The sequence below is a fragment of the Mobula hypostoma genome, chromosome 18, assembly GCF_963921235.1.
Source record: "Mobula hypostoma chromosome 18, sMobHyp1.1, whole genome shotgun sequence".
Lineage (NCBI taxonomy): Eukaryota > Metazoa > Chordata > Chondrichthyes > Myliobatiformes > Myliobatidae > Mobula > Mobula hypostoma.
The window spans coordinates 37,943,468-38,087,646 of NC_086114.1; the positions used below are offsets into that span (position 1 = coordinate 37,943,468).

Genomic DNA, 144,179 nt, shown 5'->3' on the forward strand with positions numbered 1-144,179 from the left:
CGACACCACCCTCTGTGGCACACCACGTCAACCAATCTTCTATCTGAAGCAGCATCTTTACTGTGATACCATGGGCTCTTATCTTGTTAAATAGTCTCATGTGTGGCACCTTGTCGAAGACCTTCCAAAAATCCAAATAAGTAACATCCACTGACTCTTCTTTGTGCATCCTACTTGTTGTTTCTTCAAAGAATTCCAACAGATGTATCAGGTGAGAATTCTCCTTTAAAAAACATGCTGGCTTTAGCCTATGTTAGCATGTGCCTCAAGAGCCCTGTAACCTCATCCTTAGTACCAGACTTCAATATCAGGCTAACTGGTCTATAATTTCCTTTTTTCTGCCTCCCCCCCCCCCGCCTTCTAAAAAAGTGGAGTGATATTTGAAAAGTTCCAGTCCTCCGGAACCATTTCAGAATTTAGTGATTCTTAGAAATTCATTTCTAGTCCCTCCACAATTTCTTCAGCCTCTTTTTCCTGGGGGTAGTCCATCTGGTCCAGGTAATTAATCTACCTTCAGGCTTTTCAGTTCCCAAGCACCTTCTCCTTATTAACAGCAATGATACTCACTTCTGCCCGCAGACACTCTTGCATTTCTGGCATTCTGCTGGTCTCTTCCACAGTTAAGACTGTCACAAAATATTTATTAAGTTCCTCTGTCATTACTTGATCCTCCATTACTTCCTCTCCAGAGTAATTTTTCAGCATTCTGATATCCATTCTTGTCTCTCTTTCACTCCTTACTCTGTATATCTGAGAACACTTTTCATATCTTCTTTTATATCATTAGCAAGTTTTCCTTCATATTTCATCTTTTTTTCACTTTATGGCTTGTTTTGGTTGCTGTCTGTTCATTTTTAAAAGCTTCTGGGTTCCTACTAGTTTTTGCTCTATTATATGCCGTCTCATTTGCTTTTCTGCTGTCTTTGACTTCCCTGTCGGCCATGGCTGTCTCATTCTCCCTTTCGAATACTTCTTCATCTTTGCAATATATATTTTCCCGCACATTTCAAATTTCCCCCGTAAACACCACCCATTGCTGTTCTGCTGTTATCTTGGTTAGTGTCCCTTTCCAATAAACTTTGGCCAGGTACTCTCTCATGCCTCTGTAATTCCCTTCACTCCACTGTAATACTGATACATTCTATTTTATCTTCTTCTACTCAAACCGCACAGTGAGTTCTAACATATTATGATCACTATCTCATAGTTTCTTTACCTTAAGCTTCCTAATCAAATCTGGGTTATTACATTTCACCCAGTCCAGAACTGCTATACCCCCAATGGGCTCACCCACAAGCTGCTTCAAAAAGCCATCTCATAGGCATTCTACAAATTCCCCCTCTTGAGATCCAGCACCAACCATGTTTTCCCAATCTACTTGCATATTTAAATCTCCCGTGATTATCGCAACATTGCTCTTTTTACATGCCTTTTCTATCTCCGATTGTAATTTAGCCTGTATCCTGGCTATGTTCGGAGGCCTGTATATAACATCCATCAGGGTTATTTTACCATTGCAGTTTCTTAACTCTACCCACAAGAATTCTACATCTTCTGATTCTTGGACGTTTCTTTCCAAGGATTTGATTTTATTTTTTTAACCAACTGAGCCACCCCACCCTCTTTGCCTACCTGCCTGTGCTTTCGATACAATGCGTATACTTGTATGTTAAGCTCCTAACTATGTTCTTCTTTCAGCCATGACTCAGAGATACTCACAACATCGTACTTGCCAATCTCTGATTGCACCTCAAGATCATCTACCTTATCCCATATGCTGCCTGCATTCAAGTACAGCATTTTCAACCTTGTATTTGTCACCGTTTTTGATTTTGGATTCCTGTTACACTTTAACTCGTCCCTATGATTGCAATCTTGCCTTATCATCTGCCTGTTCTTCCTTACAGCCTTACTCCACACTGCATCTAGTTGTACATCAACTGCTCCATCCTCAGCCCTGTCACTTCAGTTCCCATCCCTGTGCCAAATTAATTTAAACCCTCCCCAACAGCTCTAGCAAACCTGCCTGCTAGGATATTGGTCCTCCTCATGCTCAGTGTAACCCATCCGTTTTGTACAAGTTATACCTTTCCCAGAAGAAACACCAATGATCCAGAAATCTGAAACCTTGTCCCCTGCATCAATTCCTCAGCTACACAAATCATCCGAATCTTACCCTTGCTGGCACATGGTACAGGCAGCAATCCAGAGATTGCTATCCTGGAGGTGCTGCTTTTCCATTTCTGCCTAACTCCCTATATTCTCTCTTCAGGACCTGCTCCCTTTTGCTACCTGCTGTATGTCATTGGTACCAATATGTGCCATAACTGTGGCTGCTCACCCTTCCCTTATAGATTGCCATGGACCCGATCCAAGACATCCATGACCCTGGCATCTGGGAGGCAACTTACCTTATGGGTGTCTCCACATCCTCAGAATCTGCTCCTTGCTCCTCTAACTGTGGAATGCCTTATCACTGCTGCACTCCCCTTCTACCCGCTTCCCTTTTGAGCCTCAATGCCAGGCTCAGTGCCAGAGGCCTGATCTCTGGAAGCTACACCACCTCCAACAGTATCCAAAGTGGTATACTTTTTACTCAGGGGAACAGCCACAGAGGTAATCAACTGGGTACCTGCCTCCTTCAACATAACTGTGACTACCTCCCTGTAGCTCCTATCTATCACCTACTCATTTTCCTGTTGAGCCAAAGCTGGTCCACTCTAACACTGGCCCACTCACACAATAGCATTGAGGTTCTGCTTATACCTGCTTTCTTCTTATTGACCCCGCACTGATTTCGACCGCTTGAAAGCAGCGGAAAGCTCTCAAGCTCTTTTTAAACTTCACACTGCGTCACCAGTGAATGAACTCTCGTGCCGATTTTAGCCCACTGTAAGAAAGCTGAAAGCTCCCAAAGTCTTTTTAAACTTCATGCTACGTCACCAATGAATGACTTCTTGCACTGATTCCAGCCAGCCAATAAAGATGATACTGATCAGGGCTAGGGGTCTCACTTCTGGTTGGTCACTGGGTAATAGTTAAATGTTTGAGGATTGACCAAGAAATTATTTATCTATGATGCATCAATTTGGAATTGGATGATACAGCTCATCGGTAATTACACACAGAGTATCATTGCAATGTTGATGTCTTTGTGTATTAATGTATCTGGGGGACTTCATTCCTTATTCAGGAATAGACTGTTGAATAAAGAAATTTCAGTTTTGACTGATTATTGTGGTGATATGGGGGGTGTTTGCACTCTTGCAGCAGGGAGCCTGGAATAAAATCGTTGTGGGAAGAAGGTGAAAGCACCCTCATGCTGTAAACTCCTCCACTTTATGCCCAGGAATTTGCTTCTATCATCCAAAGTAGCCAGGCTCAAAGTGCCTATGGTGTCCCTATTCATTTGAAGGGGAATATCCAGACAGGAGATCCAGAAGAAAGCAGTACATTGTTAATTATTCTATTTTGTTTAATTACTTCTTAATATTTTAATGCTTTTTTTAAATTAAAATAACAAACTTTGAAAAATCTATGCAGTGATTTTAGTGGTTTTGAAATATCTCTATCATGATCTTGTAAGAGAAAGCCTTACAGAGACCCTATGCAAATTCTTACATCTAGCCCGCCTTCTGTCAAAAGCCACCAAGGCTTCCTGGGCTAGAGCAACAGTAGAATGTGTTTGTGTTCTCTTTACTGCTGAACCTTTGTAACACATTACCCCATCCCTCCCAGGTACAAAAGGGTAGGCATCCTCCCCCCCACTTTCAAAGCTGGTGAGCCCTGCAGATAGCAAATATAGTTCCGATTAATTTGGCTTCAACAGTCAAGATGGAATAAGATCGATGAAGAAAACATTAAAGAATGTAGAAATAGAACATATAAATTGATTTGCCTGAATTACTTTAATGAAGAGTTGGAGAAGCAAGCAACCCTTGCTAGAGGCAAACAAAATAGGCTTTGTAGCAGTAAATGCATAAAGAATATATTAAGTGGTTTAACAGGACTGTAACCGAGAAACCAGGAAAGACAAAACATAAAATACATTTAGAGCAAAAGTAGGACAAAGATAAAGAAGTAGTTGGACTTCAGTTTTGAATCAAAAGGAAGGTTCTAAGTGCAAGATGTAACTTAATAATGGAGAAAAGCAATTCCTTTGAAGAGACAACAGTAACACGAGGGGGTTTGGCTCAGAGAACAGGTAAATGGGTAGAAGGACAACATGATTGAGTCAGACTAGAAATCTGAGAGCACATGTACAGAAGTTAAGAAGACTGAAGAGAGAATATCGGAGCATTGAAGCCAAGTGAAAAGGGATGAAACAAGATCCAAAAAGTCACCATTACATTTAAGTTTCTTCCACAATTATCCCTCAGGGACATCTCATTATCTACTTGCTGGTTAATAGACTTGATGTTTTAGAACGAACAGGATATGTTCTGAGAGAGTTGCATTGACTGGTTTCTGTCACAACAAAAACACAATAAATTCAAAAAGTTTGTCCATTAAGCTTTGATATCATATAATTAAGCTTTTGCTGTCCGACACAGGATGTGATAGAATGTTTTTGATATTGGGGTCATTTCTTTAACCTGGATTTTCATTTTTCCTTCAATGATGCAAAATCCTAGATCCAGTTCCCAGCACACTACCCCAGCTGAGTGGGATGGAATCTGCCCTTAACTGGAACTCATGGAAAAATGTTTCACTTACTCATTACATGGGAGAGTTGTTGAATAGACTTGATGTTCATGTTTTATAATTCTGGGAGAGATGGAAAATATTGTGGCTTGGTCTGGAAAATGAAGGCATATGTCAGGTATAGGCAGCTGGAATCAAGTGAATTCCTTGAGGATTATAAGGAATGTAGCAGTACATTTAGGAAGAAAATAAGATTTATAAGATATCTTTGGAAGATACAGTATGACAAGGAGAATTCTAAGAATTTCTATGCATGTGTTAAGGATAACTAGGGAGACAATAGGTCCCCATAAGGATCAGTGTGGTCATCTGTGTGTGGAGCCACTGGAGATGGGAGGATGAGGTCTTAAATGAATACTTCTCATCTGTGATTATTGTAGAAAAAAATCATGGATCATGGAAGCTGAGGGGAAACCTTGGTGGGGGGGAGTGAAATGAAGATTACAGTCAGGTTGGCGATTGTGGGAGAAATGCTGGGGATGAGTGAAGGGAAGTTATAGAGAACATAGAGCAGAGAATATAGAACACAACAACACAGTACAGATCCTTCGGCCTACAGTATTGTGCTGAAGTTTTAAACTACTCTAAGATCTATCAAACCCTTCGCTCCTACCTAGCCTTCCCTCTTGCTGCCCCCTTCCCACTTCTTCAGCTTAAACTCCACCTGCCATTTCTCAGCCCACCTTGCATTCTGTTAATGTCACATTGTAAACTACAACGACCTCATACACTATCTGCAGCTCTACCGACCTGTTTTGTCATCTGCAAACTTACTTCCCACACTTCCACTTCCTCATTCAAGTCATTTATGAAACAACAAAAAGTGCAATGGTCCCTGAACAGATCCTTGTGGAAAACCACTGGTCACCAACCTCCAGGCAGAATACACTCCACCTACAATCACCCTTTGCCTTCTATAAGCAAACCAATTCTGAATCCACACAGCCAAGTTTCCCTGGATCCCATGCCTCCTGACTTTCTAAATGAGCCTATCATGAGAGTCTTAACAAAGGCCTTTCTAAAATCCATATAAGTCACAGTCACTGCTCTACCTTCATCAATATGCTTTGTCATATCCTCAAAAAATCCAATCAAACTCATAGGGCATGACCTGCTCTTCATGAAGCCATGTTGACTATCCCTAATCAGATTACTGTATGCTTGTCAAAATGCTAGCAAGCCCTGCTCTAAGAATTTTCTCCAATAATTAATTTGCCCACCACAGAAATAAGACTCAGTGGTCTATTCCTAGGGCAAGCTTTTCTTCTTCGTGACAAGTTATACAGATCTCTTGTCAATCCTGGGTCCTTCACCCTATCATCCTGATAGAATGAAGGGATAGGTAAATAGGGGGAAAACAGAGCACAATGATTAACTTATAATCAATCACCTTGTAAATGCCTTAGTTTACTGCTTTGGATAAGTTTGGACAAGTCAGAAAGAAGCTTCACTCTGCAACGGGTGACGTACTAGTCACTGTTGTCTAAAGATGGGCAAAGGCTCAGATAAGGAACTATATGATCTTGTAGAAGCATCTCAAGGTATAGCTAAATATGAGAAGTATAGTGCAGGGGCTAGAATGTTCAGAAGAAAAGGGGAAGGGTCTGAAAGAGGAACTGATGGGCTAGCTTTGGCTTAAAATAGTTATAACTACCTGACCAATGATTATCTTACATCTAATTGTATCTTAGCATGTGATTGAAATGATTCTAATATTGTCTAAACTTGTAATCGTAAGATTTCCTGCTACCTGATCAATGTTATAAATTGTGGAGAATTGTATAATTCGGGGGCAGTTTCTGGACTGGCTCTTTTGGGAGATCAGTCTGTAGCTTCCCCCATAGCATGCTATGAGTAGAGAATAAAGGTTTGAAAAGAGTTACGTGTGCCAGTGTATTTGTGGTACAATTGTTATTGCATCGGGTCCTATTGAGTACAGCAATCCTTTCCCTGCCAAATGGAACAAGCCTATCCAGAACACCGTGCAAGTACTCCATAAGTAACATCCACATTTTTGTTGTGCATTTCCATGAGCACAGCTCTGTTCCCAATTTATGCTCCCAGGTTCCTGCCTAATAGCATCATAATTCCCCCTCACCGATTAAAAACTTTCCAATACTGTCTGCTCCTATCCCTAGCAAAGGTCAGGGAGTTGTGGCCATTATCTCTGAAATGCTCACCCACTAAGAGTTTTGACACCTTATCGGTTCATTGCCCAGCTTCAGATTCAGTATGACTTTTCCTCTAGTCAGTCTGACTACTTATTGCGATAGGAGCCCTTCCTGGACACACCTAACAAATTATGCCCCATCTAAACCTTTTGCACTAAGGAGGTCCCAACTTCCTTAGGGAAGTTGAAGTCACCCATGACAGTAACCTTGTTATTTATAATACTTGAGGTGACTGCACCAGTTCCACTTGGGATGGAAAGTTTTCCATTATCTAGTTTTGTTTTGAGGATCTGGATGTTGCTGGTAAAGCAAGGCAGTTTGTTGCTGAGGTAGTGGATTGATTTGCCTCTGGAATCATTGAAGTCCTTCAGGTGAAGATACTTCTTCAGTGTTAAATGTGGAGCTCCAGGATTTAGACCCAACGACAAAGAAGAAAGATCTATATATATAATTGATACGGGGTGAAGATTAACGTGGAAATGTGGAGTTGATGTTACAGTCAGATCTGTCATAGTCACCTTGAATGGTGGAGCTAGCTAGAGAAGCCAAGTGCCTGTTTCATGGGTTCTCATAACCATGCTTATAGCAATGAACGCTGAATGTTATTGCTTACCTTCAGTTTGCTATTACTGCCATCTATTCCCCAGGACTATGAGTTTCTATCCTGCCCAGTGGCTGCATCTTATCAATATAAGATAACAGATAAAGGGTTAACTCTACCAATGAGCTCCTAGAGTATGGTGTCCAATAATCTAAAATAAGACATATCAAGACAGTCCACACCAAAGAGGATGTGTTCCATGAATTTCACCGAGGAACTCAGGTATGCCCTAGTCATGATTGCCTCCATGAGCATTAACTTCAGCTACAAACAAGATGCTACAGGAATTCAGTGCTCAGGCAATATTCAAATGGATGGTCAACATTTCAGAATGAAACCCTTCGTCTGAACTGTAGGATTTCCACCCCAAAAAATTGACAATCTATTTCCCTCCCAAGATACCATCTGACCTGTTGAGTTTCTCCGGCACCTCTTCTTTTGCTCCAGGTTCCAGCATCTGTAGTCTCCTGTGACTCCACACAACTGAAGTAATTGTTGGCATGATGTGCAACAAGATTAGAGCTCTCTTTTAATGCAGCACTGCCATAATTAGGCTTGAGTATCTCTGGTCTCGGTTTTAGGAAATGCAGATTTGTGCTGGAAGGGCAGAGAATTTTTTGGGAGTAGTGATCATAAGATCATTGACCATAAGGCATAGGAGCAGAATTAGGCCATTTGGCCCATTGAGTCTATTCTAGCATTCTATCATGACTGGTATATTATTTCTCTCAACCCCAATTTCCTGCCTTCTCTCTGTAACCTTTGATGCCCTGGCTAACCAAGAAACCCTCAACCTCTGCTTTAAATATACTCAATGACTTGGCCTCCACCGCCATCTGTGGCAATGAATTCCACAGGTTCACCACCCTCTGGCTAAAGAAATTCCTTCTCATCTCTGTTCTAAATGGCCTCCCTTTATTCTGAGGATGTGCCCTCTGGTTCTAGGCTCCCCATCCCCTTCATTCTTCTAAGCTACACCAGGTACAACTCCAGAGCCGTGAAATGCTCCTCATACATGAGCTGTTTCATTCCTGGGATCATTCCTCTTGTGAACCTCCTCCGGACTTCCTCCAATGCCAGCACACCTTCTCTCAGATAAGGTGCACTGAACTGCTCACAATACTGCAGGTGATCTCTGACCAATGCTCAATAAGACCTCAGCATTACAACTTTGCTTTTGTATTCTAGTCCTCTCAAAATGAATGATAACTTTACATTTGCCTTCCTTTCAACTGACTCAACCAACATGTTAACCTGTAGGGAATCCTGGATAGGGATTCACAAGTCCTTTTGTGCCTCTGATTTCAGAATTTTCTCCCCATTTAGAAAATAGTTTATGCTTTTATTCCTTCTACCAATGTGCATGAACATACAATGTCTTGAACTGTATTCCATCTGCCACTTCATTGCTATTCTCCAAATTTAAGTCCTTGTGCAGATTCCATGCTTCCTCAACACTACCTGCCCCCTCAACTACCCCTCCATCATCTGCAAAAGTCATCAAGGACTGCCCCATGGATTTCATCAGGCAAGGGCACACCTACCTATATTTATAGAATATTTCTGAGGCAATAGCAAGGATTGATGAGGATGGTGCTTTTGACATGATCTGTGACAATTTTCACCAAACCTTAAACTGTAAAATAGGATCCAGGGAAGAGGGGCAATTTGGATCCAAAACTGGTTGAGTGGCAGGAAGCAAAGGTGAGTGGATGATAGGTTAGACATTGCAGCAGATCCCCCTGGTTTCTATGGTACGGATCAGTGATTTAAACTTCAATGCAAGGAGTAGCATTGCAGATGGTGCAAACATTAACAGTATAGTTGATAGGAATTAAGAAGTAATAAAGGTGTATGGGGCATGAAGATGTCAGAGAACTGTCGGAAAGTGAGGAAATTGGAATCAGTCCACAAAACTGTTGAGTTTAGGAAGATGGGAGGGCATGCATGACAAGGAAAGCACAATGACTGGTAAGTAAATAAAGAATACATAGCAACATACAGTAGGTGTATGTACAGCAGGGATTCCAAGTCTTTTATGTGCCATGGACCAATACCATTAAGCAAGGGGTCCGTGGACCCCAGGCTGTGATCCACAGGGTTAGTAGGTTGGATAGTTGAGGTAGTTAAAGGATTCATAATATCATCTTTATTGGAAGAAACATTAGCTGTAGGAAAAGGGTTTTCGTATTAGCACCATACAAATGGAAAAAAAGAGAGTACCATGCACATGAACTGTGGCAGTGATTATAACTTCAGGTGGTCATTGATAAGGATAAGACTGTACCTTGGGCAAAAGTGCTAAACTGGTGAAAGGCAAATTGCAACATTATTCGGCTGAAGCTGAGGAGAGTGAGGGGAGTGTGAGTGGTTGTTGTTGGGTAAGTCCTCAACTGATATGTGGGAGTTGTTCAAAAGCTATTTATTCAGAATTCAAGATCAACATATTCCTGTGAGGAAAAAAATGAAGAATGGCAAGGTTTGGATCCTTGGGTGAGGTATGTTGCTAAGTTTGCAAAAAGAAAAATAGCCATACACAATGTTTGGGAAGCTGAAATAGGATAGATCCATTGAGGAATATAAAGGAAAAGGGACAGAACAGGACAGAAACAGGAAACTGAGGGCGGTGGGCTAAAAGGGGGCATGAAATGTCTTTGGCAAGTAGGATTAAAGATAATTCAATGACAATTTATACTTGCACTAAAAACAAGAAGATAACAAAGGAGCAGACAGACCACCCAAGGAGAACTGAGGGAATTTAGGCCTGGACCAGAGGAAATGAGCAAGATACTAAATGAGTACTTTGCATTGGTATTCATAAAGCAGAGGGATATGGAGGAGAGCAAGAACAAGGAGGGATATGCTAATAATCTAGGGCAGGGGTAGGCAACCTTTTTGCCCCTGTGGGCTGGATCGCTTATTAATGAGTGGACAGTGGGCCCGCTAAATGCCATAAAAACTTAGAATATGGGAATTATCCATTTAAATACATCTAGTTATGGTTTGCCTCAAATTAATGAATAACGCATGCTAGAAAGTCATTTGTGCTAAACCAAGGATGCCAATTAATAATCAAATAACTCAGTTTAGTTGTAATTTATTTCCATCAAGGCATCTTATGAATCTATTAAAAGGACACAAAGAATAAAACGTATGAACATGATGCATTGAATGGTGGTAAATTAAGTGTAATAGAAAAAAATTTTAATGCAGTCTATAAATCAATGTGAAAGTTGATGCTATTTGTTGCTTGAAAACTTCTCAATATTGGGTGTCAAACTTGTTGTGCCAAGAGCAAGACATTATCCAGATGGGCATTGGTCAATCTTGTTTTCAAATAGTTCTTGGTGTGTTGCATTTTTGAAAATAATTGCTCACACAGTTAACTGCTGGCAAACAATGATGCCATCTTTTTTGCATGGTCCACTAAGTTAGGATACCTCCCACTTGGATAATGTATTTTCTATAGAAGTCAAGCACTGATACATCTTCAGAATGAAATTTCGATCTCAATATGTCATCATACTGCATCTCAATCAATTCCACTTGAAAAATATCTGATGTAGTGTCCGCTGTCACATCAAATGGAGTAGCAAGCAACGTGAACTTATTTGCATGCAAACGAAAATCAGCAAAACGATCAAGCTCTCATCAAGCGCAATGGAAAAAAAATTGCAATTCGTTACAGGCATCCCTTAAACAACTTTTAAAATCTGCTGCATTTCTTCAACTCGCCGTGTGATCGTTCTTGCTGACAGGCTGATAGATGCAAATAAAGATTTCTTTTCAGGACAAACAATATCCGCCACTGCCAGTAAACATTCTTTGACAAACTCTCCATCTGTAAAAGGCTTCATCTTCTCTGCAATGCGTTTTGAGACTTCGTAGCCGGCACGGGTATTTCCTTCATTTTCACTGCCTCTCTTGGCAAAAAAAATGACGTTTGTTTTCCGAAACTAGCCTTCATTCGCTCAACTTCATCTTTTTTTGCTTGTCCAGTAAACTTGTTCAAATTTCCAGTATGGCGGGTCTCGTAATGTCACCTGATATTTGCCACCTTCTTCACAGTAACAATTTTTTAGGCAAATGAGACAAACTGGTTTCCCAGCTTGCTCGATAAAAAAAAGTAATCTAGTGTCCAAGTGTCTTGGAAATTTCGGCACTCTGCGTCTATCTTCCTGCGTTTTGCATTCATTGCCATTGGAATTTTTTTCTCCGATTTTATTTCGAAGCGGGAGTTATTCAACAAGTATCGTAGCACATGTAAATATCTGGATATTTAGCGTGGATTTCTTGTTAAAACACAGTGACGCTGTTTCTGTTTACAAATTTGAACGATCCCATTTGAAAACCTGCGCGTGCACGGAGAGTATCTAATTCATATTAATAAGTTAGTCTGCCTTCCCGTCTTTCGTACATACCAGTGCTAGGTTTGGAACAAAACGGAAGCTGGGGTCAGTGTAACAAGATGCCATGCATGTCCATCAGTGAAGTCGCGTAAAACACTCAGAATACGGAAAAATGGCTCGCTGGCCGGATAAGCATCGTATCCCAATATTTGCTCGCGGGCAGTACGGATAATATGCCCTAGACCCCTGATCTAGGGCATATTATCATCAATGAAGAGAAAGAGTTGGAGCTCTTGAAGAACATTAAGATGGAAAATTCCCAAAGGCCTGATGGGATCTATCCCAGGTTATTGAGTGAGCCAAGAGAAGAGAATGCTGGAGCTTTGACAGAGATCTTTGTATCCCCTTTAGGCAAGGTCCAAGAAAACTGGAGAGTAGCCAATGCATGTTGCAGTTGTACAAAAATTGGTTAGGCTACATTAGGATTATTGTGTGCATCTCTGGTCACTGCACTACAGGAAGGACATAGGGACTTTAAAGAGGAAAAGTTCATCGGGGGTTTCGTGGATTAGAGTATATTAACATTAGAGGTTGAGGGGTAACCTGATGGAATTATATAAAATCCCCTCAGAAGCATAGAGAAGATAGTTAGTCAGCATCTTTTTTCCATAGTGCAAATACTGAATATTAGAAAACATAGTCATAAGGTGAGAGAGGGAACGTTTAAAGGAGATTGATATACCAAGTTTTGTTTTAAGACAGAGAGTGGTAGGAATGCACTTGCAGAAGTTGTGGAAGCAGATATAACAACAACATTTAAGAGTCATTTAGACAGGCACATGAACTTACAGGGTACAGCAGATAGAGACGTGTGCAGGCAGATAGGACTAGCTTGAAATGGCATCACGGTTGGCACATACATTGTGGACCAAAGGCCAGAGGGCCTGTTCCTGTTCTGTACTGTTATATATTCTTCTTGGTCTCAAAAAATAATTTCTTGCAAAGTGTAACAGGACTCTGTTAGTCTCTGCTTGAAAGAAGCATCCATCTTCTCTGAGGATCGTCACCTTGTTGTGGTGAAGAGCTACTGAGCTCCTGAGAGTGATGCTGACTGGAGCTTAGCTCCTGGTTGGTCACCCATGGCAGAGAGGTCCAGACAAAGAACGATCCAACCAAGACCTCAAAGGTGGAACTGGCCAAAGATGATGGCACACTACAATGGCAGTGAAGTGGAAGTAAGGAAGAAGTTGTGAGTTGTAGGTGGGGTTGGGTACAGGATGCGAGGAAAGAGGTGAAGAGGTGGGGTTAAGGGACAGTATATGTTTTTGTGGTAGGAGCAAGGAAGATGTTAGGAGGGGTGTCAGAGACTGAGTGTGGGAGAGAGGGTTAGGGAAGAGGCTTTCTGGAGGAGTTATGCATCAAGGTGTTGGGGGGGCGGGGGAAGAAGTCCAAATGTGAGGAAGAGGAGTCTGGTGGTGAGGTCATGGCCTGTGCATGGGAGGGAGGGGAAAGTTCAAGTCTACCATTATCCTTGAAGATGCAGACAATGAATTAAATGGGCTAATAATCAATGACTACTGTTACAGACAATGAGGTGCCTGTACTGCAATCAGACTGGGGAATGACCGAACAACTTGTCTTCATTGCAGGGTCCACTGCGTCCAAATATCTGAGAGTAACTGAGAAATTATACCAAATCCGTGAGTGCAAAGCTACCATGATACTTCCAATTGCACTCAACTAAATGTAGTACCAAGGAGTCCAGGTAAAATTGAAATAAATAAATATCAAAGAAAAAGCTCTTATAGTTTTAGTCATAACTCCTATAAACAAAGGTGGCTAAGGTTGTTGAAGGCCAATCACATGAGCCCCAGGACATTACTACTAGCCAATCACATGAGCCCCAGGACATTACTACTAGCCAATCACATGAGCCCCAGGACATTACTACTAGCCAATCACATGAGCCCCAGGACATTACTACTAGCCAATCACATGAGCCCCAGGATGTTACTACTAGCCAATCACATGAGCCCCAGGATGTTACTACTAGCCAATCACATGAGCCCCAGGGCATTACTACTAGCCAATCACATGAGCCCCAGGATGTTACTACTAGCCAATCACATGAGCCCCAGGACATTACTACTAGAGTTCCTTAGCACCAAATGAGCCCCAGGACATTACTACTACAGTTCCTTAGTACCATATCCTAGAGACTATGATAAGGAACTCGAACAGTAATGTCTGCGACTAGGACCTACCAAACCTCTCCTGTTGTTTCAGTAATGGTCTTTCTTCCATCCTAAGGTCAGAATATTACAATGTGTAATTCTGTTTGCTATATCATTGACATTCCATGGCATCGCCTTTTCCTTACTCGTATCCTACAATCAATATCCTTGAGAATCATGGTTGACCTGAAACTTAGTTGGACCATAATAAATACTGTGAGTCCAAGAGTAGATCATGGTATCCTGTGACCAGTGACTCACCTGAAACTTGACATCTCTTCCACATATAGAAGGGACAATGAATAGAGTTATAGAGTAATACAGCATTGAAGCAGCCTTTCAGGAGCACAATGGAACATTCTCTACTTGCCTGGATGAATGCAATGTCAACAACTCAGGAAGCTCAGCAGCATCTGGGACAAATCAACTTAAATATCCACTCCCTTACTATGTACTTAATATCAATGAAATGCACTCCAGATACACCAACAGTACCTGCCAACCACAACTATTACCACTGAGAAGGGGCAAGGGCAACAAGTGCATGGCAATATCATACACAACAGGATCCCCTCCAAGTTGCACACCAGTGTGACTAGTGTAAGGGGTTTCTTCTTTTATGTTACTGCATAGGCTAATTAAAATGGCTTCTTTGTTATGTTAACTGCTGAGAAAGTTGTCCTGCTAGCAGTTGTTTGGATTATGTTACTGATAAGAGGATGAACGAACCAATTGGGATAGATGTTATTCTTTCTGTGTGTCTGCAAGTTATTGTGATGCGCAGGTTTTTGGGCAGAAGGCGCGAGAGAGAGAGGGAGGATGGACAAGGTGCTGTGAGTCGGCGAATGGGGTTGGACCCCGATCACGAGTCCGAGGTCCAGGGTGTTCGGCAAGAAGAGGAGACGGAGACGGACTCGTGTGAAGCGTCTGGTTGACCACCGTTGTTGGTCCCGGGCGGCAGGTCAAGGTGGTTCGACAGGATCGCAGAGTGAAGAAGGAGGGTCCCGAGCTCCAACTGTTTGTGCATGAAAAGATTGAACTTTGATAAGTGTAGCGCCTTTTATTTTCTTTTCATATTTTATCTCTATTAATTATATAGTTCCAGTAACATCTATAAACTGTAATTCATTTAATCTTATCTGGTATATGGTCTGTTATTTGGGCAGGGTGGGGTACATCACACAGCATCCTCACAAACTAATTACCCAGTTTGGCAGGGCCGAGGGCTGTTTCCCTAGATGACAGCAAGCTGAGCGATCCTGAGGCAGGCCGGGGGGGGGGGTGGGGGCGACACCAGGAAATATATAATCAGTCCTTCACACTCTCTGGGCCTAAATTCTGCAAACACTCTTCCAAACAGCTCTACACCTTCACTAGAAGGACTGCTGGGGTTCAAGAAGGAGGCTCACCAAAACATTCTCAATTAGGGATGGGCAATAAGTGCTGGTCTTGGCTCTGACATCCAGATCTCAATAATGAGAACATTAAATGCACCAGAGATTGCCCATACTAGTGGAACAGGAATCACTGGACACTGCAAAAAAAAAAAATGAGGCAAATAAAACAAGTCCAGGGGAAATGTCCTTTGTACCTGAGGACACCCCAATGTTTTCCTGTCAGAGGCACCCAGGATGTATACTTAATGTGATAATGCATCTATGCATAGCAAATGGCCACAACCAGCTGTGTGATAAAGTAATCTATTAAACTGTGTTGGTTGTGGGGATAGGTATGACAGCCATCCCTAAGGATAAATTCCCAGAGATGAAGATGCAAGAGACTGCAGATACTGGGATATGCATCAACACACACAATGTTGGAGGAACTCAGTAGGTCAGGCAGCATCTGTGGAGGGAAATGGACAGTTGGTGTGTCAGGCCAAGACCCTTTACCAGGACTGGGAATGTTGGAGGAACTCAGTAGGTCAGCGTCTGTGGAGGGAATTGGGAAGTTGACATTTCAGGTTCTCTGTTCTTCGGGAGGGTAGAATGCAATCAGCTGGGAGAACATGGGTGTGTTTTCAACACTTCTGAAGGATGGGGCCTTTGTTGTACCACAGCCCACTGTCAGGGCGAATTTGATCTCAGAGAGGAAACAGCCAAATGCTGAATCAGCTCAGCTACCCCGGTGTGGCTGGAAACCACTTATGCACTAGGTATTGTATTTATACGGTAGCTGTATTTCTTACTATCACATTGATTGTACCTATCTCTATTAACGTTGTATTTGGTTGTTATTTTTAATACTCTGTACACAGAATTATTCCCACGTATACCGTTACATCATGCGACCTTAATAAACTAAACTACAATAAAATATTAATCTGATCAAGACCACTTGGCCCGTCGTGTCTGTGCCCGTAAAGCTATGCTTTCTCAAGGCACGTTCCCGGGTTTTGAAGAAGTGCTGATGAGAGTTTCTGTCTCTGCGCCTCCAGTGTGTTAGCGGCTGCAGACGGCAGGGCAGGGAAGCGAGCTCCCACCCACTTAGCTGGAGAAGATCGGGACCTTTTGGTCTGAGGTGCCCGGGATGGTTTTCACTGCTTTGCAGCCGTTTCTGGATGATGTGGCTGGCCGGAGGCGGGGCTCCCCTCCAACTCCAGGATGCTTCCAACTGTCTCGTCCCAGATTGCCCGAGAGGGGTTGGACCAAGCGACCGCCCGCCGTATTTAATGCAGCGCCACTGGAAGTGAGGCCAGAACGAGTTTCATTCATTACTTGTTGAGGGGCAGCGAGTGAGTCGGCACGTTCCGTCCCACTGTGGACCTCCTCGTCCGGGACTGCTCCCAGTCGCCACGATGCCTGCGGAAAAGAAGGCTGTCCAAAGCCTTCATCAGCGACGAGGGTTAGCCTGGTGATGTGAAGCCAGTTCCGTCCGCCTTCACACTTCCAAGGTACGCTTTTAAATTCTGTGTATTTACCATACACAGAGATCGGTTCTGGGGAGCACCGTGTTTGCACTGCAAAGACGGTGGCTCCGGATCGATACCCGCCTTGTCCCACACTCTCCACCCGGCTCCAGAAAATACACGGCGCGGCAACCGTCTTTTTTTCGCTGCAAAGCCAAAGTTGTTCGCAACTCTGCTTCGTTCTTTATGGTTCCATTCTTTATTGTAAAGACATTTTTTTCCACAATGTAGTATGCAGATTTCTCAGTGTTTTTTTAAAAAACTCGTTGGCACTTCAATGAGAAACTAGCTGGCAGAGCTGGCGTTTCCAGAGCGTGGGGGTTGGGGGGGGGGAAGAAGTTGGTGGTGGTGGGTGGAAGTTTGTAAAAAAAAGTTAGAAGCTTTCAAAGGGATGCTTTTATTGCAAGGGGGATGGGCTGGGTCGGTCCAATTAATCACATTGGAACACTTCATATTATTTTCTGCATCTTTAAGAAACCATTCAGACCCAGTGCATGGTACCTCGCTCTTTGTGGGACATTGGTTAAAGGTGGAGGAGATGTTCTGAAATGCCGCTTTTTTAAAGATCACTTGCTTTTTGCACTGGATGGATTTCCGTGTAGAGGCCAGATTCGTTTGATCTAAGTTGATTTACACCAGCAACGGTTTCCAAATGTAAAGCGCATGGGCTGCGTTGGACTCTGTTTTATGGACTGTTTAACAGACCAGAAACCGTCTGGTTGTCCAGTTTTTTTTTAACGCTTGGTTCCGCACTGAGTCAGTTTTCCCTGAAACCCCATTCCAGGTCTGAATCTGTTCAGAGAAGGTTCTCAGTTCATTTGGCCGTCTGTATGTCTCAGTAAGCGGACTGAGCTGTATATCGTCTCGGGTACCCAGTAGAGTTTTAAAGATAGTTCATCAAATGTTAGAAATCGTGGCTCATTTTCTGATTTACTTCTTTTACGGTCAGACCGGATTGTGAGAATTGTTGTCAAATCCTGTTTATGTCACATGAAATTCCTGGACTTTTACCAGTATTTGTATTTAATGATCATATCAATCTCCGGTGAATGAGTCAGAGACTCCCGGCAATACACCGAAATAAGACGAAACTTAAGTAAAACCAATTTAAGATTAACGTCTTGCAATTTACCGCGCGCTCGCTCTGTTGCATATTCGAATCTTGTGGGGAAAAAAAGTTTACCACGAGGAGGGAACTTTTGGCTGGATTCCTGACTCTGTCTCGGGAGGAATGGGATCTGAATCGCGGCTTGTGGCGATCAGAGGTGAGTTAACGAATTTTGGCCGAGCCATGCCCAGTGGGAGTGCTCGGAGTCCGGTACTGCACAGGTTCCGGAAATCCATTCAAACCTCCACTGGGCTCAGGGCCATTCCAACTTGGGGCTCGTTTACTGTTGATCAGCTTGTGGGGCTTTACATGGTAAATGATACTTGAATGTATGTTGCTGACAGGGGTGTAGTGGAGAAATGTTACGCTATTGGTTGATCTTTCGTGTGAGATGTTCAGTATCATACCGATTCAGGTAAGTTTATTTACCTGGGTTGCAATGAAATTTCCTTTCGCTCACAGAGTAAACGGTAATGATACAGCGAAGAGCACAGAATAACGCATTGTTGTGACTGTTAAGCAGTTTGAAGTGTATAACAAGAAGTGTTAAAGTGACAATAATGGAAAACTGAGTGAGGTAAAGATTATGGCAACACCACCTGGAACGGTGTGTGAAAATTGTGACTTGTTTAGAAATCTGATAGCATGGGAAGAAACCAAGTGTTTTTAATCGCAAAATATTTTACTTGTAAATAAAGCAGATTAAACCTTTGCCTTCATCCCATTTGCACCACCTCCTGCATATTTATTTATTGGAATTGCAGCGCGGACAGGCCCTTTGCGCCGCACCGCCCAGTAACCCGCCCCCCCACTCCCCGATTTAATCCTGCGCTAATTAGGAGACAATTTTACTGATGGAGGAAACCGGCATGGTCACGGGGAGAACATACAAACTCCTTAGCGGCGGGAATTGAACCCGGGTCAGCTGTACTGTGAAGCGTTGTGCTAACCAGTACGCTGCCATGCCGCCATGAACCAGAGGCCCCAAGCTTTGGCCTCTCCTCACAGAAACATTCCTCTATACATTGCACAGGGGGGAAAAACGACGGCAGATACTGGTCTGATGTATTAAAAAAACAAATACTGCTCAGCAGGCCAAGCAGCATCTGTGGAGAGAGAAACCAAGTTAATTTTGGGGAGGTGGCCTTTTATATGAACTGGGGCTAAAGCCAGAAACATGTATGATTTTAGATTGTAAGACCAGGAGAATGGGCAGGAAGACAAAACAATGATTGGGCGCAGAACAAGAGATTGAATGACTGGTATGGTGGTACTTCCAGTTTAGGGAAGGTGGTGAAGGTTTGTTAATTAATCTGTCTGGAGGAGGTCTGAGTTGAGGGGGATGAAAGACAACAGAACAGAAAGAAAAGCATACTGCTGGATCTGTGTGATCCTGAACACAGGACTGGTATTAGATCAGAGGAAACACAGATTTTTCTGACATTGTTGAAATCAACTGTGATTTCAATGCCAACAGTTGTACCATGTCTCAATGAAAGGGAGATGCTTAGAGGGCAGTGTGTGGTGGTGCCAATAGAAAGGACGTGCACAAAGATTCTGTTACCTAGCCAGCACTGAAAAGGACACTGTAGGCTCCCTTTATTGACTGGAATTGTCACTCTTCTATTAGCTCATACTTTTATACCTTGTACCTTCCTGCCATCTGTGGCAACGAATTTCACAGACTCACTGTCTTCTGGCTAAAGAATTTTTCTTCATCTCTGTTCTAAATGGATGCCCCTTTGTTATGAGGCTGTGCCCTCTGGTTCTTGGGGAGGGTATTTCGAAAATGGATATAGTTCCTCTCCCCACTATAGGAAACATCCTCTCTGCATCCACTCTACCTAGGTCTTTCTAGTCCTAGCACAATGAGTCTGACAGATTTGGTGTTTTAAACCCCCTTCAATGTGCAATGACAAGAAGGCCGTAAACTGCCCTTTCCCTTTGGAACCTTGGTGTCAACAATATTAGCAGATCCCTTGACACATACTTCTAGACCAGGAAGGTGGCATCCAGCAGCAGTCAGTCATAGATACTGTGCACTGGAAGCCCAGTGAATTTTGAGCAGTCTAGAGGGTATTGTCACCATTGGGATAGCCTTGCAATTGGAATTGTTTTTGATTTATTACGATCACATGTACCAAGGTACAGTGAAAGGCTTGTCTTGCATTCATTGCACAGTGCATGGAGGTAGTACAAGGCCAAACAATTACAGAATGCAGAAGGAAGTGTAACAACTACAGAGAATATACAGTGCAGGTGAACAGTAAATGGCAGGATTATAATGAACTAGATAGTGAGGTTAAGAGTCCATCTTATTGCACTAGGGAACTAATCAGTAGTCTATAACAGCGGTATAGAAATAGTCCTTGAACTGGTTGGTACGTGCTTTCATGCTTTTGTATCTTCTGTCTGTTGGGAGTTGGACAAGGAAAATGATTAGGGTAGGTGGGGATATTTGATTATGCTGGCTACTTCACTGGGACTGCAGAAATATAGACAGAAATACAGACCTTCCAACAGCAGTTGGTGTTTCACCACAGGATGAACAGATGACCGTCATGCCCGCCTAGACCAGCAGAGTTGTCAGTTCAGGTTGTGGATTATGTGCAACTTTCCATTCAGTTTCGTTTGTAGATGGGCACCACAGTTTTCAGCGGAAATGGCAAGTTGTTTCAAGAATCCCAAATACCACAGCAGTTTATGAGTGTAAGCTGTGGCTTTTGTTTTAGTCCTTTTGCTCACTTCCTGAGAGCGTCTTCATTAGAGAAGTGTCACCATAACTCTGCACCTTTTTTATCCTTGTAAAGTATCATGGGAAAGGAAGAACTTGTAGTTTGTACAATTCTTTCAATCTCAGTGTTTCATTTCATAGCCACATCTCACAGCCTGTTTGCATACAGCAAGGTTAATAAGCAGGGATGTCATATTGATCAGATTATGTGTTTTTTTGTTCGGTAATGCTGACAGCAGAGGAATATTTCCAGGACACAGAGGAGCTGCCAAACACTTTCAGAATATTCTGTATCCCCCTGAGAGATTAGTTTGGGCATTGTTTGATGCCTTCTAGAGTGCTGCACAGGTGACAGGATTTACATTCAAGCCCATAATCTTCTAACTCAGAGACAAAAGGCTGAGTCGGAGCTGAGGACACTGTTGGTTTGGTCAGTATGCGAGACCAATCTGCATTGTTTGGCTTCACAAATCAGCACTAAGATGACAAGCCCAAAATCTCATGATCAGAGGGACAAGAGGAAACAGCCTGCAAAATCATTCCTGAGATTTGTTTGATGTTAATGGCTCAGTGACTGTCTTTCCATTATTGTCTTGCAGTTTTAGTTTACTTCTAATGTTTACATATTGACTTGAAAATGGTGAAGTATTAATATATACTGTTGGACAAAACTGACTCTATCAGATTCTACAATCTAAAATTGCATGACGAAACTCATATTTGGTGAACTGCAGCCTCTTGACTGGGGTGCATTGCCTTCAGAAATGTAGGACTTGCTTGAGTGATTGCTATTGGAAGGATGTTAACCGATTCCCAGTCCCTGTTTTCATTAATTTATTGGATTGTATGTGTTCCCAAAAAGCAACCCATCAATAAGGATAAACGATTATATTCTTGGTCACCTTCTGTACCTTTCGTGTCTTCTAAGGCTGCTACACTATCATTAATTTGTCCCTTTATTTCATTAATCCATCCTTTATTCCATGATTCTTGATTGACGATCAGTTACTCTCAGTATTTTGAATAAGTCAGTTATTGGGAGTGAATTCCTGATACTGTCATCCATTGGGCAACATTGGATGAGCCAATTGCCAATCTTCCACAACTGGTTCATTTTGATAGTAACACACACAACTCAGCAAGCCAGGCAGCATCTATAGAAATGAATAACCAGTCACTTTTCTTCAGAACTGGAAAGGACCGGGGAAGATACTAGAATAAAAAGATTGGGGGAGGGGAAGGAGAACGAGCTAGAAGGTGATAGATGAAGCCAGGTGGGTAGGAAAGGTAAAAAGTTGGAGAAGAAGGAATCGGAGAGAAGAGGAAAGTGGACCATTGGAGAAAGGGAAGGAGGAGGAGACTTAGGGGGAGGTGATAGGCAGGCGAGAAGAGGTAAGAGGCCAGAGAAGGGAACAGAAGAAGAGGAAGGGGATTTTTTTTTAACTGAATGGAGAAATTGATAGACATGCCATCAGTTTGGAGGCTACCCAGGCAGAATATAAGATGTTGCTGCTCTACCCTGAGGGTGGCCTTATCATGGCACATTTCGGAATGGGAATAGGAAGCAGAGTTAAAATGTTTGGCCATGGCGAAGTTCCCCTTTCGGCAAATGGAGCTGAGTTGCTTGACGAAGTGGTCTCCCAGTTTACCACAGGGCTCACCAGCGCAGAGGAGGCTGCATTAGGATCACCGGACACAATAGACGACTCTCGCAGTTTTACAGGTGAAATGTTGTCTCACCTGGAAGGACTGTTTGTAGCTCTGAATGGAGGTGAGGGAGGAGGTGAATGGGTGAGTGTAACACTTTGCCAGGAGAGTGATTAGTGTGGTGAGATGAATAAACAAGGGAATCACAGAGGGAGCGATTTCTGTGGATAGCAGAGAGAGAGGGAAAGGTAAAGATATGCTTGGTGGTAGGATCCCTTTGGAGAAGGTGGATGTTGCAGAGGCTTATGGATGGGTAGGTGAGGACAAGAGGAATTCTATTACAGTTGAGGCGGCTGGAAGCTGGAGTGAGCATGGATGTTCGGGAAATGGAGAGATGTGGGTGAGGGCAGCATCAGTGGTGGAGGAAGGGAAATGCATTCATTGAAGGAGGACATCTCTGATGTCCTGGAAAGGAAAGCCATATCCTGGGAAGAGTTGTGCTGGAGATGAAGGAACTGAGAAAAGAGAATAGCATTTTTAAAGGAGACAGGGTGGAAGAGGTGTAGGCAAGATAACCATGGGGATTGGCAGGTTTAGAAAAGATGTCAGTCGACAATTTGTCTCCAGAGATAGAGACAGAGAGATCAAGAAAGTGGAGGGAGGTGTCAGGAATGGATTAAGTGAATTTAAGGGCAGGGTGGAAGTTAGGACAAAGTTGATGAAATTATTGAGCTCAGCATGGGTATGTGAAGCAGCACAAATGCAGTCGCCAATGTATTGGAGGAAGAATTGCGAAACATTACCGGGGAAGGCCTGGAACATGGACTGTTCTACGTAGCCAGTGTAGTTGCAGGCATAGTTGGGACCTATGTGTGTGCCCAAGGCTACCTGTTGAATCAGGAGAAAGTGGGAGGAGCCGAAGGAAAAATTGGTGAGGGTGAGGACTGGTTCTACCATACGGGGGAGGGTGGCGGTGGAGGGGAACTGGTTGGTTCTTTTGTTGAGAAGGAATTTTTTTTTATTTTGATACATAACATTTTGATAGTAATAAGTTATAATTTATTATGAGCTCAAAGTCAATTATGTAGAAGTTTTATTCACGTTTATTTCACTGAAGTTGTTGACATTTGTTGCCTGTCCTTAGTTGCCATTGAACTTCGGAGGCAGACGCGTTGGTGGGCTTTGAGTCGCTTGCAGGTCAGACTGGGTAAGGCTGATAAATTTCCTTCACCAAAGGATTTCAGTGAACCACATAGGTTTTAACAAAATCAAATGTGGTTATTATTACCAAAAATCAGCTATTTTACAAAATCCAGATTTATTTAGCTGCATGTATGTAAATTTCCCGCCACTGAGGTGGGATTTGAATTCCTGCTTCTGGATCAATTGTCCAGAGCACTAGCTGCTGGTCCCAAGACTCAGCCTTTATGCTACCATAACCCATGAGTGTGGTCCACTTAAATGAAAGACTGCCATTGGTGTTGGTGCAAAAATGATTTAAGAAGGCATCCAAGATGGAACATGGTACATCCAGGAAATGCATATTCATACAGTCTCTGTGAAGATCAATGTGAATTAGACAGGCCGAATGGTCTGAACCATGCCCAAATGAATCTGCTTCATTGCAGTTAGCTCACTGATTGATAATATAATGAGTGGGAATATGCTTATTGGTAAATTGTATGATGCAGGTTGTGTTACCAGGGTAGGCAACAAGACTTTGCGAATGAGTGATTTATGCTTATTAAATCCTGTCTCAATTGCCAAGGAGGTTTGATAAACTGTATTGTATTAACAGGGTAGTAGGCAGAGTAGGCTCCAGTCAGAGCGGCAGACTCAATAACATAGGGAGTCAAATCAGCTGGGTTGGACTGAATATTTATCCTAATTCTTCTGGTGGGAAACAACTAGATCAATTAGTGTGCTGGATGTCTGTGCCTATTCATTTTTGCTGTTGGTTCCTCAGCCTCATTCGTGACATGTGGGACAGATCCTTCACCACTGTTGCTTCAGAGCAGATGCGTGGCTCGTATTGACATCCTTGGCACCAAATTCACCGCTGCGTAGATTTGGTCCTTCTTCATTTGTGTCAGCGGGATTCGGTGTTTAGTGAAAGTGATCAGTGCAGGGAAAGAGACAGAGAAAATTGTTTCTCTTACTGGACATTCAGGAGGCAGAGAAAAAAACTAACCAAATACTACAGGCAGTGTGCTGACAGGTCTGACTTGGTTTCAGTAGGGAGTGGATCTGGGTTAACCACAATTGCTTGGCAGTTGCATTCAGTACAGCTCATCTTGAAGATGATCTCCCAGGGTTGATGGTGTTTGCTGTACTGGGCAATATTACATTTTCAATGCTAAGGTCCCTGCAGGGTGAGCACAGAGCTTCTCTTGCCTGTAGCAAACAGCCTTTTCATCTTTGCACAGTGGCTCAGTACAGATCTATCCTCATAGCCTCATATTCCCATTGGATTTTCAGGAGAGAGGAGAGTGGTGTGCTTAATGGACCCTTTATCCAACAGGTCCAGTTGCAGACCACGACTTTATTTAAAGTAATGCTGTTATCCTGCAGAGTGCAGTCTACACATAGTTGCTGGAATGCTGGCTAAGTTTTTAAATCAACAATGGGTGTGTCAATAACTTGCAGTCTTGCAGAGACTTTAATGGTGCAAGGTGTCCTGTTTCACCTCGGAGGATATTATCAAACAAACTTTGAATCTGTGCTACAGAAGGTGCAGTTATGAAAAATGACCAAAAATTTGATCAAGTTAATAGAAGGGTTTAGGAAGGGAATTCCAGAGCTTGGCAACCAGAAGGTGGAATGATTAGGTTCTTGAATGTGCAGGAGTCAAGAAACCACGGAGAATAAATGCCTTATAGCCTGAGCCAGAAGAGTGACAGAATAATGTGGAGTGTTTGAGTGCATGTGTGGGGTGGAGGTGTAGGGGATATAGGGAGATGCCTATAGACCGGAAAGCAAGAATGAGAATGCTAAAGTGTCATTGATTAGTTGTCCTAGTGTGGTACAGCCCCTGTACAGCCCAGTGGAAAGAGGCCCCTTTATCCCAACATCTCCATGCTGACCAATATATCTTCCTCAGCTAATCTTATTTGACTATGTTTGGCTTACACCTCTTTAAACTTTTCCTTCACGTGTAGCTCTCCATATGTCTTAAACCTGACAATAGTACCCACCTTTACCACTCCCTCTGGTAGTTTGTTATAACCCCCTCTGAAAAACCTGCCCCTCATGTCCCTTTGAAATCTTTCCCCTTAATTCCATGCCCTCTAGTTTCAGACTCCCCTACCCTGGGAAAATAACTGCAACAATCTATCGTACCTACCTACCTCCATGATTTTATAAAATCATTACTTAAGCCCTCCAGTTCTGGAAACATCATTATGAATAATTTCTGCACTCTGTCTAGTTTAATCACACCTTTCCTACAGAGTGGCATCCAGAACTATACCAACGTCTTGTACAGCTGTAACATGACATCCCAGTTTTTATATTAAATGCCAGGAGCAAATGTTCAGGGGTGGAGGTACTGTAGCTCGGTGAGTGTAGAGAGGCGGGTGATGGAAAATTTGAAGAGCATTAGGATCAACGGGTACAAGACATCTCAACATAGTGTTTCTGAAAAATGTACATGCTCGTATGAGCAGTGGTGGGCACAGAGGTTTCAGGAGTGGAGTAGTTGAGGGGAGCAGCGACCAATGATACACAGAGATGGATGTGAATGGGATTTGTGATGTGGATCATAAATCAAGGCTTGGCTCAGTGTTGACTGGGGTGAGTGGGTGTGAATGCTCTCAGATGGTGATAGGGAGGCTTACAGGAGCAAGATGGTTGAGTGGTGTCACAACAACAACCGCACACTCAACATTAGTAGGACCAAGGAATGAACCAGACTTCAGGAAGGAGAAGTCAGGAGAAGGTAATTTTATTTCTCTGCACTGTACTGCTACCACTAAACAACAAACTTCATCTTATATAAGACGATGATAATAAACCTGATTCTGATATCTGTTGAAGTTCTGGGACCTAGAGTGAGGTCAAAGGCAAGGTTGGAGAAGGTGGGCAATATCCAAACAGGGATGGAGAATTTCTCAAAATGTAGTGATAAAATTCCATGTAGTCTGTGTTTATTGTGCTTTTAAAACAAAAATAGGAAGTGTTGGGGAGGGGGCTGCCAGAGGCCCTGTGGCTTAGATCCCAGTTTGGTTACAGTGTCCCAAACAAGGCTGAATGAGTCAATGGATAGGAATGGTGGAGACCACAGACTGTCCTCTCATATCCTTGTGGTGTGGTCACAAGAAAGTTCTTCTCATGCAGCTCGATGTCAGGAAGCAGTAAAAATATCAGAGCCCAGAGAGAAGGAAGCATAGCAGCCCCTTGGGTAGTATTGTTGCCTCATAACTGCAGTGATTCAGGTTCAGTCCCGACACCTGGTGCTGCCTGTGTGGAATTTGCACTTTCTCCCTGTGATAGTGTGGGTTTCCTTTCGCTGCTCCAGTTTCTTCCCACATCCCAACGAGGTGCTAGTTGTTTAACTGGCCACTGTAAGCTACGTCTAGTGTAGATCAGAGAATTTGGATTCGGAAAGTTGATGGGCACGTATGGACAGACAAATTACAGAGAAATGTGGGAAATTTATGGTACTGGTCAGAGAGCCAGTAGGAGCTGTATGGGCCAAATGGCCTACTTTTGTGTCGTATGGAAGCACGAGTGTAATATGAAAGGGGTTGGGGTGCTAGTGACAAGATAGACTGAGCATTCACATGGATCATGGGATGATATCACAGAATGGGACTTTCCAACAGGGTGAAAGCATTTCATTGTTGACTCCAGGGGTAATGGGACGGGTGTGAGGATAGGGATGTCTTGCCATAAGAAATTAAACCAAGGGCCCATCTTTGATAGATGTGAAGTATCCCACTGAACACTTCAAAGAACAGATGAGTTGTTCACCAATTAAATTGTGGCTGCTTTTCCTTTATTAAAATAGTGACAGCAATGAGAGCCTTTAGAGACTACTGTTCACTAGGATAATGATTAAACACTTACATAACAAGCAAATAAATTTAGAGAGAAAAAACTTTCTGCTTTAACTTTCCCTGCCATGTTCAGCTAGTTTTAGATAATTCAATATTGCGTCTGGTTGCCAGTAGATCTTTAAACCAATCCTGCACTCTGATTTCTCCCTTTTATTCCATGTTAAAGCTCCTTTTCTCCCCGCTTCATGCTCCAACTTGTATTTATTTATTTACTGACATAAATTTCGGAGTAGATCCTTCTGGCTCTTCAGCCCAAGCCGCCCAGCAGCCCCTGATTTAATCCTAGCCAATTTACAATGATGAGACAATTTACAATGGTCCATTAGCCTACTAAACCAGTACTTGTTTGGATTGTGGGAGGAAACCGGAGCACCCAGAGGAAGCCATGGTCATGGGGAGAACACACAAACTCCTTATCGTGGGAATTGAACCCGGGTCGCCTGTACTGTAAAGCGTCGAGCTAACCACTATGCTGCCGTGCCACCCCTTATTTTTGAGGGGAGAGGGGTTGTGGATATTTTACTCTTGGGGCTAGTTTTCATTTTGGTGGTGTTTGGGCCATTTTACGGCTGGATTTTTAATGACTGAAAACCAGGGTTGTAGGATGGTTTGCTTGTTGAGTAGGAACCAAGAGGGATGCAGTTCCATTGGATATGTCAACCACTTCCAGCTGTGGTATTTCTGTACAGTCCGAATATTGAACAAACAAACAAATCCTTTCTGCAACATCATCATGTTCAATGTAGAAGGATTAAAGACCGCAATGTTAAATTTGAGATTCAAGATTAATTTATTGTCAAAGAATGCATAAATTATACAACCTTGAGATTTGCTTGTTCACACAGCAAGAAACCCGAAAGACCCCAATGAAAGAAACAAAAGAATAAAAAATTTAAAAAAAGACCAACCCTCGATGCACAAGAGAAAAAAAAAATACAAATCATGCAAACAATTGAGCACTCCGAATCAAAAGTACATTTTTCAGTGGGAATATACAGAGAGGATTATTGCTGGTGGAGTGCAGTGGATGGTGAAGAATGCTACAAAGGAGAGTTATCTTGGTTAAGTTCAGGAGTGGTTAAATTGTTGGACAATTAGGCTGTCCATTTCCATAGCACCAGTATTCTTGTTTCTGTTGCATTTCTCTTTTACTTGTGTGATTCTTTGGCAAGGCAGTGCTGTACAGTGGGAACATTAGCACAATGGTCATCTTATGTAGCCTGAGAAGTCAGTACTTTCATGCAGTATTGAACCTGGTGAAAGATTTTTGATTTATTTGCATCCAGAGAAATTCCTGTTTCTAACATTTTCCCGAGTAACATCTGTCTGAATTTTACAGCAAGCCATTTTCTCATTTTGTGTTTTAGTTTGGAGGGCAAGGAAGTTTGGGTTTGAAACAAAACATTCATGAGATTCAATTAACCTTTGCCTGTGAGACATACATTTTCTCTCTTGCAGCTGTGCTTTATTAATAAAGCTCAGTTCTAATCATTCATCGCAGTCACTGTGGCAAAGACTTTTACTATAGATTCTAAGTTTTTCATTTGCAAGTTTACATAATTTTTGTACTGTTTAAAAAAAATGGCAGAACGTTTCCTAAATGCTATAACTTCCTGTAATGGATCAAAAGATAGCAATCTGCACTTTAATTTGTTTGTTGTTCTTTGCTTAAGATTAGATACATAGTGAAAATTTGAAGCTTAGAGTTTTTTTTACAATCTTTTGTGTAACTCTGGCTGCCTTGCAGTATAGAGGAAAAACTAGCTTGAGAGTTTCTTTTTGTTATGAATTCTCATCTTGCAAATTATTAAATTGTGAAAAGTGATAAATTAATGCCCTTTTCTCCATGATCATAACTTTATAGGAAATGTTTAACTAATATTAAACTAGCTGTTTCTGGCTAGAGAGATGTAAATCAAACCAGCCTCCAATTGTCACCGAATCTGGAACATGTGCATGGGGTGGGTGATACAGTAAGTTGTTAGGTTGACAGAAAAGCATAATTCTGAGGCTCATTTTGGAATGGAGAAGAGGAGGTTCACTTTATGTCTGCAGGCATCGTTTAGTGAGTTCACAGTAAGGCAATTCTCCAGGGATAACTGATTACAATCAGAAAAATTCAGCTCAATGGAGATGCAAATTGATCTGAAATGAGTTTTGAACTTAAAGCATATTATGCAGAAATAAGTAGTAATGCACCCCTTACATCAGTACAATATACTTCATGTTCAGCACACTTAAGGAACTAAAAAAATTGTCAATATCATGAAAGATGAAGTTTCTGAAAAAGTTAGAGGACTAACACCATGCAGATTCCCTGGGCCTGGAAGTTTGCATCCTAACATGAATGACTGCAGAATTACTGGGAGAATTACGATGGTCTTTTTAAATCTCATTGGTACTAGAGCTGCCCCAGGAGAACACAGGGTAGCAAATATAACATGCAATTCAAAGAAACAAGTAAAATGAAGGGCTGGTTGCCAATTGGTCTGTTGTCAGACTATTGTTAGAGATATATAAACTGGGCACTTAGAAAACTGTAACATGATTTAATATGCTTGTATATAGGGAATTGTGTTTTATTAAATGTAATCAAAAGGGTGACAATTGGATGGAGCATTTCAGGATTTGTAAGGTTTCAAAAGGCCTTGGTGAGACCACACTTGGAGTATTGTGTGCAGTTTTGGTCCCCTAATCTGAGGAAAGACATTATTGCCATAGAGGGAGTACAAAGAAGGTTCACCAGATTGATTCCTGGGATGGCAGGACTTTCATATGATGAAAGACTGGATGAACTAGGCTTATATTCGTTGAAATTTAGAAGATTGAGGGGGGATCTTATTGAAACATAAAATCCTAAAGGGATTGGACAGGCTAGATGCAGGAAGATTGTTCCCGATGTTGGGGAAGTCCAGAACAAGGGGCCACAGTTTGAGGATAGAGGGGAAGCCTTTTAGGACCGAGATTAGGAAAAACTTCTTCACACAGAGAGTGGTGAATCTGTGGAATTCTCTGCCACAGGAAACAGTTGAGGCCAGTTCATTGGCTATATTTAAGAGGGAGTTAGATATGGCCCTTGTGGCTAAAGGGATCAGGGGGTATGGAGGGAAGGCTGGTACAGGGTTCTGAGTTGGATGATCAGCCATGATCATACTGAATGGTGGTGCAGGCTCGAAGGGCTGAATGGCCTACTCCTGCACCTATTTTCTATGTTTCTATGTAAAAAGGTTATTGTCTAAAATATGAGCTCACTGATTTAGGATAGTGCCTCAGCATGGACAGCAGACAGGATAAAGAAGAACAAGCAGAGTGTAGTAACAATAGGGTCATTTTTGGATTAACAGACTGTTCTGCAGGGGTACAAAAGAGCCTCTATTCTGATCTCTGCTGGAGGACATTGCCAGGTGGGCAGAGCAGAAACATCTTTGGAGAGATGTAACATCCACACTGACCCGTGGAAATCTCCAGCCTACAACCGCTCAGAGTGACAGGGGAGCATTTGGGATAGTATCGAGAGCTTTGAGGCCATGTGCCAGGGGCACAAAAACTCTCTAAACATCAGAAGAAGCATGCCCCCTCAAAACTAAGGCAGGCAGCTCCTTTTGCAGAGTCTGCGGTTCCCGCATTAGCCTCATCATCCGCCTCGGATTCCTACACAGGCAAGTGGAAGCAAGTTATCATTAATCTGAAAGAACTGCTCGAGAAGAAGACAAAATGGATCAGCCCTTGGCCCTGAACTATTCACCAGCTGTGTTAATGATTGTGGGTTGCCAATGATGTAAAGTACAGTGGGAAAGTAAGCAGTGAGGAGGATTCAGTGTTACAGAGGTTAAGGGCATGGTAGTCAGATTTAGACCACAAAATAAGACAGTGTGAGTTTGTACACAGTGGTAAAGTGAATACTCTTGAAACTTGGTGTACAGAGAAATCTGGCTTTATCGGTTTCTGAAGCTAGGCGGAAGGTACAACAAACAATCAGAAAGATTATGTACAGCATGAGACCTATTATGAGTATAAGGATGTATGTCTCAGATTGGACAGGGTTTTTGTGAAATGGCGCATTTGCAGTTTTTATTTCTTTATCCACAGTCCTGAGGAGTCACTGGATTGCTTGAAAGGAGAGGGAGTTAAAGGAAGCAAGCAGGGGCAGTTAGCACATTTTGCATGCCACAGTCCCAAGGCAATATTGGGTTGTGCATAATTAGGCACTTGGCTCGGACCAATAAAGAAAAGTTAGGTTTAAGTGGAGGGTCTGTTGTGGGAGCGGCCATTGTGTGAGCGGACCAGTGCTGGAATGGGGACTTGAGGGTTTGGTGAGGAGAGGCTAGGCCGTTGTCATATTTTTTTTGTTATTTATTCTTATGTTATTTCTAATTGCACAGTTAGAGCTGTGGGGACATCAGAGAGAACACTGGAATACTCCATTTACGGGATGTGGGAAGGTAGGGAGACCTCCAGTGTCCCTGATAACTACACCTGCAAGAAGTGCATCCAACAGCAGCTTCTAACAAACCATGCTCAGGAGTTGGGGCTGGAACTGGATGAATTCCAGATCACTTGGGAGGCTGAGGCGTTGGTAGGACAGGATATACAGGGAGGCAGTTCCACCGAAGGTGCAAAACACAAGTACCTGGGTGACTGTCAGGAGGGGGAAAGGGGCTGGGCAACCAGTAAAGAGCACACCTGTGGCTGCTCCCCTCAACATTTATACTGCTTTGGACATTGTTGGTGGGCATGATCCAGCAGAGGACAACAACAGATGTCAGGGCTCTGTCACTGAGTCTGTCTCTGTGGCTCAGAAGGGAAGCGGGGAGAAGAGGTGAGCTGTAGTGCTCGGGGATTCATTGGTTAGGGGACCAGAAAGGAGACTCTGTTGATGATAATGAGATTCCTAGATGGTTTGTTGCCTCCCAGGTGCCAGAGTCAGAGACATCTCAGATCAGGTTCACGGTATTCTTAAGTAGGAGGTTGAACTGTCAGTGGTCATGGTCCACGTCCGCGCCACTGACATGGGTAGGAGGGGTGGAGAGGTTCTGCAACGTGAGTTCAGGGAGTTAGATGCTAAGTTAAAGAGCAGGATCTCCAGGGCTGTGATCTCATGATTGCTACCTGTGCTACATGCTAGCGACGCCAGAAATAGGACGGACATTTAGTTTAACATGTGGCTGAAGAGTTGGTGCAGGAGGGAAAGCTTTGGATCATTGGGTTCGTGTCCAGGGGAGGTGAGATTTGAACAGAAGCGATGGTTTGCACCTGAGGGGACTACTAGACTACTATCCTAATGGGAAGGTCTGTTAGTGCTGCGGGGGGAGGAGTGGGATGTGATTTAAACTACAGTTGCAGGGGGATGGAAACACCTGTGCCAGAACAAATAGTGGAGTGGTTATGGGGAAGATGTTGCTAAGCCTACATACCGAGTTAGGAATATAAGGGCTGAGCATGGTGGGGCTAATGTTCTAAGTTGCGTATATTTCAATGCATGGAATATTGTAGGAAAGGCGGATGAACTTAAGGCATGGAATTGTGACATTGTAGTCATTAGTGAAACTTGGTTGCAGGAGGGGCAAGACTGGCAGCTCAGTGTTCTGGGATTCCACTGTTTTAGATGTGGTAGAGCAGGAGGATTTAAAGGGGGAGGGGAGACATTACTACTCAGGGAAAATGTCAATGCTCAGGCAATGCTCAGTCAGGAGAGACTGGAGAGCTTATCTAGTGGGGAACAAGAAAAGTATGATCATGTCAATGGGATTATATTATAGACCGTCCAACAGTCTGTGGGATTTGGAGGAGTAAATTTGTAGCAAAATCGCTGATTGTTGTTTGAGACATAGGGTTGTGATAGTAGGTGATTTTAACTTTCCACATACTGACTGGGACTCCCGTACTGTAAAAGGGATGGATGGGAAAGAATGTGTCATGTGTTCAGGAAAGTTTCCTTATTAATCAGTTAATAGAAGTTCTGACTGGAGAGTGTATAACACTAGATCTCCTGTTTGGAAACGAGTCAGAGCAGGTGGTAGAAGAGTGTGTCAGGGAACACTTTGGATCCAGTGATCATAATACCATTAGTTTGATGATAAATATGGAAAAGAATAAGTCTGGTCTTTGGGTTGAGATTCTGAGTTGGAGATAGGCTCATTTTGATGGTGTCAGAAAGGATCTGGCAAGTGTGGATTGGGATAGAGTGTTTTCTAGCAAAGGTACACTTGCTAAGTGGGGGTCATTCAAAAGTGAGATTTTAAGAGTACCAAGTTTATATGTGCCTGTTAGAATAAAAGGCAAGGATAACAGATTTAGGGAGCCTTGCTTTTCAAGAGATATTGAGGCATTGGTTCAGGAAAAGGAGGTGCATAGCAGGTATAGGCATTCAGGAACAAATGAAGTGCTTGAGGAGTATAAGAAATGTAAGAGAACATTTAAGAAGGAAATCAGGAAGGCTAAGGCACAAGGTGAAGGAGAATTTGCAGATATATTTTAAGTAAAAGGATAGCAACAAACAAAATTGGTCCACTGTAAGATCAGAGAAGTAATCAATATGTGGAGCTAAAAGATATGGGAGTGGTCTTAAATGGAATTTTACTTGGGAGATGGACAGGAGAGTCCATGGAAGTGAGGCAGGCAATGCAACAACCAGGTCATGGACCCTGACATATTACAGAGGAGGATGTGCTTGATGTCTTGAGGGATTGAGGGCAGATAAATCCCAAAGCCCGACAAAGTGTTCCCTGGGATACTGTGGGAAACTAGTGCAGAAATTGCAGGAGCCCTAGCAGAGATATTTGAAACATCATTAGCCACGGGTGAAGTGCTAGAGGATTGGAGGATAGCTAATATTGTTCCGCCAATTAAGAAATTATAGGCCAGTGAGCCTGACATTAGTAACGGGAAAGTTATTGGAAGGTATTCTAAGGGACCGAATATTTTAGTATTTTGATAGACGTGGACTAATTAAAGATATTTTTATTCATGCCTGGACTGAGTCACTGCAGGCATGTTTTAGTCAGTCCCTGGTTATCCTTGTTTGTGATGAGCTATTGCCTTTGGCTGTTGTGGTTAGTTTGAAAATGTGCTTCCAGGGTTAGTTGGATGAAATTGTTGCTAGGTCTAGCATTTGGACCTAGCAACAATAAAACAGTGAAATGCAGGGCAGTTCATATTGTAAAGGATCTTGCAACTAGGGGATTTCCATGCCCCTGTTGTCCTTGTGCTTTTAAATGGTAGAAGGTGTGGTGTTTGGTGTCGAGAAGGGGAATGGTTAGAATGGAGTTGTGTTCTTTGGAGGTGCTTTCCAAGAAGCTTGGCTATTTCTCCAGTGCATTTCTGTAGGTCGTCCACACAGCAGCCATAGTGGTGGCAAAAGGGAATGGTTAGAGTGGAGGTTAGTTGCTGATTACTGAGGCAGCGTGGATCGTGTTGAGTTTATATGGTGTCGATGGAACTCCATTTGCTGAGATATGTATGCCATCACTACACTAGCTTGTGTATTGGTGGAATGTCTGTAGCGAGCTAAAAGTGAGACTCACAGCAGAGCACCCTGGAGGAACTTAAGGTGGGGGCTTATATGTGAGGCAGGGTTTGAGGGTCGGCACAACATTGTGGGCCGAAGGGCCTGTACTGGGCTGTACTATTCTATGACTATGACTATGAACTACTTTTGTAGCCCCAGTGTTGTGACCATCAAGATAGATTTCTGATCAGCAATATCGCCCAGGATGCTGGAGCTGGGTGACTCTGAGTTGACATTTGTTGGAGAGGGTCATTATTAGAATGTCTTGTGTTGTGAATACAGAACGGTACTGAAAGGCAACCAAAGCAAATTATTTAGGACAGTCAGTGGACGGAAATTATCTTGGAATATCATAAGGCAAAGAAGAGGATAGAAGTGGACATTTGACTTTGATCTCCCCCCGCCTTTCTATTTCTTATCCTCCTGCTGTCCCGAACTCTACTGGCGTTGAACACTGTCTCAACACTATCTGTCCCATCCCTAACCCTCTTCTTCAATGTCTAGCACTGGATGAGCAAAATATTCTGCATAAGCAATATTGAGAAGGCTGAAGCCATTGTATTCAGTCCCACTAACCTCATTAATCAACAGATACACTAATTATTAAAATGTATAGATGAATCAATGGAAGACTCTAGCTGCTGTCAACAAACTGCTGTACTTTCCATTAGAGTGGAGTCAAGACCATGATATTGCACAATCCCAGACCTATTTTCACCTGTGTGCACCATCCAAACAATAACAGTGCTGATTTGGGGAAAATATAAAATTATTACTTGTAATTTAATGATAATTGGAAAAAACAGCCTTTTTGCCACTCTGTCCATCCTGAATATTGAAAGGAGGTTTTTGCTTGAATAATGCCTCCTTCTTCATTTTCCCACTGAAATTCCCTTCAATCCAGTCTTGCTTCCACTCACGCCCAAGCTGCCTTTGGTGCTCATTGGGTCCAGATGCCCGAGGTTTCTTTGTTTCTTTTCATTCTCCAAACCAGTAAAGAAATGTTTGCATTTCTGTAGCGGCTGTTGCATCCTCGGGATTTCACAGCCTAATTTACAAGCTGTGGACTAATTTGTATAATCTTGTTGATGTTGTGTAGGAAACAATTACCTATATTCATTCTGAGGAAATGTCCATTTAGTCATATTCATAGCCATACTTTATTGATCCTGGGGGAAATTGGTTTTTGTTACAGTTGCACCATAAATAATTAAATAGTAATAAAACCATAAATATGTAATATGTAAATTATGCCAGGAATTAAGTCCAAGACCAGCCTATTGGCTCAGGGTGTCTGACCCTCCAAGGGAGGAGTTATAAAGTTTGATGGCCACAGGCAGGAATGACTTCCTATGACGCTCAGTGTTCCATCTCGGTGGAATGAGTCTCTGGCTGAATGTACTCCTGTTCCCAACCAGTCCATTATGTAGTGGATGGGAGACATTGTCCAGGATGGCATGCAACTTGGACAGCATCCTCTTTTCAGACACCACCGTCAGAGAGTCCAGTTCCATCCCCACAACATCACTGGCCTTACGAAAGAGTTTGTGGATTCTGTTGGTGTCTGCTACCCTCAGCCTGCTGCCCCAGCACACAACAGCAAACATGATAGCACTGGCCACCACAGACTCGTAGAACATCCTCAGCATCGTCCGGCAGATGTTAAAGGACCTCAGTCTCCTCAGGGAATAGAGACGGCTTTGACCCTTCTTGTAGACAGCCTCAGTGTTCTTTGACCAGTCCAGTTTATTGTCAATTCGTATCCCCAGGTATTTGTAATCCTCCACCATGTCCACACTGACCCCCTGGATGGAAACAGGGGTCACTGGTACCTTAGCCCTCCTCAGGTCTACCACCAGCTCCTTAGTGTTTTTCACATTAAGCTGCAGATAATTCTGCTCACACCACTCAGAACTTCCCTTCATCAACCAGATGTCTTGCTGAGAATACAGGAGGCCTTTTCTGGTTAGTTCTGGTCGGTGACGAGTGGTATTACACAGGGGTCAGTGTCGGGACTGCTTCTTTTCATGCTGTGTCAATGATGTGGATGACGGAATTGATGGCTTGTGGATGATACAGGATAGGTCGAGGGGCAGGTATTGTTGAGGAAGCAGGGAGTCTACAGAAGGACAATTAGCAGAATGGGCAAGAGTGGCAGATGGAATAGTGTTAGGAAGTGTATGGTCATATACTTGTGGTAGTAAAAACATAGTCTATTTTCTAAACAGGGAGCAAATTCGGAAATTAGAGGTGCAAAGGGACTTGGGAGTCATCATGCTGGACTCCCTAACCGTCAACTTTCAGGTTGCATTAGAGGTAAGGAAGACAAATGCAATGTTAGCTTTAATTTTAAGAAGGCTAGAATATAAAAGCAAGGATGTGATGCTGAGGTTTTGTAAGGGGTGGGTCAGATTGCACTTCCAGAATTGTGTGCAGATTTAGGTGCCTTATCTAAGAAAGGATGTGCTGGCATTGGAGAGGGTCCAGAGGCGATTAATAAGAATGATCCTAGAAATGAAACAGTTGACATATGAGGAGCACTTGATGGCTCTGGGCCTGTACTCATTGGAGTGTAGAAGAATGGGTTATCTTTCAAATGTTGAAAGGCTTAGATAGAGTGGATGTGGAGAGGATGTTTCCTATAGTGGGACAGTCAAGGACCAGAGGGCACAGCCTCAGAATACAAGGATGTCCTTTAACAACAGAAATGAGGAGGAATTTCTTTAACCAGAGGGTGGTGAATCTGTGGAATTCATTACAACAGATGGTTGTGGAGGGCAACTTATTGAGCACATTTAAAGCAGAGGTTGATGGATTCTTGATTAGTAAGGGCATCAAAGGTTATGGGGAGAAGGCTGAAGAATGGGGTTGAGGGGGATAATGAATCAGCCATGATAGCAGAGCAAACTTGATGAGCTAAATGGTATAATTCTGTTCCTATGTTTTATAGCATAGACTTCACTCATGGACACCAACAAAATTGCACACAACAAGGCTGACCAGGTGAATGTAGGTCAGAGCACCTATTGCTGTCCTTGGATGAAAGGGGTATGTTAGCCAGGCCACCGCTAGGACTCCATGTTGCTTGTCTACCAGTGCCAAATTCAGCAATTAGAAATGTTCTCATCCATTTTTACGGCTTTCTAACCAATATCACCAGTCCGATCCCATCCACTTCACTGAGTTAAAACCCATTTCCCAGAATAGCTGCCCTGAGTCTTGCTGGGCCTGTTCAAATGTTGGGTGCTAAATTGACCTATGACTGGTTTGTGGTTAGTGGATACCCAACAAGTTACTGACTTACTTGTGGAAACTAACCCCACCCCCCACGTACTTATAGATTTTAAGAATATTTAAAATGCTTTCCATCTGATGGAATAACTGAAGTGTAGACAATTTTTGAGAGAATATGCTAGCCAATCCATACACAGGAAGCTACCAAAGACATTACTGAATTAATGATAAGATAGTTGCATATTTGTGTTGGTTCACAGATTAAAATCTGGCCTGAAAAGCCTGGGAGAATTATTTTATTCTTCTTAAATTGATTTGTAAAAGCGCACAATTCAAAGTGGAGTTGTTAAGATCAAAGTTGATTGTCATGTAATCTGCACAAGTGCATGCATGCACAGATACAATGAAAAACTTGCTTGCAATAGCAGTACAGGCACACAGCATTAGAGATGCAGCATATCCAAGAAAAACATGATATCTTCAAGAAAGAACGCAAATGGAACCAAAAACACCCAAAGTCAATTTAATGCAGTGATGTTATTGCTAAGCTGTAGTGATCATGAGTTCAAGAACCAAATGGCTGAAGTGAAGTAGCTTGTTCTTGAACTTACTGGTGTGGGATTTCAGGCTTGTGTACCTCCTGCCCAATGGTAGCAGTGGGAAGATGGAATGGCCAAGATGGTAGGGATCTTTGATGAATGTTGCTATCTTGAGGCAATGCCCCCTGTAGATACTGTTTGTAACGGGGAGGATTGTGCCAGTGATGTATCAGCCAGTGTTCTAATTGTGCATTCAAGTTGCTGTACAGGACCAGAACCTAACCAGTCTCATCTGGATTGCAACCAGTATGTTGGATATATAGAAAAGTAATGATTTCAGTTTTGAGGCTCACAGCCTGAAATCTAGATCCAGGGACATAAGTTTGAATTCACTACGGCAGCTGCAGATTTAAATTAAAAATAATGAAATAAATCTGGGATTACAAAAATTTGACTTTTGAAACCACCAGGTGATTATTAAGGCCTCTCGTCTTCACCTGTGTTGTTTAATGGAGACAATCTGCCAGCCTTGCCCAACCCAGACCACGTGTGATATAAGTTAATAATTTGCTCTGTCTCGAGGCAGTTCCAGATGGGCAATTGAAGCCAGGCATTCTCTACCTCTACATTTTCCTAAAAATTCATTATTTTCTTGGGATATGCGGTGAGGTCTGTATTTATTGCCCATCTAAAATTGTCCTTAAATTGGTGTTTTGTTACCACCTTCTGGTTACCTACGTACAGGAAAGGTATCAATAAGCTTGAAAGAGTACAGCGAACGTTTACACGGATGTTGCCAGGACTTGAGAACCTGAGTGAAAGGGATAGGTTGAATAGATTAGAGCTTTATTCCCTGGAGTGCAGGAGAATGAGGGGATATCTTTTCGAGGGATACAAAATTATAGGGATGTACAGTAGATAAGGTGAATGTATGTTGGCTGTTTAAGGGGACTCTGAAGGGGAGCTTCTTCACTCAGAGGGTGGTGTGAGTGTGGACAGAGCTGCCAGTGGAAGTGATGGATGGGCCTTCAATTGTAACATTTAAGAGAAGTTTGGATAGACACATGAATGAAAGAGGTATGGAAGACTGTGGGCTAGGTGAGGGTAGATTATACTGGGCAGAAAGCCAGGCCAGCATAGACTCTGTGAACTGGAAGGCCTGTTTCTGTACGGTAATGCTTTATGATTCTGTGAATCCAACCATTTACAGTCCTGAGAGGGAGTTCAGAGATTTCCCATATTTTCTTATGACTTCGAAGCAGTTAATTTGGCACATTCAGTCCATAATGGCACTCAGAACATTCTTATTCATCCCTTTAGCCTGCTGTTTCTCTCTCTCGCATAGCCATCAACTTCCCTTTGATTCTCGTGCCATGCACGTGCAGGGGGTGTGATCTATAGTGGCCTGTTTACCCAGCAGCCAGCATGTCGCTGGGATGTTGGATGAAACCAGAGCTCCCGGGGGTCAGGGCAAATGTGCAAACTCCAGTCCAACGTCAGTGGAGATCAGGATCGGGATTACTGGAGCCCTGAGACAGCGGTTCCACCAGATGCACCACTGTGCTGCCATTGGAACCAGCAAGGATGGTGTGCAATTTGCAGGAGGCCTGTAGTGGTGTTGTTCCTCTGCGCCTGCTGTGGGGTCCAGGACCCTGCCCTGAATAACTCCGGTTGTGAAGTTCGGGATGATCGGCCTCGAGCAACCACAACCATCTTCCTTTGTATAAGGGGTAACCAGTCACTGAAGTGTTTTCCCAGGTCTCCTTGATTTCACACACAGTCAAAAGCTGCTTCATTGTCAAAGCATGTCTCCCTGGAAATCAGTTCTTTGGCTTATGTTTGGACCAGGGCTGCGATGAACCTGGGGCAAGATAGTCCTGGTGAAATCTAACCTCTGTCCCAAATAGCTGGCATTGGTGAGCAAATGTACCATTCAAGAGACATTTCATCACTTTGCTGATGAGTTGTCTGTCTGGGTAGTAATTAGTGGATTGAATATGTCTTGCAGGAAATTTTCGATTCACTAGTTACCACCCACACCTAAATGGAATCTATCTGGGCAGTTTTACATATTGTCACATACATTCCAGTATTATAACTGTGTTGGAATAGCTTGGTCAGTCTAGCTCTGAAGTGCAGGTCTCTAGATCTAAACATACCAGGATGCTATCTGGTTCTTGATATATGCTGTAATCTCAGCTCTTCTTCATATCATTTCTTGACTTTTACTTGGATACCTATGCACAATATCAGTAGTGTTTCCTACACTATAGCCATTGATGAGGAAACTTTGGATGTCCTCAGGTTACAAAGGAAATTGTATCAATTCATTTTTCCCTAATGGTCTATTGATTTTGCATTAATAGCTGAGATTTTAAAATTTGTGATTGCCACTGCTGGAAAATTTACGAAAAGGATGCAGAATACCCTGATGGCTGCGGCTATTCTTTATAATAACTTGTTTCTGTCACTGTTTATGTAGTTGGGGTCATACTGGTCTGGCTAAACCAAACATACATAACAGATATAGCAACATAGGCTGCTTGTACTCCCTTCAGCCAGCATCATGCTACACATGATCAAGGGATGTGTGTCGCCAATTAAAATGTTTCAGCGTCTCTAGTGAATGAATAAGGCTTTATTAGTGCCTGGCTCTGCAGTGTGGAAGTCCAAGACTGACTTATTGTATGCTCTTGGAAAGATATGTTTGCCGGCTCTCGGTGGTGCTCCTCGGTGACTCAGTGGGTAACATTCTTATTTCTGAGTCAGAATGTAATGGGTTTGACTCTTATACCAGAGATTTTGAGCAGAATAACCAGAGCAGACCCCAATGTAAGACTGGAACGTTGTCAGGGGCAGTGTCTTTTGGATAAAATATTAAATAAGATTTAATGTTTCCCCACTTTCCTATGCCCTGGGTACAGTAAACATTGTTACTAAGTGACAACTGTCTCGGAAGCTCATGAGACATTGTGAGGTTGTGAAAGGCACTACAGAAATTCGTTCAAGACAAGCTAAGCTAAATAAATGGTGGTGGTGGGGTGTGGGATAGAAGTACTGCAGCTGCTGGAAATCCGAAATAAAAACAGCAGAAAATGCTGAGAAGTCCCAGCAGGTCAGGCAGCATCTGTGGAGAGAGAGGAACAGTTACGTTTCAGGTCTGGGACTCCTTCTCAGAACTGGGAAAGGGAGAATCCCTGTTCTGACAAAAGGTTCCAGAGTTGCAACATTATCTGACTCATTTTACACACACTTGAGATAGTGTAGTTCCCAGTCTTACAATGATAGAAGAATTGTAAAATCTTCCATCAGGTTTCTGAATGGTACATAAGTGTGTGAACATTACTTCACTAATCTTTGCACTATTTATTTATTTAGTACGTTTTAGTGATTTTTATGCTTTTGCACTGTAGTGCTGTGCAAAACAACAAATTTCATAATGTAAGTCAGTGATAATAACTGATTCTAGAGCCTCCTCTTTGCTGTGTTTGAGCAATGCTATGGACCTGTTGCAAGTTTGCCTGCCCCAGATTTCCGGTTGCCACAGCTGGCCACAGTACACTTACTGTCCATTTCCATTACGTTGTTGAATCGCTGGGCTGCAGTGCAGATAGAAACTGATCTGAGCCAAAATCAATAGCCGCAGGCCAAGTGATGAGTGGATTGTAAAATTACAGGCATGGAATCTCACTTGTTGTTACAACAATGAAGCTTTCTGCTGAAGTTTCCTTTTCATCCCAGTCTGGATAGCGGTGTTCTGTCACTATCATCTTGTACAACTACATCATAACAGGTGAACTTCTATACTCAATGCCCTGACTGGCGTGCCCTCTCTAGATCCAGTTAAAGTAGTAAGTAAATAAGTTCGTCCATCGTTGACGTCGATGAGGACCTCGACACCATAATGATGGTGTCGAGACTAGCGCGTGATTTGGATTTAAGTGAGGGAGAGTTGCGCAGCGTCAGCCTCACTCTCTCTTCCCAATTGCCGTCTGGATCCAGCGGCAAGACAGAGTTGAGACAGCTGGAGATGGGACTAGGCGCAGTGGATGACCAGGACGTCTTCTGTGTTTTGTCCCGCTCTACACTTTCCACGACGCTTGCAGAGACCGCCTTCTTGACCGTTGGACCTTCCATTAGTCTCGTCCACTCAATCCGCCGGAGTCTGTCTTCACATGCTGGAATAGACAACTCCCTATCTCACCGAGGGTTTGAGACTCGTCGGCTACCCTCACCTGGTTTAGCCGGCTTGTCGAAGCAGTTGCCTGGGGTGTGGCTGCTGTCGCATGCAAACAGCTACGGGGAGCCACAGGTGAGAGCTGAGCGCCAGGTGGGGACCAAAGGTGGACTAACCGCCTTGAAAAGGACGCGATATGCTCCCCCACCAGAGGTGCTACCCCTCCCTGACACCCCATACAAGGGTAAGTCTGCCCTGTGAGTTTGCCGGGCGTGACTCATGGAGCAGGCACACATGGCATTGGTGCTGGACCACTCTGCTCTGGGTTTCAGCACTGTGTCATGGCCCTGCAGCCACTAGATACTGAAAGGCCTGGACAGAGTGGTGCAGAGAGAATGTTCTCATTAGTAGGGGATTCTAGGATCTGCGGGCGCAGCCTCAGAATAATGGTATGACCTTTTGATACAGATGAGGAGATAGTTCTTCAACTAGAATGTGGTGAATCTGTGTATTTTGTTGCCATGGAGGGCTATGGGTGCCAAGTCATTTGGTGTATTTAAGGCAGTGATTGGTAAAGGGGTTAAAGGCTATTGGGAGATTGTGGGAAAACAGGGTTAGAGGAAAAATGAACTTTAGTTGAATGGCAGAGCCTACTGGATGGGCTGATTGGCCAAATCTTTGCTCCTACATCCTACAGTCTTATTGTGGTCGGTCACCACACAATGACATGCAGCTACACACCAGCATGCATTTGCTGACATGGATCTATGAGCTCACTGCCCTTACTGTCATTTTGCTGAGATTCCTCTTGTCTTTTTTTTGTGGGCAAAACCAATCTCCCCTTCACAAAAGCTTGAGAAAACTGATGCAACGTCTGGGAAGCAAGCAGTGTCTGGTCCAAATCCACTGTCCAGTTGGAAGGAAAGTTTATGGGAACCAGTCCAAGGGAAAAATTAACTCATTACTGTTCCTAAAGAAATAGCAAGTGGAACTGAGCATGTAAAGGTCCAAGTGCTGATTCCAAAACCCCAGTTTACCCATTGCTTATAGTAAAGATCATCCTTTTCCCCTGCTGGTTTGTCTGTGCTTTGAGTTGTAGATCTCTCAGATTTTGCTTTAGAGATGAGCCAACATGATCATCTGCCTTCTTGCAGAGATCTCACATAACACTGGATAGCAAATGTTCTTGAATGTGTTGCTTCTTCAGAATTGTTCTTTAGTTATGATAGACTGCTTCTAGTTGAACACAAATATAATTTCAGACTACTTGTATCACATAGGAATTTTGAGAAACAAGAAATTAACTTTTATTGAATATAATACGTTAAACTACATATGGTGCAGATACATTACAATAGTTCAACTGAGCTAAAAATGTTTCGTTGATGATTTTCATTTGTACTCAGTGTCTGAGGCTTCTCACTTAAGTGTCCAACAATAATCAGCCAGTATTGATGGATTCCTGTTGTCCTGATATTTTTTCTCCACGATCGCAATGTCCTGGTGAAACCTTTCACCATGCTCGACACTGACAGCACCAACATTTGCAAAGAATTCTAAATGAGAATGCAGAAAATGAATCTTTACTGTCATGTTGCACTTCGTGGTTTCATATTCTGAAAGCATGCTGTCAACCAGCTGCACGTAGTTTGGTGCTCTGTAGTTGCCAAGAAAATTTTCAACAGCATCCTCGAATGCTTTCCATACAATTATCTCTGGTCCCACGAGAAGTTCTTCGAACTGCCTGTCATTGATGACCTGTTTGATATGTGGACTAACTAAAACGCCTTCCTTAATCTTGGCATTGGTTATTCTGGGAAACATCTGTCTCAAATATCAAGATCCTTCATGAAAATTTTTGTGCCTGGTTATAGCAGGTTCCATCCTTGCAGTCATTCTAATACAGCCTTTGAAAAACCCAGGTCTCTGACCAGGTCATTTAACTCATATTGAGTTATCAGATGAGGCTTACTCAACATAAACAGATCAAAATCTGTATTAGTATCAGCGTCATGTTTCATTTCTAGCTTGTGCATCATGGCATCTACATCTGCCTCTCTGGACTCCATGTCTCTGGTGGCTTCGGTAATGAAAGACTATCGGCATGCAGCACAGGTCTCCTGACTGAAGGGAGATCGGGGTATTCAGTGGATTTCTTGTTTTAGCGTAGAAACCAGACACACTGGTGATACAGCAGTAGCAGTCTGTCACATGCTCCTTCTGCTCTCGTCATATCATCAGGACAGAGAATGGCATTGACTTCCCGGTATCTCTGAGCCAAGCTCTAAAATTGACAGCGTACATTGCGCAATGAAGGTGAGGAAACCAGGCTTTATCTTGGTTGCCAATTACACCCTAAGTAGAGCTCGTTGGCTTTCTTAACAAGATGAGTCATGCTCCGTCTTTGAGATTTAAGCATATGCTTGCCACAAATATGACAGGAAGTGTCATGGCTGTTGCAACATTGTTGGGACGTTTTATGTCACAGATACTCCTGAAAATACAATTACTTTATTTTGATGAGTTCACACGATATGCTATGCGCGTAAAGCATGCATTTCAATGTGATTGTAAACCGATAAACATATAAACATAATGTATAGAACGCTCTGTGTATGTGTGATGCCTTTATAGCCTTTCTAAAACTTGTCCTGCCATGCAGCACCACCCCTGCCCAGGCATGCCTGGGCAAGATACAAAACCTTGACAGCTTATTTTCTGGGCAACATTTTAATTGACAGAATTATGAATTGAAATAACAAATACAGGAGATTTCAAAAAATGGTGCATGATAGGAAAATATCATGGTGATTTTCATGATCAGCAGCTCAAAATTCAAAAGATATACCCAAAAGTACTCAGGATGCAAAATCTTTGTTGTCCAGTGTAATCTCTGGACTCTCCAATTAGAACATGTGAACTGAAAGAGTTTGGAATCATTCTCCTTTTGATTACAAAATCACCCGTTTGTTCTGCTGGCTGGTACTGTGGGACAGTTTCTGGGGCAGTGGATCATACAGAACTTTCAAGGGAGTAGGAAATGCCAGACAGTTCTTTTTCTTCCTAAAAGACTGAAAACTTGCTCAACATCCAGCGTTTGTGCTATTTCTAAAAAGAGAGCTGCCCTTCCAATCTATGTATTTATTTCCCAAAGCTTATCTATCTGTTTATTTCCCTGAGGGGTGAGTAACAACTTCAGTGACTTTCTTCTGTTGTAGAACAAAGAAATCAGGCCCACCATCCATGTTGACCTTTTGTCCATCCACTCTAGTCATATTTGTCCATATTAGGTCCATATTCTTTTTATGCCCTGCCCTTTTAACTCTCTATCTAAATACCTTTTCTCTGCGGTGATTTGTATCTGATTTCACCACCTCCTCCGGCAGCACATTCCAGCTATCACCCACACTGTGTATAAAAATAAAATATTTCTCCCATATACTTCTTAAACTGTTTCCTTTCATTTTACATCTATGCCCTGCTGTTTTTCATACCCTAACCATGAGAAAATGATTTCGACTATCCCTCTTAATCTTGTTTACCTTTTTAAGGTCATTCCTCAACCTCCTTCACTCAATGGAAAGCAAATCTAGCCTATCCAGTCTGTCTCTATAACGGAAGTACTCCGGTCCAGATAACTTTTTGGTGATTCTACTCTGCATTGTATTTAAGTCCAACCACACCACATCCAAATGTTTCTCCTTATCCATTTCGCTAATTATAAGCTCAAGTTCTACCAGCTTCAGCAAACGATATTTCCTTTTCATTGGTCCATTGGTCATTGGATACTAAATTTGAAGTGTCCTGCATTCCCTAATAATCCTTTCATTGATACTGGTATCGCAAGATAGTGCCAGAGTGTAGTGCTCTTTGCAAACCCTCTCATTACTTCTATTATAACCATTCTATTCTCTTAAATCTAAATTCTATCCTCCTATGAATTGCTACCAGCACTGTACTTTCTCTGCAGCTGCTACACTTAATTCCACATCAAAGTTGCTGGTGAACGCAGCAGGCCAGGCAGCATCTCTAGGAAGAGATACAGTCGACGTTTCAGGCCGAGACCCTTCGTCAGGACTAACTGAAGGAAGAGTTAGTAAGAGATTTGAAAGTGGGAGGGGGAGGGGGAGGGGGAGATCCAAAATGACAGGAGAAGACAGGAGGGGGAGGGATGGAGCCAAGAGCTGGGCAGGTGATTGGCAAAGTGGGTATAGAGGATCATGGGACAGGAGGCCCAGGGAGAAAGACAAGGGGGGGGGAACCCAGAGGATGGGCAAGGGGTATCCCGAGTACCTGAGGAGTAACAGAGGTTCCCAAGTTTGATCCAGTGACAGACCGCTCCTGAGTGCGCTCTCCATCCGTGCCGTGTTGATGTCGAGCTCGCAACTCAACCTTGTTAAAAAAACACTGCCACCTCCAGTTGAAATTCCCACGCGGAATATTGTGGAAGATCAAATACCCAAACCCAACCATCACCCTCTGCTTCCTACCATCAGGACAGTTGTGATTGCAATCAGCCAGCTCTCCCTGGATATCAGTTGATCTAACTTTCCATAGCATCCTATCACGTGGAACCTTATTAAAGGCCTTACCGAAGTCTATAGAGACCACTTCTACCACCCAGCCCTCATCAACAACCTTGGTTATTTCTTGAAAAAAAAAATTGATCATATTTCTGAGAATGATCTCCCATGCACAAAGCAACCCCTAATCAATTCCTGCTTTTCCAAATGTTTGTATACCTTGTTCCTCAGTAACTGACTAACCACAGATGTTAGGCTGACTGATGTACAGCTCCATGTTTTCTTTGCAGCCCTTCTTAAGTAAAGTTACAATTTTAACTACCCTCCAGTTTTCTAGCCTTCAGCCAGGCTTACTGCAACTTTTCACTTTCTGGGAATCGCCAAACCATTTTGTCCGATTCAAATTAACTGTACAGAAATTTTGGGAATGGAGCACAAGATCTCAGTTTTGAACCAAGGCCCTCTTGAATGAATCAATGAATGGCATCTCCCCGAGGTGCATTGAGTTTGTAAGTCACAGGAGGTTGATGATGTGGGTCACTAGAGTATTTGAGCTGAAATGAACCAGTCTTTTTTTTAATTTATTGAGATACAGCGTGGCCTTTCGAGCTGTGCTGCCCAGCAACCTGCAAGTTAACTGCAGCCTAATCGCAGGACAATTTACAATGACTAATTAATCTACTACTTTGGACAGTGGAAGGAAACAGGAGCACCCGGAGAAAGCCATTCATTGTATGGTGAGGATGCAGACTCCTCTCAGATGACGTCGGAATTGACCTCCGAACTCCGCCCCCGCCATGCTAACTGCTACACTACCGATAAAAGGAAAAGGACCAAGTGAATAGCATTACTCACAACATGCTGGAGGAACTCAGCAGGTTGGGCAGCATCTGTGGAAACTATCAGTCAACGTTTTGGGCCAGAACCCTTCGTCAGGACTGAAGAGGGAAGGGGCAGAGGCCCTATGAAGAAGGTGGAGGGAGGGTGGGAAGGAGAAGGCTGGTAGGTTCCAGGTGAAAAACCAGTGAGGGGAAAGATAAAGGGGTGGGGGAGGGGAAGCAGGGAGGGGATAGGCAGGAAAGGTGAAGAAGGAATAGGGGAAAGCACAATGGGTAGTAGAAGGAGGCAGAACCATGAGGGAGGTAGTAGGCAGCTGGGGGAGGGGGCGGAGTGAAATAGGGATAGGGGAAGCGAGGGGGAGGGAATTACCGGAAGTTGGAGAATTCTATGTTCATACCAAGGGGCTGAAGACTACCTAGATGGTAAATAGCATTCACTGGACTGTTGGGTGGGGTGGGGGGGTGTCAGCAGGAAGGTGTTTCATAGAGACTGTGCTATTCTGTTCTACTGACATGCAGTCCAACTAAAATACATCAGCCCTGGAGATGTTCTTGTTTGCCTCCACTTCACTGTTTAGAGATTGGGGGGGGTGGGGGGGACAATAATCTAACCAGCTTGTCTCATCTCAGATTCTGATTCATTTATTTATCACATGTACATCAAAACATGTAGTGAAATGCATCATTGGTGTTAACAACCACCATACCCAGGGATGTACTGGGGGCAGACGGCAAATATCCCACAGCATCCCGTAGCATACCCACAGTGTTCAGCAGAACAACACAAGCAGCAATAACACTGACAGAATAAAATGACAGCAGTAAGCAAGCCCCCTTCCCCACCCATCTCCACCCTCACACACAGAGACGAACCTTCAATCCCAGGACAGGCTGTCTCCGGGTCCCAGACTCGCAGGCATCGGGCCTCCAGTCTCCAGTCTTTTGGCTCTCCCTTCACCCATCCCATCGTTCCCAACTGCCAGTTATTTTTATGTCCATCATCCATCCATGGGTTAATCCCACTCAATTTGAGGCAATGAATTCCACACTGAAAGTTTATTGGCGGCTGAGGAGGAACGCTGGAGCCCAAACTTGATGGCTGGGATCGCTGAGGTAATAGTAGTGTAGCTGCCTGGAAGGATCTATTCCAGGCTGCATCTCAGTAAATGAATAAATGAATAAAAATCTAAAGGTACCTCTGGCCCTCTGCCCTCTCGTTTTCACTTGGACTGCTGCCACCTGAGATTTCCACACTGCCATCACAATGATCCACACTTCTTATAAAAAGTGCTGTCAACACCTCGACGTTGGGTGTAGCCAGCACTTCTGCTGAGCTGGAGTTTGCCAGACGTGCTGATGGATGAATTGTTGGGATGTGATATGTACAGGCAATAAGGAGCCTGATTGGATTTTGAATTATTTTTCAGTGTAATTATTGTAAAGATCATTGTCGCTGTGACCTTTGCACATGTTTTTAAATGAATAGAGAAACTTACAAGCAGCACTAGACTGTATTTCTATAGCACTGATGCACCTATCAAAATACTGTACATCAGAACCTATGCTGAGCTTGGCAATTTCATCAAATTTGCCTCCAACTTCCACCCTCCCTTAAATTCACCTGGTACATTTCTGACACCTCTGTCCTTTTCTTGAACGTTCTGTCTCCATCTATGGAGACAAACTGTCTTCTGATAACTTTTATAAGCCTACTGACTCTTAGAGCTATCATAATTATACCTCTTCCTACCCCGTCACTTGTAAAAGTGCTATCCCCCTTTCTCAGTTCCTCTGTCTCTGCCACATCTGTTCCCGGTATGTCTTTCCTTTCCAGAACATCTGAAGTGCCCTTCTTTTTCAAATAAAGGTGTTTCCCTTCCTCCACTATTGATGCTGCCCTCACCCACAACTCCTCCATTTATCAGACATCACCCTCACTCCCATCTTCCCGTTGATATAACAGGGATAGGGTTCCTCTTGTCCTCACTTGCCACCTCATGAGCCTGTGCATCCAGCACATCATTCCCCACAACACCGGCCATCTTTAATGGGATCCTACCACCAAACACATCTTTAACTCCCCACTCTCCCTTTCTGCAGGGATCTCGTACTCCTAAATTCCATTAGGCATTCATCCCTCATCGCTGATCCTGACATCTGACCCTGCAAGGGGCACATGAGCAACACTTGCCAATTCACTTCCTCTTTCCTCTTTTATCACTATTCAATGAAACACATACTGGATCTGTCAGTGGAAAGATAAATGGTTAATATTTCAGGTCAAAAACTCTCTGTCCATAGATGCTGCCTGACCTGCTGAGTGCTTCCAGCATATTTAGTTTTATTTCAGATTTTCAGCATCTGCAGAAATTTGATTTCATTTTCTGTGCTGGAACCCAAAATAATTCTCTGGGCAAAGAGCTTACCGGAGGAAGCGTGTACATGTGAAAAAAGGGAGTGCTGTCGACACAAGTGTTTGGGTGCTAGATTTGCAAAAGATTGAAAAGGTTTTCAGTCATACTGCAGTCACAGGTGAAGACGGAGTGAACGATTGTTCTGCAGAGAACAGTAAAGTGGCCTTGGGATAGAGTGCCAGATGACGAGGGACCTTCTGCAGCTTCGGAGATCTCCAGTAGAGGAGGACCTAGGTGGACTAGAGTGGGTTATGTAAAGGTGTGTTCATGTAGGATTTGATGAGGCGTGTAGACCATGCTTTGTGGAGCAGATGAACCTCAATATAGGTAAGGTGTCCCTCTCCAGCTTAAATCTCAAAACTAGCACAAAATGCCTGAGCTGAAACACTTTCATGTTTACCAAAGACCAACATTTGTTCAATGACGTGTGCAGTTCAACTCTGAAATATCTATATATAGATCCTGCAGTCGTGGCATGATTGAATCCCTTCCTGGAACAGAAATAAATTGAAACTGGATATTTAATCCTCAGTCTAGGATCCAATTCTGCATTTGTGTAGTGAAGATCATCTCCTGCACTGTTAAATATCTTAATTTAGTCCCAATTTCTGGAATAATAAGTTCTTGACTCCATTCCATCTTGTGCTTGGCACTGATAGTTGGCTTTGGCAGCCGGGTTTTCAGCTTGTGTCATAGAGTGTAGCTGTGTTGGAAGCTTGCTACCATTTCTAACTCCTTGGTGCACTCGTTTCTTGCAACATTGCCTTGCTGTATGTCAGCCAAAAGTGTCTTGTAGTGGAAAGTACGGCTGCTTCAGGCTTCATGATGATCATTATTCTTCATTCTGGGAATGAAAGGGTTACCTTGTGAGGCGTGTTTGATGTCTCTGGGCTTGTACTTGCTGGAGTTTAGAAGAAAGAGGGGGGTCTCATTGAAACCTGTGGAGAGGATGTTTCCTATAGTAGGTGAGTCTGAGACCAGAGGGCACAGCCTCAGAACAGAGGGATGTTCATTTAGAATGGAGATGAGGAGGAATTTCTTTAGCCCAATGGTGGTAAACCTGTGGATTTGATTGCCACAAAGGGCTGTCGAGGCCAAGTCAATGGGTATATTTAAAGTGGAGATTGATGGGTTTTTGATTAGTAAGGGCGTTAAAGGTTATGGAGAGGAGGCAGGAGGACAGGGTTGAGAGGGATAATAGTTCAACCATGCAGGAATTGCAAGCAGACTGAGAGGGGTGAATGGAGTAATTCTGCTCCTACGTCTTATGGTCTTATGTGGGAGGAAACAGAAGTAAGTGGGTGAAAAAAATTAAGTGTTGTCACAGAAAGAACATACAAACTCCTTAGAAAGCACCCTAAGTCAGGGTTGAACTTGGGGGCTGGAGCTTTTCCACAGCAGCTGTACCCTCTGTGCCTCTGTCCCACTCCTAATGGTGGATATGAAGTCACACTTACGACAGCCTGGGAAAGGAGAGCAGATTTCTTTTTATTAAGGATGTTGGGTGAACTAAATGAGTTTTTGCTATAAGACCATAAGACCTAGGTTCAGAGCTAGGACATTTGGCTCAATGATTCCACTTCGGCATTCCATCGTGGCTGATTTATTATCCCTCTCAGCTATTCTCCTGCCTTCTCCCTATAACCACTGATGCTCTGATATTCGATAGGTTTCAATAAGGTCCCCCCTTGTTCTTCTAAACTCTAGTATGTATAGGTACAGAGCCATCAAATGCTCCTCATATATTTACCCTTTCATTTCTGGGATAATTCTCGTGAACATCCTCTGGACTTTCTCCAATGCCTGCATATCCTTTCTTAAATAATGGGCCCAAAACTACTCACAATACTCCAAGTATGGTCTGACCAATGTTTTATAAAGCCTTGGCATTACATCCTTGCTTTTGTATTCTAGTCCTCTCGAAATGAAGTCTAACATTGCATTTGCCTTCTATACACACTGACTTAGTGTTCAAGGTAATCTTTAGGGAATCCTTCACAAGGTCTCCCAAGTCCCCCTGCACCTCTTAATTTTTGAATTCTCACCCCATTTACAAAATAGTCTATGCATTTATACCTTCTGCCAAAGTGTATTTCCCTACATTATATTCTGTCTGCCATTTCTTTGCCCATTCCCTCAGTCTGTCTACATCTTTCTGCAAACTCCCTGCTTCCTCAACATTATCTGTCCTTCCACCGATCTTCATATTGTCCGCAAAGTTTGCCAAAAAGCCATTAATTCCTTTATTCAAATCATTGGCATACAAGGTGAAAGGAAGCAGTCCAACACCAACCCCTGTGGCACACCACATGTCATGGTCAGTCAACCAGAAAAGGTTCCCTCTATTCCCACACTCTGCTTCCTGCCATTTAGCCAATCTCCTGTCCATACTAGTGTCTTTCTTGTTATTCCATAGGCTCTTAATTTGTTAAGCAGCCTCATGTGCAGCCATTTGAAAATCCAAGTAAACAACATCCCCTGACCTCCTTTGTCTTTCCTGCCTGTTATTTCCTCAAAGAATTCCAACAGATTTGTCAGGCAGCATTTCCCCTTTAGAAAACCATGCTGGCCTATTTCATCATGTGCTTCCAAGTACCCAACCTCATCCTGAATAATAGGTTCCAACATGTTTCCAACCACTAAAGTCAGGCTAACTGGCCTATAATTTCCTTTCTTCTGCCTTCTTAACGAGCAGAGTGACACTTGCAATTTTCCATTTCTCAGAAATATTCCAGAATCCAGTGATTCTTGAAAGATCATTATCAATGCCTCCATGCTCTATTCACCTACTTCTTTCAGAATCCTGTATGTAGTCCATCTGGTTCAGGTGACTTATCTACCCTTAGTGTTTTAGGCTTCCCAAGAAACTTGCACTTAGAAACAGCAATGACACTCGCGCCTTCTACCCCCTGACACTCGCGCCTTCTACCCCCTGACACTCGCGCCTTCTACCCCCTGACACTCGCGCCTTCTACCCCCTGACACTCGCGCCTTCTGCCCCCTGACACCCTCGCATTTTTGGCATTCTGTTAGGGTCTTCCATGGTGAAGAATGATGCAAAATACTTCTTAAGTTCCTTTGCCATTTCTTTGTCCCCATTACTACCTCTCCAGTGTAATTTTCCAGCAGTCCAATACCTACTCTTGCCTCTCTTTTACTCTTTATATTTCTGATAAAACTTTTGGTATCCTCTTTGTTATTATTGGCTAGCTTACATTCATATTTAATCTTTTCACTCCTTATGGCTTTTTTAGTTGCCTTCTGTTGGTTCTTAAAGGTTTATCTATCATCTACCTTCCCACTATTTTTTGTAATATTATATGCCCTCTCTTTTGGTTTCACGCTGTCTTTGACTTCCCTTGTCAGCCATGGTTGCCTCACCCACCCTTTAGAACACTTCTTCACCTTTAGAATGTCTCTTTCCTGTGGCTTCTGAATTTCCCTGCAGAAACACCAGCTTTTGCTGTTCTCCCATCATCCCTGCCAATGTCCCCTTCAATCAACTTTGGCCAGCTCCTCTCTCATGCCTCTGTAATTCCGTTCACTCCACTGTAATACTGATACATTTGATTTTATCTTCTCCTTGTCAAACTGCAGGGTGAATTATATCATGTAATGATCACTGCCTGCTAAGGGTTTTTTTTTATCTTAAGCTTCCTAATTAACTCTGGTTCATTACATAACACTCAACCCAGAATCACCGTTCCCCTATGAACCACTAACTGGTCTTAAAAAGTCATCTCATATCCATTCTACAAGTTCCTCCTTGGGATCCAGCTCAAGCTGGATTTTTCCCTATCGACCTGCATATTGAAATCCTTCATGATGATCGTAACACTGCCCTTCTTATGTGCCTTTTCTATCTCCCATTGTAATTTACTGCCCACATCCTGACTACTGTATGGGGCCTTTCCAGTACAGGTCATACCTTCCCCAAAAGAGATCCCAATGATCCAGAAATCTGAAACCCTGCCTTCTGCACCGATTCCTCAGCCACATATTCAGATGCCAAATCATTGTATTCTTACTCTCCATGGCACATGGCACAGCCAACAATCTGGAGATTACTGCCTCAGAAGTCCTGCTTTTCAGCTTTCTGCCTAACTCCCAATCTCCTCCCTTTTTGTACCTTGGTCGTTGGCACCATTATGTACCAAAACTTCCCACAGTTCACCCTCCCCCTTTAGAATGCCATGGACCTGATTTGAGACATCCCCGGCCCTGGCATCTGGGAGGCATACCATCTGGGCGTCTCTTTCATGTCTACAAAATCGCTTTCTGTTCCTCTCATTTATGGAATCCCCTATCATTACCGCACACCTCTTCTCTCCCCTTCTGAGCTACAGAGACAGATTCAGTGCCAGAGATGTGATCGCTGCAGCTTCCCCCTGATAGTTCAAATGCTCCCCACCCCTCAACAGTAGCCAAGTGGTACACTTATTATTGAGGGGAATGTCCACAAGGGTACTCTGCACTGGCTGTCTTCTCTATTTCCTTCTCCTGACAGTCACCTGGGGACCAGCCAACTGCAACACGTGAGTGACAATCTCCCTCGAGCTCTGATCTATCACCTCCTGAGTTTCCCATATTAACTGGAGGTCATCGACCTACAGCTCCAGTTCCTTAACACAGTATCTTAAGGAGCTGCAGCTCCATGCACTGCATGCAAAAATGGTTATCAGGGAGACTGGAGGTCTCCCAAAGTTCCCACATCTCACACAAGGAACATCCTCCTACCTCTGGTTCTGTTCTCAGCGCACTACCTGAGGGCAAAGAGAAAAAAAAACTTATTAGAAGACTTTCATGCTTACCTACTTAGAGCCTGTGTCTGCACTTGCCCAAGCCTGTAGAGTTAAGTCAGACCATTATAACAATGCCCCACTTCCTACCATGGCCATACTCCTTTCTTTTTTTTGGGCTCTGCCAAGGGGAAAAAAACCTGAAAAATACCCAATCTCTTTTTAAACCATGCACTGCATTAACAACAAACAACCTCTTGCACTGATTTCCCCCCCGCCAAGAAAAATACTGAAAAGGAAATGTAGCTGAGCACTTTTTAAGCCTCCATCTGCGTCACCATTGAATGTCTTCTCATGCTGATTGCTGCCCTCTGAGAAATCCCCTTGTTCCAGATGTGCTGTTCCTGAGTCTAGGCTAGTTGTTAATGCTGGGTGCTGTTACCAGAAACAATGACTGTTTTGCTTTCCACCAATAATTTCTGACATTCATTTCCTGCTTTTGTTTCTGATTCCCAGCATTTGCAGTTGTTTTGACTTTCATTACAACTGAACTCCCTGCTTCAATCATGGGCTGATCCAATTCTTCCAGTCATCCCCAATCCCCTGCTTTGACCCCATACCCTTTGATGCCCTGGCTAATCAAGTACCTATCTCAACCTTAAATGCACCCAATGACTTGACCTCCACAGCTGCTCGTGGCAATTCCATAAATTTACCACCCTCTAACTGAAGTAAATCCTCTGCATTTAAGTTCTAAAAAAAGTCCTTCAATCCTGAAGTCGTGCCGTCTTGTCCTAGAATCCACTACCATGGGAAATAACTTTGCCATATCTAATCTGTTCAGGCTTTTTAACATACAGAGTGTTTCTATGAGATCCTCCCTCATTCTCCTGAACTCCAGGGAATACAGCCCAAGAGCTGCTAGACGTTCCTCATATGGTAACCCTTTCATTCCTGGAATAATTCTCGTGAATCTTCTCTGAACCCTCTCCAATGTCAGTATCCTTTCTAAAATAAGGAGCTCAAAACTGCACACAATATTCCATGTATGGTCTCACGAGTGCCTTATAGAGCCTCAACATCACATCCCTGCTCTTATATTCTATACCTCTAAAATGAATGCCAATATTGCATTCACATTCTTTACAACTGACCCAACCTGAAAGTTAACCTTTAGGGTATCTTGCACAAGGACTCCCAAGTCCCTTTGCATCTCTGCATTTTGAATTCTTTCCTCATCTAAATAATAGTCTGCTGTTTATTTTTTCCACCAAAATGCATGACCATACACTTTCCAACATTGTATTTCATCTGCCACTTCTTTGCCCATTCCCCTAAACTATTCCCCTCACTATAGGAAGGATGTGGAAGCATTGGAAAGGGTACAGAGGAAATTTACCAGGATGCTGCCTGGTTTAGAGAGTATGCATTATGATCAGAGATTAAGGGAGCTAGGGCTTTACTCTTTGGAGAGAAGGAGGATGAGAGGAGACATGATAGAAGTGTACAAGATAATAAGAGGAATAGATGGAATGGATAGCCAGCGCCTCTTCCCCAGGGCACCACTGCTCAATACAAGAGGACATGGCTTTAAGGTAAAGGGTGGGAAGTTCAAGGGGGATATTAGAGGAAGGGTTTTTTACTCAGAGAGTGGTTGGTGCGTGGAATGCACTGCCTGAGTCAGTGGTGGAGGCAGATACACTCGTAAAGTTTAAGAGACTTTTAAGAGACTGTTTAAGAGACAGGTATATGGAGGAATTTAAGGTGGGGGGTTATATGGGAGGCAGGATTTGAGGGTCGGCACAACATTGTGGGCCGAAGGGCCTGTAATGTGCTGTACTATTGTATGTTCTATCTAAGTCTCTCTGCAGCCTCTCTATTTCCTCAACACTATCGGCTACTCCACCTATCTTTGTATTATCGGCAAATTTAGCCACAAATCCATTAATACCGTAGTCCAAATCATTCACATACATTGTAAAAAACAGCGGTCCTAACACCAACCCCTTTGAAACTCCACTGGTAACCGGCAGCCAGCCAGAATAGAATCCCTTTATTCCCACTCTGTTTTCTGCCATCCAGCCAGTGCTCCACCCATGCTTGTAACTTCCCTGTAATTCCATGGGCTCTTATCTTGCTAAGCAGCCTCACGTGTGGCACCTTGTCAAAGGCCTTCTGAAAATCCAAGTACACCATGTCTACTGCATCTCCTTTGGTCTAATCTGCTTGTAATTTCCTCAAAGAATTGCAGTAGGTTTGTCAGGCAGGATTTTCCTTTCAGGAAACCATGCTGGCTTTGGCCTATCTTGTCATGTGTCTCCAGGTACTCTGTAACCTCGTCCCTAACAACCGATTCCAACAACTTCTCACCACTGATGTCAGGCTAACAGGTCGAAAGTTTCCTTTCTGCTGCCTCCCACCCTTCTTAAATAGCGGAGTAACATTTGCAATTTTCTAGTCATCCAGTACAATGCCAGAGTCTATTGAATCTTGAAAGATCATCGCTAATGCCTCCGCAATCTCTCCAGCTACTTCCTTCAAAACCCGAGGGTGCATTCCATCAGGTCCATGAGATTAGTCCACCCTCAGACCATTAAACTCCTGTGCTCCTTCTCAGTTGTAATTTTCACTGCACAAACTTCACTTCCCTGGTACCAACGACATAGGTAGGAAAAGGGAGGAGGTCCTGAAAACAGACTAGAGGGAGTTAGGAAAGAAGCAGAGAAGCAGGGCCTCAAAGGTAGTAATCTCGGGATTACTGCCTGTGCCACATGATAGTGAGTATAGGAATAGAGTGAGGTGGAGGATAGATGCGTGGCTGAGAGATTGGAGCGGGGGCAGGGTTTCAGATTTCTGGATCATTGGGATCTCTTTTGGGGCAGACGTGACTGGTACAAAAAGAATGTGTTGCACTTGAATCCGAAGTGAGGTTTGCTAAGGCTATTGGGGAGAATTTATACTAGAATTGCTGGTGGGTGGGAACCAAACTGAAGAGATGGTTGAAGGGGCAGTTAGCTCACAATAAAGAGAGAGCTTGTAGGTAGTGTGAGAGGGAGGATAGGCAGGTGATAGAGTCATAGTCATAGTCATACTTTATTGATCCCAGGGGGAAATTGGTTAATTTCCAATGACAAAAGAGAAGGTATGAGCTCAGACTGATGGTTTGAGATGTGTCTATTTAAATGCAAGAAGCATCATGAACAAAGCGGATGAGCTTAGAGTGTGGATCAGTACTTGATGTTGTGGCCATTACAGAGACTTGGATGACTCAGGGGCAGGAATGGCTACTTAGAGTGCCAGGCTTTAGATGTTTCAGAAAGGACAGGGAGGAGGCAAAAGAGGTAGGGGAGTGGCACTGCTGATCAGAGATGTGTCACGGCTGTCGAAAAGGAAGAAGTCATGGGGGGATTGTTTACTGAGTCTCTGTGGGTGGAAGTTAGAAACAGGAAGGGGTCAATAACTCTACTGGGTGTTTTTTATAGACCACCCAATAGTAACAGGGAGATCGTGGAGCAGATAGGGAGACAGATTCTGGGATGATGCAGAAATATTGATTGGCATTTCCCTAGAGTGAAGGGTTTAGATGGGGTGAATTTTGTTAGGTGTGTTCAGGAAGGTTTCCTGACACAGTAGGCAGATAAACCTACAAGAGGAGAGGCTGTACTTGATCTGGTATTGGGAAATGAACCTGGTCAGTTGTCAGGTCTTTTCAGTGGGAGAGCATTTTGGAGATAGTGATCATAATTCTATCTCTTTACCATAGCTTTGGAGAGGGATAGGAACAGACAAGTTAGGAAAGTGTTTAATTGGAGTAAGGGGAAATATGAGGCTATCAGGCAGGAACTTGGAAGCATAAATTGGGAACAGATGTTCTCAGTGAAATGTATGGCAGTAATGTGGCAAATGTTCAGGGGACATTTGCTTGACATTCTGCATAGGTACATTCCAATGAGCCAAGGAAAGGATGATTGGGTACAGGAAACGTGGTGTACAAAGGCAGTTGAATATCTAGTCAAGAGGAAAAGAAAAGCTTATGAAAGGTTCAAAGAACTAGGTAATGATAGAGACCTAGAAAATTATAAGGCTAGCAGGAAGGAGCTTAAAAATGAAATTAGGAGAGCCAGAAGGGGCCATGAGAAGGCCTTTGCAAGCAGGATTAAGGAAAACCCCAAGGAGTTCTCTTCACATACTTGCTCTTCACAAGTATGTGAAGAGCAAGAGGATAAGACATGAGAGAATAGGACTAATCAAGTGTGACAGTGGAAAAGTGTGTATGGAACTGGAGGAAATAGCAGAGGAACTTAATGAATATTTTGCTTCAGTATCCACTATGGAAAAGGATCTTGGCAATTGTAGGTATGACTTGCAGTGGACTGAAAAGCTTGAGCATATAGACATTAAGAAAGAGGATGTGCTGGAGCTTTTGGAAAGCATCAAGTTGGATAAGTCACTGGGACCGGATGAGATGTGTCCCAGGCTACTGCGGGAGGTGAGGGAGCAGATTGCTGAGCCTCTGGCAATGATCATCATCAGTGGGGACGGGAGAGGTTCCGGAGGATTGGAGGGTTGTAGATGCTGTTCCCTTATTCAAGAAAGGGGGTAGAGATAGCCCAGGAAATTATAGACCGACGAGTCTTATTTCACTGGTTGGTAATGTGATGCCAAACCAAGCTATCGGACGATTGATGCTAATGAGAGAGATAAAAGAGACAACAGAGAAACATTCAAAATGCTAATAAGAGAGGAGAGAGGGATTAACGGAAAAGAAACACAATTCAGAATATTGACAGACCGGTTGCCTGAACCTGAACTGTTTGAGTTTGATGGATACCCCAGCAGGGGGATAAAAAGAGCAGGTTCGCTAAGGCACGGGACACCACGAGACCACAAGACAATGAGACCCTGGAAACAGCAGTGTGCCCCCACAAGTGAGAGTTTGGAGGTCCGGTTCGCGGGAACCGACCATAGGCTCACAGGGTGTAAAGGTACGATTGGTGGGAACCTGGTGTGTGTGTCTGCCCTTGCCTGGGTGCCAGGTTCACCGTGGAAGAACGATCGTATCCGGAACGGAAGGGTCACAGTTGGTGACCACAGCGGGATAGAAGACATCAAAGGTCTGCCTGAACCAAATTGCATCCCCCCCCCCACAACGGTACAACAGTGATTACTGCGAACTGCACTAAACTGAACTGAACTCTGCGTCGCTTGAGACTGATCATTTTACCCCTAGACTGCGATAGAGCTTGGTTGATTCCTATTACCCTAGTTCTGTGTATATGTGTGTATTATCATTGCTAACCTGTCACATATCCTTACGACTAGAGTACTGTATTACTTAGTTCTTTAATAAAACTTTATTAGTTCCTAGTAATCCAGACTCCAAAGAGTGGTCCATTTCTGCTGGTTTGGCAACCCAGTTACGGGGTACGTAACAGTAAGTTGATGGAGAAGATCCTGAGAGACAGGATTTATGAACATTTGGAGAGGCATAATATGAGTAGGAATAGTCAGCATGGCTTTGTCAAAGGCTCGTCATGCCTTATGAGCCTGATTGAATTTTTTGAGGATGTGACTGAACACATTGATGAAGGAAGAGCAGTAGATTTAGCGTATATGGATTTCAGCAAGGCATTTGATAAGGTACCCCATGCAAGGCTTATTGAGAAAGTAAGGAGGCATGGGATCCAGGGGGACATTGCTTTGTTGATCCAGAATTGGCTTGCACACAGAAGGCAAAGAGTGGTTGTAGATGGGTCATATTCTGCACGGAGATTGGTGACCAGTGGTGTGCCTCAGGAATCTGTTCTGGGACCCTTTCTTTTTGTGATTTTTATAGATGACCTGGATGAGAAAGTGGAGGGATGGGTTAGTAAATTTGCTGATAACACAAAGGTTGGGGGTGTTGTGGATAGTGTGTGGAGGGCTGACAGAGGTTACAGCGGGACATCGATAGGATGCAAAACTGGACTGAGAAGTGGCAGATGGAGTTCAACCCAGGTGAGTGTGAGGTGGTTCATTTTGGTAGGTCAAACATGATGGCAGAATATAGTATTAATGGTAAGACTCTTGGCAGTGTGGAGAATCAGAGGGATCTTAGGCTCCGAGTCCAAAGGACACTCAAAGCTGCTGTTCAGGTTGACTTTGCGGTTAAGAAGGCATACGGTGCATTGGCCTTCATCAACCGTGGGACTTAGTTTAAGAGCCAAGAGGTAATGTTACATCTATATAGGACCCTGGTCAGACCCCACTTGGAGTACTGTGCTCAGTTCTGGTCACCTCACTACAGGAAGGATGTGGAAACTATAGAAAGGGTGCAGAGGATGTTGCCTGGATTGGGGAGCATGCCTTCTGAGAATAAGTTGAGTGAACTCAGCCTTTTTTCCTTGGAGCGATGGACGATGAGAAGGTGACCTGACAGAGGTGTACAAGATAATGAGAGGCATTGATCGTGTGGATAGTCAGAGGCTTTTTCCCAGGGCTGAAATAGCTAACGCAAGTGGGCACAGTTTTAACGTGCTTGGAAGTACAAACGTTTGTAGGTACAGAGGAGATGTCAGGGGTAAGTTTTTTTTCACAGAGAGTGGTGAGTGCATGGAATGGGCTGCCGGCGATGCTGGTGGAGGCGGATACGATAGGGTCTTTTAAGAGGCTCCTGGATAGATACATGGAGCTCAGAAAAGTAGAGTGCTATTGGTAACCCTGGGTAATTTCTAAAGTAAGTACATGTTCGGCACAACATTGTGGGCCGAAGAGCTTGTATTGTGCTGTAGGGTTTTTATGTTTCTATGTTTTTAAGAACACCATCAATTTTGTGGTTTAATTTAATAGATGAAATTCCTCAACGCACTATAGAGGTTTATACATCTTCTGTACCCAATCCAAAGTGTCCACATCATTTCTGTAACTGTGTGACCAGAACTGCACACACAATACTCCAACTGCAGCCTAGCCAAAGTTTCATGCATCAGACAGTCCGCTGGAGAAACTTGACGGATCAAGCAGCATCTCTGGGAGGAAAGGAATTGTTGATGTTTCATAGCTGTGACATTATTGTCTGACTCCTATACTCAGTGCCTTGACTGATGGAGGTAAGTATGCCATACTACTTCATTCCCACTTCATCAACCTGTGGTGGCACTTTCAGGGAGCTATGGATGGACTCTAAGATCCATCTGTACATTGGTGCTGCAAGGATCCACCCATTAGTTGCAAACTATCTCCTTGCATTTAACTTCCCAAACTCTATACCTCAAACTTGCCTGTATTCAACTCCATCTGCTGTTTCTCTGTTCATTCTTCTTCGTAAGCATCTGTCATTTCTTTGTCCATGCTTTTAACTGACCTACTGTATATCCTGCTGAATATTTTGACGATCTTCTTTACTATCTGCAACTCCACCAATTTTTGTGAAGCCTGCAGACTTGTTAACCGACCTGTCTACATTTCCATCCAGGTCAGTTATGTACGTAGTTTACAAACAACAAAGGTCCCAGCACTGATCCCTACAGAGCACCACTGGTCATAGACCTCCAGCCAGAATAATAAGCTTCCACCACTGTTTTATCTATAGGCAAACCAATTCTAAATCCAAATTACGAAGTCACTGTTGATCCCGTACATCTTAATCTTCTGGATCAGCCTACCATTTAGAGTTCAGTAAACCTTTTAAGGTGGATTCTATCTGGGACTGTGACATTGCCTCATTTATTAATGATGTAAAACTGTTTGCAACTTGTCATGGCATTTTATGGGTCTCCTATTAAAATCAGATGCTGTCACAGCTGTGCACCATGCAAATACATTGCTGCTCTCCGTATGTATAGTGTGTTCCCTTTGAGACCCAGTTTGTGAATTTGTGCAGCTGTGAATAGTTGTGGTCTCCACCTGTGTCCTTGGCAAGGAAACAAGTTAAACAATGGAATGAAAACGTGGATGCTTGATAGCCTACACCCAGTTTTTTTTAAAAGGCGCATCCATTCTGCTACAGCTTCTAAAGGACAGGTACAAAGACACAAAATCATAAAGGAATGCACAATTCCATATCCGAACAATGTTCCAAAACATCATCATTGCCTCACTGTGATCACTTGTCTCCGATGCCCACTTTCTCCTCCCCAGCAGTTGATGCTTTTCACCATATTTTTTTTCAATTGCAAACAATTCTGAATCTGAACTATCAAGTCACTGTTGATCCTGTGTATCTTAATCTTCTGGATCAGCCTACCAAGTGGAGTCCAAGTAACTTTTTAATAACAGCCAGTGGAGCTGAGGGACAGCAGCACTGCCTGCTGGTACTCTGTGCTGCCCCATAACAGGAAAAACTCCAGGGGCAGTCATATGGATTTTGACCAGGGCTAACTTTGGGAAGAGAACTCATGGCCAAGGGTTCATTCTTTGCAGAAACAAAAATAAAGAGCTGGAAAAACTCAGCAGGTGACAGGCAGCAACTGTGGAAAGAGAAACAGTCAATTTTTGGGTCAGTGACATGCTAAACTTTTCCATCATTTTCTGTTTTTGTTTCAGATTTTTGGCACCTGCACTTATTTTGCATTTTCTTTCCCTGTCCTCTGTGATCAGTGGTCCAAGAAGACTATTTACTCCTTGGTGACACAGGACTTTGTTTGTCTCACTGTCTTTCCATTAGCTAGTTCACCACCTTAAACGCTCAGTCACACATGGCACCCTCAACAATTCTGAGCCGTATCCAGTCTGACAGATCCACTGCATAATTTGCAAAGTGTGACCTTACGCACACACAGGATCTCCTTTAGTTGGAAATGCAAGAGCTATAAGTTATTGAGATCACATCACCTCCCAATTCCCCTTCAGATCTCCAAACACCATCACATCATAAAAATATATCTCTGTTCTTACTTCATTACATGATTACATCGATTCTTCTGTGCTTTGTCTCAGTCCTTCCGAGCGAGGAACAATTGCATCTGTTCAAAACTCTGCATGTTAAGAAGAACCTGTCAACTTTAAACCTGAATTTATTTTTCAGTATTCCGATGCTGCACTCCATTATAAAGTTCTCCCCTTCAGAATGAAAAAGTCCAAGTTGCTCCACTTTTCTTTATAACCCAGTCTCTTGGCCCAGGAGCCCAGTCATGAGCTGCCTTTGTTCTGCTTTCAGCAGCTTCTCATTTTGTATGCAGTCTGGACATTGAGACAGTATTCCTGGAGCGGCTAGGCCAGAGCACTGGACACCCCAACTACACTTCCTCTCATTTATATTCTACTGCTGCTGCCTCTGACTTAGCTCTTTGGATAAAGCTCAGCGTAGTTTGACAAGTTAGCCCAGGAGTTGTTTTGAGTAGTGCTTTTCTCCTGGGCATGCAATCCAAAGTCAACTTTGTCATGAATAAATCTCATTACTGTTCATTTCTTAGTAAAATTGCACCAAGTACAAAATCAGACTGGGCACCTCTGGTCACATTCCATGTTGGTGCTTCTGACAGTTCCCCTGCCTGAGATGGTTACCTAATGGGGGGAATGTATATGGGTGGGGGGCAGTTGGGAATGATATGAGAATCTGGGAGGGGATAGGTTGAAGAAGAAACAATCTAATAGGAAAGGACTGTAGACCATAGAATAAAGGGAAGGAGAGGAGGTGGGGACCCAAAGGGAAGTGATGGGAAGTCATGAGAGCAGGAGAAGGGAAGAGAATTGGTAGGCAGGGACCACCAAATTGGGGAATGGAAAAAGAAAGAACAAGGGGAAGTAGGGGGACAGGGGGAAGTGGGGTCCGGAAGCTGGAGAAATCAATGCTTATGCCATCACGTTCAGTTGAAGTGTCCAATCATCTCAATAACTTTCTTCCCTCCTCTTCACCTATTGCTTAAAGTGTAGTGCAGGAGTGGTGAAAGAAAAGCTGTAGTGATGTTATTTAAGATTCCTCTGTTATCCTCTGCTCCTGGATTGTGTTTCAGTTATGTTAATGAAAAATTCTCTGCAAGAGACTCTGGAGCAGTGGTCCCCAACCTCCGGCCCGCAGACCAATATCGGCAATTGCCTCTGATCTGGGCTGGCATTTACGTGCCGGGCGGCACCTAATCAATTAGCTTGTTTATTTCGGCTTTTTTCTTAAAGATGTGCTGGGTGCGTTTTGACCACCGCTGCACCCCTGCATGCTCCGCGGCCCGGAGGTTGGGGACCACTGCTCTAGAGAAGTAACTGGGCATTCCTGGTCTTGCTGGCAGTTGAACACTGACTCACATCACAATAGTACTTACAGCTGGTAAAACATTAAACCTACCTAGGGAGTGTGGACGAAATTAAGCTCCTTCAAGACCAGAGGCCATGGCTGAGTGGAGCAAAATGATATTCTGACCTCTATGGTTACCAGCAGTACAAGACAAGCCCCTAATTCTCCTCACTCTCTCCCTTTCTCCATTCTGCCACAAAGAGAGTGCTGGCAAACATGTTCCCACAAATGTCTAAGTGATGAACATTATTGCCAGGTTTCGAAGGCCTGAGTTACGGAGAGAAGATGGGCTTTCTTCCTTGCATAGAAGACTGAGGGGGTGCCCTTTCAGGAGAGTATCATTAATGGGGGGGCATAGATAGGGTGAATGCACACAGACTTTTTCTCAGGAAAAAGGAATCATAAACTAGTGGGGATAGATTTAATGTGAAAGGGGAAAGATATAAAGGGGACCTGAGGGGCAAGTTCTCCACACAGAGTATGGTGCGTATATGGAATAAGCTGCCAGACAAAGTGGTTGAGGCGGGTATAATAATATTTAAAGGAGATTTGGACAGGTACATGGATAAGAAAAGTGCAGTTGGATATGGGACAAATGCTGGCCAGTGAGACTAGCTGAGATGGGCATCTTGGTCAGCATGAATGTGTTGGGCAGAAGGACCTGTTTCCATTCTGTAGGACTCTACAATAATTAACTGTGAGACAGTAGTAATGAATCAATCTCGCCTTCTCTCTTCATCTTCCACACAGAATACTAAAAGGAAGGAAGGAAGACTCGTACAGTCTCTGAGAAACTTGTCTCATGATCTGCCAAGCAGATCTTGAGCCAGCGTATTTCATTGTTATTTTGACATGAAATTTCCATCTTCACAGCTTCTGGTTTAATTTACAGTAGCTTTTGTGTTCGTGCTGTGCATAACATGTCAAGGGAGGTCTCCCTCCAAACAGCTACTTATGAATCAAGGATCAAAGATCAACTTTATTCATCAGATACATTTACATGCATGAGGGATTTGCTGTGGTGTGTTGGTCAGAGTGCGATGTGCAATGAAAAACAACTTTCAACAGTTATAAAGAATTATAGATAGAGTAAGGTTAGAGATTAAAGGATGGGTATAGAATAAAATGTGCACAACTACATAAATACCAGCATGTATTTACAAAGTAAACAGCAAAAGTGTTTTCAAGTGTCTACAGTGCAGGGCAGGGATGTGTGTAATAGATAGATGGGGTTGGGGGAGCTACCTAGAATTGTTCATTAGATTAACTGCCTCGGGGACGGTGGGGGGGGGAGAAACTTTTAAGGTGAAGTGAAGTTTTTTTTAATAGCCCTGTTAAAGGTAGGCAGTTCAAGTGGTTCAGCTTGGACTAGATGGGCTGAAGGGCCGTTTTCATGAGCTGTACTTTTCTATGACTCTACGACTCTATAGCACTTTCCAGAAGGGAACATTTGGAAAAGGCAGTTTGCAGGATGGGTCGCGTCCGCAATGATTTTCCTGGCCGTTTCTTTGTCTGCGACACAGGTCCTGCTGACCTGACAGTTTGCTCTAGTTTTCGTGCACAGTTTGAGTACCCCTTATCCAAAATGCTTGGGGCCAGAAGTGTTTTGTATTTTGGATTTTTTTCAGATTTTGGAATATATAATGAGATTGCTTGGGATTGCCATCATTTCTGACACTGAATTTTTGTGCTAGCGGTAAGCAGTCTTTTGTCCTGCACTTGTTCATCACACCTTTGTAGTCACAGTAAAAATTATTACATGCCATTAATATAATGAAAATAGAATGTATGCAGGGTAACAAAAGCAGTATAGCAGCATCAGGAGAATACCTGAATCAGCTGTTGAATGACAACAAACAACAGCCGGCCTTCAGTCTCTACCTACGCTGCCGTATTTTGATGAAAAGGTTTCAGTACACTGTATTTGTATGCTACTTTTTTTAGGTTTACGTAAGGTATAAAAACAATCAGCATCATAGACTTGCTCTGGTGCTAGATTTTCATCAGTGATGCTTTAAAAATTTAGTGCTGTTATGTAAGGCATAAAAGCAATCAGCATTGTAGACATTTTTGGTGATAGATTTTCATGATCAGCAGGCTCTTTAAAAATTTAATGCTGTGCCTTTTCTTAAATTTCTGCAACCAGCCTGCTGAAGATTCACAATTACTTTCAATTTTCACTTTCTTGTGATACACGGTTGCACGACCAGCATACCGTTAAAGCGGCGTATGTTCACTCTGACGCTGATGATGCACAGTCGAGATCTTTATTTCTCACTTTATGCAGTGTTTTTCTATTTTTCATTAACTTTTGTTCATTACATGTGTGAGGTCACTTCTCAGAACTGCCTGTGGTGCACAGAGACCTGAGCTTCACCCAGGAAACTTCCCGGCACCTTGTGGAATTTTCGACTGTGATGTCATGTTAGTGCTCAAAAATAAAATTTGGATCTTGTAATTTCGGATAAAGGGTGCTCAACCTGTACTGTGAGAGGATGCTGCACTAAACCAGACAGAATATAGAAATAATTCCTGAAGTGTGCAGTTCCGGTGGAAGTGTGGCCGATTGGGAACATACATGGGAAAATCCATGTTCATGCAAATCGGAATGTCAGACATCTCCTTTCGGGGTGTCAGGTTCATATCAGCAGCGCATAATGAAAAACTAACCGTCAACAAGCCTGACTTTGAAGCATAGATTAGTGGAACCAGTCGTATAATAGGAGACCAAATGACCCATAGTGTCTGTGCCAGATCTAACCCATCCTCCCCATTTCCCTGGGAATTTGCTCCCTTATATAATTCCTTTTCTCTAATACTCATTGTAACTCACCCTGTATCATTCAAATTAAACACCGCTGATTGAGAGCCAGCTTGTCGATGATTTGCCAAGGCATGCAGCGAATGAACAGTACCCACTCGGAACCTTCAACACTAATCTCCGCAACACACATCAAAGTTGCTGGTGAACGCAGCAGGCCAAGCAGCATCTCTAGGAAGAGGTGCAGTCGACGTTTCAGGCCGAGACCCTTCGTCAGGACTAACTGAAGGAAGAGTGAGTAAGGGATTTGAAAGTTGGAGGGGGAGGGGGAGATCCAAAATGATAGGAGAAGACAGGAGGGGGAGGGATAGAGCCGAGAGCTGGACAGGTGATAGGCAAAAGGGGATACGAGAGGATCATGGGACAGGAGGTCCGGGAAGAAAGACGGGGGGGGGTGACCCAGAGGATAGGCAAGAGGTATATTCAGAGGGACAGAGGGAGAAAAAGGAGAGTGAGAGAAAGAATGTGTGCATAAAAATGAGTAACAGATGGGGTACGAGGGGGAGGTGGGGCCTTAGCGGAAGTTAGAGAAGTCGATGTTCATGCCATCAGGTTGGAGGCTACCCAGACGGAATATAAGGTGTTGTTCCTCCAACCTGAGTGTGGCTTCATCTTTACAGTGGAGGAGGCCGTGGATAGACATGTCAGAATGGGAATGGGATGTGGAATTAAAATGTGTGGCCACTGGGAGATCCTGCTTTCTCTGGCGGACAGAGCGTAGATGTTCAGCCTTTCTCCATGAAGCCTGTTAAATTCTGACACATAGTTAACAGTATCAGCTGTGGCCCAGAGGGATGAAATCTGATTCCCTTAATTAGAAGGTTGTTTAAAACGTGATCCAGAGAGCTGATGTGAATCCTATCTGGATGCACCACAGCTTGCTCTACTCAAATCTGCAAAAAAATTGCAGAGCCCTGCCCATTACACAAACCCGACACGCCTCTTCTCTACGGACTTCATCACTCCATTGACGCCCACTGCCTCAGGAAAGAAAACAATGTAATCAAGAAATCTTCTCAACCAGTTCATTCACCCTCCGCACTGCACACCCCACCATCATCGGACTACGAAAGCATGTATCATCGAGTTCTAGGACAGCTTTTATTCCACTGATGTCAGACTCTGCAACAGATCTTTCATACACTCAAGATGAATTCTTGGTTTCTACCTGGTCACCTTCACACTTGGTTTGTCTACCTTACTGCACTTTCTGTGTCACTGTAACACTATATTCTACATTTGTTTTACTGCCTCACATGCAGCATAATCTGCTGGTCTGCACACAAGGCAATTTTTCACTGTATCGCAGTACCCATGACAATAATAAACTGATCCGATCAGTAAAGCTGTCTGTGATTAAAGGCCAATGGCAGTATCTTAAAGAGCAGAGTGAGTCTCAGAGTGGCACAGAGATCTTTGTCGCTCGGTCCAAATGGCTGATGTTGCTGATTGCAGAGGCCTAATGTGTGCAAATGCTTCCTGGCTTTTCACAGCAAATCACTTTAAAATTTTTGTGAGGCACTCTGAAAATGCTATGTAAATGCAACTTTTTTTTCTTTCTGATAGAGACTTCTAATAATTCCAGATTCTAATGATACCCAAGTGTATTGGCTGCACTGCGTGATTCCCATGTCACAGTGGGGTTTCATGGTGATGTAGGGTTGATTGGTGGATTAAAACTGAACGTACTGTGCTAATTTTTGTGCTTGTTCAGTGAGACTCGGATGTAAGTGCAACCCCTTCATTAGCCACCTTCTCATTTAACAAGACCAGTCATGCAACTTAATACATTATAAGCTTGAAATGTATGTAATTACCATGCAACTCAATTCAGTGAATCTGCCTATGCAGCTGAAAGGCTTCCTGCTTACTGGTAATTTGAAGCCCTCCTGCATGTTTAATTATTCATTAGTTCTAATTGCATCTCAACTTGCAAGGCTGACGTGTCTAAAGGCCAGATGTATTATATGCGGTACACTGTAGCAGCTTTTCACATGCCAGCAAGGTGCCTTTAGCATTTATTCAGATATAGACGATCTGAATACCTGCTGACACGTGTCCTGTCGTGAATTGGAGACAGACGAGACACGGGGCTATTGTGAGCGTACCGTGTGAGGATCACTGGGTTTGTGTTGGGAATAGTATTGTACAGGGTCCTTATGAATATTTCCTGTTAGTGAATCCCCTATCACCTGTGCAGCCTGGCTTGTCTTGCTGCTGTGCGGGGAGATGAGGTTGTAGATGTTGAGCGGGACATCCAATGCCGGACATTATTTTTTTCCCTTACTATCTCTTGTTCTCCAGGCTCCTCCATCCATTGGGTTCCAGGGCTCCTTGCTGCTCTTCATCTGTTCAACGCACACAACATGCTGGAGGAACTCAGCAAATCAGGCAGCAAGTATGGAGGGAATAAACTATGTCACCGTTTCCCGAAATGTAAACTGTAAATGCTCAGTTGTGTTGATTATTAGTTTATGATGGTCACATGTACTGAGGTATCATGGAAAATGTGCCATCCACACTGATCATTCACTGTATCAGTGCATTAAGTTAGAAGAAAGGACAAGCACTTATAGAGTGAATGCAGAATAAATGTTACAGTTGCAGGACAGTATAATGAAGGAAGACAATAATATCCAAGGCCATGACAAGGTCGATTGTGTAAGTTTTATTGACTAAGAGGTCTGTTCAAGAACCTTACTACAGCAGGATAAAGGTTGCGCTTGGGCCTCGTGCCCTTATACTAGCTGCCTTACTGAGGTAGGAAGGAGTGTGGACAGTGTCCGTGGATGGCAAGCTGGCTTCCATGCTGCGCTGAGCTGTCTCCACAGCCCTGTGCAGTTCCGTGCAGTCACGGGCACAGGAGTTGCCTTTACCAAACGTGATGCGTCCAGATGGGTCGTCTCCTGCGATATGCCGTTAAAGGTGGGAGTCGCATCTGAGCTCAGCTGCTGTTGTTAGAGTGTGCACGGGTATAGGGAGCCAGGGAAGTTAATGGTTGAGCTTGTTACCCAGGCTCCATTGCCAGCTACTAAACATCTCCAGCTGTGCAGTCCTCCCAGGAGGAGGACTTGCCTTCTTGTAAGCGAGGTTATCACCAGGGGGATTTTCAGATGACCTGTGCTTTGAGAGACTGAAACTCTGACCTGCTGGTGTAAAGTACTGGGTTAGTAATGGGAATCTAGGTGGACACACGACTGCAGTCAGTAGCTACCTACGCTCATGGGAAGGTACCAATACTGCCACGTCCCAGTGCCTGAGATGATTGTGCATCTCAATCTTTTCCTTAAGAGGATTACACTTAGACACCAGAATCGTTTTATATCAGCAAATTTTTATAAGCACTCATTACACTATTGTACCCTTTAATATTGTTTATTTGTGTAATAAAGAGATTGACTCAAAGAAATCCTGTTGTACTGATTGGGAATCAGTTAGATTCTCAAGTAAGAAGTGCTTAAAGTATTACTTTGCTATTAACTGATTATCTCATCTTTGCAAATTGGGCCATGACCCCAAAAGTAGAAGTTATTGCTTTCAGTATGAGAACAAAGATAATTCAGACCAAAATTACAATAAATGAGTGGTTAGTTCCATCAGGAATATGCAGTTTAGAGGTAATTAATATGCTCAAAGATGGGTATAAAATCCATGCATCATCACATCTTGGGCGGAGTTAGTCCTCTTGGGCAGAACTGGTGGGTCTGTGTGTTCTGGGTAGTGCATCTCAGAGATGTGTTGGTGGCTGTGAGTTAGGGGCAGGTTTGCCTTGTGGGTGATGTTATCTGGCCTGTAGCATGCAAGAATACAGAATCCTGACAGAAATTCTATTAAGGTCATAAGACAATCAAGTCTTCTCCACAATTCCACCATGGCTGATTTATTATCCCTCTCAATCCAGTTCTCCTGCTTTCTTCCTGTAACCTTTGACATCCTTACCAATCAACCTCTGCTTTAAACATACCCAGTGACTTAGCCTCCAAAGCCATCCATGACAATGAATACCACAGGTTCACCATCCTCTGTCTAAAGAGGTTCCTCCTTATCTTTGCTGTTGCAGCCCCCTGGTAAGCCTTAGGCTCATTCAGCTTGCTACCGTCTAGGGGGAGCAGCCTTCTGCCCCGCCAGACTGGGTAATCAGTTTGTGTGGATGCTGTGTGATGTACCCCACCACGCCAAATAACAGACAGTACACCATATGCAATTAAATGATTACACTTTATAAATCTTACTGGAACTATGTAATTAATAGAGATACAATATAAAAGGAAAAGTAAAAGGTGCCACACTTATCAGAGTTCAACCACTTCATGCACAACCGTTGGAGCTCAATTAACAAAGTCTTCTTTCCACCATTCAATCTCCTCCGACCTCCTCGACCCGCCACCTGGGACCAACCACGGTGGTTGACCAGACGCTCCACATGAATCTGTCCTCGTCTCCTCTCCTCACCGAAGACCCTGGGCTTTGGACTCTCACTCGGGGTCCGTTCCGTCGCCCAACTTACAGCATCATGCCTCCTCTCTCTGTCCCCATCGCGCCGTCTCCCCCAAAGCCCACAAAAACAACAGCTTACAGACAACAAGAAAGAATAACATCTATCCCAATTGGTTAGCAAATGAATACAATTCTCGTTATCAGTAATTATAACCCAAACAAGCTGCTAGGGAGAAGCACTTTCTCAGCAGTTAACATAACAAAGAAGCTATTTTATTCTAACATAACAAAGAAGCCATTTTTATTAGCCTTAGCAGTAACATAAAAGAAGAAACCCCTTATGCTGTAAAGGGACACCCCTCAATTCTGAGGCTGTGCCCTCTGGTCCGAGAGTCCCCACTATAGGAAATATCCTCTCCACATCCACTCTGTCTAGGTCTTTCATAGGTTTCAATGAGATTCCCCCTCATTCCTCTAAGCTACAGTGAGTACAGGCCCAGAGCCATCAATGCTCCTCATACGTTAACCCTTTCATTTCCAGAATCATTCTTGTGAACTTCCTCTGGACCCTCTCCAATGCCAGCACATCTTTTCTTAGATTAAGGGGCCCCAAACTGCTTATAAAGCCTCAGCATTACATCCTTGCTTTTATATTTTAGTCTTCTCAAAATGAGTGCTAACATTGCATTTACCTGCCTTACCAACTTGCAAGTTAACTTTTAGGGAACCTTCACGGGGACTCCAAAATCCCTTGCACCTCTGATTTTTGAATTGTTTCACCATTTAGACAATAGCCTATGTTTTTATTCCTTCTACCAAAGTGCATGACCACACACTTCCCTACACTACAGAGTATTCCACCTGCTGCTTCTTTCGCCATTCTCCTAATCTGCCTTGAGCCCTTTTGCTGATTCCCAGCTTCCTCAACACTGCCTGCTCCTCTAATGACCTTTGTGTTTCTGCAGACCTGGCCACAAAGCTGTCAGTTCTGTCATCCAAATCACTGAGAAGTGAGAACTACACTCACTTCTGTTCCCTGCCACTCTCGAATTTCCGGCATACTCTGTTGTCTTCCACAGTGAAGACTGTTGCAAAATATTTCTTAAGTTTGTCTGCCATTTCTTTGTCCCTATTACTACCTCTCCAGAGTCATTTTCCAGTGGTCTGATATCTACTCCTCCCTCTTTTTTTTTTGGTATCCTCTTTTATATTATTGGCTAGTTTATCTTCATATTTTATCTTTTCTGTCCTTATGGCTTTTTAAGTTGCCGTCTGTTAGCTTTTAAAAGCTTCTCATTGCTTAAATTCCCACTAATTTTTGCCCCCTCTTTTGCATTGATTTCCCTTGTGACTATTACTTCATTTTCCCTTTAGAATACTTCTTTGAGATATATCTTCCAAGTCTTCTGTGTCTTCTGAGTTGCTCCCAGAAACTCCGGCCATTTGCTGTTCTGCCATCATCCCTGCTAGTGTCCCCCTCCAATCAACTTTGGCCAGTTTCTCTCTCATGCCTCTGTAATTCCTTTTGCTCCAATACATCTGATTTTATCTTCTTCATGTCAAACTGCAAGGTGAATTCTATATTATGATCACTGAGTGTTCCTTTACCTTACACTCCCTAAGTACAACACCCAATCCAGAATTGCCTGTCCCCTAGTGGGCTTGACCTCAAGCTGATCTAAAAAGCCATATCGCAGGCATTCTACAAATTCCCTCTTTTGGGATCTAGCATCAACTTGATTTTCTCAATCTCCTTTCATATTGAAATCCCCCATGACAACATTGACTGTTTTACATGTCTTTTCAATTCCCCACTTGTACCCCACATCCTAGCTACTGTTCAGATATCTGTATATAACTGCTAGCAGGGTCTTCTTAATCTTGCACTTTCTAAACTCTACCCACAAGGATTCTCCATCTTCCGATCCCATTTCACCTTTTTCTAAGGATTTGATTTCATTTTTTACCAACAGAGACTCTTATGTACAGATCATACCTTTCCTAGAAGAGATCGCAATGATCCAGAAATCTGAAATCCTGCACTAATTCCTCAGCCACACATTCTTTTGCCAAATCATACTTTTTTACCCTCACTGGTTCATGGTACAGTTAGTAATCCAGAGATTACTACCCTTAAGGTCCTGCTGTTCAGCTTTCTACCTAACTCTCTATATTCCCTCTTCAGGACCCCATCAATTTTCCTACCTGAGTCGTTGGTACCAATATGTACCACTACTTCAGGCTGTTTGCTCTCCCTCTTTAGAATTCTGAGGACTCATTCTGAGACATCCATGACCCTGGCACCTGGAAGGCAATGTACTATTCGGGTGTCTCTTCACAATGGAATCTTCAATCACTACTACATTTCTCTTCTTCCCACTTCCCTTCTGAGCCACAGAGCCAGACCCAGTGCCAGAGAGCCAGTCACTGTGGCTCCCCCAAACAGTATCCAAAGTGGCATACTTATTATTGAAGGGAAGAGCCACAGGAGTACTCTACACTGGCTGCCTATTCCTTTTCCCTCTCCTGACAGTCATCCGGGTATCTGCCTCCTGCAGCTTCGGGGTGTCTACCTCCCTATAGATCCTAACTACCACCTTGTTCTCTAATAGAAGTCAAAGGTCATTCAGCTGCAGCTCCAGTTCCTTAACATGTCTCTAAAAAGCCTCAACTGGATGCACCTTGTGCAGATGCATTTATCATGGAGTTCCCATATCTCGCACAAAGAACATTTGACTAACAATGGGCTCATTCATTCTGTATTAGCTGTGTACTAATAGACAAAGAAGGAAAAACTTACTAGAAACTTACTTAGAGTCTTCACCCTCCCTTCTCACCTAAGTCTCTTGAGCCAAAGCCTAACCACTTGCTAGCACTGGCCTTCTCACACAATGGCCTCTCCACTTACACCTCACTTCTTTTTTATTGGCCTTTGCAACTGCTCGAGATGACTGAAAACTGTTGAAAACCTATGTCTGAGCTCCTCTCATTCTTGGCTTGTGGCTTATTATTGCATTTAATTGTGGCACCAGCAGTCAGTTCAGCTGCCAAACCCCTGAATTTTGGAGTTCCCTTCCTAAATCATCCTGATTTTGCTCTTTCCTCCTTTAAATCCCAGCACCAACCCCATTCTGACCATGTGAAAGAGAGCAGGTTACAGGGAATTAGGTGGAGGAATGGGAAGTTTAACTTCTCTCTGATCCAGTCCAGAATGGTGGGCTGAAGGGCACTCATGCTAGAAGGAGAAAATATAAGAAATCTGTCCCTTAGTACCTCCTAACTTTCTTTGCCATCCCTTTGTGTACAACTCGCTTCTGAAGCATATTTGCTGGGACTTGCTTTGTTGAATGTGCATTGATAGGCGTATGATGTTGTTGTTGCTGTTGCTGAGAAACACCGTGAAGGAGTACAGCACCGTGTTCTGTGTGAATCTGGCCATTTACAGCCTTTCTATTTAACAGTTCACTGAAGTTTTCCCCGAATCCCAAAAAGGGCAATTGCGACTTTGGAACAAGAATACAGAGGATCTGAAATTGTGGTGGACCTTGCTTCCAGTTGTTTTCCATGCTATAGTAAATGGGTAGGATTCTGAAACTTTTTTCTCTCTCTTCCATCACCTCCTCTGCTTGACTTGTTCAAAATTAATCTACCTCACTATTAATCGAGTATTGCTTGCTGGTTTTCAAAGCACTGTACAGAGCTACTTGTGAGCATTCCTCATTCCTTTACTTCGACTATTGAAGTTACGGGCCAACTCTGTGGTTTGCATGCTAAGGATTGCAGAGCAGACTCGTGTTATCGGTAAAGACTTTAATCCAATATCATTTATTTCTAACGATAATGAGATAGGACGAGCAGTATGCAGTGACATACACACCTTATGTGTAGAAGGAAAGAAATGGCAGCACTGGATCAGTCCTACTCATGCCATTGCATTTTCTATATATATCTAACTTAATTATGTCTCTCTCCAGGAACCGGTTACAAAATATTAACCTGTTAAATCCCTGCACAACTCGCGTTGCAGTCAGCCTGATGATCTGGCCTTCTGCATCCTGATCTTCTGTCCTCTGCCCAAGCTGCAACTTTATCTTTACAGTTTAACTCCATGACTCATTTTGGATATCAGTATCCCTCGAGCAGTCTTACTTTCCCTGTTTGCCAAAAACTTGTGGCCTGGTTATAAACATGGTGGCTTCTTGTTTCATAATCAGTTTTCATGATTTTCATAACTATATGACTGAACAAATAGCTGTGTTCTGTTATTGAACACTGTTCTCTGGCACAACTGCAGTGTTTTGCATTTTGAAGCCACAAGCTTCAACCACATCATTTTCTATTGGTAATGCCATTTTAGAGGTCCATAAAAAATCAAATGCATGAGGATACATTAGAGCAAAAGGATTTTGAGGGACAAGATTTATTCTCTGGAAGATCAGAATGGAATCTATGCATAGTCTTAAAAGGATTCTTTTGCATCTCTATTTACTCAGAAGACACGCAGGATCTACAACGGTGAGGAAAAGCAGCATCGAGGTCATAGACCCCAAACAGATTACAGATGAAGAGATGTTTGCTGTCTTGAGGCAAATTAGGGTAGATAAATCCACTGGGGCTGACATGGTGTTCCCTTGCATCCTTTGGGAGCAAGTGCAGAAATTGCAGGGGCCCTAGCAGGAATATTTAAAATATCCTTAGTGAAAAGTGAGGTACCAGAGGATGGGAGGATTGCTAATGTTTTTCTGCTGTCTGAGAAAGGCTCTAAAAATAAACAAGAAAATTATAGGCTGGTGAGCCTGACACCAGTAGTGGAAAAATTATTGGAAGGTATTCTAAGGGACCAGATATATGAGTATTTGAATAGACATGGACTGATTAGGGACAGTCTCTCACAGCTACCCCTTCCCACCCTGTTACTTGTAAAAAGACCATCCCCTTCTCTCAATTCCTCCGTCCCCATGCAATTGCTCTCAGGATGAGGATTTTCATTCTTGAACGAAGGAGATATCTTCCTTTTTCAAAGAAAGAGGCTTCCCTTCCACCACCATCAATGCTGCTCTCAACCACATCCCTTTCATGCACATCTGCACTTACCCCATCCTCCCACCACCCCACCAGGGAGAGAGTTCCTGTTGTCCTCACTTATCACCCCACCAGCCTCCATGTCAAGCACATAGTTCTCTAGAACTTCTGCCATCTTCAATGGGATCCCACCACCAAACACATCTTTCCCTCCTCTCCACAGGGATCGCTCCCTATGGGAATCTCTTGTCCATTCATCCCTCCCCACTGGTCTCCCTCCTGGCACTTGTCTTCGCAAGCAGAACAAGTGCTACACCTGCCCTTGCACCTCCTCCCTCACTACCATTCAAGGCCCCAAACAGTCCTTCCAGGTGAGGCAACACTTCATCTGTGAGTCTGTTGGGGTCATATACTGTGTCTGGTGCTCCCAGTGTGGCCTCCTGTGTATCGGTGAGATCCAATGTAGGTTGGGAGACCATTTCACTGAGCACCTGTGCTCCGTCCACCAGCAGAAGTGGGATCTCCCAGTGGCCACCAATTTTGATTCCACCTCCCATTCTCATTCCAACATGTCAGTCCATTGCCTCCTCTACTGTTGCGATGAGGCCACATTTAGGTTGGAGGAACAACATCTTATATTCTGTCTCGGTAGTCTCCAACCTGATGGCATGAACGTCGATTTCTCAAACTTGCGGTAACATTCCCACCCTTCTTCACCATTCCCCATCCCCTTTTCACTCTCTCACCCTATCTCCTTGCCTGCCCATTGCCTCCCTCTGGTGCTCTTCCCCTGTTTTTCCCCTGTTTATTTTCTTCCATGGCCTTCTGTTCTCTCCTATCAGACTCCCCCTTCTCCAGCCCTGTATCTCCTTCACCAATCAACTTCCCAGCTCTTTATATAACTCCTCCCCTCCTGGTTTCACCTTTCACCTTGTGCTTCTCTCTCCCCTCCCCCACTTGTAAAATCTACTCCGTATCTTTTTTTTCCAGTCCTGCCGAAGGGTCTCGGCCCAAAACGTTGACTGTACTTTTTTCCATAGATGCTGCCTGGCCTGCTCAGTTGCTCCAGCATTTTGTGTGTTGCAGGGATAGTTAGCTTGGCTTTGTGCCTGGTAAGTTGTGTCTAACCAGTCTTCATAGAGTTTTTCAAGGAAGTTACCAGGAAAGTTGATGAGGGCAAGGCAGTGGATGTTGTCTGCATGGACTTTAGCAAGGCATTTGACAATGTCCCATATGGGAGATTGGTCAAGAAGGTTCAGTCGCTTGGCACTCAAGATGAGATATTAAATTGGATTAAATATTAGCTTTGTAGGAGAAGCCAGAGAGTGGCATTAGATGATTGCCTCTCTAACTGGAGGCTTGTGACTAGTGGAGTGCCACAGGTATTGGTGCTGGGGCTGTTGTTGTGTGTAATCTGTTTCAATGATCTGGATGATAATGTGGTTAACTAGATCAGCAAATTTCACTGGACAACAAATGTTTTCAAAAGTGTTGCTTCCACCAGTTTCTGTTTTGATCTGGGTAGACTGCTTGAATCTGAACACAAATGAAAATTCAGACTACCTGCATCACATAGGAATTTGGGGAAACAAGAAATTAACTTAAATTGAATATAATGCATTTAATTTCATGATGGTGCTGAAGTTCAACTAAGCTAAAAATGTTTTGTTGATGATTTTCATTTGTATTCAGTATCTGAAGCTTCTTGCTTTAGTGTGCAACAACAATCAGCCAACACTGATGGATACCAGTTGCCCTGATACCGATTCTCCATGACCGCAATGTCCTGGTGAAACCTTTCACCATGCTTGTGACAGTGCCGAGATTTGCAGGGAAAGATTCCAAATGGGAATGCAGAACATGAATCTTCAGTAACATGTTCTTGGATTTGTATGCTTGAAGAATGTTGTCAACACCTGCATATAGTTTGGTGCTCTGTAGATGCCAAGAAAATTTTCAACAACATCCTTGAATGCCTTCCATGCGATTTTCTCCAGTCCCACTAGAAGTTCTTTGACTTGCCTGTCATTGATGACCTGTTTGGTTTGCAGACCAACAAAAATACCTTCCTTAATCTTGGCAGAATTATTCAGACTTGAATTATGAAGTAAAATAACAAATATAAGCGATTCAAACAAATGGTGCATGATAGAGAAATTTCATTGTGAGTTTCATGATCAGCAGCCAAAAATCCATAAGGTACACTTGAAAGTATTAAGAAAGCAACATCTTTGTTGTCCAGTGTTTGGGGGTGTAGCATGGAGGACTTACCTGAGCTTGCAGTGGGATCTGGAACAGCTGGAAAAATGGGCTAAAAAATAGCAGATGGATTTTAATGCAGACAAGGTGTTGCCCTTCGGTAGAACCAACCAGGGTAGGTCTTACACACTGAGTGGTAGAGGACAGAGGAGTGTAGTAGGACAAAGAGATCTGGGAATACAGGCCCATAATTCATTGAAAGTGGCAGCACATGTAGATAAGGTCATAAAGAAAGCTTTTGGCACATTGGCCTTCATAAATCAAAGTATTGAGTACAGGAGGTGGAATGTTCTGCTGAAGATGTCTCACACTTTGGTGAGATCTAATTTAGAGTGTTGTGTGCAGTTTGGGTCACCTACCTGCAAGAAAGATGTAAATGAGATTGAAAGAGTGCAGAAAAAAATTAGAAGGAAGTTGCCAGGACTGGAGGATCTGAATTATAAGGAAAGATGAATAGGTTAGGACCTTATTCCTTGGAACGTAGAAGATTGAGAGATTTGATAGTGGTATACAAAATTATGAAGGGTATATCAATTGGGTAAATGCAAGAAGGCTTTTTCACTGAGGTTGGGTGGGATTACAGTTAGAGGTCATGTGTTAAGGGTGAAAGATGAAAAGTTTAAAGGGAATATGAGGGAAAACTTCTTCACTCAAAAAGTCATGAGAGTGTGAAATGAGGTACCAGCAGAAGTGGAGCAAACAAGCTCAACTTTAACAATTAAGAGAAGCTTGGATAGTTACATGGATGGTAGGGATATAGAGGGCTATGGTCCGGGTGCAGGTCAATGGGAGTAGGGTAATGGTTGGGCACAGGATAGATGGGCCGAAGGGCCTGTTTCTCTGCTGCATTTTTCTATTACTCTATAATATTTGGCCTAGACTAGCATGGATGTGATGGGCCAAATAACTTCCTCCTTTCTGATAAGAAAATGCAAAATACTGTACATGAAATCTAAAAGAACAGAGAAGAGACTGAATTTACATAAGGTCCTGTCTCAGATACATTATATGAAGTTTTGGGCACTGCATTATAAGGAAGCAGTGGAGGAGGATATTGCCAGATATGCGACCCCTAATTATACAGACATTATAGAGATGAGAAGGTTAAATCGGATCTGACAAAGAACCTTAAAATTAAGAATGGTTATAAAAAGGATAGGTAATGAAAGATTGCAGCTGCAGATTGATGAGAAGATAACCACTAGTTAATAAAGAGAAAGCTTTAAATCTTAACAGGGAATAGCTGCAACATAGAATTATCTGTCAGCATCTATTATTGAGGCAGCCAAGGGCTGGGAGGTTATCCTGTGTTAGATGTGTTAATATTGACTGCTATGGGTGATACAATGAAAAAGCTAGAAGAGCTGCTTCCTCCCAGCTCCACTGGCTAGGGGTTAAATCCTGACTTCTGGTGCTGTCTGCATCGAGATTGCACATTCTTCCTGTGATCCATTGGGTTTCTTCAGGGTTTTCCAGTTTCTCCCATATTCCAAAGAACTGCTGGCTGGTAAGGTAGTTGTCTGCTGTAAATGACCTCTAGTAGGTCAGAGTCATAGACTTGCTTTAATAAAGTTTGCATGCTAAAGCTGACCACAGTCTCCGAGAGGTAGAGCACACAAAAAGGCCTTTTGTTCATCAAATGCATGCTGAATGTCAATCACCCATGTACATCGATCCTACACTCATCCCATTCTGTTCTCCCCACATTCCCATCAACTCTACCTCCTCACCTACATACTGGAGGCAATTTACAGTGACTAATTAACGGAACTGTCTACATTTCTTTGGGATGTGGGAGCAAACCCTCATAGAACGTGCAAACTCCACACAGGCAGCTCAAGGGCTAATGGTCTTGGGAAAATATGCGGGAATGTGATTCATTCTTTGTATCCCAGAATTGGTGGGACTGGTGGCCATGGGATTACGGGATGGAATGGACTGTTTCATCAGACAGGAAAACAAAGTCTGGTGCAGTGTGAGAGAGATGTAGATCAAAAGGAGATCTCTGAGAGAAGCTGTGTTTGTTGACTGCATGCGGGGTGAAGGAAAATGGAGCTTCAAGAATAGGAGGTCAACAAACAAAAGTATTGGGCTGTGTATTCATTATTTTTCTGATAAGTTCATATATTTTGCTGTCTCATCATGTGATGTACCAAAATGCCTGTCCCAACATATCATATAAGTTAAGATACCTCAGTACTCGCAATAACTGTAAGTCTCTCTAAGAAACTTCACTAGCAGGTACAGTACTGTGCAAAAGTTTGAGGTGCATATATATAGCTAAGATACCTCAGGCTTTTCCGCAGTACTATATTTTTAATGCGGATTGAAGAGCAAGTTTGTAAATCCGGTGGGAGCAAAGTCTGTTGAAAACGGCGCTGGGGGAGTGCCGCAGGAGCGGTGTGGGACAGGAGGGAGAGGTGCCAGGGGCGGGGGTGTGGAGCGAATGCAGACTCACCCAGCCCTGAGACACCAGGTTAAGGTCATTTGATTCCAAGCAATTGATTCATTGATCATTACACAATGCCTCTCTGGTGGCTTCTCACTCTCTCCCTTCTCCTTTCCCCTTTCCCTGACCATGATTCCCCTCTCCCTGCCCCCTTCCCACTTTCAGTCCACAATAAAGACCCATATCAGAATCACGTTTATCATCACTCACATATGTCATGAAATTAGTTCTTTTTGTGGCAGCAGTACAGTGCAATACATAAAATTCCTACAATACTGTACAAAGGTCTTAAGCACCCTAGCTATATATGTCTGTGTATAGAAATATATACCTACAACTTTTGCACAATACTGTATCATGCACAGACTTGCTGTATTGTCCAGCTTATTGCTTTTGCGTGTGATACAAAAGGTAGCCTTCAACAATGGGAGATCGAACACTTCAAAACTGGTGTATGTTACAAGGTGAAGGGAGCCATCTAACACATTTGGTTCTAAAGTTCCATCTTTCACGGCCTCTCAACTTCAGTGACCCAGTTTGCTAAACTTGATACTGGTTGGATTCAGCGCAGTCATAGAGGAGGGGCAGTGAGAAATCTGATGCTTCTGAATCAGTTTAGGAGTGAGCAGCACAGTGACACAGCCTCCCCGCTCCAGTGACCCAGGTTCAGTGTTGACCTTGGGGTCTGCCTCTTCGAAGATTGCACATTCTCCCTATGACTGTGTGGGTTTCCTCTGGGTGCTCCAGTTTCCTTCCACAAACACTTTGGCCACTGTAAATTGCTCTTCCCTATGTACAGGGGAGTGGTCAAATGAGGGGGAAATTGATGAGAACAAGTGAAGAATAAGATGAGACTTGTGTAGCATTGTTGGTCCGTGTGGACTTGGTGCAACGAAGGGCCTGTTTACTTGTACTATGATTCTATGACTGGCTCTATGGGAATCTTTAACATGAACTGTTGTATGCTGAACCTGGCTGACGATTCCATTGTAAGAGCTGCATTGTAGGCAGGAGATATTCAACCAGCAACCACTAAAATACCCCACTTATAAATATATTAGCAATCCCCCAAGACATTTCATGACTCATAACAAGATCCAGTCTCTTATGGAAGATCTTGCATTGGTAACAAATTGTAAAACAGATCTCCATAGTGTGAAGAGTGAGACAAATGAAATATCTAACATTCCAGTACTCTTCCATTCCACTAAGGGGAAGCTGTCAGCATAGTAAGCTTCATTAATGGGTAACTTGACACCACAGTGAACAATGGAGTGCATTCAATCTTCAACCTTCGAGCTGTAGCTTTAAAGTCTAGTTTAATTAACAGCCTTTCAATTAGTGAACAAGCTTCGCTTCCATGCCAGGGAGATGATGTCTGAATTCTCTTAAATCAAAAATTTGCAACATCATAGTAACTTTGAATCAGTGTCTATGGGCAGTGAACTGCAACAGAAAATGGACATTCTTTGACACAAAATGACGAAGTTAGTGTCGATTAATCTGAAAGGAAGAGTGATACAGATGTGGTTAGGTCTCAATCATCCAGGTCATTGTATATCAAGCAGTAGTAAATCAGGGCAACTGGACTTGTGTTGTCTAGAAGACGCTTCGCCACTCATCTGAGAGGCTTCTTCAGTTCTGATCCCTCAGGTAGCTTTCCGGCTTGTAAACTCTGTGAGATATTCAAAGGCAATGAGAACTGCACAGATTTGTGTATCCGTGAGACAAAACAATCACTTCACAAACAGATGGCCCAGCGTAGGAGGGCTAACATCTCAGGTCAAGACTTGGCTGTATATCTACACCTAAAGGACAAGGGACACTCCTTTGATGATAACAACAGGCACACTTTGGTCAGGGAGCACAGGTGGTTTGGAAGAGGGGTTAAAGAACTAGAAAACCCATCCCTGAACAGAGGGGGTGGAGTACAACACCACCTATCAGCTATTTGCAATGCAGTCCTAACATCTCTACCCCGGCGTCTCCACAACAGTTCCGTTCATGCAAAGGTAAGACTAATGACCCTCTCATTACTGCCACAACTCTTAACGACTCACATGTGATTGCGATACCTTTAAACAACTCACAGAGTTTCTAAGCTGGAAAACTACCCACCCTGGATCAGAACTGGAGAAGCCTCTCGGGTAAGTGGCAAAATGTCTTATAGACAGCACAGCAGGTCCTGTTCCCTTAATTTACTACTGCTTGATATAAACTGTGGTTAGGGGCACTTTGCTGGAATCAAGTTAAGACAAGATAACCTGGTATTTTAGTTTGTGTGCAGGTATCACTCCACTGGACCTGTATTAGTGATGGGAACCAAAAATAGGAAAACATTGTTGCCTCCTTTCACTATCAGACATAGGGTATGAAAAACTTTAAATGATGGTAAACTCACTGAGCGACTGTCCTGGTTGATTAGTAGCGTCGTTTGTTGGCATATGATCTGATATGCAGCTCGACTGACAAGGAGCAGGATTTAGCCAGCAGCATTAGTGATATTCCTGATTTAGGGAGGGAAGATTCTAGAGAATGCCAGGTGCTGCTGAAAAGATTCAACCGTTTGAACATGAGCCTCTGACCACCGCACAGTGGCACTGACTGAAGAGGTCTTAGCGGAATTTGGTTTTATCCTTTAGGTTTTGCCCAATGTTCTTTTCTGGCTCATGCCTAAACAGCCTACGTATATCTAGTGCTTTCAATTCTATAAGATGTCCAAAGGCTCAAAGGGACAAAGATACAGCTTCACAAGCTGTAATACGACTGGTGACCAAAATTTTGTTGGTGGTATACACTATTTTACAGAATTACTGTTAAAGCGATTGTTGAAATAGAGTGTTAATGATAGAATTTGAGAGCTCAAGACAAAGGCAGCTGAAGGGACAGTTATCACAGGTGCAGTGAGGAAAATAAGGAGCGCAGATACAGTTGGAAGAGTTTGTAGATCTTGGAAGACTGGGGAAGATAAATGGGACAGCAACTGTGGAAGGACAGGAACTCCAGGAGAATGTTTGAGGTTGAGGAAAGAATTACTCCACCAAAGCAGGGCTTATATGTTGACTGAGCTCTAATATGCTGGACTGTGCCAATGTCAGTCCATGAGCACGTGCTGACAGGGACACTGTGCAAATATATGAAAATGTATTCCTAGGTGGGTCATCAGTGACCTACTGTCACACTTCCCGCTCACACCCTCCAGCAACTTCAACACCAGCGATAGAAACATAACATCCTCAGTTGTTGGCAGCAATGAACTCATTCTGCTAGACTACCAAATGTTTCATGTGGTGTCCTAATGTACAGAAGTTCCTTGAGGTGCTGGTGTTTGGGGGGTTGTGTAGTTAGGGATGGTGGGTTGGGATTGTAAACCATACCAAACAAAATGTGTGAGAATGGTTGAATGTACAGGTGGCAAGGTGATAATGACCACAAGAGGTTCTGTAGAAATCTAGAGCAACACATCCAAAATTCTGGAGGAGCTCAACAAGTCAGGAAGCATCTATGGAAATGAATGAACAGACGACATTTCAGGCTGAGACCCTTGATCAGGATGGTAATAATGACATTTACATTTAGGGAGCTGCTAATTCTAAAGATTGCCAATTTCTTTCTTGCAAGTTGCTGCCAACTTTACAAAAAGGATTCCACACAGAAGAGAGAACTGTGTGGTGCAGAAGCAGGCCATGCAGTCCACAATGTTGAAGCAAACTAAGTAAACTCGCTATTAAAAGCCTATTAAAGTAGTCTTTTTGCCTAGATGGGTCCATATTCCAGCATTCTCTGCATATTGTGTTTGGCTCCAGCACCATCCCTGGCAGTGCATTACAGGCACCTATCACTCTGTAAAAAAAATCTTGCCCCACATATCTCCTTTGGACTTACCACTGCTCACCTTCTGTTAGGTATTTTGACCCTAAGAAAAAGATATTAGTTCTCTATCTATGCCCCTCATAATCTTATTAACTCCGTTCAAGTTTCCCCTCAAAGTTTAAAGTACATTTATTATCAGTGTATGTATACTGTGTACAACTTTGAGATTCATCTTCTTGCAGGCAGTCACAAAACAAAGAAACAAAAAAACACAAAGACTCAAACATATAATGTACAATAAAAGAGCAAAGCATGCAAACATTAAAAAAGTAAACAAATAACATAGTGGACATTACCTGCAGAGTCCACAGCTGTGGAGCACGTTAAGCGCTAAGGCAAATGAAGCCGTCCTGGAGCCGGATGGTCACATGGCAACAACTGCTTCTGAACCTGGCAGTGTGGGACCAAAGGCTCATGAACCTCCCACCAGTAGTGGGAAGAGAGGGAGACCAGTCAAACGCAGGCAGATGGCGCTGAACACCTGTTCATTTTTCGTCCTTGTCCTCGATTATTTTAATCCTGTTCGATGCTTTAATTGGTGCAAAGTAATGGAGTTGACCATGGGTTAGTCTTTTGCCATCAGGTCTTGATAGAATGTCCATCCTCAGTGATGGCCCACCCGGCCGTACCTGCACTCTCGAGAGTCCAGCTTGCCAAATCTCCCAGAAAATCACAAAAGTGCCAGATTGTTTAGTTGGAACATCCTTAAAAGGGAAGTTATAGGCTGCAGACTACAGAAATCACTTTCAGATGCTAGAGTATCTAGTAGTTTTATGAGCTGTCTACAAACTGTCACCATTGGTCTCTGGCATCATCTTGTCCATTTTTACCATTTCAGACAAAACAACCCAAGTTTATCCAACCTCTTCTTATAGCCCATGCCCTCTAAACCAGGCAGCATCCTGCTAAACCTCTTCTGTAAACCTGAAGTAGATTGTGTTTCCTGATGATCAAATATGTAGATTGATAAAAGCTCTTCTTACTTCATTCAAGCATATGTGATGTCTGGTCACTTGTCCAGATTGCAGTAGCCTTTTAGCATCGGTTGTTGGAGAGTAAATATTGGGCGGGTTGCAGGGAGAGACCTGCACAGTCTTTTTGGAAAATTTTACTTCCAAATGTAGGGTTTCAGTTTAACCTGACATCCAGACTGCGGTTGGAGCAGTAAAATGCAGTCTCTGGAACTGCATTGTGGTCTAAATTTCACAAGTACACCAGTCTGCTCCAGTGCTGTACTGAGTGGATGCTACATTGTTGGTAGAGATACCTTTTACATGGAGTCTTAGATCGGGCACCACGTGCTCTCCCAATTGGATACAAACCTCTATGGCACCATTTGAAGGCCAGCAAGCATTAGTAGTATCCTTGGTGGGTTGGCCAATACTTATCACTCAGTGAACATTTTTAGAAAGTAATTATCTGGGCGTGATCACATTGCTGTATGCGGGAACTTGCAAAGCACAAAATGGCTGCTGTGTTTACAACATGACACATCGGTGACAATACTTCAGATACAGGTTTCCACCACCATCCAAAGGTAGAGCATTCCTATGAAACGGTTCGTAAGCCGGAATGTCATAAAGTGAAGAAGCAATTACCATTAATTTATATGGGAAAAATTTGTGAGCGTTCGCAGACCCAAAAATAACCTACCAAATCATGCCAAATAACACATAAAACCTAAAATAACAGTAACATATAGTAAAAGCAGGAATGGATATGATAAATACACAGCCTATATAAAGTAGAAATACTTTTCCACAATCATTGCTGCACTGTTCTCGGCGAAAATCTCATGCAAGCGCCGTGGGCAAAAAGACGGCGTAAATGTTCTCCAGTAACCTTTAAGCTATGAAGCTGCCAAATCATACCAAATAACACGTAAAAATACACAGCTGATATAAAGTAGAAATAATATATGTACAGTGTAGTTTCACTTACTGGAATTGGGACAGCGCCGAGCACACTGATGATGGTGTGCTAGACTGAGTCGTCGGAGGTTGGGGTGATGCAGTGGCCCCCACCCTCCGGGCAGCGAACCGATACCGATCCGCGGAGAATGCAGGGGTCCAGCGGCAGCCGGGATGCACCCAGCATATCTTTAAGAAAAAAGCCGAAACAAACAAGCTAATTAATTAGGTGCCGCCCAGCACGTAAATGTCGGGCGGCACCTAATTAATTAGCTTGCTTATTTTGGCTTTTTTCTTAAAGATGTGCTGGGTGCCTCCTGGCTACTGCTGCATTCTCCGCGAATCGGTATCTGTCCGGGGCCCGGGGGTTGGGGTGGTGGGACACTGGGGTGTCATCTCATTGTCCATCAGGGCAGGCAGGTCATCTTCTTCTATGTCGGCCTGCTTCGATGTCGAAGGTCGAGATTCGTCGTCTGCAGTGGCTGATGTGGAAGGCTTGCTTGACTGATTAGCCGCGTGCATTTTTAGATCATACCGTTCTTTGTAAGCGCTCAAACCATCCTGTAAGTATGCCCTAAACGGACATACCTTTTCAAAATTAAAGTCGTACTTTATCATTGCAGCGAAAATCTCACGCAGTTGCTTCACGTTCAGTTCTTGGACAACTTCGCTACTGCATTCGGTTTCGATTGTTATCCTTTCCTCTTCCAATTGCATCAGCTCTTCATCTATCAGTTCTTGGTCATGGGATGCCAAACCTCTTCAATATCATCTTCATCAACTTCCACAAGCCAAACGCACTTTGTCCTTTCTTCGTTCACCATGATCGAAACGCTTAATTCTGTCTAGTCTTACGCTAAGTGTAACACCCTTATGAGCTCTTTCAGGCTTTTCCGTTACTTTAGAACTCATCTTCCGAATCCGGGGTAGAGCGGCTGCTCGGGGCGTGCGCTGCTTTTTTTCGCACGCTGATTTTTTCCGTAATAGTGAGAACACCTTCTGTTAGCGAAAACAGGTAACTAATGTAGGTCTTTTGTAACAGTGAGGTTTCGTAAAGCGAACGTTTGAAAAGCGGGGGACACCTGAATACTTAATTTGCTGCAAGCCGCTTTGGGATAGTGTGTAAAAAAATAAAACCATAAAAATGAAAGTCATATTTACAAGGACGTTTGACTGTTGGGAATGTAATGTAAATGTACAATTGAATTTAGGAGAACATGTGGTACTTATTCAGTCTCAGCAGATCTTCTGGTTTGCCTCTGCAGCAATTAGTGTAGTAAAAAGATTTTTTAAAATCACTACAGATGGTTACAGACAAACTGCACCAAACAAAGAGCTATCAAAGGTGCTTAAATAATGCTAATGATTAACACGTGTCACCAGGCCAATGATAGAAACATAGAAACATAGAAAATAGGTGCAGGAGTAGGCCATTCGGCCCTTTGAGCCTGCACTGCCATTTATTATGATCATGGCTGATCATCCAACTCAGAACCCCGTCCCAGCCTTCCCTCCATACCCCCTGAACCCGTAGCCACAAGGGCCATATCTAACTCCCTCTTAAATATAGCCAATGAACTGGCCTCAACAGTTTCCTGTGGCAGAGAATTCCACAGATTCACCACTCTCTGTGTGAAGAAGTTTTTCCTAATCTCGGTCCTAAAAGGCTTCCCCTCTATCCTCAAACGGTGGCCCCTCGTTCTGGACTTCCCCAACATCGGGAACAATCTTCCTGCATCTAGCCTGTCCAATCCCTTTAGGATCTTATACGTTTCAATCAGATCCCCCCTCAATCTTCTAAATTCCAATGAGTACAAGCCCAGTTCATCCAGTCTTTCTTCATATGAAAGTCCTGCCATCCCAGGAATCAATCTGGTGAACCTTCTTTGTACTCCCTCTATGGCAAAGATGTCTTTCCTCAGATTAGGGGACCAAAACTGCACACAATACTCCAGGTGTGGTCTCACCAAGGCCTTGTACAACTGCAGTAGTACCTCCCTGCTCCTGTACTTGAATCCTCTCGCTATAAATGCCAGCATACCATTCGACTTTTTCACCGCCTGCTGTACCTGCATGCCCACTTTCAATGACTGGTGTATAATGACACCCAGGTCTCGTTGCACCTCCCCTTTTCCTAATCGGCCACCATTCAGATAATAATCTGTTTTCCTATTTTTGCCACCAAAGTGGATAACTTCACATTTATCCACATTAAATTGCATCTGCCATGAATTTGCCCACTCACCTAACCTATCCAAGTCACCTTGCATCCTCTTAGCATCCTCCTCACTGCTAACACTGCCGCCCAGCTTCGTGTCATCCGCAAACTTGGAGATGCTGCATTTAATTCCCTCATCCAAGTCATTAATATATATTGTAAACAACTGGGGTCCCAGCACTGAGCCTTGCGGTACCCCACTAGTCACCGCCTGCCATTCTGAAAAGGTCCCGTTTATTCCCACTCTTTGCTTCCTGTCTGCTAACCAATTCTCCACCCACACCAATACCTTACCCCCAATACCGTGTGCTTTAAGTTTGCACACTAATCTCCTGTGTGAGACCTTGTCAAAAGCCTTTTGAAAATCCAAATATACCACATCCACTGGTTCTCCCCTATCCACTCTACTAGTTACATCCTCAAAAAATTCTATGAGATTCGTCAGACATGATTTTCCTTTCACAAATCCATGCTGACTTTGTCCGATCATTTCACCGCTTTCCAAATGTGCTGTTATCACATCCTTGATAACTGACTCCAGCAGTTTCCCCACCACCGATGTTAGGCTAACCGGTCTATAATTCCCCGATTTCTCTCTCCCTCCTTTTTTAAAAAGTGGGGTTACATTAGCCACCCTCCAATCCTCAGGAACTAGCCCATCTAGTTCCTATCTAACGAGTTTTGAAAAATTATCACTAATGCATCCACTATTTCTTGGGCTACTTCCTTAAGCACTCTAGGATGCAGACCATCTGGCCCTGGGAATTTATCTGCCTTCAATCCCTTCAATTTACCTAACACCACTTCCCTAACTAACATGTATTTCGCTCAGTTCCTCCATCTCACTGGACCCCCTGTCCCTTACTATTTCTGGAAGGTTATTTATGTCCTCCTTAGTGAATCATTGATGGACTAGATTTCTCAAGAATGACTGTTAGAGTAGAGGTTGCATGTAAATCAAACTCAATGTTGCCTTGTTTCTCCATTTGACTCTTAAAATAGCAATACTTGGTGTCATTTACCAGCAATTCCAGTTTTCCCCTGGACATGCAGAAGTGCTGGCTTCAATGAGAATACTGTCCATTTCAGAGAAACTCCAGAAGCAGAGGAGACCACATGCTAGTCATTCTAATTCATTCTAAGAAGTGCCTGTATCGTTGCTTTTAGGAAGACCTCCAAGCTATGGCAGTTGAAGGAGCTCAACGATGTACCTGTCTATTCAACTTTCATAGGGTCCTCTTTAAAGTTGCTACATATGGGATCAATAAAGTATTACTATGACTATGACTATGACTATTTGGATTGATGTCAATGGCTTGCTATTATGCTTACTTCAGTTGACAGCAAGCTGGTTTGATTTTCCTTGGAACAAATATGCTTTGAGTGGAACTGATGTCAATTGCCCTCAAGAGCAGGGCTTCAATAGGGGCATTCAGAATCATGGTGGGTTTCAGTGGGGAATTAAGGAGAAGCTGCATCCACTAACAGGAGAATCAGCAACTGGGGACAAAGAATTAATTAATCAGCAGGAAGGTCCAGAGTGGAGAAGGTTCAAGAACCTGCTACTCAAAAAGGTGATGGAGACAGGGTCAATAATTAGCTTCAAATGAGAATTGTATCACTTATATACAGAGAGAAAGATAACAAAGCAGATTGGATAGCAGAAAGATCAAACAAGGTACAGGGCTGAATTGCCTACCTCCTGACATCAAGTTAAGTACTAGAAACTGAAAATTTATCTGTCCAAGCTCTGTGCATCTCCATTAATTATTTCCTCTTTTTACCTCTTTTGTTTATGAATTAATCTCTGATAGGGTGACTAGACAGCACAATGAAACAAAAGAACTTGCATTTCTACAGCAATTTTCACCAACACATGCTGTAGCAAAGCGTTCCAGTCCCTGGCGCAGCTAGGGAGCTGAATGGACAGATAGGAAAACAGATGGGTCGACAATAAATCAATGATAAATGACAAGCATGAAGTTAGCATATGAACAAACATGTCCAAATTTGTCATGTTAGGCAAACTTGCTTGAGTTATTTAAACTAAGCGTCAATGAAGAGCTAGCTGTATGTGTGTTGTATTTAGATTTCTGAAAGACATTTCACACGGTGCCATACTTTGATTCACAAATTTAAAAACTCATGTTGTTGGCGAGCTGAAAATTGATTACCACTCAAAAAGCAAACAGCTGGAATAACTGGCTCTTCAGCTCTGACGGATGCAACAGAGTTCATCATGACTTGGCTCTTATCTGTACAGAAGGAAATGAAATCTAAGGCATCTGAGTTTGCAATGACAGGAAGGGCATGTTGCAATGAGGCCATTGTGATTGTGCAACAGGACACAGATAGAATGATGGAGTAAAAATATAGGAAATCGAGAATAATGTGGGGGAAGTGTGAGGTTCAGCACATTGGTAAGAGGAATCAAAAGGCACATTATAGTCTAATTGGGGAGAGTGAGCAGATAAGTGAAGTTTAGAGGGATCTAGGTGCTCTGGTGCATGAATAACAAAACATTAGCAGGCAGGTGCAGCAAGATCATAGGAAGGGAAATGACACATAGAGCTTTATGGAAAAAGAGCTGAAGTTTAGAAATCAGGAAGATTGCTGTCAGTATACAGTTGTTGAAGGGAGTCACACCTGGAGTGTCATGAACAGGTCTGGTCCCCTTATCAAAGAAAGGATATAGTAGCATTGGAGGAAATCCAAAGGAGATATAGCAGGCTGATTCCTGTTGAGGATTGTACTATCAAGGTAGCCCAAACAGGTTGGGTCTGTATTATTTGCTGTTTTGAAGTATGACGAATGATCTTATTGAAACATCTAAGATTCTCAGGGGTCTTGGCAGGGTTGACGTTGAGGTCTTTTCACATGTGGGAGAGTCGCAAACGATGGAATGTAGTCACAAGTCACCTGGAGACCACCCGATGTCCAGCTTGACATACTTAGCACACTACCTGTCCTGATTAAGCAGGCCCTAATATCTGAAAGCAACTTTCCTGCTACCCGCAGCACTCTGAAGGTGCCTCAGGGGTCTAATGATGAATGAGTTTCCACATTTGTGGTTTAGATTATAGACTTCATGAATGGACAATAATGAGGTCTTCATCCCTGCCAGATACAGCAGAAGGCAGTGTTGGATCTTTGGGTGCTAAGCCAGAAGTACAACTTGAATGTGATCGATACAAGTTGTCTCTGAAGTAATTTGAATGATGGAACAGTGTGAGAGGGACTGAACAACCTCTTGCTTCCGTGCCTCAAAACACTCAAAATCAGGTTTATTATCACTGTCTTATTTGCTGTTTTGTGGCAGCAGCACAGTATAAAGAGATAAAATTACTATAAATTACAAACTAAATAGTTAGCTAGGCAAAGAAAAGATTAATGAGGTAATGTTCAAAGACTGTTCAGAAATCTGGTGGCAGAGAGGAAGAAGCTGTTACTGAATTATTGGGAATGGATCTTTAGGCCCCTGTACCTCTTCCCTGATGGATGTAGCTGATGTTTCTAACAGAGGATATTGAATTTCAGTTCCCAAAGTTCCATGTTTTGCTTCTGAAGAAGCTGTACAGTTAATTGAAGAACTGACACTTCTCAAACTGTATTAGGCTTCAGATTTATATTATACTTATTTGTTGAAGGTGTGTCAGCTTCACAGGCTGAACCAATATTTAATTGCCCATCCTTAGTTGCCCATCAAAAGATGGTAGTGAGCTGCCTTCTTGGACTGCTGCCGTCCTTGAGGCATTGGGATACCCCCCAGTGAGTTCCAAGCTGATGGGGTATTTTGAAAAGTGCTTTCATTTACAAATGTCTGCCTCTTTATGCTGTTCTGTTGTGCATGGGAGTTGGGGCTGGACACTGGACAAACCAGTGGAGAACTTCTTCAGAACACCACAAAAAATGGTCTCGTCCCCTTTTCCCAACTCCAGGAAGCTATGGTTGAAAATGTGGAAGATGCTGGACAAACAATGCCTCCTTTACAGAATCTGTGATTCAAGTTGATATGGAACCTGAAATGGGAAATGGAAGCCTCCCTGAAATTGTTAACTCCACTGCAGTTGGTATCTGTTAGAGTGCTGACTTGAGAAAATGGTTAAAGCTGAAACAAATAGAACTTGTTTAGTATGGTAACTAAATTCTGACATAGGCACAAACATAAACACAAATACTTGTCTGGAAATCTAGCTAGCAGTGTTAGAAGCTTACAAAGTAGAAAGCTAATTAAAATGGCTGAAATTGGATATCGTTTCTATGTACAGGATCTGGATTGCCAAACTGTATCTGAAGTGTTAGGTAGGCCCAGTGCTCAATCTGAAGTTGATTCATTTCTCCCTTCCCCTGCGGAGCTGATGAGGGTTAAATAAGGCACACCACTACTTTCTTCCCATAATATGTAGAATCTGGCAGGGCAGGCAGGGCAGAGGTTAGGTGCTGAGTAATGTGACAACTAATCCATCATTGAGGAGATTATAGGGAGAGAGTTTTGCATTAAATCTAACCGGGCTGCATCGACCTGGATGTTGCTCACCATCCAGGACGTGCCCCCTTCTCACTGCTACCATCAGGGAAGGGGTAAAGATACACACTCAACATTATATGAACAGTTTCTTCCCCTCTGCCATCAGATTTCTAAATGGTCTATGAAACCATGTACAGTATTTTTGTACCACTTATGCATCTGTCTATCTATTTATTTATGTGACTTACATCTTGCACTATATTGCTGCAATAAAACAGCAAATTTCATGACATATATGTCAGAGATAATAAAGCTGATTCTGGTGGGCAGTTCAGGACCCAAGATGCAAGGCAACATACTGCTTATATGTTCCATCACGTCACAGCCTCAGGACTCTGTAGGGAACAAGGAAGGGTTAAAGACTCCCTTGGGAGATGGTGCTTCACAATCACCGTATCCTAGTTTTGTTCATCTCATTAATCTTAGGAAAGGGTGTCCTATTACACTTGACTGTCAGTAAGGTATTTGTTTATGCAAGTGCTGGTCTGCTTCAGTGCTGCCACCGTTCGAAGCCCAGGAAATCTTCCTCTGAGATTGCGCTCTTAGACTTCTCTTGGTGGTAAGTATTGTCTGATTCTCAATGCACGTTACTGTGTAAGCAGTAGGAAAACTGCCTCCCTGTTTAACAGCTTGCATAAGTTCTGCAGTGCTAAATATGTCAAGTAGCCTCTTGTAACCCCTAAACTATGAACATTTGCCCAAATTTCAGCAGGCAGATGTTCTGCCAACATCTGTAAGCATCTGATGGCTCATGCAGTATCCTTCATCTACGGAGTCCCAGCACAAAGGATATGGACAGAAGAGCATTCTACCACAGGACGACTCATGGAGTCCAACTGCGCAGGAGAACTTGTGCAGAATTGCCAGCTCCCTGCTGGAAATCCAGCTGCTGGAATATCTAGGGGTAGTGCATAGCTCCAGTGAGTTGAGAGAATAATGGGATAATTATTATCATTCATTATCATGTTCCTTGGTTGGGGTCTGTCTGTACCCAATGTCATATTCTGCACAATAGTGACGAGATCAGTGATTCACAAATGTGTTTGAGTTACTACCGCCTTGGCTTCCAGACCACATCCCCGGTGATCTCTCTCCCGTTCCAGCCATTGCATAAAAACTATAAGTAATTTTCCTTTATGATACATAGTGAAAGAAAAAAAGAAACTTCAAATTCAAAGCAGTGACAAATAATTGCAAAAGTTATTCAAATCTATTTAAAGCTATAAATAAAATTATTTCTGTAATTACAGTGAAAACAATTTTCATCAACAATTTTGACAGTACATGAGTAGTCTAACTATTGACTACTTCATTGCCTTTTCTCATTTCAATGAGATGGATGGGCTTGGTGCAGTGATATCAGCTTCTCAACATCAGGCTGAATGTCACTCAGAAGGAGCCTTAGATCCCCATGATCAGTAATTTGCAGACTGTTTCGTTGCTTTGAAAGAAGTTGGGCGACTGCACTGAAAAGGCGTTCCACTAAGTGTGTTCGAAGGTCAATAAAGAGCACCTTAACCTTTTTCCACAGTGCAAGATAGCATTCAGAGATTTATTTCTGCAATAAAATGATCTTTGCCTTCAGCTCAAAGTCATTTTGTGGTGAGATCAGTTCTTCTCCCATCCTTCCTGTTAATTCCCTATTTCAAGTGTTCAGGAATGGATAAGAGCATCTCAGGCAGTTTCTTTTTTGAGAGCTATTTGACTTCTCTGTGCAACAGCAAGCGTTCAAACTGTTAATCATTTTCAATACCGAGCTCTTGAAATAGTCAAGAACTGAGAGCATGGGACTTGATTTTATTTACTGCTGTGATAACAGTATTTAATGATTTGTGCTGCCGATCACTTAGGTTTTCTGCAATAAGATGTTTTCAGTGAATTACACAGTGAGTAGTAAATACGTTAGCACAGCTTGTTTCAAGAAAGTAATAACCCCATGGTGTGTCTTGTCATTGATGGTGCCCCATCTGTTGTACAAGCAAGAATGTTGGTGAGCGGAATGTCCTTCTCTTTGAAAAATTGCTCAACCACCTGAAATATTGACCTCCACCCTTCATATCTGTTTCTACGTAGCATCCACACCAGGACCTCCAGACCCAAAAACAGTTACTTTTCCCCAAATCAGTAAGATTCCACCATTACTTTATTATTTCTTGTAGTCACCTTATGTGCAGCCTCGTGTCACCATTAGCTGGCAAACATATTTTGAAGTGCTTTGCATTTCTGAAAGTTTTCACAAAGTGACTGAAAATAAACCAAGTACTTGTTTGCTTTATCAGAATATGTATTCTCTCCAAATGTTAAGAAGCCTGGATAGTTTCATTGCCTCATTTGGAAAAAAAAGACTTTTTCACAGAGCAGACTCATTGGCTTCTGTCGGTTGCTTGGTGCTGGTATAATTCTATATTTCAGATTCTCCACACTATACTTTTTCATTTAGTCTGCTTCTGCCATTTCCATTATGAATAGGCAAGCATCGTCAATCACTTATTGTTTGTCCGACCTCAAGTGCGGCAATCAATAAAGGGGAACCCTATGACCTCTCTGCCTGAAGGTACATTAAGTGGAGCAGTGATATCTTGGTTGGGCTGTGGTCTAGAGAATTGCATTCAAGACCATTCGAATGGACATATTCTAAACTTTACCCCATTGATCACCATACCACAGTACACAGGAATTGCGTCACTGCGTGATTAGAGTATGGGAATCATGTTAGCTAACGCTGTACTACAGTAGTGAACAGCAATAATGCTCGGCCTGGACTTGGAAATAACACAGTTTCTTCAGCCCATATTTCTCATGATATGCCAAATACAGACGTGTCACACTGCTTTTTGACAAGTATAACATGCTTCGAGCAAAGTTTAAAAGAATGCTTAGCAAATTATTATGTAAACATCATAATCAATTATGAGGCACTGAGGATCAAACGCTCAGAAGAAGCAATTCATTTCTTAATTTAAGACTGTAATCTCTCTACTGCTCCCCCTTCTACTGAGGGCTTCCCACCACCCATTAGAAACTTCCTCTGCCCCCATGGAGGCAATATCACCCACCCTTTTTGGGAACCACTGGACTAGAACTTTGCTGGTCTGGCAAGAATTTGGGAAATCCTGAGATTGTGGAAGAAGACTCCAATAATGAAAGCTCTTCCTCCCTGTGGTGATGCTGTTGGGACTGGGTGAAACGGGCTCCCTGTAAAGCGTGAAACAATTGTTAAAAGATGCAGAGGTGCTGGGGTGGTTGGATGCAAAGTGTGCTCCAAGTTCTGGGGAAGCAGAAGAGGAACGTGGTGGGTGTTAATTGTTTAGGTGATTTGCAGACCACAGGGGAGTCAGGCTGAAATCTGTGATCACGTCTAAGCTGAGGGCACAAACTTCTTATAACGATTCTTACTCAGTATACAACTGGCCTCTCCGAACTTTCCCAAACGTTCACTAGTTGCCCATTCTTTTTGCTTTCTCAGCGACGGGTCCTGTACCAACAGTCAATCTTCTGATAACCAATTGCCAAATGTTTAAATAAAAATAGCAATGTATATTAACCAAGGTAATAAACACAAAAAAAAGGCAATGACCACCCTGGGGTTCATTTCTACGATGACCAAATGTGAAAAGGAAAAAAAATTGTATTCAGTTCACATGGACTTCTTTAATGGCATTTGAAAAATTAGGTGTCATTTTGATGTCTCTGTGGTTATAAAGTGATGGAAAAAGATGCAAAAATCTTTGCAATAATCATATGAGAGCACAGACACTAAGAATTGGAGGGGTTTAAGATTACGACCGACGTGTCTCCAATGGTGGGGTAAAAGACTGATCCTCAGTACCAGATATACTGATGTGAGTTTGGTACATGTGTTCAGTGGGGGGGGGGGTGCAGATGTTCACTGAGAGAGGTATAGGTCAGTATGTAGGGTGAGCAAGAGGTCAGGAGATTAAGCTTTCAAGAATGCATTCTTGAATTGATGGAAGTACTGGGGCAGGTTTTGCGCAGGGAGAAGCGTGTGCTCATTAATAAACCCGTTCTCTGTTTTGTCTTTGCAGCACAGTTTGGTGCGACTGGGGAAGAGGAGAATGCTAATGTGACTCATGCCTTCACTGGCAAACTGGCCTTGCACTGGCACGGAAGCTGGTTTGACAGGATCTCTGAGGGACCACTGAGAAGAACGCTTCAGTGCGTAGGGACTTCCCGTGCAGGACTGTGTCAGCATTCCAGACTCAAAGCCAGTAGCGATGAGAATGAGGAGCAAATATGCAATTATTCTATTTTTTGTTGTTGCTCTTGTGATCATTGAGAAAGAAAACAACATAATTTCAAGGTAAGCTACTTCTTCAAAGGGTTAAACTATTGAGTTAAACCTTGATGAAAATAAACTTGTCTGGTCTGGCACTAACCATTTGATTTGGATGGTGCAGCTCTGGACATCCAGCTCTATGGAGTTTTACCCAATTATGGACAGTTACATTAATGGTGTTAACGTGCAAATCATCTAATTAAATTACGGCCACACTCAAGCTGAGCTTCTTGTCATGTGCACAAGTATGGTGAAAGACCTCTTGTAGCATCACAGGCATGTAGGTACAGACCAGACGTGGAATATAATTTATACATAAAATAATACCATATATTGAATAAAATAGACTGTGTAAAAGCAAGGCCTTAGAGCCAAAAAAAAGGACACAAAGACCTCCATGGTAGTACAAACACTCATGATAGTACTCAAGCGGCTGAATACTCTCCCCTGTTTCTGTATTAATTTGCAAGTGGACATTATGCTGACTGCAGCCTGCAGTGAATCTATGGTACGTCTGTCTCCTTTTCCAGCCATAAACAGCATCTCCAATTTAAGCGAATGCAGATAAATAGCAGAAGAGGGGAGGAGAAGATGGCGGCGTGACACAGCGAGTGCGGCCTCTCCAGTGAATGATATCTGTATTTGTCAAGTAGGATGCCGTGCACAATCCTGCTTTGATAGAGACAGACGTGAGAAGCGCAAAGGAACATCTGGAGAAACTATTGAAATGCCTGCCTCGCTGCTGCTGCTACTGTGCAATCGAGAATCTCCGGAGGGGAAGACCCTGAATCCTTGGCTTTGCTTGTTGCTTGGCGGCCGGGGCCGGGGTCAAAGTGCTCGGCAGAGATGGTGCTCAGTGCTCGGTTTCAGAGGGTTGGTCAGAGGCTCGAAGTTTTCGGACGGACTCAAGGGTTGGCTGTGGTCGGGTGCTTCCAGGGTGCTGCATTGGCAAGTTTGTGGCACTGGACGTTCATGGCAGGGAGAGTTTTTCTTCCTTCTACCGTCTGCGTGAGATGATGGGACTTCCGAGACTTTGAAACTTTTTGTTTACCGCGCCCATGGTCTGTTCTTTATCAAATTACGGTATTGCTTTGCACTGTTGTAACTATATGTTATAATTATGTGGTTTCTGTCAGTTTTTTCAGCCTTGGTTTGTCTTGTGTTTCTGTGATATCATTCTGGAGGAACATTGCATCATTTCTTTATGCATGCATTGCTAAATGACAATAAACGAGGACTGCGTGTCCTCATTATCTAATTTAATAATCTAATCTAATCTAAATAATTTGCATTTCCTTTCGCTTCAGCAGGGTGAGGGAGAATGAAGCTCATCAAAATAAAAGATCCCAAGTTTATTGTCATCAAATTTATGACAAAGAACATGAGAACTTTTGCTTTAATAATTTTAATTCACACTAACTGTGCTGAAGTGAAAGACTATGTCAATTGTTAATCTGTTACAAATCTATTGAAACCTTGACTGTTTCTTTCCTTTAATAAATACTCATGATTTCAAATTTTTTCTCGTTTAAATTCTTTAAGGAAGCAAAACTAGGGATCACTTACAAATGCAATCCCAGTTCATACATGACTCTTCCCGTTAATAAAACTGGACCAACAACCCATGCTGCCTGTTTCCGGAGAGAGTCGGGAGCTGTGAGTGTTTAGTCACTCCTCTTAAACCCAGCCTTGCACAGATCTGCATCATCAGAGAGTGAACATGTTTGCCGCAGTGCTGAAGACCTGGTTTCAATCCTAACCTTGGGTGCTGTCAGTGTGGAGTTTCTTGTGACAAGTGCTCTGCTTTCTTCTCTCATCCCAACAAGGTGCAGGTTGGCAGATTAACTGGCCTCTGTAAATTACCCCTAGCACGGGGTTGAGTGGTAGAAACTGGGGGATACTGGTGAGAGTGAGGAAAGGATAAAACAGTGGGATTACTGTCAACGTGGGATGGATTCAGTGGGCTGAAATGCTGTGTACCTCCACAAATAGACTCTATTTGTTGTTCCCTCAGCTGCTGGGCACCGTGATGAGAGAATCCCTGTTTTGCAGGATGTGGATTCCTGTCCACAGGATAAGAAAAATAAAGGGATGTTATTTATCTTTTAATTATTTTATAGTAACATTTAAAATTATTTCTTAATGTTTACAAGTTTTGAATTAATTTTATTAATTTAAAATAATTTACATTTATTGCAGTCTTAAATAGCAGAGATAATTCACTTCTGCATGAATCCCCATTTTAAGAGGGGACAGTGTTCTGCCGCACAATTGCATTCAAAACCTTGCCAAAGCCTTTCAGGATGTCATCTCAGTAGCATGCTCTACAAAGGTCCCCTCTCTGCTGATGCCTCATGAAACCTCATATGTCCCATGTGCAGTGTCAGATTAATTAGCCTTTCTAAAGAAGATCTGCATTTTCTGGAGTTTAAAGAAATGATGAACGATTGTATTTAAACATGCAAGATGTAGAGGCGGCAAAAAGATTTCTTGAGATGAGTTTCAAATGAGGGACTTAGCTAAAAGTTCAGGGGGTGGACATTCAGAAGTAGGCTGTGCAGGATGATAAATATCTGGATTTACCTTCCCCAAGGGGGCTAGATCTTTGTGAGTATGTAAAGTGAAGGAAGATAACTTTTTCATGACCATAAGGTGTTGGCACAGAAGATTTCATAAGACCTGGGGCAGTTCAGCCATCATCATATTGAATGGTGGGGTAAGGTTGACATCGTGGCCCCTGCCCATACCCCACATGAGCCATCTGTTGTCGGCCCCCAACCAACACATATTCCACTCTCCCCTCCTACCCCTCCTCACAGTCCCCCACCCTGCTCTCATGACTATACCCATTCCCCACATGAAGCCACCACGGTGGGCTTCACAGCTGAACAGGTGAGAAGACAGCTGAAATGTCTCAACCCAAGCAAGGCTGCAGGCCCGGATGGTGTCAGTACCAGGGTGCTCAAAGCCTGTGCCCCTCAGCTATGTGGAGTACTTCGCCATGTCTTCAACCTGAGCCTGAGGCTCTGGAGGGTTCCTGTGCTGTGGAAGACGTCTTGCCTCGTCCCTGTGCCGAAGACGCCGCGCCCCAGCGGCCTCAATGACTACAGACCGGTGGCATTGACCTCCCACATCATGAAGACCCTGGAGAGACTTGTTCTGGAGCTGCTGCGGCCTATGGTCAGGCCACACTTAGATCCCCTCCAGTTCACCTACCAGCCCCGACTAGGAGTTGAGGATGCCATCGTCTACCTGCTGAACCGTGTCTACGCCCACCTGGTCAAGCCAGCGAGCACTGTGAGGGTCATGTTTTTTGACTTCTCCACTGCGTTCAACACCATCCGCCCTGCTCTGCTGGGGGAGAAGCTGACAGCGATGCAGGTGGATGCTTCCCTGGTATCATGGATTCTTGATTACCTGACTGGCAGACCACAGTACGTGTGCTTGCAACACTGTGTGTCCGACAGAGTGATCAGCAGCACTGGGGCTCCACAGGGGACTGTCTTGTCTCCCTTTCTCTTCACCATTTACACCTCGGACTTCAACTGCTGCACAGAGTCTTGTCATCTTCAGAAGTTTTCAGATGACTCTGCCATAGTTGGATGCATCAGCAAGGGAGATGAGGCTGAGTACAGGGCTATGGTAGGAAACTTTGTCACATGGTGTGAGCAGAATTATCTGCAGCTTAATGTGAAAAAGACTAAGGAGCTGGTGGTAGACCAGAGGAGAGCTAAGGTACCGGTGACCCCTGTTTCCATCCAGGGGGTCAGTGTGGACATGGTGCAGGATTACAAATACCTGGGGATAAGAATTGACAATAAATTGGACTGGTCAAAGAACACTGAGGCTGTCTACAAGAAGGGTCAGAGCCGTCTCTATTTCCTGAGGAGACTGAGGTCCGTTAACATTTGCTGGGACGATACTGAGGACGTTCTACGAGTCTGTGGTGGCCAGTGCTATCATGTTTGCTGTTGTGTACTGGGGCAGCAGGCTGAGGGTAGCAGACACCAACAGAATCAACAAACTCATTCGTAAAGCCAGTGATGTTGTGGGGATGGAACTGGACTCTCTCATGGTGATGTCTGGAAAGAGGATGCTGTCTAAGTTGCATGCCATCTTGGTCAATGTCTCCCATCCACTGCATAATGTACTGGGTGGGCACAGGAGTACATTCAGCCAGAGACTCATTTCACCGAGATGCAGCACTGAGCGTCATAGGAAGTCATTCCTGCCTGTGGCCATCAAACTTTACAACTCCTCCCTTGGAGGGTCAGACACCCTGAGCCAATAGGCTGGTCCTGGACTTATTTAATAAATTACTGGCATAATTTACATATTACTATTTAACTATCTATGGTTCTATTACTATTTATTATTTATGGTGCAACTGAAACGAAAACCAGTTTCCTCTGGGATCAATAAAGTATGACTATGACTATGACTATGTTTGATGGGGTGAGTAATCTACTGCTGTAGCTATATGTTCTGTTATTGTTTATTACGTCTGGCTCAGTGTGGGTGGTGTGGGCAGGCAGGAGCATGGGCAGAGATTTCAGGAAGCTGGTTGGGTCCATGGCAATTCCACTCTTTGTTCCTTCAATAAATTCTGCCTACATTTCTGTTTTTAAATCCCAAACTGTTGATGTGTTCTATTTGTATACTTCCTTAATAAATAAACTGAGGTTTGGCTGCTGCCAGCAAGCTCAACATTTATTGTGCAAATAAACCGTGATAGATGGACACTTCCTTAAACTGCAGCAAGGGTTAACTAACCCTCATACTCCAGAGATTGTGTTGGGAGTATAAGGATCTGGCCCCGAGATGATAAAGGGACATCTTTAGTTGCAGGGGTCCTTGAATCCACTGGTGTCCCAAAGTACCTTCTGTAGTTATCCAGGGTGCCAGTACCTCGGCAGGCCAGGCAGCATCTATGGAAAAGAGTCCTGATGAATGGTCTCGGCCTGAAACATCAACCGCACTCTTTTCCATAGATGCTGCCTGGCCTACTGAGTTCCTCCAGCATTTTTTGTGTGTGTTGCTTGGATTTCCAGCGTCCGCAGATTTTCTCTGGTTTGTAGTATTCAATTGTGCTGGTTTTTTTTTGCATTGGTGGTGGAAGGGTTTAGTCTGTCAGGAAATGGAATATGTGCTACCATATACCAAACTTGTAAAGTGTTTTGGTATCCACAGAGTACAGGTTGTTTCATTGCAGGTCCAAAAGCAAGGTCTTGGCTCAAAATGCTTATGTTTATTCTCCTCCATATATGCTGCTTGTCTGGCTAAGTTCCTCTTGTGTGTTGCTTCAGCGCAGGTCCTGATTAGCTGTGAACCAGTATGGGAGCCATGGTAGAGGCTGGCCTCTCACCCTGTGGATGTGACCTCCTTTGTTTTTTGTTTCCACCTTTTCACACTCTGCTGGGATTTGATCTCATTTTGGTTAGTTACTGCACCAGAAACATACTATAATGCTGTAATACTGCCAGATATCCATCCAGCAGCGAGTGAAACTGGTGTTATAAATAATACTTAATCCTGATTGATTTATACATTTAGTTCTTTAGCATAAACAGACTGATAAACTCTCAGTGTAATAATGCACGGACGCATCCTATTTATAATGTGGATTTATTGAGTAAATATAGAAGTTTGTTTATTCTCCTCAGCCATCAGTTGACTATGATTAGAATGTCAGTCTGTTGACAGTCCGTTCTATGTATGATGTTGATCCATTGACAGATCCCACTGATAAGGTGGATTCATTAATAGATTCTGTGTATAAAGCCCATCCATTGCTGGCCCCGTTTATGGTATCTATACCTTGACAAATTGTTTATATTAATAGTAGTTCATAGTGTCCATCCAGCGATAACTACTCTTTACAATTTTGATCTGTTGGTAAAATTGTAATGCCGATTTCTGATATGTTTTCCATATTTTCTTCTAACATCCGCTGATTAAATCTAAAGTCTAGATTTACTGAGGATAATTCTATTAAAATGTTACCTTCTTCCTCTTCAGGGTGTCAGACAAGTTTACGCTGAAATTACCTCACGTGGAATTGGTGGAGCCAAACAACACAATTTCGGCCAGAGCCTTGACTGAGAATAACTCCCTTCTCTCGAGCTCAAACACTGCCCTCTGGCAGCTGCTGAAAGCACAGAGAAACTGCTCCTCATCGCAGGCTGTGCCAAGAAGAGAGGAAAGAAAGGACTTGGTAGAGAGAAAGCACTTGCTGTTGATGGCTACGACAAGGACAGGCTCTTCCTTTGTTGGTGAATTCTTCAACCAGAACAACAATATATTCTACCTGTTTGAACCACTGTGGCACGTGGAGAAGACGGTGACATTTGAACCAGGTGGAATGAACGGTGTGGCCACGTCCATCATATATCGTGACGTGGTGCAGCAGTTAATGCTGTGTGACCTGTACGCGTTAGAGAGCTTCCTGTTCCCAATGCCCGACCGCCATATTACGGGCTTCTTGTTCCGGCGAGGCTCAAGCAAGTCCTTGTGCGAGGGAGCAGTCTGCACTCCGGCCAAGAGAGGGGGGACGGAGAGGTTCCCCTGTCGTTTGCGTCATTGTGGGCTCCTCAACATGACCTTGGCTGCTCAAGCATGTCTCCAGAAGCAGCATGTGGCCATGAAGACTGTCCGGCTAAGGCAGCTGGAGTTTCTTCGGCCGCTGGTGGAGGACCTTAGGATCAACCTTAGGATCATTCAGCTGGTGAGGGATCCCAGGGCTGTGCTAGCATCTCGGATGGTGGCCTTCCCCAGTAAGTACGAAGCGTGGAAGAAGTGGGCCAATGAAGGAGAAGTGCCTGATGACGAGGAGGTGGGTAAACTCCGAGGGAACTGCGAGAACCTCCGTGCCTCAGCACAGCTTGGTATCAGCCAACCGCCCTGGCTCAAGGATCGCTTCATGCTGATGCGCTACGAGGACATTGCCCTAGAACCCGTGAAGAGAGCACAGGAGATGTACCGCTTTGCTGGCATTCCCTTCACTCCTGAGGTCAAGAAGTGGATTTACGAAAACACCCAAGCTTCCAAGGCCAGTGACAATGTTTACTCAACGCACAAAAACTCTTCAGAGCAGTTTGAGAAATGGCGACTCGGTCTGCCATTCAAGATTGCCAGAGTTGTCCAACAAGTGTGCGAGCCAGCGATGAAATTGTTTGGCTACAAGTTTGTCAAAGACGCAGCAACACTTGCCAACAGATCCGCCAGCCTGCTCGAGAACAGAAACTTCTGAATAACCTAATTTAGGGAGAAATTTTGGTTGTCTTCCAGTCACTGAAGGAATACAGTTTATTGTCAGAGATAAAGCTTGAAGGTTCTTGGACCTTCTTCAGAAGCGTTAAGTAAATTTAACATCTCCTGGATGGATGTGCAATGGCCTTATTAGGCATGACAAGGACAGAGCAGTTGCCTGAGTACAGATAATAATGGAAACACATATATTATGCACACACATGAGGGATTTATTTATTAAAGGAAAGATTATTTTTATGACTTGATTTTATAAAGATTTAGCATGGTGTTGAGGCTAGATGGGGTGACAGGGTTACAAAGGATCTTAATCCTATTTTTACTGAATTTAGACATTAGGGTTAAAAATCAAATTATAGGGGATGTGAATTTATTTTTGATTTTAAATTATAGAAATTCTTTTTATAGAATTTCAGGGCTTATTTTTCACCCAATTTTAGAGATACCTTTAGGACAAATATTATATTTTTGACTAGATATTGAGCCTAAATTTGAGACTAAATTTGAAGGGGGAGTGAATGTAATGGCTAGATAAATGCTCAAAGTTTTAGAGATGTATTGTAGACATTTGGTGTAAAACAATTCTTTTGTTAGTGGGATTTGAGATTTGATTCCTTCTTTATTTCCACCTCTTGAATAACTTCTCTTAGATCTTTTATTCAAATTGACATGCTATTGTAATCTATGCAGAGGAGCTTATGCTGGTCCAAGAATGAACTTCTGCACAGCCACATTGACAAGACATTTTGGTTACTTACAATCCCATTTCATTCTCAAGATTTCAATTAGGTTTGTAGTGGATTAAATGCAGATGACTACACCCTGTGGGTCAAGAGAAAGTGCTAGAAGCCGTACTATTGAAGTAAAGTGACTCTAAAGCCCAGACTTCAAGTGGTGATACCTTTATTCACATTGATATCATGGAAAGCCTGTAGTTACAGAACAATTTTGGCATATATCATACTGATGAATAAGCATATATTTGTGACCAGGAGCAAGTAATTTTTAACCATAGAATAGACAAGTGACTAAATCACATGAGTGTGTGACCTCTTTTCGTCCATTTACACTTAGTGCCCTAATCCTGATTCTGGAAGACTTGTCTGCTGTCTGCAGGTCTAAGTTTAGGACATTGGTTTACAAAAGTTCATTGGGCTACAACATTCAAATTGAAAAATCCAACTACTTAGTTCATTAACCCTTTTGCTTACCCTTCTTTCACACCTACGCAAGGCGACAGGCATCACCCACAACCTTCCAACACCAATCTTAAATGTTACTGGAATAAGTGTTCTGTCTTGAACAACTGTTAAAGATCCAAGTTTCCGGCTGAAACTCCTAAGAATCTTAATAAATGAGAATAAACTTCACCTGTCTAGAAACTGACTGCATCAAAAATAAAGCTGATTCACACTCTGCTAGATCAATGGTTCATTTATAAGCAAAATAATCTTTTCACCCAGTCCCATGGTATCTCTTCCAGGGTCAGGCTAATAGTACACACCACCCACCACCAACGCCAAAGGAAGACTAGTTATTCGGGGAGTTCTGCATTGAATCTTGGAGTAAAGAGCCCTGACTACAATGCCTTTGTAATCTGTTCCCTCTGGTATTTTAGCAGGGTGTGGCTAGTTTGTAGTGTGCGCACAGGCAGTAGTTATAATGGCGTTTGTACATCTTGGGAGCATCCACTGGATCATAGAGAGCTGGGATCTGGAAGAGTGCTGTGAGAAATTTGGATAGTGTGTATCTGCTATAAATGCTATTGTTACTTGGGCAATTAATGCTCCTTTTGAAGTTCGTTTAGATTCAGGACTTGAGGGAACTCTTGCATTCTGGTCCTGCTTTAGCGAACAGCAATAAATCAGTCACCAACATGCTGCATTAACCAGCTCATTTGCATGATTGTTCTTCCTGGCATCTAAGGTTCTCTAAGAGAATCAGGCCATCGTATTTTAGCTGACCACATCCATGGAATTTAGTTGACAGTGCAGAGCACTGCCACATTGCATGTCTGCAACAGTCATCTTGACTGATGGCTGGGCTTTCAACAGTCAGATTTTCTGCCTTAGGAGCCACATCAAAGATTGGCATAACCTGTGGGAGAGAACAGGGTGGCCTTGGGGTAAGAACTGCATACGATTGAGACCTTTGTGTTCGTTCTTGGACCAGTCAAGTAAGCAGCTTAGCACAGGGCTTTGCCTATTTACAAGCTGTGTTTGTTACTTAGTTCTCAAATGGTAACTGTTTAATCCCAAACCCGTCCATGGTCTTGTCACAGCACTCTGTGTAAGTGCTTCAGAGTTGTGTTTTTATCATGCTTTGATTTGACATCGCAGAGTCTCTAACTCTGACCTCTGACCTGCTGAAGACTCCTGAGCCAGGCTGAAGCTATGGGATGCCAAGGCTAAGGAGAGCTCAAATACTTGATCATGTCCTCTTTACTTCATCTTGTTTAATGATTAATTTTTGGGCAATGTGAAGGAACTAGTCAGCTCTTGGTCTCTCAGTTATTTTATTTGGCCAATAGGTCAAACTAACCTGCAAATCACAGCAACACAGGTGTGAACAGGAGTCTTGGCTGTTAAATGTGCAAGCTCAGATCCATTCTAGCTGTGAGAACACACGTAATTTTACCTCATGTCTGCCCGATATCAGGTATCTTCACAGGATATCGGGGAGTTGCTCTGCAGCTGGCTTGCAGAGAGTTGATCATTGGATACACAAATTATGGATGTACTGTAGGTCGGGGTTTGTCTCTGATAATTGTGTTTCATTTTACTGTAACCATGGTTGGGAATATCTCTGTAAGGTGGCTGACATGTCATTAAATATTCATTACATGGTAATGCCTTGCTCTGTGCTGGCATTTTGTCCTGTTAAATACTCACACTCTTGGACAGCACTGGTCTTAGATTTTCAGTTATCAGTTAACTCAGAGGACATTATGGGTTAACTGGTAACCTAAAGTCATGTTCATACCTAAGGCTAAAGGGAGCTTTATGAGAAATATCAAGGTCATTGGTTTGCCTTCATCTCCAAAGCCATGCCCTTCAAACTGAAATCATAGTTAGTCTCTTGACCCAAAATATTGACTATCCAATTCCATCCAAGGATTTTGCCCGACCCACTAAATTCTTCCAGACTTCCCTTGTTGCTCCAAATTCCGGCTTCTGCTGTCCCCAGTGTCTCCATTGCTGTAGAATCTGGGGGCAGGTAGGGGTGGTGGTCAACATTTCTTTTAAAATCAAAACTGCAGAAACAAGAATGGAGCCTGTCAAGGTTTGGTTATCTGCAGAATTGCACTATTAAACTAAATGCCAAACTGTTTCTAGAAACATAGAAATAACTGAATCATAAGAGCCATTTGGCCCTTTGCTACTATACTCTGTCAATGCAATCATTGATCCATTGCCTCAGAATATCACTGCTCTCCCCATATAATCCCTTATACCTTGTGTGTCCTGAATGCTTTTCATTACTGCCATTCATTTTCCCATCCCTCCACCTACTTCCATCTGCTGTTACCAACATGCTCAACATATTTTGTCTCCTATCTCCTACTCCGTCTGTTCCTACCATCTCTCCCTTATCTGCTTCCATTCATATCTTGTTCTCTTATCAGAATCGACCATTGCAGTCTTTTGTTGTCTCCACATAAAACTTACTGGCCCCTGTCACTATTTCCAAACCTCTCTCCAACAAACTACTTTCCCCAGCAACGCACTTTTGGTCACCCTATTATAGGCAAGATGTTATTGAGCTGGAAAAGCTGTAGAAGTTTTAAAAGGATCTTGCCAGGACTTGAAGGATTGTGTTTTGGGAGAGTTTGCATAGGCTATAATTATTTTCCTTGCTTGCATGACATATTGAAAGCTAATCTTATAGAGGTGTATAAAATCATGAGGGGCACAGATTAATTGCTCTCAGCTGTTTCGTAAATGAAGTAATGGAAAAAGACATCACAAATTCTGCTTGTAACCATTGTAATGCGCACAGTCTTTTTCCCTGTGATGGGGAATCACAGTCGGGAGGGCATATGTTTAAGATGAAAGGAGAAAGAGTCAATAGGAAATTAAGGGGTAACTTTTTTATACAGAGGGTGGCCTGCGGAGTGGAAGATTTCAGAGTGAATTGGACATCATTCCCTGTGGAAGTTATGTGGCAGTTTTAAAAAGCGAATGACTCCAGTTGGATCTTCTCCATGGAGCAGGAGATTGTTTGGATTAAAGTAACTTAGCAAGGGCCAATAAAATGAAGTGAGGTTTAAGCAGAGCAGCCATTGTATGACTGCACAGTGTTAGGGTGGTCAGGCTTTGAGTGAGAACAGGCACAGGCTAAAACTTAAGCTTGAGAAGTTAGTGGTATAACAAGTGTAGGCAGGGTGGTAGTTCAGGCAATAGAATGCTCTTGTTGGATTTCAGGGACCCTAACATTTCTCTAATGACTACATCAGCAGGAAGTGCACCCAACAACAGCTCCTACTGGCAATGCCAAGGAACTGGAGCTGGATGTACTCGACTATCTAGGATGCTGAAAACTTCATAGATGAGACTTTTACTGAGGTGGTCACACCCAGAGTGCAGGCTTCTAATAGTAAATGAGTGAACACCAGGAGACTGTAAGCAGTCAGTGCAGGGTGCCTCTGTGGCCATTCCCCTCAGCAGTGTACACATTTTTGGATAATATTGATGGGGTGGGGTGGGGGAAGATGACCTATCAGGGCACAGCAGCAGCAGCTAGGCCAGTGGCATTGTGACTGTGTCTGAGGCTCAGTAGGAAAGGGTAAAGTCAAGCAAAGGGATAATGATAAGGGGTATAGCCTGCAGATTTTGAGTCCATGAGAAAGAAGCCAAGATGGTGTGTCGCCTCCCAGGTGTGAGCATCCTAGCTGACTCAGATGGCTGCAGAAGATTTTTAAGACAGAGGGTGAAAAGCCAGATGTCGTGGTGCACGTTGGCACTAATGACATAGCTAGAAAGGGAGAAGAGGTCCTGCACAGTGTGTTTAGGGAGTTACAGAAAAGGATGAAGAGCAGGACCTCTGAGGTAGTAATACTGTATCTGGTTTACTGCCAGTATTGCATGCTAGTCAGGGCAGGAGTAGATAGTACAGATAAATGAGTGCTGAGGGAGTGGTGCATGGGGCAAGGTTTCAGATTTCTGGATCATTGGGATCTCCTCTGGAGAAGATATGACCTGTATAAAAAAGACTGGTTACACCTGAACCCGAGTAGGATTGAAATCCTTGCCGGTAGGTTTGCTAGAGCTGTTGGGAGGGTTTAAACTAAGTTGGGAGGGATATGGGAACCAGAGTGATAGGGCTGAGGATAAGGCAATTGACATACCAAGTTGATACAGTGTATTGTGGGACTGTGAGGCAGAAGATAGGGCAAAATTGTAGTCAGTGGGATGAATTGAAGAGTGACATGGAGGCAAAACCAAAGAGGGTGATGAATACAGGACTGAAGGTGATATATTTGAATGCATTCTGTATACAGAATAAGGTACATGATTTTGTAGTGCAGTTAGAGAGTGGCAGATGTGATGTGGGCATCCCTGAGTTGTGAGTGAAAGGAGGTCATAGTTGGGAGCTCATCATCCAAAGATACACTATTGTTCAAAAGGACAGGCAGGTAGCTAGAGGGGTGAGGTGGATCTGATGGTAAAAAAAATGAAATCAAATCCCTGGAGAGAAGTGACTTAGGATCAGAAGATGTAGAGTTCTTGTCAGAAGAGTTAAGAAACTGCAAGGGTAAAAAGACCCTGATAGGAGTTATATACAAGCCCCCAAGCTTTAGCCATGATGTGGGATATAAATTTCAATGGGAAATAGAAATAGAAAAGCCATGTAATAAGGGCAATGTTACAATGGTCATTGGGGATTTCAATATGCAGGTAGATTGAGAAAATCGGGTTGGTGCTGGAATTTGTAGAATGCCTACAGGATGGCTTTTTGGAACAGCTTTCGGTGGAGCTCAATGGGGGAATCACAATTCTGGATTGGATGTTGTGTAATGAATCTTATTTTATTAGGGAACTTACGGTAAAGGAACCTTTAGGAGAAGGTGATCATAATATGATAGAAATCACCATGCAGTTTGAGAGGGAGGAGATAAATCAGCTGTATCAGTATTACAGTGGATTAAAAGGAATCACCGAGGCATGAGAGAGAAACTGGCCAAAGTTAATTGGAATGGGACACTGGTAGGGATGATGACAGAACAGCAATGGCCGGAGTTCCTGGGAGCAGTTAGGAAGGCAAAGGATAGATACATCAGAAAAGTGAACAAGTATTCTAAAGGGAGGATGAGGCAAACCATGGCTGACAAAGGAAATCAAAGACAGCCTAAAGGCAAAAGCAATGAAATTAGTAGGAAGTTAGAGGATTGGGAAACTTTTAAAATTAACAGAAGACAACTAAAAAACCCGTAAGGAGAGAAAAGATGAAATATTTATTTACTTAGTGCTGCAGTGCAGAGTAGGCCCTTGCCGCCCTTTGTGTTGCACTGCCTCAGCAACCCCCGACAGCTCCAATTAAAACCTAACCTGATCGCAGGATAACTTAAATCAACCAGTTAACCTATGCGGTATGTCTTTGGACTGGCAGGAATCCGGAGCACCTGGGGAAAACCCACACATTCCACAGAGAGGACGTACAGACAACTTGGAGAGGACGCTGTGATTGAACTCCAATCTCCAGCTGTAATAGAGTCTGCTAACTGTTATACTACCATGGCACCTGTGAAAATATGCTAGCCAATAATATCAGAGGGTACCAAAAGTTTTTCCAGATATATAAAAAGTAATAGGTGAGATTGGATATTAGACCACTGGAAAATGACATTGGAATGGTTGTAATGGGGACAACGTAATGTCGGATGAACTTATTAAGCAACAGTCTTCGCTGTGGGAGACACTAGCAGTATGCCAGAAATTCAAGAACATCAGGAGGAAAAAGTAAGTTTAGTTGCAATTACTGAAGACGAGTAGTTTAGGAAGCTGAAAGCTCTGAAGGTAGATAGGTCACCTGGATCAGATGGAAAGAAGTAGCTGAAGAGATTGTGGAGGCGTTAGTGATGATCTTTCAAGAATTACTGGGTTCTGGAATCATTGCAGAGGACTGGAAAGTTGCAAATGTCACTCCACTGTTTAAGAAGGGAGGGAGGCAGAACAAAGGAAATTGTAGGCCAATAGGCCTACTTTCAGTGGCTGGGAAGATGTTGCTGTCCATTCGTAAAGAGAGAAGTTTTGGGGTAATTGGACGGATAGTAAAAAAGCAAAGTTAGCATGCAGTCAGACTTTTGGAAGGGCAGGCAGACGATAGGACAAAATTGCAGCCAGCAGGATGATTATCAGTGCATTATGGATGCAGAATCAAAAGGAGTAGCAAATACAGTACTCAAAGTGTTAGATCTCAATGCGCGGAGTATAACAAATAAGGTGGATGATCTCGTTGCATATTTACAGGTAATCAGATATAATGTTGTGGCCATCACTGAATCGTGGCTGAAGGATGGTTGTGGTTGGGAGCCGAATGTCCGATGTTACATATTGTATCAGAGGGATAGGAAGTTAGGCAAAGGGGCTCTGCTGGTAAAGAATGAAATCAAATCATTAGAAAGATGTGACATAGGATTGGAAGATGTTGAATCCTTGTGGGTTGAGTTAAGAAATTGCAAGGGTAAAAGGACCCTGATGGCAGGTATATACAGGCCTCCCAACAGTAGCTGGGATGTGTATTACAGATTACAACCGGAATGATAGTCGTGGGAGATTTTAACAAGCAGGTAGACTGGGAAAATCATGTTGGTAATGGATCTCAAGAGAGTGGATTTGTTGAATCCTTAAGAGATAGCTTTTTAGAGCAGTTTGTCATTGAGCCTACTAGGGGATCAACTATACTGGATTGAGTGTTATGTAATGAACCGGAGACGATTTGGGAGCTTAGGGTAAAAGAGCCCTTAGAAGCCAGTGATCACGATATGATTGAGTTCAGCTTGAAATTTGATAAGGAGATGTCATAGATGTATTTCAGTGGAGTAAAGGAAATTACAGTGGTATGAGAGAGGAGTTGGTCAAAGTAAATTGGAAGGAGATGCTGGCAGGGATGACAGCACAGCAGCAATGGCTTGACTTTCTGGGAAAAATGAGAACGGTGCAGGATAGATGTATTCCAAAAACAGAAATACTCAAATTACAAAATAGTACAACTGTGCCTGTCAAGGTTTCAATAGGTACATTTAATGTCAAGAGAAACGTATACAATATCACATATTGAAATTCTTTTTCTTCACAAACATCCATGGAAACACAGGAGTGCCCCAAAGGATGAATGACAGTTGAATGTTAGTACCCTGAAGATGCAAACAAAGGAGTCACTTTCAGGTGCAATTGTCCTCGTAAGCAAGGGAGGTAAAACCTCATATAAAAGCAAAGAAGAGGGCATAAAATAAAGCAAAAATCAGCAGGAAGATAGAGGATTACAACACTTTTAAAAACCTATGGAAAGCAACTAAAATAGTACAGTATAGTATAGTATAGTCATACTTTATTAATCCCGGGGGAAATTGGTTTTCGTCACAGTTGCTCCATAAATAATAAATAGTAATAGAACCATAAATAGTTAAATAGTAATATGTAAATTATGCCAGTAAATTATGAAATAAGTCCAGGACCAGCCTATTGGCTCAGGGTGTCTGACCCTCCAGGGGAGGAGTTGTGAAGTTTGATGGCCACAGGCAGGAATGACTTCCTATGACGCTCAGTGCTGCATCTCGGTGGAATGAGTCTCTGGCTGAATGTACTCCTGTGCCCACCCAGTACATTATGTAGTGGACGGGAGACATTGACCAAGATGGCATGCAACTTAGACAGCATCCTCTTTTCAGACACCACTGTGAGAGAGTCCAGTTCCATCCCCACAACATCACTGGCCTTACGAATGAGTTTGTTGATTCTGTTGGTGTCTGCTACCCTCAGCCTGCTGCCCCAGCACACAACAGCAAACATGATAGCACTGGCCACCACAGACTCGTAGAACATCCTCAGCATCGTCCGGCAGATGTTAAAGGACCTCAGTCTCCTCAGGAAATAGAGACGGCTCTGACCCTTCTTGTAGACAGCCTCAGTGTTCTTTGACCAGTCCAGTTTATTGTCAATTCGTATCCCCAGGTATTTGTAATCCTCCACCATGTCCACACTGACCCCCGGATGGAAACAGGGGTCACCGGTACCTTAGCTCTCCTCAGGTCTACCACCAGCTCCTTAGTCTTTTTCACATTAAGCTGCAGATAATTCTGCTCGCACCACGTGAGAAAGTTTCCTACCGTAGCACTGTACTCAGCCTCATCTCCCTTGCTGATGCATCCAACTATGGCAGAGTCATCCGAAAACTTCTGAAAATGACACGACTCTGTGCAGTCGTTGAAGTCCGAGGTGTAAATGGTGAAGAGAAAGGGAGACAAAACAGTCCCCTGTGGAGCCCCAGTGCTGCTGATCACTCTGTCGGACACACAGTGTTGCAAGCACACGTACTGTGGTCTGCCAGTCAGGTAATCAATAATCCATGACACCAGGGAAGCATCCACCTGCATCGCTGTCAGCTTCTCCCCCAGCAGAGCAGGGCAGATGGTGTTGAACACACTGGAGAAGTCAAAAAAAACATGGCCCTCACAGTGCTCACTGGCTTGTCCAGGTGGGTGTAGACACGGTTCAGCAGGTAGACGATGGCATCCTCAACTCCTAGTTGGGGCTGGTAGGCGAATTGGAGGGGATCTAAGTGTGGCCTGACCATAGGCCGGAGCAGCTCCAGAACAAGTCTCTCCAGGGTCTTTAGGAGGGAAAGATGAAATATGAAAGCAAGCCAGCAAACAATATCAAGGTGGATAGAAAAACCTTTTTCGAGTACAGAAAAAATAAATGATGACAGTGGATATAGGACCTCTAGAAAATGAGGCCAGAGAAATAATAATGGGAGACAAGGAGATGGCATCAGTCTTCACTGTGGAAGACACTTTCAGTCTGCCGGGTGTTAAAGGGTGTGAGGGAAGAGAAGGGAGTTCAGTTACTATTACAAGGGAGAAGGTGTTCAAAAAGCTGAAAGACCTGAAAGTACATAAGTCACCTGTACCAGATGAACTGCACCCTAGAGTTCTGAACGAGGTAATGGCAGAGATTGTGAAGTCATTAGTAATGATCTTTAAAGAATCATTGAACTCTGGCATGGTCCCAGAGGACTTTTAAAAACCTACGGAAACCAACTAAAAGAACCATTAGGAGGGAAAGAAGAAATATGAAAATTCTAAATGTCACACCATTCTTTAAGAAAGGAGGGAGGCAGCAGAAAGGAAATTATAGACAGGTTAGTCTGAACTCAGTGGTTGGGAAGATGTTGGAGTCAATTGTTAAGGATGAGGTTATGGAGTACTTGGTGATACAGGACAAGATAGGACAAAGTTAGCATGGTTTCTTCAAGGGAAAATGTTGCCTGATGAACTTGTTGGAATTCTTTGAGGAGATTACAAGTAGTATAGATAAAGGAAATGTAGTGGATGTTGTACATTTGGATTTTCAGAAGGTCTTTGACAAGGTGCCACACATGAGGCTGCTTACCAAGTTAAGAGCCCATGGTATTACAGGAAATTTACTAGCATGGCTAGAACATTGGCTGATTGGTAGGTTACAGTGAATTGGAATAAATGGATACTTTTCTGGTTGGCTGCCAGTGACTAGTGGTGTTCTGCAGGGGTCTATATTGAGAGTACTTCTTTACACGTTTTACGTCAATGATTTGGATATGGAATTGATGGCTTTGTGACCAAGTTTGCAGACAATACAATGATAGTTAGAGGGGCAAATACTGTTGACGAAGAAGGGGTTCTGCAGAAGGTCATGGACAGATTAAGAGAATCATTAAAGAAGTGGCAGATGGAATATAGTGTGGAGAGCTATATTGTCATGCACTTTGGTAGAAGGAATAAAGGCATAGACTAATGGGAGGAAATTTAAGAACCAAGGACTTGGGAGTCCTTGTGCAGGATTTCCTAAAGGTTAACGTGCAGGTTGATTCCATGGTAAGCAAGGCAAATGCAATGTTAGCATTTATGCAGAGTTAGCATGAGAGGACTAGACTATAAGAACAAGGATGTGTTGGTGAGGCTTTATAAAGCCTTGGTTGGACCACATAGAGAATTGTGAGCAGCTGTGGACCCCTTATCTAAGAAAAACTGTTTGGGCTCCTTGCTCACCCCTACCCCTCATACCTTTGCTTCCACAGATGCTACAGGACCTGCTGGGTTCTTCTACCATCTGTTTCATAGTCAAAATTTTAGCATCTGCAGTATCTTGTGTCTGCTTGTCCATTCTGTCCATGTGTTGTGTTTCATCAGAATGGTAGCAGGCTGGATGTGAATTAATATTCTACAGACTGCCGTAACAAAGTGGTGATTGATAGCCACATGGATATTGTTAGATTTAAAGCAGAGTTGTAGAGTTCCAGCTTTGTTTCTCTCTCTGCTCTCATTCATCTCCTTCCATTTACTCCTCCAGGCAGATCAATTGTACCTAGAAATATTTGTCACCCTCCTTCAATTAGCACCACCATCTGTTTTCATCTAGTTTCTTATGATCTCATCCCTATCCGAGGTGGTTTCTTGGTTTTCTTCCACACAACCCCCTACCCTCACCCACCTCTCTGAAACTTAAAAACAAAATTGATTTCTAGCATTTCATAGATCTGATGAAATGTTAACTTGGTTTCTCTGCAGAAGCTGCCTAACCTGCTGAGCATATCCATCATTACTGTTTTTCTTTCAGAATTTTACCGTTTGCTGATTTTTTTTTTGTTGTGAAGAATTTGTACCAAAGAAGACTGGAAACTTAACAAGACTGTTATCTCTGACACACTTTCTTCCTATAATCACGTGGGTTTCCTCCCGTTTCCTTCTACATTCCAATCACGTGCAGGGTGCTCGGTTAACTGGTCACTGTAAATTCTCCACTGTGTAGGTGAGTAGCAGCTAAAAGAGTCGAAGGGTATGTGGAGAGAATAAAAATGGGACTTATGAGGGATTGACATACATAGTCACTTGATGATTGGGATGGTCTCATTGTGCTAAAGCGACTATGACTCCTCAAATCAATGTGACTGGGTGAGTGCATCCTTCATTTTCTGTTTTTCTTTCAGATTTCCAGGTTCTACAGACTTTTTTTGTGAAGAATTTGTACTTAAGAAGACTGAGAACTTAAAAAAACTATTTATCTTCTGCACACACTCTCTCTCGCTCTCACTCTCTCAAACTCTCTCTCACTTATACAGGGTCTTCAGAAGAGTGTTACAAAGCAGCCTGCCAATCTGCACATCTTTGAGGTGCGGGAGGAAACCAGAGAAACTCATAGGGTATCAGGGAGGTCATGCAAACTCCACACCTGACGTAAGGATTGAACCGAAATCCCCGGAACTGTAAGGCAGCTTCTCTGCTTGTTGCATTCTGTGCTGCCCCCACTTTATGACCAATATTCCAAACAAGATTTTTAGTATTTATTTCATAACTTAAGTGGTAAATTATTCCACTTTTTAACAAATCAATACTGAATGCTTCTTGTGTGGTGAAAGGTGATCTCTAGCCATTGAACGCTGCTGACTTTACCTCTGGTTTGCCTGCTGAGAGCCGACCTGCTGGGCGACCCTTCTCACAACCCACCTTATTATTTTGCCAAGTTCTTATTGAATGACGTAAAAGACAAAATAACTTTTATTATACAGATTTCTGGCTCATTTTTAAAAACAGTTTTAAGTTCCTCATTAAAAATTCCTTCTATTTAATGGCAGGACATGAGGAAAACAATTACATTCTTCACCCTCACAATAGTTATCTTACAACTTCCAGATCTGTTAAATTGTCCACTCTATCCAAAACCCTCATTTATTCTGTAAGTTTGGATCTCATCACTTCTCAATCATAGCTCCAAAGAAAATTGATATGATAATGGTACTTAAAATTACCTGTTTACCCCTTTCTCATCTTTCCTCAATGCTTTGATATTTGATCAAAAGTATAGCGATTGGTAGAGCTGTTGGCCTGTGAATTTTGAGTGCGAGGTTTGAAAGAAAGACAGCCAAGCCAATTGGTTTACTCGGCACTTTTTAAATTTGCTGAACCATTGGCCTGTGGATTTTGAGTGTGATCTTTGAAAAAAAATAGTGGACTAGTCAGGTCATTCAGTAATCTTGCAATCAGCAGAGTTATTGGCCTTAGATTTTGAGTTCTGAAAAATAAACAGTGGAGCCATTCAGGTCATTCAGCAAACTTGGTTGAGCAATTAAGCATTTGACAAGGACCAATAAAAAGAGGTTTAAGCAGAGAGGACATCATTGAGAATGGGACAGTTAGAGTGGTTTGAGGCTTTGTTGAGGTGAGGTGGAGGCTGATAGGTTTCTGGTAAGTTTCTTTCTTTTTCTATTACTGTCTGCTCGTGCAGTGAAAATAGGTCCAGGGACTGTGTGCTCTTCATGTCAGACATGGGAGTATTGCATCCAGCTTCAGATCCTTACAGGGCATTTTAGGGAACTGGAGCTGCAGCTGGATGACCTTTGGCTCCTACAGGAAAAAGAAGAGGTGATAGATAGTGATGACTATCTATCTTAGGTACAGAGGAGGTGTCAGGGTACGTTTTTTATGCAGAGAGTGGTGAGTGCATGGAATGGGCTGCCAGTGACGGTGGTGGAGGCAGGTATGATAGAGTCTGTTAAGAGACTCCTGGATAGGTACATGGAGCTCAGAAAAATAGAGGGCTGTGGGTAACCCTGAGTAATTTCTAAAGTAAGGACATGTTCAGCACAGCTTTGTGGGCCGAAAGGCCTGTATTGTGCTGTAGGTTTTCTATGTTTCTATGACTACATTCCTATAGCTTCTAAGTTGCAGGAGGCAGGTAGTGTGTGCCTGTCAGGAGAAGAAAAGGAAATAGTGTAAAGCACCTCACCTCAATAACTTGTACACTGCTTTGGATGACCTACCAGGGAAAAGCTGCAGATCTCTGGCACTGAGTCTAGCTATGCGGCTCAGAAGGAAGGGGTGGGGGGAGGGGGCGAGAAGAAGAGGAGTGCCCTGGTGATAGGGGATTCAATAGTTAGGGGAACAGCCAGGAGATTCTGTTGCCATGAAGGAGAAACCCGGATAGTATGTTGTCTCCCAGGTGCCAGAGTCAGGATTGTCTCAGAGTGGATCCAGAGCATTGTGAAAGAGAGGGTGAGCAGACAGATGTTATTATACATATTGGTACCAATGACATAGGTAGGAAAATGGAGGAGGCCCCGAAGAGAAAATATAGAGAGTTAGGGAAGAAGTTGAAAAGCAAAACCTTGAGGGTGATAATCTCTGGGTTGCTGCTTGTGCCACACACCAGTGAGGGTAAGAATAGGTTGATTGTGTGGCTGAAAAATTTGGTATAGGGGACAGGATTTCAGATTAGTGGATCATTGAAATATCTTCTAGGGCAGGTATGACTTGTACAAAAAGTATGGGTTGTGCCTGAACTCGGCAGTCAAATGTTGAGGTCATTATGGAGACTTGGCTGTCATAAGGGTAGCAATGGCTGCTGACTATTTTGGGGTTTAGGTGGAGGTAGGTAAAAGAGGTGTGGAGTAGCATTGCTAATCAGGGATAGTATCACATCTGCAGAAAGGGAAGACTTTGGAGAGGGATTGTCTACTGAGTCAAAATGATGGAATCCAGAAACAAGAAGCCACTCGGCTGGGGAGATGCTATAGACTTCTCAAAGCAACAAAGACAGTGAGGAACAGATCGGGAGGAGGATTTCAGAAAGGCCATTAAGGCTGTTTCCATGAGTGAATTCAACATTGCTAATATTGATTGTCATCTCCTTAGTTCAAAAGGATTAGGTGGAGCAATATTTGTTTGGTGTGTCCAGGAACGATCCATGACACAATATATAGACAGACCGAGTACAGGAGAAGCAATATTTGATTTGGTATTAGGCAATGAACCAGGTCAAATGTGCAGATCTCTCACTGGGTGAGCATTCCTGAAACAGTGACCACAACTCCCTGACCTTTACCATAGCCTTAGACTTGTTAGGATTAGACAGTATGGCGAAGTATTTCATTGGGGGAGGAAGAATTATGGTGCTATTAGACAGGAACTTGCGAGCACAAATTGGGAATGGATGTTTCCAGGGAAACACACAATGGAAATGTGGATGTTGTTTAGGGAACACTTGCATGGACTTTAGGATATGTTTGTCCCATTGAGGCAGAGAAAGGGAGGTAGCGTGAAGGAACCATGGTTGACAAGAGATGTGGAGCATCTCATCAAGAGGAAGAAGGAAGTTTATATTGGGTTTAGGAAGCAAGAATCATTCAGGGCTCTAGAGAGTTAGAAGGTAGCCAGGAAGGAGCTGAAGAATGGACTTAGAGCCAGAAGGGGTCATGAGGAAGCCTTGGTGCATAGGATTAAGGAAAACACCAAGGTGTTCTACACATACATGAACAACAGGAGGATGCCTCGAGTGAAGGTGGGACCCATCTGGAATCGAACAGGAGACGTATCTAGAATGGTTATCTTGGGTACACAGGAGACTGCAGTTTTCCCAAGTGAAATGGCAGGACCAGGGGCTGTCTTACAATATATTTCCTCCATAATTTTGTTTTTCCTTATACTGTAATACAGAAGAAGTATTTTTGCCCACTGAGTCTACACTGGCTCATAGAGAATTCCCATTTCTACTGGTTTTCCTGCAGTTATCCACGCATTTCCTTCAACGTTCCCACATATTGTAACATTCACCTACATACTAGGATCAATTTACAGAAGCTAATTAACCCACCAGTAGTGTGGGTTTTTAGGGTAAATTGTGGAAGCAAACAGGAGTACACTGAGGAACTGTGCTTGGTCTCACGAAGAACGTACGAATTCCAGTTGGACAAAACAGGTATCAGAATCAAACCCAACTCAATGGAGCTGTAGGGCAACAGCTCTATTAGCTGAACCACCAATGGATTTCACATTTAGCTGAAGACTGAGCAAGTTGCTTGGTGATTCAATTAAGACCTCAGCATCTCCTGTGGCTCCAGATATAGACAGCCACATTGATCCTGGGAGGAAGTGGGGGGGGGGGGGTGCTATTCTCTCCCTAGTTACCCTTTTGCTCTTAGGCTGCATAGAATTTCTTGGAATTCTGTTTTATCCACCAAAGATGTTTCATCTCCTGTTTTCACTTCTGATGTGTTCTTTTTTTTAATCTCTTATAGGTTCATCCGGCTGCCCATACCCAACCTATGCCTCCTTTATCCCAACCAAAACCTCAATATCTCTTGTCATTAATTATTTACAGTGATACAGAATCAGAATGTTCCCCACCATATAAGTAGTTTCGATGGCACTAAAGTATCAATGGAAATTAAGTTGTGAACAGTCTGTTTTGAGGAATTAAATCACCCCTTTTCTATTTCATTCCTCTGAAGATGTCCCAAATAATCCCTAACAGATACAATAATAAATAATTCCTACAATCATTGGTGGAGAGTTGGAAGGAAATAAAGGCTGCTAAATATCAGCTCAGATTTCCAAACCTCCTATCTGAAATTCATGCTTCATGGACATAACTGAGGATTTCAATCATCTAGAATTGACTGGGAAGCTTCGCTCATTGATCTCTGATGCTATCAGGCGCAAATTCAGGAGAAATAACTAAAGAGATATTAGTTAAATATAGTGCTGAAAGATGTCTTTCTAGTTATTGAAGATGTCTGTCCGAGTTGGTAAACAAAATGCTGTTAATCAAAGTTAATTTATTATCAAAGTACATATATATCAACATATCTAATCCTGAGATTCATTTTCTTCCGGGCATGCTGATAAAATAATAACCATAACAGAATCAAAGAAAGAACTACCAATTTGGGCATTCAACAAGTGTGCAAAAGACAACAAACTGCAAATACAAAAAGAAAGAAATAATAATAAAAAAAATCAAAAGCATGAATGAAGAGCCTTTGAAAGTTAGTCCATAGGTTTTGGGAACATTTCAATGATGGGACAAGTGAAGTTAACTCCTATGGTTCAAGAACCTGACTGTTCCTGAACCTGGTGACATGAATCCCGAGGCCCCTGTACCCACTACCTGATGGCAGCAGTGAGAAGAGAGTACATCTGGTGTGGTGGGGTACCCCGATGATTGATGTTGCTTTCCAGTGACAACATTTCATTTATATGTGTCAATGGTGGAAATGGCTTTACCCATAGTGGATTGGGTCAAATCCATTACTTTTATCGGATTTTCTCTTCAGGGGCAGTGACGTTTACATACTTGGCTGTAATATAGCCAGTGAATATACTCTCCAGTATACATCTATTCATAGAAACATAGAAAACCTACAGCTAAGTACAGGCACTTCGACCCATAATGCTGTGCTGAACATGAACTTACTTAGAAATTACCTAAGGTTACCCATAGCCCTCTAATTTTCTAAGCTCCATGTACCTATCCAGGGGTCTCTTAAAAGTCCCTATTATATCAGCCTCCATCACTGTCACCAGCTGCCTATTCCATGCACTCACCACTCTCTGTGTAAAAAACTTACCCCTGACATCTCTGTGCCTACTTACAAGCACCTTAAAACTGTGCCCTCTCATGTTAGCCATTTCAGCCCTGGGAAAAAGCTTCTGACTATCCACACAATCAATGGCTCTCATCATCTTATACACCCCTATCAGGTCACCTCTCATTCTCCGTTGCACCAAGAGGAAAAGGCCAAGTTCACTCAACCTATTCTCATAAGGCATGCTCTCCAATCCAGACAACATCCTTGTAAATCTTTGCACCCTTTCTATAGTTTCCACATCATTCCTGTAGTAAGGTGACCAGAACAGAGCACAGTACTCCAAGTGGGGCCTGACCAGGGTCCTATAAGCTCTAACATTACCTCTCGGCTCTTAAACTCAATCCCACGATTGATGAAGGTCTACTCACTGTATGCCTTCTTAACCACAGAGTCAACCTGTGCAGCAGCTTTGAGTGTCCTATGGACTTGGACCCCAAATCCCTCTGATCCTCCACACTACCAAGAGTCTTACCATTAATACTATATTCTGCCATCATATTTGACCTACCAAAATGAACCACCTCACACTTATCTGGGTTGAACTCCATTTGCCACTTCTCAGCCCAGTTTTGCATCCTATCGATGTCCCAGTGTAACCTCTGACAGCCCTCCACACTATCCTCAACACCCCCAACCTTTGTGTCAGCAGCAAGTTTACTAACCCATCCCTCCACTTCCTCATCCAGGTCATTTATAAAAACCACAAAGGGAAGAGGTCCCAGAGCAGATTCCTGAGACACACCACTCGTCACCAACTTCCATGCAGAATATGATCCATCTACAACCACTCTTTGCCTTCTGTGAGCAAGCCTCGCATGGGGTACCTTATCAAATGCCTTGCTGAAATCCACATACACTACAACTACTGCTTTATATTCATCGATATGTTTTGTCACATCCTCAAAAAATTCAATCAGGCTCATAAGGCACAACCTGCCCTTGACAAAGCCATGCTGACTATTCCTAATCATATTATACCTCTCCAAATATTCATAAATCCTGCCTCTCAGGATATTTTCCATTAACTTACCAACCACTGAAGTAAGACTCACTGGTCTATAATTTCCTGGGCTATCTCTACTCCCTTTCTTGAACAAAGGAACAACATCTGCAACCCTGCAATCCTCCGGAACCTCTCCCGTCCCCATTGATAATGCAGAGATCATCGCCAGAAGCTCAGCAATCTCTTCCTCACCTCCCACTGTAGCCTGGAGTAGACCTCATCTGGTCCAAAGATTTATCCAACTTGATGCTTTCCAAAAGCCCCAGCACATCCTCTTTCTGAACGTCTATATGCTCAAGCTTTTCAATCCACTGTAAGTCATCCTTACAATCACTAAGATCCATTTCCTTAGTGGACACTGAAGCAAAGTATTCATTAAGTACCTCTGCTATCTCCTCCGTTTCCATGCACACTTTTCCACTGTCACACTTGATTGGTCCTATTCTCTCACGTCTTATCCTCTTGCTCTTCACATACTTGTAGAATGCCTTGGGGTTCTCCTTAATCCTGCTCACCAAGGTCTTCTCATGGCCCCTTCTGGCTCTCCTAATTTCATTCTTAAGCATCTTCCTGTTAGCCTTATAGTCTTCTAGATCTCTATCATTACCTAGTGTTTTGAACCTTTCATAAGCTTTTCTTTTCTTCTTGACTAGATTTTCAACAGTCTCTGTACCCTACCATCCTTTCCCTGTCTCATTGGAATGCACCTATGCAGAAAATATTCCCAGAAAATTTGCCACATTTCTGCTGTACATTTCCTGAGAACATCTGTTCCCATTTTATGCTTCCAAGTTCCTGCCTGATAGCTTCATATTTCCCCTTACTCCAATTAAACACTTTCCTATCTTGTCTGTTCCTATCCCTCTCCAATGCTATGCTAAAGGAGGTAGAATTGTGATCACATCTTCAAAATGCTCTCCCACTGAGAGACCTGACGCCTGACCAGGTTCATTTCCCAATAACAGATCAAGTACAGCTTCTCTTCTTGTAGGCTTATTGACATAATTGTGTCAGGAAACCTTCCTGAACACACCTAACAAACTCCACCCCATCTAAACCCCTTGCTCTAGGGAGATGCAATATTGCGGAAATTAAAATCTCCCATCATGACAACCCTGTTATTACTGCAGCTTCCTCTATTTGTGAGCCAACAGCCCCTTCCTCCGTCTCTTCAGTTTGGTTTCCACCCCTTAGCAATTCGAGTTTAAACTCTCCCCAATAACCTTAGCAAACCTCCCTGTCAGGATATCGGTCCCCCTCGGGTTCAAATGCAACCCATTCTTTTTGTACAGGTCACGCCTGCCCCAAAACAGATCCCAATGATCCTGGAATCTGAATCCATACCCCCTTCTCCAATCCCTCAGCCACGCATTTATCCTCCACCTCATTCTATTCCTATACTCACGGTCACGTGGCTCAGGCAGTAATCCCGAGATTACTACCTTTGAGGTCCTGCTTCGCAACTTCCTTCCTAACTCCCCGTAGTTTGTTTTCAGGACCTCCTCCCTTTTCCTACCTATGTCGTTGGTACCAATATGTACCACGACCTCTGGCTGTTCACCTTCCCACTTCAGGATTTCATGGGTGCGATCGGAAACATCCCAGGCCCTGGCACCTGGGAGGCAAACCTGCGTCCGCAGAATCATATGTCTGACTCTCTAACTATAGGGTCCCCTATTACTGCTGCCTTCTTCCTGTCCCTACTCTTCTGAGCCATAGGGCCAGACTCTGTACCAGAGGCTCAGCCGCTGTTGCTTCCCCCAGGTCGGCCGTCCCCCCCAGCAGTACTCAAACAGGAGTACTTAATGTTAAGGGGGACAGCCACACATTTGCAAACTTCTAAGGAAGTAGAGGCACTGCTGTGCTTTCTTTGTAAATACACTTACGCGCTGAGCCCAGGACAGGTCCTTCGAAATAACAACGCCAAGGAGCTTAAAGTTGCTGACCCTCTCCACCTCTAATCCTTCGATGAGTTATGGCTCATGGACCTCCGGTTTCCTTCTCCTGAAATCAACAAACAGCTCCTTGGTCTTGCTGACATTGAGAAAGAGGTTGTTGTAATGGCACCACTCTGTCAGACTTTCAGTCTCCCTTCTGCTTCGGCCTAGAACAGTGGTGTCATCAGCAAACTTGAATATGACATAGGACCTTCTGGACTGGATGCTTTTCGCGAGCTCATCCTCCCAAAATCTGCTCGCACATCGCCCTCAGAGAGTGAAATCACAGAATCATTGGGGGCTGTGGGAGTTCGTGGTGGTTCCTCCACATCTGTTGAGCATAAGTCTTTGATTCGAGCTTTGTCCAGAATTGCCAGTTCATCTGTGAGATGGTTCTCTGGCAATTGTACCTGGATCTCTTGTAACTTTCTTGGTCAGCAGACTTGAATGCCTTGGTTCTGGCCTTCAGCAGATTGTGAATCTCATGGTTCATCCAGGGCTTCTAGTTGGGGAAGACACAGAATGATTTTGTGGGGTGGCTTCAAGTTCCTGGGTGTCAACATCTCAGAAGATCTATCCTGGGTCCAACATATTGGTACAATAACGAAGAAGGCATGCCAGTAGATATTCGAGGAGATTTAGTATGTCATTGAATCCTCACAAATCTCTGCAGACATACCATTCTGATTGGAAGAGCCAAAGCAGAGGATTGGAAGAAGCTACAGAGGGTTCTGGACTCAGACAGTTCCATCATGGGCACTAGCCTCTCCAACATCAGGGACAGCTCCAAAATATGTTGTGTCAAGAAGGTGGCATCCATCATGAAGGACCCGCACCATCCAGGACATGCCCTCTTCTCATTAGTATCATGAGAGAGGAGGTATAAGAGCCTGAGGATGCGCATTCAATGTTTTAGGAGCAACTTCTTCCCTCCACCTATCAGATTTTTCACCAGTACATGAATTCATGAATACTACCTTAATATTTTGCTCTCGTTTTGCACTTAAAAATATATGTTCTTAGTTCAAGTTTATTGTCATTCATGCATAGATGTATTCAGCTGAACATCATTACCCTGGGGTCAAGGTGCAAAAACAGTAATATAGTCACTCACAGCACATACAGTCACATAATGATATTAGCAAAAGTCCCTGTTGCTGCAAAACAATAGTTTTCATGAAAGATGTCAGGGATTCTGGTGTAACTACCAAAGAGAAAACAATAACTGATAAGGAGTATTGAGGCTCTAATGAAGTCTACTCATTGACTGCATCAACAGTCCCATTGATGTAGTCAGTGAGTAAAGTACTGGAATTTAATTTGGATAGTTTTGTTGTTTGATTGAATTGGTGTAAGATGAAAAAAGCTGTACTTCAGGAACCAGAGTTTCCACTGTGCTATTAATCATATGCATCGAACCTGGCACGACTATCTACTACTAACCTGGGACAACTGTCTGGAATGGTTTCAAGCCAGCAACCAATCAGTAGAAGAGATTTGAGATCCATTGCTGCCAATATCAACATACACATGGTCCAACAAAGATGACATTACATCCGGATCATTTCAAGTGGCAGCCCACATGACATACACAGGCCATACATCAGTTTGCTAAGCTGGCATTTTCATTCCTTATTAACAAGTGACTATAACAAAACTCAAAATTTACTGGGCTCTTAAATCAGCCAGTGATTCATTTCAGTATAAAAACAGAAAATGCTGGCAACACTCAGCTGGTCAGATAGCATCTGTGGAAATAGAAACATAGTCAATGTTAGTTCTACTGATGGTTTCCAGTATTTTCTACTTTTTTGTTTCATATTTCCATCACCTCCAGTCTATTTGTGATAGTTATTTAAATATTCTTAATTAATATTGGCCAACAAATTCCTACTTATTTTATTCCATCAATAATTATGTCCTGACACAACCAGTGATACCTAGGTACAGTAGTATAATGCATCAATACATACCAGATAAGTGGTCAAAGGACTAACCATTAATCTGGAAATGTGAGATCAAATCACACCATAAATGTGAATTTATATTCAAATAATTAATTAAATCTGGAATGAAGTGATAGAATTAAAAATGGAGCAGTAGAGCTACCATGGTCCTGAAACCAAACCCATGTAGTCAGGGAGAATGAGCAGTGTTTACACAGACTACACCCAAGGTCAGGTCAGAATCAATCCCAGTTTCTTGGAGGAGTGCAGCATTATATATCACCCTTGGAAATGTATCACTGCTCCTTCATTGAGGCTGGGTCTCAGTTCTGGAATTCCCTACTCACCAGCACTGTAGAAGTTTCTTCACTAGTTAGAATGTAATAGTTCAAGAATATGATTCTCCCACTCAAGGGCAAATAAGGGTGGAAAATAAGTACTAATATTGTCTGAGACAACCAGACCCCGGAAACTTCATTGAAAAAAAAATTGTTCCAGGCACTCCAATGACTTGTATTTAGATCCCCATATGTTATGGACATGCACTGCTCAGAAAATGTAACTTTTGGAGTTACAAGTCCTCTCCTCAATCCTGAAGTAGACAAAAGTTACTATCTGTGTCTTCCGGTCTTGCACCAGTGAGGTGTTTTGGATGTGAGAGGTGCGAGAGCAGGTTGCTGAGTCACTGGTTGTTCCTGTAATATTACGGGTGGGAGGTGTTGTGGTATGACCTACTTTCAGATACAGGTCGTCCTTAAGATACAACTTGGTTCCATTCCTATGAGTTGTTTGTAACCCGAACAGTTTGTAAGTTGGAAATGCAGCTGAAGACTGAGTTTCCAAGTGGTAGAAGATGCCTCCAGCCCCATGGTAGCTGGTAAATTCATCCCATCATAGGCTAGCAAACCTCTGTCTCCAGTATATCATTCTTCGTAATGTTTGTCATCTCTGACAGGGTTCTACCACAAAGCACATCTTTGACTAACCCCCCCCCCCCCCCATTTCCACAGGGATCACTCTGTCTGTGACTCCCTTGTCCATTCATTCCTCTCCACTGATCTCCCTCATGGCACTTGTCTCTGCAAGCAGGACAAGTGCTACACCTATACCTACATGTCCTCTCCATCACCATTCAGGACCTCAAACAGTCCTTCCAGCTAAAGTGACACTTCACTTGCGAGTCTGTCAAGGTCATCTACTATATCCTCTCCATCGATGAGACCCAGCGTATTGCTACATCAAGCAGCTTTGCTCTTCTGACAGAAAAGGCGGAATTTTCCCCTGGCCATCCTGTTAATTCATCTTCCTATTCCCACTGCGGCATGTCTGTCCATGGCCTCCTCTACTACCTTGATGAGGCCACTCTCTGGTTGGAGGAGCAACACCTTACGTAGTCACCAATATGATGGCATGAACATCGATTTCTGGTAATTTCTCCTCCTCTCCTCTCTGGCTCCCCTCTTATTCCTTCTCTTTTCCTTACACTCCTTCTGGTGCCCCTTTTTCTTCCCTTTCTCCAAAGGTTTACTGTCTTCTATCAGGTTCCTTCTTCCTCAGCCCTTTACCTCTCCCACCTATTGCCTCCCAGCTTCTTGCTTCATCCCCCTCCCCAATCCATACACCTTCCCCTCACCTGGTTTCATCTAAACCTGTCAGCTTGTACTCCTTCCTCTGCATGTTCTGGCTTCTTCCCATTTCCTTTTCAGTCCTGATGAAGGATCTTGGCCCCAAAACTTGACTGTTTGTTTCTCTCCATAGTTGAAGCCTGACCTGCTGAGTTCCTCCAACATTTTGTGTGCATTTATAAGCAATATTTATATAGCACAAGCCGGCCGGTGGTGTAGCAGCGACAGCACCAGACTTTGAGGCTAGTGGTCCCAGGTTCAAATCCGGCCGTTTCCTTGCATGCTTTATATCCATGCTGGGTTGAGCTTCAAGCTAGCAACTCGGCCTTGTAAAAAACAGCCACAATGCTAAAGAAACAGCAAAGTTGTCACCCAATGTGCCACAAGGCGTGGAGACGAATAACAACAATTTATATCACACGCACAGCAGTCAGCATGTTCTCCTGTGAAAAACCAACAAATGTACACTCCTAATACTCTAGAACAGCCCGATAAATATGGACTAACTTCAGTTCAGAACTATTTCCTATTGTTCTCGTCCTCCTAGACTGGGCCCCAGCTGTGCAGTGTGGATTTCCTGAAGCAGAATCTGGCAGCTGAAATTCAATGCGCACAGGCTGAGAGTGATGGCCAAGCTTCTGACAATTGTTGGTTTGTCAATGAAGTCAACAGTCAGGGAAGCAAAGGAGAGCCCCATTTGTTTTTCATTTAAACCATTGTGCCATACAATGGTATAAGGATTTATATGCATTAGGTTATGAAAATGGGAACAGGACCCCTCAAACCTGCTCCACCATTCATTAAATCCAGCTACTCTACAAGGCACCATTTTCTGCACAGCCCCATCCCAACCCTTGATTTCCTTAATATCCAGAATACTTAGTGACTAAGCACCCCTTCCCAGGCTAGAGGGTTACAAAGAAGAACTGCTGACTCCTCATTCTGAGACTGTTCTAGATCTGCCTAAAAGAAGAAACATTCCACTCTGTCAAGCCTCTTAATGACTCTGTGCATTTCACTGAGATCAAATTTCATTCTACTAAACCTAAGACAGTTTTGACCCAGTCTGGTTAGCCTTTCCTCTTCTCTTCTCAGGAAGTAATCTGCTGAACCTTCGCTGTATCCCCTCTATTCCAGGTATATCCACCCTAGACACCGTATTCCAGATACAACTTTAGCAGAACCCTACATACAATACTTAGAGCAAGATGGTTCTACTCTTGTACTTAATTCCTGTTGCAATCAAGATAAGCATACAGTATGCCTTTCTCCTTGCCTTCTGTAATTTGCAGTGATTCAGGTACATGAACCTCAACACGTTTCAATCTCTAGCCATTTCAAAAATATTATTTTGTTCTTTGTTATATTCCTTCTAAGATTTCTTAGCTTTTCTACATCCACTTGAAGGCATTCTACATCCCTACAGGGGTATGCCTGAGATGACCTAGAAGGAGCCTGCAGCACACATTTAATGGAGTGGTGATCTCTGATTCAGAAGGGTGGGGAAACCTTCAATTATGTATTGAAAGAAGAACACAACACCTGTTGTTTTGCAGTACCTTTCCTCATCCTTAGTGGCCCCAAATACTGACATCTTTGAAGTGGGATCAGCAAACAAACACAAGCAGCAGTCACCACAGAACTACGTTTCACGAGATGAATACAGTTACAGCCAAATAATATTCAGTGAGAAATTAGTACAAGAAAGAGTGTTTCTGCTCAGCTCACGTGGAGCCTTGGAAACTTTTACATTTACCAGAGAGACCTCATTCACAAAGAACCACTTCTCTATCTGTATCATAGTGCAACGGTTGATTCCTTGTTCAAACAGCTGGAGCAGTGCATAAACCCACAGCTTTGAGTGGCGCTATGACCCAGTAAATCAATACTGCAGACGCTGGAAACCTGAAATGAAAACAGGAAGGCTGAAACCCTCAACAGGTCAGACAACATCTGCGGAAACAGTAACAGTAACAGGCTTGTGACCCTTCGTCAGAACTGAGAAAGAGAGAAATAAGTTAGGATCAGTAGGATGAAGGTGGGATGGGGGGGGCGGGGGTAGAAACAAAGGGAATTTCTCTGACAGAAAGAAATAAAGTTTCCAGGTTGATATAACAGCCAGTACTTGGAAATTGTCACTGGACCTGGCTTTCTCCAAAGTGAGATTGGATCCCTTTATTTCCAAATGGAACCAATATCAGCAAACAGGAATTTGTGGACAGTGTACCTGTATTAATGATGTATAATTATTATGGTTGAGGAGATCTGTGCAGTTGGGGGTCTGTAAGAGGAGTGTTCATGAGCCAACTTTTTCCAATGTTATGATGTCAGTTCTCCTGTCAGATGCATTATTTCAAAACTGTTATAATTATGGCGTAGAGTCAAACTAAAATACCCACAGATAAATCAATCCTATCAACACTATAGATCTTCCCAAAGCTTGTTCTGTTGAAAATAGATCATTTTGTGTAGAAAACTATGAACTTGTGTCTCTCTCTTTTTGAACTTTGACTTTCATGCTTATCAGTATAAACATTTCTGTGAATTGTTCCTGAAGCTACTGCTCTGGACTTTGAATTAACACCAGAGGGAGACTTTATCCATTTCTGACAGAGTGGATGAGATTTGGAGTGTCCAAATGAAAAGTTAACCCTTGCAGCCTTCAGGTGTCCAATTGAAAAATCCAGCAAATTACTTCAATGATATATCTAATTCTTTAAAATATGAAAATGTCTAATTGATGTCACTCGGACGATCTCTAGTGATAAAGAATAACTTACTAAATAAATTGTAAATGAGGTATCCACACAGCCTTATTTTCTTTCCTTTTTGTGTATGCGTCCTTTGGGATTAAACTTATGACTGTAATGAAGGCCGGGGATGTAAATTGCAGTTTGTCAAGTAATCAAATGAAGAACTTTTGAAAAGTTTTAGTGTGGGGAAACAATAGCTAAGATTGTGCACAGCAAACTCCCACCCACAACGCTGAAAGGAAGTAAACAATATTGGCCAGGACTCCATTGAAATTTCCTTCCTCGTTGTTCTCTGAGAGGCAAAAGTAGATCAGTTTTATATGTCACTTAACCATTAGAATTATGGAACCTTCTTGATAATGCTCTAGAACATTAACTCTTTTATTACCTAACATTTAGATGGATAGAAGCTATTTACAAGATACATTAATGATTTAGGTGAATGGATTAAAAGTAACATTAGCAAATTTGCAGATGACACAAAGCTGGGTGGCAGTGTGAAATGTGCAGAGGATGTTATGATAATGCAGGATGACTTGGACAGGTTGGGTGAGTGGGCAGATACATGGCAGATGCAGTTTAATGTGGATAAATGTGAGGTTATCCACTTTGGTGGCAAGAACAGAAAGGCAGATTACTATCTGAATGGTGTCAAGTTAGGAAAAGGGAAAGTACAACGAGATCTAGGTGTCCTTGTTCATCAGTCACTGAAAGTAAGCATGCAGGTACAGCAGGCAGTGAAGAAAGCTAATGGAATGTTGGCCTTCATAACAAGGAGAGTTGAGTATAGGAGCAAAGAGGTCCTTCTGCAGTTGTACAGGGCCCTGGTGAGACCACATCTGGAGTATTGTGTACAGTTTTGGTCTCCAAATTTGAGGAAGGATATTCTTGCTATTGAGGGAGTGCATTGTAGGTTCACGAGGTTAATTCCCGGGATGGTGGGACTGTCATATGTTGAAGGATTGGAGCGATTGGGGATGTATACACTGGAATTTAGAAGGATGAGAGGGGATCTGATTGAAACATATAAGATTATTAAGGGATTGGACACGCTAGAGGCAGGAAACATGTTCCCGATGTTGGGGGAGTCCAGAACCAGAGGCCACAGTTTAAGAATAAGGGGTAGGCCATTTAGAAAGGAGCTGAGGAAAAACTTTTTCACTCAGAGAGTTATGGATCTGTGGAATGCTCTGCCTCAGAAGGCAGTGGAGGCCAATTCTCTGGATGCTTTCAAGAAAGAGTTAGATAGAGCTCTTAATGATAGCAGAGTCAAGTGATATGGGGAGAAGGCAGGAACGGGGTACTGATTGTGGATGATCAGCCATGATCACAGTGAATAGCAGTGCTGGCTTGAAGGGCCGAATGGCCTACTCCTGCGCCTATTGTCTGTTGTCTAATGTCTAGAAGGCACTGCCAACACATCAGAATTAAATTTCTAATTCAGTATTGGCTTAAGTTTCCTATCTTACATGAGTTTTTAATTACATTGCTTGACTTCATCCTGAGGTTGAATGCTGGCCTGGAGTGACATGACTGTTCTTTCTGTCTTGCTGACATGAAATGGCAGCGTCAGGCCTCTCATAGAAAAAAAACAGCAGGAAACAGGCTCTTCGGCACAACCTGTCCATGCCAATCAAGATGGCTATCTAAGAAAGTCCAACTTGCTTGTTTGTTGGCCCATCTTCTAAACCTTTTCTACCCATATACTTGTCCAAACGTCTTTTAAATGTTGCATCTACCTTACACACTTTACTACTGCACACTCTGGAAGCTCATTCCATTTATGCACCACCCTTTGTGTGAAAAAGGTACCCTTCAGGTCTTTTAAAAATCATTCCCCTCTCATGTTAAACCTATGCTCTGAGCTATTTGATTCCACTTTCCTGGGAAAAACACTATGCATTACATTGGTTATAAATGTGTTTATAATGTCCTTCCTCATTAACTTACTTACTAAACAGCTGAAAAGGGAATATTGAGAAGTATGTTCAGATATACATCTTGATTTTACATTATCATGCCACAGAATCTTGCAGTTCCAAACCTATGATGATAGATAGATAATAATTAAGATGTGGTGGAGGGCAGTAATATAGTGTAGTTTCCTTTTTTAACTGAGATGGACAACTCTCCCTACTTGCTACACTTATCTCCAGGCAGGACCCTGATATCAGCTGACATCAAAATAATGAGCTATCCTCTGGAATGGTAGGGGGAAAGATCTCTCGAAAGGAGAAAATTGGTTTTAAGGCTCCTATAAGAATGGGTAGATGCCTTTATTTGGGCTGAATGTTAGGCAGGGTTGGTGAAAGTGTTTGGCCACTTGCACCCCTGATTTGAAACGGTGTGTCAATGTCCAAAGAAACCTGATAGTACAATTCAGGAAAGAAATTCTCTCACCGGGTTGATGAGCACTGGTACCCTTTCTTCTTTGTGGACCGAAACCTTAATATGATAAGCTGCAAGAAATGTAAACTGCTTTTATTTCAATAAATCAAACAGAAAACAAGGCCTATCAACTACAGTCTTTCTCCTTCTAGCTATGTCAATATGTCCCTCTTTACAGGTGTTGACATCCTTGTTGGTTCCATCTTGTCAGGAGGTCATGCTGACTCCTCCTTTGGACAGTTTACTCGAACCCCTTTCCCATGCCAACATGCAGGAGTGCACATTCAGATGTACTTTGGAGGGGAGTAGCGAAATGGCAAATTGACCTGAAAAGACCTCTGCAAAGTAAAATTGTTAGCGGTTGGCACAGTTTCGTGACTTGCCTGCAGCAATCCTTTGTGGACAGAACAAGATTTTAGAACATTGCATCACCTCTTACACCAGGGTGACAAGAGAAAGGATGAAAGAAAAAGCCTCATATTAATTTGAGCGCTTTCACACATCAATCTATTTTGCAAATGAAGAATGTTTAAAATGTAGTAGCGTTGGAAAGAGCAGCTAAGTTTGTGCACATCAAGCTCCCACGCACAACAGTGAAAGAAAATTAAAAAAAAACATTGGCCTCGACATTAGTGAAATTCCTTTGTTCTTTGAACAGTGCTCTGGAGCATTCAAGTTCACCTAACAGATGAAAGTCATCAGTTTTATTCATCAAAACACACAAAATGCTGGAGAAACTCAGCAGGTCTTCCTGCCAAAGGGTTTTGGCCCAAAATGTCAACTGTACTTTTTTCCATAGATGCTGCCTGACCTGCTGAGTTCCTCCAGAATTTTGTGTGTGTTGCTCGGATTTCCAGCATGTGCAGATATTCTTTTGTTTGTAGTTTTACGCGTTGTTTGATAATTAAAATTTGGAACATAGAACATAGAAGAGTACATCTTTGGAACAGGTCCTTCAGCTCACAGTGTTGTGTCAAACCAGCTAAAAAGCAAATCAAAAACACCCAAACACTAATCCCTCCTGTCAACACAATGTCCGTATCCCATCATCTTCCTCACATGCCTATCTAAATATCTCTTAAAAGCCACTAATGTATTTGCCTCTACCACTATACCAGGCAGCGCATTCCAGGATCCACCACTCCCTGGGTATAAAAATTACCCCTCGCATCCCCTTTGAACCTACCCCTCTCACCTTCAATGCATGCCCTCTGGTATTAGGTGTCTTAACCCTGAGAAACAGATACTCTCTGTCTACTCTAACCATGCCTCTCATAATGTTACAATCCTCTATCAGATCTCCCCTCAGTCTCCTCCATTCTACAGAAAACAACCCAAGTGTATCCAGCCTCTCATGATAGATTCTCAGTAAATTTGTAGGACATAAACAATTTCATTTCCTTGGACTTAAGTGAATAGAAGAGACAAACAATAGGTAAAAGTTAAACTTCTACTTCGATAATATATTGTCTAATTCAATATTATACTTCTTACATACAATAGCTACCTGGTTTGAGCTCAGTTACAGCCATGCACCAGTTGTCACCTGATGCTGGATGTTGGTTCAGGTTGAAGTGATTGGTTCACTCTGTTCTGTTGACATGAAATACCAGTGTTATGTCTCTCCTTATTGTGGAGGCCACCTCTGATAATCCAAGCTATTATTACATTTGGGAGAAAGTTCTTTTCCAGTGGCCTAGTATTTCCTCCTGCAAGAAGGGGCGTGAAATGTCCTTTACAAACACACTTTCGCCCAAGCCTAGTTGTACTTTGTTTATACAGTTTTTGATAATGCACCACTGAATCCACGTCAAGATGTAGGAGGCCCGTATCTGACTAATAATTTTACTTGACAACTTGAGTTCTTTGTGCCCAGTGGAATGCATTTTCAGAGATACTTTCCATTAGTTATTATCTCATTCCAGTCCCCATGCATTCACACTGATTTAGAGGCCTACTACCTTCTCTCTTGTCAAATCTGTTTATCTACACATATGCAACATCCACAAACGCAGTTTTCACTGAGGAGCATTCAGGGCACATCCCAAACACCACATGCCCTCTTCAAAGCATAAAGGACTGGAAAATAAATTTTTGGCTGATGTTTATCAACCTTCACTTTGGGGGTACATCTCCAGCAGGTTTTCAAGTTTTAACTCATTGTCAGAGAATATGGAAGTTCTTCAGTGCTGTGAAAGATGACATAAACGAATGACGTGGTTGGACTGTTTGTCTTGGGGTGAAGAAAGGATTGGGGTCTTGAGAATTAGGTTTTGGGCACTGCAGGGATCAGGGCTCTGACAATCTGGTAGTGGGGAGTGAGATGCCAGAGATTAGTGCTGGGGATGAATTAAGTCTTGATTAGGTGAGTGAGAGGGGGAGGTGGGAAAGCAGAATGTAATAGTTGTGGGTAATCCCACAGATAGGAAGGTGGAGAAACAGGGTTAAGAGCCCAGGTAGTGCATTTTCAGAGGTTGCCTGCCACTGGAGATTCCCAAAATAACACGATATTGCTTCTGTAGTGCAAAACAAGAGCTCTACAAACCTGCAACACTGAAATCTAACTCTAACACCAAACCTCCACGTAGCACGCTGATTACCCCGATATATAGCTCCAGTGATATCACGATTCTCCCAGCACAAAACATAGCAAGCACATGTGTACATGTAAGTATACACACACACACACACACACACACACACACACACACACACACACACACACACACACACACACACACTCACACACACATACACACTCTATATTTACCTATTTCTTCCTAAAGAAATCACCATGACTAATGATTGGAAATGCAAGAGATTGCAGATACTTGAATTTGGAGCACAAAATAAATCCCAAACTGCTGGAGGAGCCAGCAGGTGAGACTATCATTTCGAGAGGGACATGAACAGCTGATGTTTTGGGTTGAGACCCTTCATCAGAACTTATTGAATAAACTAAAGTTTGTGAATTCTAGCTCAGAGATAGAAATGGTTGGGAAACTACCTGGTTGAGTATTGTAGAGGGGAGATCACCTAAAGTGGTGGATCTGTTGTGGTGTGGCTTGGTGATCATTTGTAGGGTAAGGGGCAAGAGATAAGATTGTGTATTGGACAGGTCGATTAGTCACTACAACACTAAACAAGCACTCAATACACATATATCAAGCTGTATTCTGCAAAATATGTGGGACTTACTCTAAAACTCAGCCACATCCATGCAGATACAATGATAAAAGATGGTGTATCAAGATGATGAGAGGTATTGATCGTATGGATAGTCAGAGGCTTTTACCCAGGGCTGAAATGGCTAGCACAAGAGGGCACAGGGAGGTGCTTGGAAGCAGGTACAGAGGAGATGTCAGGGGTAAGTTTTTTTACACAGAGAGTGGTGAGTGCGTGGAATGGGCTGCCAGTGATAGTGGTGGAGGCAGATATGAAAGGCATTTTTAAGAGACTCCTGGACAGGTACATGGAGCTCAGAAAAATAGAGGGCTATGGGTAACCCTAGGTAATTTCTCAGGTAAGGACATGTTCGGCCGAAGGGCCTGTATTGTGCTGTAGGTTTTCCATGTTTCTATGTTTCTAAAAGTGATAGCAGGAAGGGTAGAAAAAAGTCATACGACATTTTTCTTTCCTGAAGGTCACCTACCAACAGGAAGGATATCAATAATATTCCAAGAGCACGGAGAAAATGTACAAGGATGTTGCTGGGTCTTGACTTGACTTATAGGGAAAGGTTGAACAGGTTAAGACTTCATTCCCTGGAGCGTAGGGGAATGAGGGGAGATTTGATAGAGGTACACAAAATTGTGAGGGGTATAGACAGAGTAAATGCAAGCAGGCTTTTCCCACAGAGTTTGGGTGAGATTAGAACCAGAGGTGATAGGTTAAGGGTAAAAGGTGATATATATATGGAGAACATGAGAGTGGATTTCTTTGCTCAGAAGGTGGTGAGAATGTGAAACAAGCTGCCACCAGAAGTGGTGGATATGGTTTCAATTTTAGTATTTAAGAGAAACTTAGATAAATACGAGGATGGGAGGGTTGTGGAGGGGTATAGAGGGGTATGGTTCAGGGCCTGGCTGATGGGGCTAGACAGAGAAATAGTTCAGCACAGACTAGATGGGCTGAAGGGCCTGTTTCTCTGGTGTTGTCCTCCATTATAATGGTTTTGCTATTGTGATGCCACTGAAAATTACAGTGTATATATATATAGTCTGAGAATATATATATATATAGTCTGAAAATAACAACATTTTATGAATGGTTCTAGTGAAAAAGTATTTTAACTGTCATAACATCCGCTGGTCACAGCTGGGTATTAGCTGAAACTGAGGTGGGGACGTGGTAGACAGATGGCCTATTGCCAGAGCTACGCTGTCTGACTTGAGTGCAGTAGAACTTCTACATACAGACCGGGCCAACAGCTATAAAAGAGATTTACCAGGTTCCAGGAACTGAGGTACATAATGTTAGGGGATTTAATTTCTGAATTGTTTCTGAGGACGTGTTAAACAGAAATTGAAAAGTAAATAAAAACACAGAGGCTGCCAATATGAAATAAAAATAGAAATTCTGGAAATACCAGCGAGGCAGAGGGATAGAGAGACAGGGTCCCCCTGTTCTTATCTAGCTCTTTCTATTTACACCATCCCGAATCAGATTAGCTAAAGTTAACAAAACTTCACCAAGATTTCTCATCCAGTCCCAACATTTTTCAGTTTTTTAAAACGCAAACAACAGGAATTCTGCAGATGCTGGAAATTCAAGCAACACACATCAAACTTGCTGGAACGCAGCAGGCCAGGCAGCATCTCTAGGAAGAGGTCCTGATGAAGGGTCTCGGCCTGAAACGTCGACTGTACCTCTTCCTAGAGATGCTGCCTGGTCTGCTGCGTTCACCAGCAACTTTGATGTGTGTTACTTTTCAGTCTTTCTTAGTTTCTCCCTTTGTTGGTTCTGTCCCTCCTCCTTCTCCACACCTCAAAACATGCTTATTTTCCAGCTTTTCCTCATTCTAAAGAAAGGTGATTGACCTGAAACATTAACTTTGCTTTTCTCTCCTTGTACAGTAAGTTACCCGACCTGCTGAATGCTTCTGGCCTTCTCTATTTTAAAACAGATTTGGGAGTGAATCTGTTACCTTGGCGAGGTTTCCATTTCACAGATCACTGGGATCAGTCCTGGGACAGAATGAATTGCTTCATTGAATTGATCTCCTTTGGAGCCTGACTGGGGCTGGATTCAGTGTGGGAGAGACAAACAGGACAAGTTCAGGGACTTAAGACCAGTAAAAGTAGAGAGAAGTTCAGGAACACAAGTGAGTACAGGTAACAGTTTTCAACAAATAGTAGTGAAGATAAAAGACAATCAGAAAATGCTTGGCATTTAAGTTGAAAGATGTGGAAGCAATGGTGTTGGTGATTAAAGACCATTTCGGTGACATGGTGACATATATCCACATAGAAATTTGATCCATTTATGTGTTTTTTAAAATCCTGGAGAAGAGGGATGCTTATATGAGAATGCTGTTTTTGGACTACAGTTCAGCACTCAACACGATAATTCCCTCCAGGCTCGAGAAGAAGCACAGCGACCTCGGTTTTCACCCTGCCTTGTATAGCTGGATCCTGGACTTCCTGTCAGATCGCCGGCAGGTGGTAAAAGTGGTCTCCCTCACCTCTGCCCCTCTGTCCCTCAATACAGGTGCCCCTCAGGGCTGTGTACTAACCTCCCTCCTTTATTCTCTGTATACCCATGACTGTGTCGCCACCCACAGCTCCAATCTGCTAACCAAGTTTGCTGATGACACTACACTGATTGGCCTAATCTCAAATAAAAACAAGGCAGCCTACAGGAAAGAAGATATCACCCTGACACAACGGTGTCAAGAAAACAACTTTTCCCTCAATGTCACAAAAACAAAGGAGCTGGTTGTGGACTACAGGAGGAATGGAGACAAGCTAGCCCCTGTTGACATCAATGGATCTGGGGTTGAGAGGGTGAACGGCTTTAAGTTCCTCAGCGTAACATCACCAAGGATCTCACGTGGTCTGTACATACCAGTTGTGTGGTGAAAAAGACACAATAGCTCCTCTTTCACCTCAGATGGTTGAAGAAGTTAGGTATGGGCCCCAAAATGCTAAGAGCTTTCTATAGGGGCACAATTGAGAGCATCCTGACTGGCTGCATCACTGCCTGGTATGGCAACTGGACTTTCCTCAAACACAAGACTCTGCAGAGAGTGGTGTGGACAGCGCAGTGCATCTGTAGATGTGAACTTCTCTCTATTTAGGACATTTACCAAGGCAGGTATGTAAAAAGGGCCCAAAGGATCATTGGGGACCCGAGTCACCCTGACAACAAACTGTTCCAGCTTCTACCATCCAGGAAATGGTACCACAACATAAAAGCCAGGTCCAACAGGCTCCGGGACAGCTTCCTCCATCAGACTGATTAATTCATACTGATGAAACTGTATTTCTATGTTATATTGACTATCCTGTTGTACATAATATTTATTATAAATTACTACAAATTGCACTTTGCACATTTAGACAGACGTAACGTAAAGATTTTTATTCCTCATGTATGTGAATGATGTAAGTAATAAAGTCAGTTCAATTCAGTTCAATCTGTGTTTGGAATATAGATCTTCTGCTGATATTGGATCATTAGCATTCATTCAGCTACCATTTGACCACTGAGAAGCCTGAGTATTTGGCATTTGGGCAGCATCAGAAGGCTAGAAATGTCGTACCATTAAAGTAGACCAAACATGTAATGTGGACGAAGATGACCTGTCAGACACCAGCGAATGTCCACAATGGATCTATGAACACGGACTGCAGTCAGAGAAGAATGAGCCAGTCAGTAATTGGAAATCAACTCTTATCAGATCATTTTGAGTATGATGGTCTCGAGTATGCAGGTCTCAGCTCGCAGATTTGAATGGTAAAGAGATAAAAAAGAAGTCTATACAAATAGGGTCCACTGTTACAATGAGATTACAATAATCTCTCAAACTCATGTAAGGATACATTACCACAGAATAAGAAATTCTGTTTCTTACCACTTATTAACTCCCCAGGCAAGACTTGTGCAGACACATAACTGTTGTAGGAGTGGGCAGGGAGAGAGAAGACATTATTCTGTAGTACTTCAATTTAGTTCACAAGCATCACTGATCAAAAATTGCAGCATCTTTGTATGATGCACCTTATTGTCTGGTACTGGATCCCCTGACGAAGAAGCAGCAGTGACTTGAGTCTTCTCCAAGATGTGCTGCCCCCCTTTAGGCAGCATAAGCCAGAGTTCTGTTCGCTCTCCCTTCTCTTTTCCCTCACCTCCTGTCGTAGGGAGAGTAAGGGCTAACTTGCTTTTCAGCAGCAGTTGTGGTAATCAATAACAGCTTTAAACCCTCCAGACAACAGCTGTCAGAAGCACCCAGGGGATGTTTTTGAGCGTGGTCATTGTGTACATCTCCCTCATAATTTTAACCAGAGGTTTGCCTATTCCCCTATTTTCCTGTGAGACATCTGAGTGGGAGCACGTAACATTCATTTAGCAAACCAAAAGAAAAGATCAAATCCAAATGTTGGCCAAATGTGGGCCAAATGTGGTATGGGCAGATGACACTTGGGAAACAGAAAAAGATTTAAATGGTGATGAAGTTATCTGTCTGCTGGCCACCTGGTAGCTGCTGAGAAATGGCAGAACTTTGAAATGCAGAGATGAAAAGACGCATAGTAAAGGCTGACAAGAAGTACACACCACTAAACATAAGTAAAAGAACAACGCAGAAAAGTGAAGAAATTATCACTATAGAAGAAAGAGTTAACCAATGGAAGAACATGGCCCTCCATAGAAGACACCCCCACAATCTGAGCAGACTAGATTTTGACATGGAACATCTGAAGTCTAGGCTCAGAGTTGGAGACCTTGTCCCAGAATCAGAGGGGTTCCTTGTGGAAATACAGGACCAGGTGGTTAACACACACACACACACACACATATATATATACACACACACACACACACACACACACGCACACGCACACACAATAAAAATACGTAATTAAAGGTTAACAAATTCAAGATGACAAATGCACAACGTGCCAAGAGAAACCA

At 43.0% G+C, this 144,179-nt stretch overlaps 1 protein-coding gene across 3 annotated transcripts; it reads left to right on the forward strand.

Moving 5' to 3' along the window:
• The first annotated feature begins 16,783 nt into the window (after nucleotides 1–16,783).
• Nucleotides 16,784–109,602, forward strand: LOC134358203 (carbohydrate sulfotransferase 3). Of its 3 annotated transcripts, XM_063070199.1 has the most exons (4): nucleotides 16,784–16,952; nucleotides 70,818–70,911; nucleotides 99,256–99,530; nucleotides 105,525–109,602. In XM_063070199.1, exons 3-4 carry the CDS (start codon nucleotides 99,445–99,447, stop codon nucleotides 106,753–106,755), a joined length of 1,317 nt encoding a protein of 438 aa, XP_062926269.1. In that variant the 5' UTR covers nucleotides 16,784–16,952; nucleotides 70,818–70,911; nucleotides 99,256–99,444; the 3' UTR covers nucleotides 106,756–109,602. The 3 variants fall into 3 exon arrangements, with proteins under 3 accessions (XP_062926269.1, XP_062926270.1, XP_062926271.1); XM_063070200.1 differs by lacking the exon at nucleotides 70,818–70,911; XM_063070201.1 differs by lacking the exons at nucleotides 16,784–16,952; nucleotides 70,818–70,911 and adding an exon at nucleotides 95,740–95,768.
• The last annotated feature ends 34,577 nt before the right edge of the window (nucleotides 109,603–144,179 follow it).

What these genes read in the sequence shown, in the direction of transcription:
- LOC134358203 (XM_063070199.1), top strand. Translation starts at nt 99,445, where the DNA reads ATGAGAATGAGGAGCAAATATGCAATTATTCTATTTTTTGTTGTTGCT. An exon ending in GAAAACAACATAATTTCAAG is followed by an intron (nt 99,531 to 105,524) that starts GTAAGCTACTTC and finishes CTTCCTCTTCAG; the next exon opens with GGTGTCAGACAAGTTTACGC.